The 107,068-nt window shown below is 42.9% G+C and overlaps 4 protein-coding genes across 12 annotated transcripts; 1 reads left to right on the top strand and 3 right to left on the bottom strand.

The window, feature by feature from the left end:
• Positions 1 to 24,780: 24,780 nt before the first annotated feature.
• On the bottom strand, positions 24,781 to 53,613 carry dnai3 (dynein axonemal intermediate chain 3). 3 transcript variants are annotated; one of them, XM_021604574.3, is made up of 23 exons: positions 53,359 to 53,613; positions 52,739 to 52,820; positions 52,529 to 52,573; positions 50,149 to 50,333; positions 47,669 to 47,773; positions 47,273 to 47,422; positions 46,917 to 47,116; positions 46,533 to 46,649; positions 45,300 to 45,490; positions 43,746 to 43,870; positions 42,934 to 43,023; positions 42,104 to 42,196; positions 40,216 to 40,338; positions 37,159 to 37,232; positions 36,824 to 36,977; positions 36,442 to 36,538; positions 34,888 to 35,012; positions 34,549 to 34,612; positions 31,737 to 31,867; positions 31,342 to 31,546; positions 31,021 to 31,112; positions 30,766 to 30,888; positions 24,781 to 25,527 (listed from the first exon to the last, which is right to left on the bottom strand). In XM_021604574.3, exons 2-23 carry the CDS (start codon positions 52,785 to 52,787, stop codon positions 25,390 to 25,392), a joined length of 2,676 nt encoding a protein of 891 aa, XP_021460249.1. In that variant the 5' UTR covers positions 52,788 to 52,820; positions 53,359 to 53,613; the 3' UTR covers positions 24,781 to 25,389. The 3 variants fall into 3 exon arrangements, with proteins under 3 accessions (XP_021460249.1, XP_021460250.1, XP_021460251.1); XM_021604575.3 differs by having other exon boundaries at positions 40,216 to 40,335; positions 53,359 to 53,611; XM_021604576.3 differs by lacking the exon at positions 50,149 to 50,333 and having other exon boundaries at positions 53,359 to 53,541.
• On the top strand, positions 53,542 to 64,356 carry mcoln3b (mucolipin TRP cation channel 3b). 2 transcript variants are annotated; one of them, XM_021604583.3, is made up of 14 exons: positions 53,542 to 53,944; positions 54,694 to 54,914; positions 55,234 to 55,401; positions 56,422 to 56,575; positions 57,155 to 57,236; positions 57,474 to 57,570; positions 57,853 to 57,952; positions 58,062 to 58,174; positions 58,480 to 58,629; positions 58,710 to 58,811; positions 58,943 to 59,065; positions 59,233 to 59,439; positions 59,694 to 59,821; positions 63,700 to 64,356. In XM_021604583.3, the coding sequence occupies exons 2-14, from the start codon at positions 54,696 to 54,698 to the stop codon at positions 63,752 to 63,754; spliced, it is 1,698 nt and encodes a 565-aa protein (XP_021460258.3). In that variant the 5' UTR covers positions 53,542 to 53,944; positions 54,694 to 54,695; the 3' UTR covers positions 63,755 to 64,356. The 2 variants fall into 2 exon arrangements, with proteins under 2 accessions (XP_021460258.3, XP_021460257.3); XM_021604582.3 differs by having other exon boundaries at positions 53,934 to 54,169.
• LOC110524708 (G protein-signaling modulator 2) lies at positions 64,191 to 87,825 on the bottom strand. Of its 6 annotated transcripts, XM_036978593.2 has the most exons (15): positions 87,676 to 87,825; positions 75,937 to 76,102; positions 70,703 to 70,924; positions 69,754 to 69,889; positions 69,195 to 69,334; positions 68,852 to 68,975; positions 68,485 to 68,600; positions 67,904 to 68,059; positions 67,127 to 67,235; positions 66,676 to 66,826; positions 66,294 to 66,370; positions 65,874 to 66,071; positions 65,478 to 65,640; positions 64,965 to 65,200; positions 64,191 to 64,772 (listed from the first exon to the last, which is right to left on the bottom strand). In XM_036978593.2, the coding sequence occupies exons 2-15, from the start codon at positions 75,999 to 76,001 to the stop codon at positions 64,596 to 64,598; spliced, it is 2,070 nt and encodes a 689-aa protein (XP_036834488.2). In that variant the 5' UTR covers positions 76,002 to 76,102; positions 87,676 to 87,825; the 3' UTR covers positions 64,191 to 64,595. The 6 variants fall into 6 exon arrangements, with proteins under 6 accessions (XP_036834488.2, XP_036834491.2, XP_036834485.2 ...); XM_036978596.2 differs by lacking the exon at positions 75,937 to 76,102; XM_036978590.2 differs by lacking the exons at positions 75,937 to 76,102; positions 87,676 to 87,825 and adding an exon at positions 73,205 to 73,683.
• Positions 87,826 to 92,109: 4,284 nt separating this feature from the next.
• On the bottom strand, positions 92,110 to 106,865 carry stxbp3 (syntaxin binding protein 3). Its single transcript, XM_021604573.3, has 19 exons — positions 106,809 to 106,865; positions 106,124 to 106,173; positions 105,789 to 105,870; positions 105,070 to 105,146; positions 104,835 to 104,907; positions 104,619 to 104,719; positions 103,799 to 103,947; positions 102,978 to 103,086; positions 102,569 to 102,693; positions 96,347 to 96,445; positions 96,202 to 96,259; positions 95,997 to 96,062; positions 95,661 to 95,741; positions 95,411 to 95,546; positions 95,032 to 95,138; positions 94,694 to 94,795; positions 93,877 to 93,962; positions 93,369 to 93,517; positions 92,110 to 92,792 (listed from the first exon to the last, which is right to left on the bottom strand). The coding sequence occupies exons 1-19, from the start codon at positions 106,852 to 106,854 to the stop codon at positions 92,692 to 92,694; spliced, it is 1,797 nt and encodes a 598-aa protein (XP_021460248.3). The 5' UTR covers positions 106,855 to 106,865; the 3' UTR covers positions 92,110 to 92,691.
• Between the last annotated feature and the right edge of the window lie 203 nt (positions 106,866 to 107,068).

Genomic DNA, 107,068 nt, shown 5'->3' with positions numbered 1-107,068 from the left:
TTTTCGCTCCTCCCTTGCTCTTAATTGATTAATTAAGGTAATTAATTAGTAAGGAACTCCCTACACCTGGTTGTCTAGGGCTTAATTGAAATGGAAAAACCAAAAAACCTGCAGACACTAGGCCCTCCATGGAATGAGTTTCAGACCCATGATCTAGACAGACAGTGATCACCTGCGGGTTTAAAGAGGAACAAGTCAAATATGGGAAACTTATGGATGGTACGTACTGACTGCAGAACAGCAGTTCACGTGTTTCATAGAAACAGTTACTGTGTGGAGAGGGCTCTGGCTAGTACGACATGTGAGTCCACTACCTAAATAGATAAAAGCAAGTTTTCAGAAATCCAGGGATTCAGAATGATCAGTATTTAACATATTTATGTATATATAAATGTATTTGGAGTATATATTTGATTTTTTACAGCTTATATATATATTTCCATACAGGCATATTTAAATGCTCACCATAACCTTGTAGTGTTGACCCATGATAGACTATATAGACGGATTGGTTGTTTAGCAACAAAACCAACACATGTGCAACTATGGGGTTAAACAGATGGGGTTGGCTTAGACTGTTGATAACATGTCAAATATATTTTGTTTCTAATGTTCATTGAAAACAAATACATTGTTACAGTTGGTTAGCTAGCTAGAGAATATTCGCCATATTAGCATAGACGTGACATCAGTCAAAACAAGCTGAAACGAGCCACCTACAGTTCCCCACATGGCAGATTCTTGTCATTGTTGCTAGTTATCTGGCCATCCAGGACCACAACACATGGCCTTCTGCCCCATTGAAATGCGTGCATGGTTTTCGTGACGTTGTCACCTAACCCGTCTATGTTGCTTTGTTTCCTCCCACTTAAGCTACCTGTACACATCTTAAACGTGCTGGACTAATGGTACAACTTAAGCTGTAATATATATGACATAGAAATACATTCTTGCAGAAAGAGAGATATTGTTATTTTTGTTATATTTTTTTGTACATATTTGGCATCTGTTTTGTCGCCGGTTGGTCTAATCTGAGTTCATAGTTGTGTTTAAAAGGTACTGATGAACATTGTTGCATGGTCAAAAGCTTTATTACTGACTTAAACAAGTATATTTCCCACCTGAGGTTATCGTATCATATTTATGTGTATATGGAGATTATTTTTTATTTGTTCCTTTTTTGTCATCCCTTTGACAGCTGCTGACACAGACTAACAACCAGGTTCAAAAGAACATTTCATTGAAAGACTAAAAGAAAGGAAAATCATTCAGCTAGCTAGTCCCTAAGGCGATTGCACTGCAGTGCAGTAGTTTCCTATGGTGATGGGAAACTATCCAGTGAAGCTTTCATTATATAAGGAGTTTTTTCTGGTTCTAGCCTGGCCCTTGTTCCTCTCCTCCGGATCTGGCCCTTGTTCCTCTCCTCCGGGTCTGGCCCTTGTTCCTCTCCTCCGGGCCTGGCCCTTGTTCCTCTCCTACGGATCTGGCCCTTGTTCCTCTCCTCCGGATCTGGCCCTTGTTCCTCTCCTCCGGATCTGGCCCTTGTTCCTCTCCTCCGGGTCTGACCCTGGTTCCTCTCCTCCCGGCCTGGCCTGGCCCTTGTTCCTCTCCTCCGGATCTGGCCCTTGTTCCTCTCCTCCGGATCTGGCCCTTGTTCCTCTCCTCCGGGTCTGGCCCTTGTTCCTCTCCTCCGGGCCTGGCCCTTGTTCCTCTCCTACGGATCTGGCCCTTGTTCCTCTCCTCCGGGCCTGGCCCTTGTTCCTCTCCTCCGGATCTGGCCCTTGTTCCTCTCCTCCGGATCTGGCCCTTGTTCCTCTCCTCCGGATCTGGCCCTTGTTCCTCTCCCCCGGATCTGGCCCTTGTTCCTCTCCTCCGGATCTGGCCCTTGTTCCTCTCCTCCGGATCTGGCCCTTGTTCCTCTCCTCCGGATCTGGCCCTTGTTCCTCTCCTCCGGGTCTGACCCTGGTTCCTCTCCTCCCGGCCTGGCCTGGCCCTTGTTCCTCTCCTCCGGATCTGGCCCTTGTTCCTCTCCTCCGGATCTAGCCCTTGTTCCTCTCCTCCGGATCTGGCCCTTGTTCCTCTCCTCCGGATCTGGCCCTTGTTCCTCTCCTCCGGATCTGGCCCTTGTTCCTCTCCTCCGGGTCTGACCCTTGTTCCTCTCCTCCGGATCTGGCCCTTGTTCCTCCCCTCCGGATCTGGCCCTTGTTCCTCTCCTCCGGATCTGGCCCTTGTTCCTCTCCTCCGGATCTGGCCCTTGTTCCTCTCCTCCGGATCTGGCCCTTGTTCCTCTCCTCCGGGTCTGACCCTGGTTCCTCTCCTCCCGGCCTGGCCTGGCCCTTGTTCCTCTCCTCCGGATCTGGCCCTTGTTCCTCTCCTCCGGATCTGGCCCTTGTTCCTCTCCTCCGGATCTGGCCCTTGTTCCTCTCCTCCGGATCTGGCCCTTGTTCCTCTCCTCCGGATCTGGCCCTTGTTCCTCTCCTCCGGGTCTGACCCTTGTTCCTCTCCTCCGGATCTGGCCCTTGTTCCTCCCCTCCGGATCTGGCCCTTGTTCCTCTCCTCCGGATCTGCCCCTTGTTCCTCTCCTCCGGATCTGGCCCTTGTTCCTCTCCTCCGGATCTGGCCCTGGTTCCTCTCCTCCGGGTCTGACCCTTGTTCCTCTCCTCCGGGCCTGGCCTGGCCCTTGTTCCTCTCCTCCGGATCTGGCCCTTGTTCCTCTCCTCCGGATCTGGCCCTTGTTCCTCTCCTCCGGATCTGGCCCTTGTTCCTCTCCTCCGGGTCTGACCCTGGTTCCTCTCCTCCAGGTCTGACCCTGGTTCCTCTCCTCCGGATCTGGCCCTTGTTCCTCTCCTCCGGATCTGGCCCTTGTTCCTCTCCTCCGGATATGGCCCTTGTTCCTCTCCTCCGGGTCTGACCCTGGTTCCTCTCCTCCGGATCTGGCCCTTGTTCCTCTCCTCCGGGTCTGACCCTTGTTCCTCTCCTCCGGGTCTGACCCTTGTTCCTCTCCTCCGGGCCTGGCCTGGCCCTTGTTCCTCTCCTCCGGTTCTGGCCCTTGTTCCTCTCCTCCGGCTCTGGCCCTTGTTCCTCTCCTCCGGATCTGGCCCTTGTTCCTCTCCTCCGGGTCTGACCCTGGTTCCTCTCCTCCGGGTCTGACCCTGGTTCCTCTCCTCCGGATCTGGCCCTTGTTCCTCTCCTCCGGATCTGACCCTTGTTCCTCTCCTCCGGATATGGCCCTTGTTCCTCTCCTCCGGGTCTGACCCTGGTTCCTCTCCTCCGGATCTGGCCCTTGTTCCTCTCCTCCGGGTCTGACCCTTGTTCCTCTCCTCCGGATCTGGCCCTTGTTCCTCTCCTCCGGATCTAGCCCTTGTTCCTCTCCTCCGGATCTGGCCCTTGTTCCTCTCCTCCGGATCTAGCCCTTGTTCCTCTCCTCCGGATCTGGCCCTTGTTCCTCTCCTCCGGGTCTGGCCCTTGTTCCTCTCCTCCGGGTCTGGCCCTTGTTCCTCTCCTCCGGATCTTGCCCTTGTTCCTCTCCTCCGGATCTGGCCCTTGTTCCTCTCCTCCGGATCTGGCCCTTGTTCCTCTCCTCCGGATCTGGCCCTTGTTCCTCTCCTCCGGATCTGGCCCTTGTTCCTCTCCTCCGGATCTGGCCCTTGTTCCTCTCCTCCGGATCTGGCCCTTGTTCCTCTCCTCCGGATCTGGCCCTTGTTCCTCTCCTCCGGATCTGGCCCTTGTTCCTCTCCTCCGGATCTGGCCCTTGTTCCTCTCCTCCGGGTCTGACCCTGGTTACTCTCCTCCGGGTCTGACCCTTGTTCCTTTCCTCCGGGTCTGACCCTGGTTCCTCTCCTCCGGGTCTGACCCTGGTTCCTCTCCTCCGGATCTGGCCCTTGTTCCTCTCCTCCGGATATGGCCCTTGTTCCTCTCCTCCGGGTCTGACCCTTGTTCCTCTCCTCCGGGTCTGACCCTGGTTCCTCTCCTCCGGGTCTGACCCTGGTTCCTCTCCTCCGGGTCTGACCCTGGTTACTCTCCTCCGGATCTGGCCCTTGTTCCTCTCCTCCGGATCTGGCCCTTGTTCCTCTCCTCCGGATCTGGCCCTTGTTCCTCTCCTCCGGATCTAGCCCTTGTTCCTCTCCTCCGGATCTGGCCCTTGTTCCTCTCCTCCGGGTCTGACCCTGGTTCCTCTCCTCCGGGTCTGACCCTGGTTCCTCTCCTCCGGGTCTGACCCTGTTTCCTCTCCTCCGGGCCTGGCCTGGTCTTGTTTCCTCTCCTCCGGGCCTGACCTGGCCCTGTTTCCTCTCCTCCGGGGCTGGCCTAGCACTGTATCTATCAATGCATTCCTCCCTCTTCACTCTTGCTCTAACCCCCTCCCTCCTTCCCTCTTAATCAGTGTGTCACATGTCCACATTGTGTCTGAGCACGTGCACATCATTGTTTGCGTGTACAGTAAGTGTCATACGGTCAACGTGTTTCTGTAATAGTTGTTTTGTTTCATCTCTGTCCTGTTTGTATGTCTGTCTTCGAAACATAAAGCTATGATGAAAGCATCACTAAATAGAATAATACTTTGTACTGATCTTGAGAAATGTATGGTCATATTAAAGTATATATTTCACATGGCCTTGCGTCATTCTGGTTATTACATTTTGTCAAGTTGATTCAACCATGTTTTGCTGCCAAATCCTCGGCCGGTAGATGAGAGTAAAGTGAAACACTCAAAGCATCCCATTTTGAGATGTAAGGTCTGTTATGTCTTTTTGCTATTCACTTTAGACCAGTATTAAAATGTCTAACATTAACAGTCATTAACAGTCAGTTGTTTATTGGGTCTTGGTTTCTACCGATGTTGCTTTCAGAATCCGCTACTGTGCTGTGACTTCCTGCCTTTAAGTTAGAAGGGATTTCAAATAAGGGTTTTTATGGTATTAGGGTTCAAATAAGGGTTTTCAATGTATTAGGGTTCAAATATGGATTCCCAAGGTGTTAGGGTTCAAATATGGATTCCCCAAGGTGTTAGGGTTCAAATATGGATTCCCCAAGGTGTTAGGGTTCAAATATGGATTCCCCAAGGTGTTAGGGTTCAAATATGGATTTCCAAGGTGTTAGGGTTCAAATATGGATTTCCAAGGTGTTAGGGTTCAAATATGGATTTCCAAGGTGTTAGGGTTCAAATATGGATTTCCAAGGTGTTAGGGTTCAAATATGGATTTCCAAGGTGTTAGGGTTCAAATATGGATTTCCAAGGTGTTAGGGTTCAAATATGGATTTCCAAGGTGTTAGGGTTCAAATATGGATTTCCAAGGTGTTAGGGTTCAAATATGGATTTCCAAGGTGTTAGGGTTCAAATATGGATTTCCAAGGTGTTAGGGTTCAAATATGGATTTCCAAGGTGTTAGGGTTCAAATATGGATTTCCAAGGTGTTAGGGTTCAAATATGGATTTCCAAGGTGTTAGGGTTCAAATATGGATTTCCAAGGTGTTAGGGTTCAAATATGGATTTCCAAGGTGTTAGGGTTCAAATATGGATTCCCCAAGGTGTTAGGGTTCAAATATGGATTTCCAAGGTGTTAGGGTTCAAATATGGATTTCCAAGGTGTTAGGGTTCAAATATGGATTTCCAAGGTGTTAGGGTTCAAATATGGATTTCCAAGGTGTTAGGGTTCAAATATGGATTTCCAAGGTGTTAGGGTTCAAATATGGATTTCCAAGGTGTTAGGGTTCAAATATGGATTTCCAAGGTGTTAGGGTTCAAATATGGATTTCCAAGGTGTTAGGGTTCAAATATGGATTTCCAAGGTGTTAGGGTTCAAATATGGATTTCCAAGGTGTTAGGGTTCAAATATGGATTTCCAAGGTGTTAGGGTTCAAATATGGATTTCCAAGGTGTTAGGGTTCAAATATGGATTTCCAAGGTGTTAGGGTTCAAATAAGGGTTTCCAAGGTGTTAGGGTTCAAATATGGATGTCCAAGGTGTTAGGGTTCAAATATGGATTTCCAAGGTGTTAGGGTTCAAATATGGATTTCCAAGGTATTAGGGTTAATCTATCTTTGCTATGGAAAAGTTGGAGCAAAGCAACAAAAGACAGGAAAGTTGGGAAGTGTTCCTGGCTCTGCAGAGTTTGGGGAATATTTTTAGGATGTGGGAATCTCCCAGTGCTTGGCACAGCTTCGGGGACATTCCAGAACGACAGCCCTCATCATTTTAACTCTGTGGAGTAGCCTGCTACCTTTCTTTTCTTTCTTTTTACGCTCCGTAACACCAATTACCCCACTGAAGACATTCTTTTAAAAAGTATACTCTTCCATTACAGACTTTATATGGGCAAATAAAACTCATGGAATAAAATGAAAAGTTTTACGTCTTCCTAAGTCTGAGGGTGATTTAAAACATCCAGACTTGGAATTGTATCAACTTGCCACCCAAGGCTTTTACTACAGACATATAGTTAAATGCACTAAAGAGGAACAATGGGTACATATTGAAGATGCTCATCCTCATCCTCAGAATCTTTTTACGTGTTTGTTTTCAAAAGATTAAGCTAAGAACATTAACAACTTCATAATTAACAACACCATAACAATATGGAAGAACATTAACAACTTCATAGTTAACAACACCATAACAATATGGAAGAACATTAACAACTTCATAGTTAACAACACCATAATAATATGGAAGAACATTAACAACTTCATAGTTAACAACACCATAACAATATGGAAGAACATTAACAACTTCATAGTTAACAACACCATAACAATATGGAAGAACATTAACAACTTCATAGTTAACAACACCATAACAATATGGAAGAACATTAACAACTTCATAGTTAACAACACCATAACAATATGGAAGAACATTAACAACTTCATAGTTAACAACACCATAACAATATGGAAGAACATGAACAACTTCATAGTTAACAACACCATAACAATATGGAAGAACATGAACAACTTCATAGTTAACAACACCATAACAATATGGAAGAACATTAACAACTTCATAGTTAACAACACCATAACAATATGGAAGAACATGAACAACTTCATAGTTAACAACACCATAACAATATGGAAGAACATTAACAACTTCATAGTTAACAACACCATAACAATATGGAAGAACATTAACAACTTCATAGTTAACAACACCATAACAATATGGAAGAACATTAACAACTTCATAGTTAACAACACCATAACAATATGGAAGAACATTAACAACTTCATAGTTAACAACACCATAACAATATGGAAGAACATTAACAACTTCATAGTTAACAACACCATAACAATATGGAAGAACATTAAACGGATTCTGCAAGAACCAATATCACTCCCAAAACACAACCCTATGGAATAATCCTTGGATAGCGTTTCAGAATACACCGATAATTTGGAAAACTAAAAGCATAGGAACCGTAAAATAATTGGTTTTAGGAAATACATTAAGTTCCATGACAGAATTAAAAAGACCAATGTAGATATTTTAAAATATATGCAAATTCAAAGTTTTGATTTTAAATCTTTTGGATATCAGAGCAATCTCAAAATTCTATTTGAGTCAAAAAATGATACTCATATGATAGGTAAGATATACAAAACCTTGCAGAGAACCTATCCAACTGACAATCTATAAACTATTGGAACCAAGACTTAAAAATAACTGATATCGGCACAAGTTGGAGGGAGCATAGCAAACAAAATTACAGCTAACAAAAATGTACGCTTAATCCCATGGATATAATTTATTATACAAGAGACAAATAATTAATCATTAGTAATTATTAATCAATTCTACAGCAAAACGGAGAGTCATGTCTTAAGTATAAGACTAACAATTTGTCAATAATCCATTCTTTCTGGGAATGCTATGAAGTTGAAAAATGATGGCCTGAGTAATGACAGTTGTTAATCCGTCTGTCCTCATATTTCAAGACATGTCATATGAGGCGGCAGTGAGACCCATGTGTTGGACGACACTCTTCTCATCAATTATCTTGAAAAAACATATTCTTAAAAACTGGAAATCAACCAATCCTCCATTGTTAAGACAATAGAAAAAGCAGATGCTTCATTATGTAAATATTGAAAGAGCATGGGCGACGAGGAGGAACAAAATGGTGCAATTTGAGGACATGTGGTGGAGAGTAGTGCAGGCACTGGAGATAGAACAGGTGGGTCTGGGCAGGACTGATGATGTTGTTGTGCGTCAGTATGTTATCTTTTGTATTTGTATGTTTTGTTTTGTCTGGTTTGAAAATACAGCCAGGGCACCCATAATAGGAGTCAGTATTAGATGTCCATCCATGTCTGAGGACGTGGATGGAGGACGTGGACGTGCAAACGTTCAAATTCCAAATTTCAGACGGGCATGGACATGTACTGGGGTAAACACGTCTGGCACTGCAGGATTTGAGTCCCTGGCGGCGTAGTGTGTTACTGATGGTAGGCTTTGTTACTTTGGTTCCAGCTCTCTGCAGGTCATTCACTAGGTCCCCCCGTGTGGTTCTGGGATTTTTGCTCACCGTTCTTGTGATCATTTTGACCCCACGGGGTGAGATCTGGTGTGGAGCCCCAGATCGAGGGAGATTATCAGTGGTCTTGTATGTCTTCCATTTCCTAATAATTGCTCACACAGTTGATTTCTTCAAACCAAGCTGCTTACCTATTGCAGATTCAGTCTTCCCAGCCTGGTGCAAGTCTACATGTTTGTTTCTGGTGTCCTTTGACAGCTCTTTGGTCTTGGCCATAGTGGAGTTTGGAGTGTGACTGTTTGAGGTTGTGGACAGGTGTATTTTATACTGATAACAAGTTCAAACAGGTGCCATTAATACAGGTAACGAGTGGAGGACAGAGGAGCCTCTCAAAGAAGAAGTTACAGGTCTGTGAGAGCCAGAAATCTTGCTTGTTTGTAGGTGACCAAATACTTATTTTCCACCATAATTTGCAAATTAATTAATAAAAAATCCTACAATGTGATTTTCTGGATTTTTTTTCTCATTTTGTCTGTCATAGTTGAAGTGTACCTATGATGAAAATTACAGGCCTCTCTCATCTTTTTAAGTGGGAGAACTTGCACAATTGGTGGCTGACTAAATACTTTTTTGCCCCACTGTGTGTGTAATATATATATATATGCCCCCCCACTTCTTAAACCAAAGTTGTGCCACTGCTGAAAATAATATTAATACAATCTTTCAAATAATAATAACAATAAAAAACATATGATAAACACCTTCAGCAGTAAGTGAACATAGAGTTCCAAACAATGCAGAGCCATTTGAGCTGTAAATGGTTTTGTAACTTTTTTCTTGTGATGGGTATTCAGCACGTAAACCCGTCCCTATGCTGGAACATTGGATACATTGTGGGAGTCAACCCGTCTGCCTAGGGAGACTAGTGTTCTTGTGGCATTTTTACGATTTGTTATGAACTAATGAAGCTTTAGGGTACAGAGTGTATAGCACCGGTGACTGTATTACTGTAGCCTGTAGGTATGCCTTTTACCAACCTGTGGATTTGGATGGAATTCCAAACTTTCAAATTCCAAAGTGAGCCAACTTTTCATTGAGCATTTAAAGATGTACAGTGGGGTCTGTAATTATTGACACCTTTAACAAAGATGTGCAAAAATGACTGTATAAAATAAATAATTAAAATACTGAGCTATATGTTATGCTCAAAATGGAAATAATATAATATTTTATACTAATACTATTGCTCAGAAAGAGATTTTGTTTAACAAATAATACTTTTCTTTCTCTAAAGGGTAGGAGTCAAAATGATTGACACCACTGTTTTCAATGCCCCATAACATCAAAGATCCACCACCATATTGTACAGGAGGTATGGGGTTCTTTTCTGCTTATGCATTCACTTTTTCTGTACCCCCTTTTCTCTCCAATATCGTGGGATCCAATTGGTAGTTACAGTCTTGTCTCATCGCTGCAACTCCCGTACGGACTCAAGAGAGGCGAAGGTCGAGAGCCATGCATCCTTCCGAAACACAACTCAACCAGGCCGCACTACTTCTTGACACAATGCCTACTTAACCCAGAAGCCAGCCGCACCAATGTGTTGGAGGAAACACTGTACACCTGGCGACATGTCAGCGGGCACTGCACCCGGCCCACCACAGGAGTCACTAGTACGCGATGGGACAAGGACATCCCTATCGGACGATGCTGGGCCAATTGTGTGCCGCCCCATGGGTCTCCCAGTCGCGGTCGACTGCGACAGAGCCTGGACTCAAACCCAGAATCTCTAGTGGCACAGCTAGTACTGCGATGCAGTGCCTAGACCACTGCACCACTCGGGAGGCCCATGCATTCTAATTTTGATGCCGAACCCACCACTGGTGTGTGTGGTGAAGAGCTCTATTTTCATGTCATCCAACAAAAGTTGCCACTTGATAACAGCCCGTCTGTTGTAGTGGACTCAACTGAACCTGTTCATTTTATAATTGGAAAGAGAGAGACTCAGTGAGCATAGCCTTGCTATTGAGAAAGGCCGTTGTAGGCAGACCTGGCTCTCAAAAGAAGACAGGCTATGTGCACACTGCCCACAAAATGAGGTGGAAACTGAGCTGCACTTCCTAACCTCCTGCCAAATGTATGACCATATTAGAGACACATATTTCCCTCAGATTACACAGATCCACAAAGAATTCGAAAACAAACCCGATTTTTGATAAACTCCCATATCTACTGGGTGAAATACCACAATGTGCCATCACAGCAGCAAGATGTGTTACCTGTTGCCACAAGAAAAGGGAAACCAGTGAAGAACAAACACCATTGTAAATACATCCTATATTTCTGTTTATTTATTTTCCCTTTTCTACTTTAACCATTTGCACATCGTTACAACACTGTATATGGACATAATGTGACATTTGACATGTATTTATTATTTTGGAACTTCTGTGAGTGTACTGTTTACTGTTAATTTTGATTGTTTATTTAACTTTTGTTTTATTATCTACCTCACTTGCTTTGGCAATGTTAACATATGTTTCCCATGCCAATAAAGCACCTTGAATTGAGAGATAGATATGGGTCTCTTACGGTAAGCATGTGAAACTAGATCTACTCCACCCGTCTAATATCCTCCCCCCCTCCCTCCCTGTCCTTCAACCTCCCTCAAAATCTCCCCCCCTCAACCTTCCATTCCAGCTAAACAATGGTATATACAGTAGCGTTTTGCAAATGTAAAAACATATATCATGCACAGTAATATTTTACACACACATGAAGTTACCCATAAACTATAATTTCTAATTAAAATAACACAAATGTGAAAAATTGGTGGATATAGCATCAAGGAAATTAACTTATCTTTAATGTTCCGTACTAACTAATGTGAGTCATTAGTATAGAAGTTACTAGTTGGAGCTAAGCCTCCATAATTGCTGGGAACCTTTAGATTAAAAAACAACTCCAGCCAAGACAGACATTCCATACATGTGGTGTCCTTCAATAAGATGATATTAATCACATTTTACCCAAAGTCCTGCTTCCTTCTGATGTATTTCTCTTTTGTTCCTGCCGGTGGCGGCCCTGTTACTTGGCAGCTCATCTGAAGCCGGTAGACAAATCACTGACAGATTCCTCTGGTAGCTAGCTGTGTTCAGGGCCAGAATGATGAGATGAGAAAGGAAAGAGAGGAGGAGGAGGGGGGGGGGGGGTATAAGAGGAGGTTTAGAAGAGAGGAGGGAGAAAGAGGTGAAAGTGAAGACTGGAGAGGGGGAGAACAGAGAAGCAGTGTGACGAGAGGGAGAACAAAGAAGAGGAGAGGGGGTTATATACGAGGAGACGATAAGGAAGAGAGGAAAGGGAGAGGAGAGAGAGGTGAAAGTGAAAAAGGTGAGGATGAAAACAGAGAACCGGTGCTTCTGATCCTGTGGCTGTGGCCTCACAACGTAGAGCAGAGTAGCCCTTCTCTCTGTCTAAATTAACCCCACTCCCCTAGCCTCCCCTTCTCTCTAGCCGTGGTTACACCTTGCATTAATATGTGATTGTCGTCATCTGATCAACATGAGCTGATCACTATCTGATCGAGATTTGTTGTGTCTTCACATGGTATTAAAACGTATCTCTTATCTGCCCACTGCCTCTGCATTGTGACCAGATCCCTGGTCCCTCCCTGTATGCAAATGAATCCAACTTGCCTTGGACCTCCTGTTACGCACACCTCTGTGAAGAGGAAACGCAACACCCTGCTATAACTCAACTCCCCATGAAGTGAAAGAGGTATGGACTGTAGGTGCGAGTAAGGATGACAAAAGTCCAAATTTACCGTTTACTAGGAATTTATTCCGTCACACAGTAATATGGGGAAAAGGGGCTGGACGGAACCAAAGTAAAGAAAGTAAATGTCAAAGCCCCCCCCCCCCTCTCCTACCTCACCTGCCTCCCCACTACTTACCCTCTCCTACCTCACCTGCCTCCCCACTACTTACCTAACTTACCCTCTCCTACCTCCCCACTACTTACCCTCTCCTACCTCACCTGCCTCCCCACTACTTACCCTCTCCTACCTCACCTGCCTCCCCACTATTTACCTAACTTACCCTCTCCTACCTCACCTGCCTCCCCACTACCTCACCTGCCTCCCCACTACTTACCTAACTTACCCTCTCCTATCTAAACTGCCTACCCACTACCTAACCCTCTCCTATCTAACCTGCCTACCCACTACCTATCTAACTTACCCTCTCCTATCTTACCTGCCTTCCCACTACTTACCTAACCTACCCTCTATCTTACCTGCCTACCCACTACTTACCTAATTTAGCACCACCTGGTGCCCTAACCAAAATACAGGGGGTGGTCCGCCCAGGTCTTACCTAGTAGTGTGCCTAGACAGTGAATATACTACATCTTGCCTAAGCACTCCCTAAGTGCTTTGCCCTTCCCCCTGGGAACAAATGAAACAGAATATTAAACAAGCCACTTCACAACAAAACTGAAAAAACTCAGGCCATTTTTTTACTTGTTTATATATTTTAACCTTTCTTTAACTAGGCAAGTCAGTTAAGAACAAATTCTTATTTTTCAATGACAGCCTAGAAACAGTGGGTTAACTGCCTGTTCAGGGGCAGAACGACAGAATTGTACCTTGTCAGCTCGGGGATTTGAATTTGCAACCTTTCGGTTACTAGTCCAACACTAACCACTAGGCTACCCTGCCACCCCATTAAAGAAGCTCTGACAAAGCAACAAACACAGAACATACCAAAGCTGCTACCAACAACAACTAACATAGTACATATCAATGACCAACGTGCTATACCCCTCATCCATCAACCTCCTCTCTCAGCAATGATCTATATCACAATCAAGCTTTCTCCTGAACAACAGAACACTGGCTTTTATAGCTTCAGAAGGCATTGGAAATTGGAGACAGCTGCGTCCTGATGAGGGGGTGGGGTCAGCTCTCCAATTAATCATGGAGTCGACCAATCAACTGCTGGGGGATTTCAGGAAGCCATCTCCTGAAACACACTCAAATACACAAACTACAACACAGAAACTGGGGAACTTAACACGTCCCTTATCACAAAAGCTGTATAAATTAACAGAAAACAGCACACTTTTATAGTTTTACACTCATCATTACAACCTATATTTGTTATCCAATTATTTAAATATTCGGAGGCCTCCTGGGTGGCGCAGTGGTCTAAGGCTCTGCATCGCAGTGCAAGCTGTGCCACCAGAGACTTCGAGCCCAGGCTCTGTCGCAGCCGGCCGCCCCCGGGAGGTCCATGGGGCGTTGCACAATTGGCCTAGTGTTGTTAGGGAGGGCTTGACCGGTAGGGTTATCCTTGTCTCATCGCATGGGCCGTTTGCAGTGCACGCTGAACAGGTCGCTAGGTGTATGGTGTTTCCTCCGACACATTGGTGTGGCTGGCTTCCGGGTTGGATGGGTTGTGTTTCGGAGGACGCATGGCTTTCGACCTTCGTCTCTCCCGAGCCCGTATGGGAGTTGTAGCGATGAGACAAGATAGTAACTAACAACTGGGAGAAAAAGGGGGTAAAAAGAGATTAGATGTTTCATATATCCTCCTGTTTAAAAACTAAAACAGCTAAGCCTAGATGCATTGGTTGTGTTTAGGCAAGTCATACAAATAATTAGCATATCAGAAGTTTGTATTGAGGAACCTTTAATATAACTGTGGTCAAATTATAAAATTGGATAAAAGCGGCAATGGATAAAAATTGAGAGAAGCACGTTTGTAAAGCAAATGTTATGGATTTATAAAGGAATAAAGTGTCAATGTTAAAGTAGCCTAAAGAGTCCTTCGTCTTGTGGCCTTGCTTACAAAAACAGCTATGCGCCTTTACACATCAGTTTAGATATATTCTGCACTTTATTGCTAGCTATTTGTATGAAAATTATTGCATTTAATTCCAGGAGTCCGATTCTTATTTAGTATAGGCCTAAACAGTTCCAAAGACAAATAAATCAAAGACAAATATTTGCGCCGAATACAGTTACGCGGAGTGGAACAGGGGAACCCAAGATTGGACTCAGACGAGGAGACTGGGATGAAGTAACCAAGGTATTTATTGAGACAAAAGGGGGAGATGGAGTGCAGGTCAGGGGAAGCTTGGGCGGGTTGCTGGAAACCAGGTGCGGAGGCTGAGGCTGGAGCGAGAGGGGTTGAGACAGGGTAAGTAGGTCCGGAGGGGAATCCAAGGGAGTAGCAGAATGGCGAGACGTGGGACTGGAGACAGGGACCAGAGTCAGAGGGGGCAGAACAGTAGCGGAGAGGAAAACAGTGTCAGGCAAGGGAAACAGGCACACCAGGATCTGAATAGTAACAAATGGCTAGAACCGTAGACTACAGAGATTACAATCTGGCAGCGTGGAAGTGGCAGGGCTGAGTATTTGTAGAGGTCTTGATTATGGAACAGGTTGCAGCTGGTGGGGATCTGCTCTGACTCTAGCACACCTGTCTCCACTCACACACACAAAGAGAGAGAGAGGGTGAGGGAGAGGGAGAGAGTACTGGAGGAGTTGCGGCAGGTCAAGGAGACACAAGATGAGCAGTGGAGGGCGATGCAGGAGCAGATGTGACAGAATAAAACAGATGTGTGTATGGTGTACCTTACCGTGAAATTACAGTCAAATGCTCACTTACAATCCCAACAATGCAGTTTTAAGTAAGTAAGAAAAGACATGCTAAAAAATGAAATACAAATAAATATAAAGAAACACAATAAAATAACAAAAATGAGGCTATACACAGGGGGTACCGGTACCAAGTCAATGTGCGGGGTGCAGGTTCGGCGAGGTAATATGTACATGTACAGTGCATTCGGAAAGTATTCTGAATTTTTGTTAGTCTTCTAAAATTGATTACATATTTTTTTACTCATCGATCTACAAACGTTTTTTTCCTTTTTTAATTTTTTTTTTTTTAAATACTGAAATATCACATTTATATAAGTATTCAGATCCTTTACACATTACTTTGTTGAAGCACCTTTGGCAGCGATTAAAGCCTAGAGTCTTCTTGGGTATGACGCTACAAGCTTGGCACACCTCTATTTGGGGTGTTTCTCCCATTCTTCTCTGCAGATCATTTCAAGCTCTGACAGGTTGGCTGGGGAGTGTCGCTGCACAGCTATTTTCAGGTCTCTCCAGAGATGTTCGGTCAGGTTCACGTTCGGGCTCTGGCTTGGCCACTCAAGGACATTCAGAGACTTGTCCCGAAGCTACTCCTGCGTTGTCTTGGCTGTGTGCTTAGGGTTGTTGTCCTGTTAGAAAGTGAATCGTCACCCCAGTCTGAGGTCCTGAGCGCTCTGGAGCAGGTTTTAAGCATGGATCTCTCTGTACTTTGCTCCATTCGTCTTTCCCTCAATCCTGACTAGTCTCCCAGTCCCTGCCTCTGAAAAACATCCCCACAGCATGATGCTGCCACCACGATGTTTCACCGTAGGGATGGTGCCAGGTTACCTCCAGATGTGACGCTTGGCATTCAGGCCAAAGAGTTCAATCTTGGTTTCATCAGACCAGAGAATCTTGTTTCTCATGGTCTGAGACTCCTCTAGGTGCCTTTTGGTAAACTCCAAGCGGGGTGTCATGTGGCTTCCGTCTGACCACTCTACCATAAAGACCTGATTGGTGGAGTGCTACAGAGATGGTTGTCCTTCTGGAAGGTTCTCCCATCTTCACAGAGGAACTCTGGCGCTCTGTCAGAGTGACCTTCGGGTTCTTGGTCACCTCCCAGACCAAGGGCCTTCTCCCCCGATTGCTCAGTTTGACCAGCAGGAAGCTCTAGGAAGAGCCTTGGTAGTTCTAAACTTCTTCCATTTGAGAATGATGGAGGCCACTGTGTTCTTGGGGACCTTCAATGCTGAATACAGTTTTTGGTACCGTTACCCAGATCTGTGCCTAAGACACAATCCTGTCTCAGGGCTCTACGGACAATTCCTTCGACCTCATGGCTTGGTTTTTGTTCTGACATGCTCTGTCAACTGTGGGACCTTATATCTTCAGATGTGTGCGTTTCCAAATCATGTCCAATCAGTTGAATGCACCACAGGTGGATTCCAATCAAGTTGTAGAAACATCTCAAGGATGATCAATGGAGACAGGATGCACCTCAAATCAAATCTAATTTTATTGGTAACATACACATGTTTATCAGATGTTATTGCAGGTGTACCAAAATGCTTGTGTTTCTAGCTCCGACAGTGAAGTAATATCTAACAATTTCACAACATATACCCAATACACACAAATCTCAGTAAAGGAATGAGATTAAGAATATATAAATATATGGATGAGCAACGTCAGAGCGGCATATACTAAGATACAGTAGTACAGTATACAGTATAGAATGCAGTATGTACATATGAGATGAGTAAAGCAAGGTCTGTAAACATTATTAAGGTGACTAGTGTTCCGTTTATTAAAGTAGCCAGTGATTTCAAGTCTATGTATAGAGGCTGCAGCCTCTAAGTGCTAGTGATGGCTATTTCACAGTCTGATGGTCTTGAGGTAGAAGCTGTTTTTCAGCCTCTCTGTCCCAGCTTCGATGCATCTGTATTTACCCAGCCTTCTGGATGATAGCGGGGTGAACAGGCAGTGGCTTGGGTGGTTGTTGTCCTTAATTATCTTTTTGGCCTTCCTGTGACATCAGGTGCTGTAAGTGTCCTGGAAGGCAGGTAGTTTGCCCCCGGTGATGCGTTGGGAAGACAGCATCAACCTCTGGAGAGCCCAGCGTTTGCAGCGGTGCAGTTGCCATACCAAATGGTGATAAAGCCTGATAGGATGCTCTCAATTGTGCATCTGTAAAAGTCTGTGAAGGGTTTTAGGCCAAATTTCTTCAGCCTTCTTAGGTTGAAGAGGCACTGTTACACCTTCTTCACCACACTGTTTGTGCGGGTGGACCATTTCAGTTTATCAATGATGTGTACGCCGAGAAACTTGAAGCTTTCCAGCTTCTCCACTGCGCTCCCGTCAATGTGCATGGATGCTCCCTCTGCTGTTTCCTGAAGTCCAAGATCATCTCCTTTGTTTTGTTGATGTTGAGTGAGAAGTTATTTTCGTGGCACCACACTCCCAGGACCCTCACCTCCTCCCTATAGGCTGTCTCGTCATTGTTGGTAATCAAGCCAACTACTGTTGTGTCATCTGTAAACTTGGTGATTGAGTTTGAGGCGTGCTTGGCCATGCAGTCATGGGTGAACAGGGAGTACAGGAGGGGGCAAAGCACGCATCCTTGTGGGGCCCCAGTGTTGAGGACCAGCGAAGTGGAGGTGTTGTTTCCTACCTTCACCACCTGGGGGCGGCCCGTCAGGAAGTCCAGGACCCAGTTGCACAGGGTGGGGTTCAGACCCAGGGCCTTGAGCTTAATGATGAGCTTGGAGGGTACTATGGTGTTGAATCCTGAGCTATAGTCAATGAACAGCATTCTGACATAAATATTCCTCTTGTCCAGTTGGTATAGGGCAGTGTGCAGTGTGATGGCGATTGTATCATCTGTGGATCTATTGGGGCGGTAAGGAAATTGAAGTGTGTCTAAGGGTGACAGGTAAGGTGGAGAATATATGATCCTTGACTAGTCTCTCAAAGCCCTTCATGATGACAGAAGTGAGTGCTACGAGGCGAAAGTAATTTAGTTCAGTTACCTTTGCTTTCTTGGGTATAGGAACAATGGTGGACATCTTGAAGCGTGTGGGGACAGCAGACTGGAATAGGGAGAGATTGAATATGTCCGTAAACACTCCGAACAGCTGGTCTGTGCATGCTCTAAGGACGCGGCTAGGGATGCCATCTGGGCCGGCAGCTTTGTGAGGGTCAACACCCTTAAATGTCTTGCTCACGTCGGCCATGGAGAAGGAGAGCCCACAGTCCTTGGTAGCAGGCTGCGTCGGTGTGTTATCCTCAATGCGGACGATGAAGGTATTTAGCTTATCCAGAAGCAAGACGTCGGTGTCCGCGACGTGGCTGGGTTTTCCTTTTGTAGCCCGTGATTGTCTGTAGACCCTGCTATACATGTCTAGTGCCTGAGCCATTGAATTGCGACTACACTTTGACTCTATACTGATGCTTTGCCTGTTGGATTGCCTTGCGGAGGGAATAACTACACTGTTTGTATTCAACCATGATCCCAGTCACCTTGCCATGGTTAAATGCAGTGGTTCATGCTTTCAGTTTTGTGCGAATGCTGCCATCTATCCACGGTTTCTGGTTAGGGTAGGTTTTAATAGTCACAGTGGGTACAACATCGCCTATACACTTCCTGATAAACTCAGTCACCGTGTCAGTATATATGTCGATGTTATTCTCTGAAGCTACCCGGAACATATCCCAATCAAATGCCGACCGAATTATCTCTCAAGATAATTTTCTTTGGTTACAGTCATAGCCATGTATATCCCCCCTCAAGCCGATACTATGACGGCCCTCAAAGAACTTCACTGAACTTTATGCAAACTGCAAACCATATATCTTGAGGCTGCATTTATTTTAGCTGGGGATTTTAATAAAGCAAATTTGAGGAAAAGGTTGCCAAAGTTCTATCAACATATCATCTGGAGTACCACTGTTACACCAACTTCCGGGATGCAAACAAGGCCCTCCCCCACCCTCCTTTCGGCAAATCTGAGCTCAATTTCAAGTCTCCTAGCAACGGGTCTGAATACTTATGTAAATAAGTTATTTGTGTTTTCACTTTGTCATTATGGGGTATTGTGTGTAGATTGATGAGAAAAAACATTTATTTAATACATTTTAGAATAAGGTTGTAACCTAACAAAATGTGAAAAAAGGTAAGGGGTCTGAATACTTTCCGAGTGCACTGTAGGTAGGGGTAATGCAACATGCTGGGAGAATTACCGGGGTTTAGTTCAGTAAAGGAGTCTCTTTTACTCATGGAGGGTTGATAGAGTGACATACTAGTGACGCCGGGATGCTGGCCTTCTAGGCAGAGTTCCTCCGTCCAGTGTCTGTGTTCTTTTGCCCATCTTAATCTTTTCTTTTCATTGGCCAGTCTGAGGTATGGCTTTTTCTTTGCAACTCTGCCTAGAAGGCCAGCATCCCGGAGTCGCCTCTTCACTGTTGATGTTGAGACTGGTGTTATGCAGGTACTATTTAATGAAGCTGACAGTTGAGGACTTGTGAGGCGTCTGTTTCTCAAACTAGACACTAATGTACTTGTCCTCTTGCTCAGTTGTCCACCGGGGCCTCCCACTCCTCTTTCTATTCTGGTTAGAGACAGTTTGCGCTGTTCTGTGAAGGGAGTAGTACACAGCGTTGTACGAGATCTTCAGTTTCTTGGCAATTTCTTGCATGGAATAGCCTTCATTTCTCAAAACAAGAATAAACTGACGAGTTTCAGAAAAAAGTCCTTTGTTTCTGGCCATTTTGAGCCTGTAATCGAACCCACAAATGCTGATGCTCCAGATACTCAACTAGTCTAAAGAAGGACAGTTTTATTGCTTCTTAAATCAGTACAACAGTTTTCAGCTGTGTTAACATAATTGCAAAAGGGTTTTCTAATGATCAATTAGCCTTTTAAAATGATAAACTTGGATTAGCTAACACAACGTGCCATTGGAACACAGGAGTGATGGTTGCTGATAATGGGCCTATGTTGATATTCCATAACAAATCAGCTGTTTCCAGTTACAATAGTCATTTACAACATTAACAATGTCTACGCTGTCTTTCTGATCAATTTGATGTTATTTTAATGGACAAAAAATGTGCTTTTCTTTCAAAAACAAGGAAATATCTAAGTGACCCCAAACTTTTGAACGGTAGTTATACAGTGTAACTCCTCTCCCCATGCCTCCCCTTCTCTCTCAGTCTAAACTATCCCTCCTCTCTCTCTCTCTCTCAATCCCCCTCTTTCTCGTTCTCTCACTCACTCTCCCTCCTCCCTCCCTCTCTCTTTTTCTCTCCTCTCTCTTTCTTTCCCTCTCTTTCTTGCTCTCTCACCTGCTCTCCCTCTCTTTCTCTCTCTCCATCTCTCCCATCTTCAGGAGAGCGCAATCTCAGGATGAGGTCCTGGGTTGGCTTCGGCGGGGATGAGAGAGACAGAAAAGTGAAAGGTCAGCTTTAACAGCTGCGTCGGTCTCTCATTTGAGATTGTGGCTCCTTCTATTTGCAGGTGACAGATCTCAACTAGCATCCACTTTCATTCCAAAACCAACCTTCAATGTTTTCTCTTACATTTGCCTTTGGTTTTATTGATACAGGACTTGGTTGTGGTGATGATTATATCCTCAGAGGAAGAAGCGAAGGGATATCATTGGTATTCCAGATTGCCATGATGTCACTGCCCAGTCTCCTCTCAAAGTTCTACTTAAATCATCTCAGCTCAGGCTACTCAGAGTGCACTGGGACTGTAAGGCAAGACTGTCGTGATTGCTTCCTGTTCCTCGGCATAGATGGGGGCGGTGGCTTAGAGATTGGCGTCACTCATTCTAGAATCCCCCCGTAGGTCATTGGAGAATTGGAGAGTGTTCTGAGATCATTCTAAAACTAAAAAATGTTTGAGGGGATGTTGATATTACAGTTCCAAACACCTGACACACAGACACACACACACACACACCTTCAGATACCTCCCATTGCCAAGTTGTGGTATGTCCCTCAGACTTCAGCTTTTTGGTAGAGAGAGTAGGCCAAGACTAGACTTGGGGCAAAACTCAACATAGCTTTCAATTGAGAAAATTATAGGAGTCAAGAGGTAACATTCCATTCCAATACCCTGGCTACCTGATCTGTTATGGGGTCAAAGGTCAACTAATGAAATTCACCCCCCACCCCTGAGGGGACTTTAAAGAAAACCTGAGCGATTTAGGTGTGTGGCGACATTTGTTATGAAGCAGCAAATTCACAATCAGTCTGTAAAATAGGCTAAAGTGTTAGGGCTCTATTCAATCTGGATCGCAAGCATTTTTGATTGCGAAACAGAAATGTAAAGGTAATTTCAGATTGAGCCGACATATGCAGTGTTAACCATGAGTGCAGTCTCTGCTAACGCGGTAACATTGCCTTTAGTTCACACTGTAACGCTAAACTTCCACGATACGGCTTGAATAGAGCCATTAAAAACACTTTACATTACAGTGATGTTACTACTGGGTGTAACCAGTATTGGTTGATGCTAGAGTTAGGGTTGAAACCGGGATGTGGAAGCTAGGGTTAGGGTTGAACCGGGATGTGGAAGCTTTGGTTAGGGTTGAACCGGGATGTGGAAGCTAGGGTTAGGGTTGAACCGAGATGTGGAAGCTAGGGTTAGGGTTGAACCGGGATGTGGAAGCTAGGGTTAGGGTTGAACCGAGATGTGGAAGTTAGGGTTAGAATTGAACCGGGATGTGGAAGCTAGATTAAGGGTTGAACCGGGATGTGGAAGCTTTGGTTAGGGTTGAACCGGGATGTGGAAGCTAGGGTTAGGGTTGAACCCGGGATGTGGAAGCTAGGGTTAGAATTGAACCGGGATGTGGAAACTAGAGTTAGGGTTGAACCGGGATGTGGAAGCTAGGGTTAGGGTTGAACCGGGATGTGGAAGCTAGGGTTAGAATTGAACCGGGATGTGGAAACTAGAGTTAGGGTTGAACCGGGATGTGGAAGCTAGGGTTAGGGTTGAACCGGGATGTGGAAGCTAGGGTTAGAATTGAACCAAGATATGGAAACTAGTCCCTGTAGCAGTGTGAGAAATTAGAATCTCTCGAGGAAAACATGTCCATGGCAATACTGGCATTATGTTACCTCCTGCTGTCCTCCTCCCAGAGCAGCACAGCCGCCTCCTTCTGACTTTGCAGTCATATGCTCATATTTGCCTTCATGTCATGTGACATTTCACGCTGCCGCTTTAGTATTTGCATCCACTTCAAGCAGGGGTGCATGTGTATGTGTGTGAAGATAAACGCATTACGTGAGTGTATGTGTGTGTGAAGATAAACGCATTACGTGAGTGTATGTGTGTGTGAAGATAAACGCGGGTGTGTTTGTGTGTGTGTGCGTGCGGGCGGGCAGGCGGAAGAGTGTTTGTGTTAAGTGTGTGAGCTCCAGAAAACACTCTTTAGCCCCTGCAGCTGTGCCTAAGAGCTCAGATGAACATGTGTGAAATGTGTGGAGTGCCCCCTCACAGAGAGATTTAGACCTCCCTGTGCACCCCACCCCACCCCCTAACCCTTCCCTCACACCCCCACACACCCCCACTGAGCAGCTAGCAGCTAGGGCCAGGCCAGCACAATGCCCAGCCAATGGCTTAATTATACAGGCCAGATTTACAGGCCTCCTGCCCAGCACCTGCTTCCATTGTTTCCCAGGATTTGGAGGATAAATCTCAAGCAGTGGCTAGCAGTGATAAAATAGGAATGCAGCCCATTCCAGCCCAGGCTACGCTAGGCATCCCGCCGTAGTCAGACGTCCCACAGTTAAAGATCTCCTCTTTTTATGTTTGGGAAATCTCTTAGATGAAGAAATCAACTGACGAAGATCTGACAACATGAATAGCCTCTTCCTAAAGGGGTAGTGGTGGAGTTCTGGAGTTGCTGTTTGCTGTTCTGTGAGACCGTCTTGATAAAAGCCTACAGCAGCATTACATTTACATTTTAGTCAATAAGCAGACACTTATCCAGCACAACTTATAGGAGCAATTAGGGTTAAATGCCTTGCTCAAGGGGGCATCGGCAGATTTTTCACCTAGTCGGTTCAGGGATTTGAATCAGCATTACTGGCCCAACACTCTCGGCTACCTGCCGCCCCATATTTTCTGTGTGACTGTAGAGAGGGTTTGCACTTTAACAATGCATACTTTCTAAGACTACAATCACCAACCCATTTATGCTTTTATGTTATGCCATAGTCAAATATGCCCTCACGGGCTTCAGAACTATCTGGTGATAGTGTTATAACTGTCTTATAATCACAGAGATGACATGTTTGAGCACATTCTATAGCCAGCCTGGGAGTGTGGAGTGAACAAGTGGCTCCAGGGGGCAAGAGGGGTGTTCCAGTCAGATCAGGTCCCAGTGAGCGTTAAGGAGGGGACAGAGGGGAGGGGAGATGGGGGGTCGTTTGTCACCCTGCCCTTGGTTCCTGGGGGCCATATGGACGCCTGCCTCTGTCCCCCCTCATACCCCCCTATGCCTCTCACCCCTCCTCTAAATGACAGGTCCATGTGAGTGAGTCGTGGAGAGAGTGAAGTCACCCGTGTGGCGTTTAATCCGTCCGACACTGCAGCATCTCATTTCCGCTCAGAGGCCCAGTGTGTGCTCTCTTCTCTTTCTCTCCCTCTCTATCGCTCGGTCTCGCTCTCTCGCACCCTTTCACGCTCGCATTCAGACTTCCCCACTGACGCTAACCCACTACCCTCTCTCTCTCTTACTTTTTCTACTTCACCTCTCATTCTTTATCTCTATATATCTCCTACTTTCTTCTCCTCTTAACCAGTACCTCTTTCATTCATCCCTCTCTCTCTCTCCACGTTTTCCCTTGGTGTTCTCCATGTATTTCTCTTATGTTGGCATCTGACCCACGGCGTGACAACCTGGCAACAGGCAGCTGCCTCTGCATTATGCACTATCCTCCCTCCCCTCATCCCTCCCTCTTATCCTCTCTCCCTACCCTCCACCAATCTCTTTCATGGTAACCACCACCAGCCGTCACTGATGACTATGGAGCTGTTTACCCACTCTCGACCTCTAATGGACCCTGTCCCTCTCCTTTCAGACTCCCCCAGGGAAGAGCAAGCCTAGGTGCCCCCATAACAACCTAGACCAAACTCACTCTATTCAACCCTTAACTCATCACTGTCAATCTCAAACCCAGCCTCTGCAGAGGGTAAACTCTGGTAGTTCAAAATATTTTAGAAAAAATTGTTATCTGGAATGTGCAATATTTGAAATTGAACTGTTGAGGTAAATTGTCCAAATAATTCAAGCTACTCTTGAAATAACCATGCCGTAGGGATCACAATTATAGCGGCTATATATCCTTTCATGGCGATGAGTTACAGTACAATGGACATGCTAATTATAATCTCTACTGTAGTGCTGAGAGTATCTGCTGAGTGCTGCAGTGTGGATCAATACTGTTTAATCAATATCAGGCGGACAAGGAGTAATCAATACTTCATATGAGAGCAGAACCATGAAACCAAAGACCTGTGAAATGATTTCCTGCCGAGTTCAAATCCTTGGGTACTCACAATGTATTTCATTATCAGGGGCTCTGGGGAACCAATGATGAACCAGGGAGGATGGCAGGCATTACACAGTAACCAGAGTTCACGCAGACAAATATGTATGTATGTGTATATATTTTTTATTTTATTTAACCTTTTTTATACAGGTTTTTCTCATTGAGATTACATTTATTTTTCACGAGAGACCTGGTCCAACAGCAGCAGGGAGAACAATGTTTCAGACAAAACAACTTACATACACTTAACACAACATTGAACAAAACTATAGATACACATACAGAACAACAACTACATATTACATTACGAAACACAAATATCATAACAAAAAAACAGCTGACTTGTGTGTGTGAAAAACTCACTCAACTCTGAGGAATCTCTCCATTCACTACATGTACCCACAAGCAAAACAAGAGGCATAGAGTTTTCTGAACAATTTACTAAAACCAAATGGAGCTTTTAATACTGTACATAGAAAATAAAAAGTGTAACAATTACATTTTCAATTGAATAGACACTTTGTAGTACTGTGTTAAATGAGTTGTGTGAAAGGCCTCTGGTTTCAGGGAGCATCAGACATCAGCCTGAACACTGGACACCAGGGTTGGGGTCAATTCCAACAAGTTAACTGAAATGAAATTGACCCCAACCCTGCTGGTCACACGAGGTGTGATATCAGGTGTCAGACTGAACAGTGGATTAGGGTTAGGATGTCAGATGTCAACCTTGTCTGTGTCTGGCAGCAGCCCCATTTCCTTCAGGATGACCGTCTCCAAGGACAAGTAGTCCTCATACTCCTTCATGGCCTCCTCCAAGATCTGCTCCACCTGCTTCTCTGGTATGATGGGTTCCTGGGGGGGGGACCAACATGCTTTTGGTTCATCTTGGAAAAGAGAAATTAATAACAACCACAGTCGTATGTTGTTCAATTTATTTCAACCCTTCAGACCAATTGTGAGACCTCTCACAACAAGCTCACAGAGACAGATTCCCAGCTGTAGATAGTTTTCCATCATTGAGAAAATGTAGAACTCTATCTCTGTGATCAGTAATTACTCTACCTCGTCAGAGAAATGCTAAGATCAGTTATATAAAGAAGGTCAACCAACCCATTGTACTGTCTTTCATAATATCCTTCTTTGGTTAAACCTAACCTCATTTAAAACATCCGAGTTTGTGGTCTCCCTAGCAACAGGCCAGGACTAGCAAGTACAAAAATTCAGCGTGTGGTGTGAGAAAGTGAGAGGATAACAAAGTGAATGTTTTTTTAATATATAATGGCCATTTTGAATTTCTGTCTTATCAGGACCAGACGGGAGAAAATCTAAACACACACACATTTCTGAAAACAGTAATCACTGTGTTTGGTTTTAAATTCTTGAGGTCTGCGTCTTTGTAGCCTACTCATAAAAGTATTTGGTCTGGATGGAATTTAATTTGTGTGTTTCTCTCCAAATGAGTGCAAAATAATAGGTTGGGAGACATGTCTGAATTGAATGTTGGTTGTTTACTTGAAAAGAAATGTATTCACTAGCCTTAAGATAGTCTTCGATCATCTTGACATAAGCCAGCGGGTTAGGGGATTTATTCTAAACTTTAATTTGTGCCATAACAGTAATTTTGTTCTGTCTGTTTGGGAAGAAAGACATAATAAATATACATGAGCTCTGGGACAAATGCGCTATCATTGTTGCACAAAGATATAAAACCATGTTTCAATCATAATCACTGTAATTTTCCCTTATATGTAGATGGTGTATAGTTTAGATTGGGAGTAGACATTCCATGGTGGGTGGCAAAGATCATTCTAAATCATCAGATTTAAATTATCTTAAATGGTTACAGACTAAATACTGTTTAATGAGACTGAGAGCATTTAAAGACTGAGTGAATTAAAGGTGAATTAAACAAACTCAAAGTTTGCTCAACAACAGCAACAACTAGAACCAAACTGGCAAGGTGTTCTTTCATGGGGACACAAGGGGAAGTATACCTATTTTTTCCAGTAACCTTGGTTGAAATCACAGCCATAAATTGCCCACTCAAGCATCAGATAGTGGGTCTAATGGTTATGTGAAACCAGTTAGCTAGTTTTGCAAGGAGTGCTTTCCTTAGCATGAAAGGTTTGATAAACCAGTTAACTAGTTTGGCAAGGAGTGCTTTCCTTAGCCTGAAAGGTTTGATAAACCAGTTAACTAGTTTGGCAAGGAATGCTTTCCTTAGCCTGAAAGGTTTGATAAACCAGTTAACTAGTTTGGCAAGGAATGCTTTCCTTAGCCTGAAAGGTTTGATAAACCAGTTAACTAGTTTGGCAAGGAGTGCTTTCCTTAGCCTGAAAGGTTTGATGAACGCTGTCCAGACATCTCCCTCTGATAGACCATTATGGATGTGACTATTACAGACTGTACACCTCTCCTGCTCTCTGCTGCTGAGAATCAAATACCAAGTAATGAGAGTGAACAGATTCCCGCTCCTCTCACACACTTGACTTTGCAGAATTGGACTGAGCACATCTACAGTTGAAGTCGGAAGTTTACATACACCTTAGCCAAATACATCTAAACTCAGTTTTTCACAATTCCTGACATTTAATCCTAGTAAAAATTCCCTGTCTTAGGTCAGTTAGGATCAATACTTTATATTAAGAATGTGAAATGTCAGAAGTAGAGAGAATTATTTATTTCAGATTTTATTTCATTCATCACATTCCCAGTGGGTCAGAAGTTTACATACACTTAGTATTTGGTAACTTTACTTTAAATTGTTTAACCTGTGTCAAACGTTTCGGGTAGCCTTCCACAAGCTTCCCACAATAAGTTGGGTGCATTTTGGCCCATTCCTCCGGACAGAGCTGGTGTAACTGAGTCAGATTTGTAGGCCTCCTTGCTCGCACACGCTTTTTCAATTCTGCTCACAAATTTTCTATAGGTTTGAGGTCAGGGCTTTGTGATGGCCAATAAGTTGACTTTGTTGTCCTTAAGCCATTTTGCTACAACTTTGGAAGTTGTGGCAAAATTGATCCATTTGGAAGACCCATTTGCGACCAAGCTTTAACTTCTTGACTGATGTCTTGAGATGTTGCTTGAATATATCCACATAATTTTCCAGCCTCATGATGCCATCTATTTTGTGAAGTGCACCATTCCCCCCTGCAGCAAAGCACCCCCACACCATGATGCTGCAACCCCTGTGCTTAACGGTTGGGATGGTGTTCTTCGGGCTTGCAAGCCTCCCCTTTTTTCCTCCAAACATAATGATGGTCATTATGGCCAAGCAGTTAAATTTTTGTTTCATCAGACCAGAGGACATTTCTACAAAAAGTACAATCTTTGTCCCCATGTGCAGTTGCAAACTGTAGTCTGGCTTTCTTATGGCGGTTTTGGAGCAGTGGCTTCTTCCTTGCTGAGCGGCCTTTCAGGTTATGTCGATATAGGACTCGTTTTACTGTGGATATAGATACTTTTGTATCTGTTTCCTCCAGCATCTTCACAAGATCCTTTACTGTTGTTCTGGGATTGATTTGCACTTTTCGCACGAAAGTACGTTCATCTCTAGGAGACAGAACGCGTCTCCTTCCTGAGAGGTATGACGGCTGCGTGGTCCCATGGTGTTTATACTTGCATACTATTGTTTGTACAGATGAACGTGGTACCTTCAGGCATTTGGAAATTGCTCCCAAGGATGAACTAGACTTGTGGAGGTCTACAAATTTTTTTCAGAGATCTTGGCTGATTTCTTTTGATTTTCCCATGATGTCAAGCAAAGAGGCACTGAGTTTGAAGTTAGGCCTTGAACTACATCCACAGATACACCTCCAATTGACTCAAAGGATATCAATTAGCCTATCAGAAGTTTCTAAAGCCATGACATCATGTTCCATAATTTTCCAAGCTGTTTAAAGGCACAGACAACTTAGTGTATGTAAACTTCTTAGTGTATGTAAACTTCACTAATACAGTGAATTATAAGTGAAATAATCTGTCTAAACAATTGTTGAAAAAATGACTTGTGTCATGCACAAAGTAGATGTCCTAACCGACTTGCCAAAACTATAGTTTGTTAACAAGAAATTTGTGGAGTGGTTGAAAAACAAGTTTTAATGATTCCAACCGACTTCAACTGTAACTTTGGGTCAATTAAATTTGTTTGCAAGACTTACCGTGTGTAACAGATTGTCACCTTCTGGCTCAAGACGTTGAGAATAACTTAGAAACAGGTACTCAGGAGTACACACACATTATACATCAAGCAATCTGTTATGTCATGGCTATCTTAAATGATTTTGGGAAAAAAATATATAGTGGGGCAAAAAAGTATTTAGTCAGCCACCAATTGTGCAAGTTCTCCCACTTAAAAAGATGAGAGAGGCCTGTAATTTTCATCATAGGTGCACTTCAACTATGACAGACAAAATGAGAAAAAAAATCCAGAAAATCACATTGTAGGATTTTTTATGAATTTATTTGCAAATTATGGTGGAAGTAAGTATTTGGTCACCTACAAACAAGCAAGATTTCTGGATCTCGCAGACCTGTAACTTCTTCTTTAAGAGGCTCCTCTGTCCTCCACTCGTTACCTGTATTAATGGCACCTGTTTGAAATTGTTATCCTTTTAAAAGACACCTGTCCACAACCTCAAACAGTCACACTCCAAACTCCACTATGGCCAAGACCAAAGAGCTGTCAAAGGACACCAGAAACAAACATGTAGACTTGCACCAGGCTGGGAAGACTGAATCTGCAATAGGTAAGCAGCTTGGTTTGAAGAAATCAACTGTGTGAGCAATTATTAGGAAATGGAAGACATACAAGACCACTGATAATCTCCCTCGATCTGGGGCTCCACGCAAGATCTCACCCCGTGGGGTCAAAATGATCACAAGAACTGTGAGCAAAAATCCCAGAACCACACGGGGGGACCTAGTGAATGACCTGCAGAGAGCTGGGACCAAAGTAACAAAGCCTACCATCAGTAACACACTACGCCGCCAGGGACTCAAATCCTGCAGTGCCAGACATGTCCCCCTGCTTAAGCCAGTACATGTCCAGGCTCGTCTGAAGTTTGCTAGAGAGCATTTGGATGATCCAGAAGAAGATTGAGAGAATGTCATATGGTCAGATGAAACCAAAATATAACTTTTTGGTAAAAACTCAACTCGTCGTGTTTGGAGGACAAAGAATGGTGTGTTGCATCCAAAGACCACCATACCTACTGTGAAGCATGGGGGTGGAAACATCATGCTTTGGGGCTGTTTTTCTGCAAAGGGAGCAGAACGACTGATCCGTGTAAAGGAAAGAATGAATGGGGCCATGTATCGTGAGATTTTGAGTGAAAACCTCCTTCCATCAGCAAGGGCATTGAAGATGAAACGTGGCTGGGTCTTTTCAGCATGACAATGATCCCAAACACACCGCCCGGGCAACGAAGGAGTGGCTTCGTAAGAATCATTTCAATGTCCTGGAGTGGCCTAGCCAGTCTCCAGATCTCAACCCCATAGAAAATCTTTGGAGGGAGTTGAACGTCCGTGTTGCCCAGCAACAGCCCCAAAACATCACTGCTCTAGAGGAGATCTGCATGGAGGAATGGGCCAAAATACCAGCAACAGTGTGTGAAAACCTTGTGAAGACTTACAGAAAACATTTGACCTCTGTCATTGCCAACAAAGGGTATATAACAAAGTATTGAGATAAACTTTTGTTATTGACCAAATACTTATTTTCCACCATAATTTGCAAATCAATTCATTAAAAATCCTACAATGTGATTTTCTGGAATTATTTTTCTAATTTTGTCTGTCACAGTTTAAGTGTACCTATGATGAAAATTACAGGCCTCTCTCATCTTTTTAAGTGGGAGAACTTGCACAACTGTTGGCTGATTAAATACTTTTTTGCCCCACTGTATATATAGTTTTAAATGCGCAGACAGCCCAACTTTAAGCAGGCAATATTCGATGCTCTGGCTTTAAACGTATGAGCTAAAAATGGCAAAACTTTAGAACCAGTTTGAATCGGTTCTGACCATGTGACATTATACACAGATAATGTTTTCCATCAGTTAATAATCATCTCTATATACTGTATCTCACCGTCTTCTTTCTCAGCTCCTCTGCCTCGTAGTCTTTCTTCTCCTTGGCTCTCATCTCCCTCCTCTTCTCAAAGTACACCAGCCTGTCCACCTCCTTCTCAAAGTACTTACTCATGCTCAGCTTCTATACACACACACACACACACGCACACAGACGGAGGATGGTAGAGCTATATCAAACGCATTGGAGAAAATAAAACACAGATGGTCAAATTGAATACATCCTGTTGTCCTAGAGGCCACCTCCAGTACAAACCTCATTGCTGGAGGGGCTGCGAAGTGTCCATGGGATCTCCAGAATATGCAGAGTGCCCAGGTGATCAGACACAGCCAGGAGATGCTGCTTTGCTGTTTGTACAACAAACAAAAAGTGAATCAGATTAATACAGAACTTTCTGAATCGAACAATAAATAAATACAGGGATCCAGCAGCAGCAGCATTAGCAACATAGCCTGGTTCCAGATCTGTTTGTGCTGTCTTGTCAATTCCTACTGCCACAATGACCATAAGAGTTGGCAAGAGAGCACAAACAGATCTGGGACCATGTTGGCAGCACCAAGATCAGCGGCAACTCACAGGAGACGATCCAGGGTTTGATGCATGTGATCTGGGTGGCAGTGATGTTCTGGGTCTGGGAGGGCTCATGGGTCTTCTCCAGAAGGTCCCACACATCGATATTCCCATCCTCCTTACCGATGAAGAGCACAGCTGGACGTGACTGGGACCAGTATCCCACAGTGCACTTCTTCTGAGAACACGATGACTGGATGATGGGGCCGTTCTGATAGGTCGTAGATCACAACAAGTTCAAATGTTTAAAAACATTTTTATAAGCCTTATCATAAAACCTTATAAAGGCTCATATATACTTACAACAAGTTAGAATGCATTATACCCGCAGGGTTTAAGTTAAGTGATACCAAATTATCTTAATGAGTCTGTGTTTGACCAAATGTTGTTATTGTTGTTACCGTGACGCCCTCCTTCCAGATGGCAAAGGTCCATCCTCCCACGGTCAGAATGATGTCTTTAAAGAAGGGAGACCGACGAACAGTGTTCACCTGCCCATCATGGATTATAAACCGATGAGAGGGCTTGGCACCTGAAAAACATAGAGAAGTAGACAGAAACAGAGAGAGAGACAGAGAGAGAGAGAGAGTGTGCGGTTAAAGTTGGCAAAAAACACACACATTTCTTTCAACGGGGCCGGGCGGTGACATGGAGGCGCAGCTTAAGTCCACCCTCTTCAACATATATATCAACGAATTGGCGAGGGCACTAGAACAATCTGCAGCACCCGGCTTCACCCTACTAGAATCTGAAGTCAAATGTCTACTGTTTGCTGATGATATGGTTCTTCTGTCCACAACCAATGAGGGCCTACAGCAGCACCTAGATCTTCTGCACAGATTCTGTGAGACCTAGGCCCTTACAGTATATCTCAGTTAGACAAAAATAATGGTGTTCCAAAAAAGGTCCAGTTGCCAGGACCACGAATACAACTTCCATCTAGACACCGTTGTCCTAGAGCTCACAAAAAACTATACATACCTCAGCCTAAAAATCGGCATCACAGGTAATGTCCACAAAGCTGTGAACGTTCTGAGAGACAAGGCAAGAAGGGCCGTCTATGCAATCAAAAGGAACATAAAATTCAACATACCAATTAGGATCTGTCTAAAAATACTTGAATCAGTCATAGAGCCCATTGCCCTTTATGGTTGTGATGTCTGGGGTCCGCTCACCAACCAAGAATTCACAAAATGGGACAAATACCAAATTGAGACTGCATGCAGAATTCTGCAAAAATATACTCCATGTATAATGTAAAACACCAAATAATGCATACAGAGCAGAATTAGGCCGATACCCTCTAATTATCAAAATCCAGAAAAGAGACAAATTCTACAACCAACTAAAAGGAAGCAATTCCCAAACCTTCCATAACAAAGCCATTAACAGCAGAGAAATTAACCTGGAGAAGAGTCCCCTAAGTATGCGGATACTGGGGCTCTGTACACAAACACAAACAGACTCCACAGAGCCCCAGGACAACAGCACAATTAGACCCAACCAAATCATGAGAAAACAAAAAGATAATTACTTTGAGAAATAATTTACAAAAAAACGGAGAAAACTAGAATGCCATTTGGCCCTAAACAGAGAGTACACAGTGGCAGAATACCTGACCACTGTGACTGACCCAAAATTAAGGAAATATTTGACTATGTACAGACTCAGTGAGCATAGCCTTGCCATTGAAAAAGGCCACTGAAAGCAGACCTGGCTCTCAAGAGAAGACCTGTTGGCACAAGAAAAGGGAAACCAGTGAAAAACAAACACCATTGTAAATACAACCTATATTTTTATTTATTTATTTTCCCTTTTGTACTTGAACTATTTGCACATCATTCCAACTCTGTATGTAGACATACTATGACATTTGTCTTTATTCTTTTGGAACTTTTGTGAGTGTAATGTTTACTGTTAATATTTTACTGTTTATTTCACTTTTGTTTATTATCTACTTCACTTGCTTTGGCAATGTAAACATCTGTTTCCCATGCTAATGAACCCCTTAAATTGAATTGAAATTGAATTGAGAGAGAGATTACCCCAGTTCAACCACATAGGAGATGAGCCATATTGTCAGGCGGTGGGTGTAGCTGGTGCATGAAGTCAGGCGCAGGGGAGCAGAGATGAGTGAACAACGGACTTTACTCAAGAAAATAGCACAAGTAACAGTACCAATGTGCGAACGGTTGCTACAAAACACGGGTGAAAACAGCACCCGGACAAAACCAGCCGGAAATGTACAGGCATGAACAATAAACAATGACACACAAAGATATGGGGGAAAAAGAGAGTTAAATACATGACCAGTAATTGGGAGATGAAAACCCGGTGTGTGGGAAAACGAGACAAAACAAATGGAAAATGGATCGGCGATGGCTAGAAGACCAGTGACATCGACCGCCGAACACCGCCCAAACAAGGAGAAGCATCGACTCCGGCAGATGAGTCTGAGGTAGGTATGTGTGTCTGTGTCTGAATGTTTCATCAAGATTTGAATCAACAGTGGTGCCATTTCCAAGGACCAGTATCTTCCTATTGGGATACAGTAATAACGTTAAAGATAAATAAACAGTCTACTGACCACTGGGAGCACATATTATATATAGTATAATAATGTCATTTCCCTTGGGAACCTTTTCCCCCTTTACCATTAACTAACATGAGGAACGTGCTTTATAGGGAGCAATTTACCATTAATGTACAAGCAAATAACCTTTGTCTACCCTGACGCTGTTGTGACACCAGACACAGTTTATTATTAAGTAATCACATTCCTGTGCCCTGCCAAAACACGATGAGGGAACCAAGTTTAATCTCCTGTAATTGGTCATAAATTGCTGAATGGCTCAATACTTTAGTAGTGATACTATTGTAGTCTAGCAGCCATGATATTAAATCTATTTCCCAGACAGTAAATGCCTTGTTTTGTTTCTTGACTGCCTCAAATCTCTTGTGCTTAAACAAACTATGATTAGGAGGAGAATAGGAGATCCTGAAGGCATTGTTTGAGTCTCCATGGAATCTGTAGAGCAGTTACATTCATGATACTTAAGATATATGAAACAAGCAACCAATCTCCCTGATTACTCAGAGCTCTAGAGGTTTAGGAGATTATGTATTTTCCTTGGCTGTGAACCAACGAACGTGTTAACTGTAAGAGTATAGTTTAAATGATATTATAGATAGTCTCATTTATGATGATCTTACTGAACAGTCGTCCAGAGTCGTTGTCCTTCTCCAACTTCCAGTCTGTGTACACAAGCTCTCCATCCTGAGGGCAAAATGTGGTAGAAAGAACAAGTTGTAGCCGAGTTTTACCTTAGTGTAACTAAGCCCCAGGATGGATAGTTTACAGTTGGCATACAGTATGAAGTGACCTGTGACTTGAATTGAGTTCTTCATGAAAAGTATTAACTCCATAACTCATCAATGAAACACATTCCACCTCTAGTAGTACGTACTTTTCAGTTACTTGATAATAGTTCCCCCTTGGAACTTCCTTCCATCCATCCATATAATAGTTATGGAGAAGAAAGGCTACGTTACCTCGGTCCCTGCGTATAACCTGGTGCAGATGTCCTCCAGCGGTTTGAGTTGTTTGGCTGAAGGCACTCTGAGCAGGGCGTACTCTGGAGCAACCTCTGACCTCTCTGCATTCAGGTGGGCCCGGTCTGTCAGGGGTTAATAGGGGGAAGCACAGAGTGAGCAGTGTTGTTATGCAGTTAAACATCATAGTTAGGGCATTTATTCCAGATAGCCTTTTGTAGCTCTTTAATGACTGTTACTCTGTGAGTGAAACAGCCAGGGCAGTTGACCGGAGAGAACGTGGGGCTGTGGCTCTGTAAGGCTTGGTACCAGCTCAGTCATCTGACCACCACCAGCAGGAGAGGGAGAAGGAGAGGAGCGGTCTTTTCAGTGACAAAAGCCCCACTGTCTGCAGTGATAGTGCAGGACTCGACAGCATGTTCACAGCCCTTTATCGCCATATTATATTAGCTATCTCTAGGGTATGATCACTATTAGTTATAGGAGATGTAGGCTACTCATTAGAACTGTGGTTAAGATCAAATTGGGTTACACTAACAAACGTTCCAGTGATGACTGATGACATTGATCATCATAGCGTCATTGATGACACGAAGATCACCACCTTCTACAATCTAAACCTAGTGTTCCTATTGGGTTGGAGGATCGTAGGGAGGAGTCTTTAAGACAGGACAGGTAACACCTTCCAATCAAGACTCTCTACCTGACCTTCCATTCTCTAACAGACAAAGCCGCTACCCACCATAACTCAAGACAGCTGACCCTATTCATTACATAGATCATATCGAAACAGCCCACGACATGCCCAAAAAATGCCCCAAAAATTCAGCACCTTTTAGGTTCAGTAACTGAAAATGAATTAATTCCATAACCATTAAGAAAGCTGTGTGTATAAATGCAGATCTTAAAGCAGCAAGACAAAGGCAGGTTTTCTTCTTGATGTACCACCCGAGACACAGGAACATCTTTTGGCCCCAAGGGCTCAGCAGCATATTGCAAACAGCTGACAGTCAACAAGGTTAATGCCCCCTGACTATGAGAGCCTTGTCTAGGTCTGGGACCGATCGTTTAATAAAACAGTATTAAACCAGAGGCGAGAAGGGTGAGATGGGTGAGGGGGGGTGGTGAAGGGAGAGACGGCCATGCCCCACTGATCATAGTGCTCACTGATCCAAAGTAGAATCTGAAACAGTGGCACACTCAAACACATACACAAGCATGTAGAACGCAATGTACAGACACACTGACAAACACATCACACACTCCACAGACAGTGTGTGCCCTGCGGGTCCATTACAAAGAGTAACTAGTCTCTTATATCTTTATCTCCTAAGATTCTTGATTTGGTAGACAGATGTTGTTTTGGCTTGCTGTTTAGTGTCCCGCTCATCTGTGTTGCTTCAAGGGGTTAGAAAAAAGGGAGAATGAAAATAGGAAAAGAAAGAGTGACAGCAAGAGACATAAACAGAGGGAAGGGAGATGCTCACCTGCATCACTGCCTGAAGGAGAAGGAGAGAGTAAAACGGTAGAGGAAGAGGGAAGGTAAATACTCACCTGCGTTGCTACCTGTATGGTTGTCACAGGTGTTGTCTCGCAGGCTGATTTTCAAAGGGCTGTATTCCCCGCTGGTATCAATCTTAGGCAGGGAAACCTGACACATGACAAGACGATAGCTTTGACATCTATCTAATGCCTTTAGAGAACTGTCAAACACACAGTACATTCCAAAAATAGGCAACACTAGGAACACCACTCTCCCTTCATATTTTCTATGTGAATTTCCGACAGATCAGAAGTGTAGGGGAAAATTAAAGTGGAGATAAATGGGTTGAAGTGGAGACTGAACCTTGGTCTCTGGGGTCATACCAGGAGTGTTACCAATTAACCAAGGGGTCTGTTATAAATCAGTAATGGTACAGTATGATATATGCTGTACCCTGATGAGTGGTTTCCATGTGAGGTCGAGGTGTTTGAAGGTGTTGGGAACACCGTGAGGATTCTCCAGGGGTTTCTCCTCCACCTTCTGTTTCCGCTGGTCGGCCATGGTCTGGAGTACCCTCGGAGCACGAATATCCCAGAACATCACACAGCTGGTAGGGAGAGAGACAGACACAGAGAGAACAAAAGAAACAAACAAAAACACCAACAAAGAGACAGGACCTAACATTTGATACATCTAAATTGTATTGTTTTTCATTCAATATTCTATTTTTCATTTTTTATAAAACGATTGCATTTAGTCAGTAATTTAATATTAATGTCACTTTGTACCAATCAGGGGCGCAGGTGACGATCTGAACACATATTCCATTCTTGTTCTCCATCGGTACCCCCATTCTAGAGACCTTATCAGAATGAAAGAGAGAAAATGAATGAATATCTACTACACCACAGGTAGGCTTTTCAGTCCTTGTCACGGTGAGTAATGATATCCCATTTAGGGTCGGAACCTTGTCCTAATAAAAGGGAGCACTTGGGAGCATAGACCATTGTGCAGCTGTATTTTAGTCCTAGAATAATGCTATCCCTCCCTCTATGGTTTTACAGGTTTGGCTCCCTGGGGACACTTTGATAATTGCCTGGTTTCACTTAAACCAACGACTGTCTGTGGATTGCAACGAAGCGTTGCACCACCCACACGCTTCTTTAGACATAAGACACACTTTATTAGATGGTATAACCAATGAATGTTCACTCACTTTAAACACAGGGCATACAAGGAGATTGAGGAAGTGATAACTTCATTACTATCCACCTCTTTAATAAAACCATGCGAATGTAGCCAGGGTGTCAAGTCTGTTTCTGCTCTCTTGCCAACTCCTTCTGGAAATGTCATGCTCAATATTACACTGGTACCCAGGCTAGTGTGAAAGGCTTGTAGTGATATTACTACTAAGACAGCACTATATAGGCATCACGACAAGTCACTTGAAGATACGAGTCACCATTACCTGCTCTGACCTGTTAGGGAGGTTTGTGTTGACAGGATCCCTGACATAGAGATGATCTCTATGGTGCTTCCTGACGTAGATGGACCACAGCAATTATGTCTAAAAGCCTGTTGTGACATTCACCCTTGACCACTCCTATAAAGCTATTCCTATAGACCTTCTCTACTGTGACTACTTTCACTGATCATCTATCTCAGATCCTGCTAAAAATGTATTGTGTAACGGTCAAAGTGCTTTTAAGTCAGATTGGATCGTAAATTAAACAGGGTCATCATACCAAAATTAGACTCAGAAATCATTAGTGTGATAAGAGGACCTAGCTAACCCTTTTAACGTAAGTGTTTGAATATCAGTGTGTAAATTAGGTGTGAAGGCTTAAAAATGTCAGTTGAGAAGTTCTCACTGGACCCTGGTAGGTTGGTACTTTGTTAAGTGTATTTACTTTAGATCTCATAAGGTGGGGCCTCCCGAGTGCTGCAGTGATCTAAGGCAATGCATCGCAGTGCTAGCTGTGCCACTAGAGATTCTAGGTTAGAGTCCAGGCTCTGTCGCAGCCGGCCGCGACCGGGAGACCCATGGGGCGGCTCACAATTGGACCAGAGTCATCCGGGTTAGGGGAGGGTTTGGCCGGCAGGGATGTCCTTGTCCCATTGCGCACTAGCGACTCCTGTGGTGGGCCAGGCACAGTGCACGCTGACACTACAGTGTTTCCGCCGACACATTGGTGTGGCTGGCTTCCGGGTTTAGTGGACATTGTGTCAAGAAGCAGTGTGGCCTGGTTGAGTTGTGTTTTGGAGGACACACGGCTCTCGACCTTCGCCTCTCCCGAGTCCGTACGGAAGTTGCAGTGATGAGACAAGACTGTAACTACCAATTGGATACCACGAAATTGGGGTGAAAAAAGGGGTAAAACATTTGTGGTGAGAGCCGAGTGTGTTGAGACCAAAACTTTCAAGAATTTTTCATTTGGACAAAAACAGAAAAGTCAAATCACATTAGTATTTTCTCATGGTAAGAAATCACAATCAAATAATTAACTAATAAAGCATCTTAAAGGGATAGTTCAGGATTTTTGCAACCACTAACTTCCTTCATACTGGATGGAGAGAAATATTCACAAGTTCATCTAACTCATCTAATAAAGGATATCATTGCCAAAATCCCGAACTATCCCTTTAAGTCAGTGGTATTCAAAGTCGGGTTGAGACAATTGCAGTGATGTCGCCGAAATGAAACAATTTTGAACAAAAAATGAAGGGTACAGAATATTGTATGGGCCAATATACAAACGTTTTTGGGAAAGGTCATTTGAGAAGAGCGATGAAAATGTAATTAACTGATTTTTTTTGTTGATTGAAAAATATAAATGTATCGATTTTAAAGGTCCAATGCAGCCATTTTATCTTAATATCGAATCATTTCTGGGTAACTAACAATAAAGTACCTCACTGTAAATGTTTTCAATTAAAATGGTAAAAAATTAAAAATAAAATACTGTACCTTCTTTCCAGAGAGCAATTTCTCAAGCAAGAATTTTGCTAGGACTTTCAGGCGGTCTTTTCAGACAGCTCTTACACTTAAATTTTTTAAATTTTTTTTAAAGTCAGTTAAGAACAAATTCTTATTTTCAATGACAGCCAAGGAACACTGCCTTGTTCAGGGGCAGAACGACACATTTTTACCTTGTTGGCTCGGGGATTTGATCTAGCAACCTTTCGGTTACTAGTCCAACGCTCTAAACACTAGGCTACCTGCCACCCCACTACAGTTCCTCCCCTCATCCCCCTACAGTTCCTCCCCTCATCCCCCTACAGTTCCTCCCCTCATCCCCCTACAGTTCCTCCCCTCATCCCCCTACAGTAACTCTCCTCATCCCCCTACAGTTCCTCCCCTCATCCTCCCACAGTTCCTCCCCTCATCCCCCTAAAGTTCCTCCCCTCATTCCCCTAAAGTAACTCCCCTCATCCTCCCACAGTTCCTCCCCTCATCCCCCTACAGTAACTCCCCTCATCCTCCTCCCCTTCCTCCCCTCATCCTCCTACAGTTCCTCCCCTCATCCCCCTACAGTTCCTCCCCTCATCCCCCTACAGTTCCTCCCCTCATCCCCCTACAGTTCCTCCCCTCGTCCCCATACAGTTCCTCCCCTCGTCCCCCTAAAGTAACTTCCCTCTTCCTCCTACAGTTCCTCCCCTCATCCCCTTACAGTTCCTCCCCTCATCCCCCTACAGTTCCTCCCCTCATCCCCCTACAGTTCCTCCCCTCATCCCCCTACAGTTCCTCCCCTCATCCCCCTACAGTAACTCTCCTCATACCCCTACAGTTCCTCCCCTCATCCCCCTACAGTTCCTCCCCTCATTCCCCTACAGTAACTACGTACCTCAAAGGTTCCCGGCAGCCACTGGATGTCTGTAATGGGTGCTTTGTGGCCATTCTCTATGCCTGAGACAGCACAGTAACGCACCACAGGGGTCTCATTCTCCCGCTTGTCTTCAAAGCCCTGCTGGGGTGACAAACACACAGGGATTACAGCAAACAGCAGGGTGTTAGTCACACAATACAGCAAACAGCAAACAGCAGGGTGGCATAAGCACTGTCAGGTCAATCAACAGGTTCCATACCATAATAGCACTATGGAGGATACAGAGTGAAATACTTTAATGTCCCAGAATTGTCCTTTCTATTCTACTAAAGACATAATTCAAATAATATACAGTTAGTTGCTTTGCTAACAGTGGAAATTAAGAATGTGGTTTATATTATATACAGAAGGATTTTTGTTTTTTGCTCTAAATGGTTTAGGACCTAGAGCAGTGCATGTGATTTCACTTTGCACTTTGGCCACCGCTGTCGTTGGCTCTGTTTCTCATTAAGACTGAGATCACTGGCTGATATGAGATGTAGACTTAGCAGTACAGCTGCATGCTTGGAGAGTGCTGTATATGTTACTGTTTGTGCATGTCTACTGGGTTATGGCACCCTTTTCCCTATATACTGTAGTGCACTACTTTTGACCGGGGACAATAGGGCTCTGGTCAAAAGTAGGGCACTATGTAGGGGATAGTGTGCCATTTGGGACATAGCCTGTCTCTACAAAAGGTGTGAATATGGCAGGTTAGGACATACACACGTTCCCTTAAAACCATACGGGGGGTTTACAAGGCAGTAACAGGTGCTAGTAAAGGACATCTTTAGCTGATAGAACTGCCATTGTTTGTTCTGAAAACACATAGCTGTAATCAGGTGTGTGTGTGTGTGTGTGTGTGTGTGTGTGTGTGTGTGTGTGTTTTAGGCCATGGAAGACCAATCAGGGGCATAGAGGGGTTAGGCAACAACTGGAGTGTGTTGGTGTTGTTGACTCTGGATACTGGATGTTGGCTCTGGAGTGAACAGGGACACAGTGTATGGAGGGAAGGAAGACGGGTGCAGCTGCTATCATATTCTACTAGGTAATAAAGAAAGAATAAACTGACATAGAGACTAATGAAGGTTGGATATTAGGGCTGTGACGATAACAGTATCGCAATATTTTCCCACTGCAAACATGAAAACATGAAGTTGGCCAAACTCTTTAGTTCTTTAAAAACCTGCTGTAAAATATTGTGTGCTATAGGTTGGAAAATAAATACATGTGAGTCTGGATGACAACATAATGATATTTGTTTCCATGTTTGTTTCTTAAAGAAGTGAAATCCGCTTCATGTTTTGTTTCCTTGCCACGATACTAATGAATATCGCAATACTGGAATCGTCCCACCCCATTGGAAATGGGATGGATGTGGCAGGCAACAGCTTTGGGGTTCCAGGTTTTCTGCTTACTAGTTAAGGCTGGTTTTGCCACGGTATATGGTTAGGTTAGGTCAGAGATGGTCTATAATGTTGTAGTAATGTTGCCCTTGTAACAGGCTTTGGTTAGGTCTGACCTGGACAGAGTTGAGGTTTGTGGGGCTAAGCTGCCTAAGTATATGGGTTAGGTCTGGCTTGCTGTGATCGCCAGGGTTGGCTTGAAAAGGACCATCAGGACCGCTGCATTCCCCTTTAATTAAAGGCTGAGGATGAAGAGAAACCCGGCAAGCCAATGTGTCATCATTTCACTGCGTCACAGGGCTTTAACTCTAAAACTTAGCCTAGAACTGGGCATCTAGATTGAAGATAATATTATGAACCAGAATTGGGACCCCTCATAGACTTGCAATGACCTCATCTGCAGAAGCATGCCATTGGGATTGAGTCAGTGTGATCAGGACAGAACGTTGATTAGTACTTACTAAAGCGTTGGTGTTTGCTGCTATGTTCTTTCCACCACTGGTGCGTGTGCCCTGTAATTGTTCTACATGGGTGGATATATCCCATAACACAACCTGAGATGACAACAACACAAATAAGTGTATTACTCGGGGTGGATCAACAACTACACCTTCACCTCTCATAAAACCCTCTCCTTTTAACGTATTATTAATGCTTCAGTTTAATATGAACATTTCATGAAAGAAAACCATGGAGAAAACAATGGAGGATAATGGCCAAAGAGGATAAAGATAACAAGGAGAGAACGAAAAGAAAGCTGCACCTTCTATAAACAGCTATTTATCTGTTTTATCAGATTCCCTTGAAATGAAGCCAGTGAGGCCAGTGAGGCCTGGGACGGAGGAGGACTTGGGAAATGAAATCTACTCCTGAGATGGTTATATAATACGGCCTCATAAGAAAAACTCCACAGTGCTGACAGTTAGTGGGCACTGAAACAGAGACAGGGAGGTAGGTAGATAGGGAGCGAGGAAGGGAGGGATAGAAGGAGGGAGTGAGGGAAAGGGAGAGAGGATGAGGGAGAGGGAGCAGGAGGGGGGAGAGGGAAAGGGAAGGGAGAGAGAGGGAAATACGTGGGTGGATATATCCCATATTCCATAACACAACCTGAGATGACAACAGCACAAAGAACCTGAGTGAGAGAGAACGTAGTTGAGAGGAGTATTAACATCAAGAGAGAAACATTTGGTCAGCAGCACCAAAGAGGGCAATAGAAATATGTTAACTTGGCAGTAAAGAGATGGAGAGAGCGAGAGAGAGAGAGAGAGAGAGAGAGAGACGGAGTCAGAACCTGGCCGTTCATGCAGCCACCAACAATAATATTTGGGTCGGAAGGGCAGAACTCAAAGGAGAAGACGTCGTCTGGGCACTCCAACAGCAACTGCAAACAGCAGAAAAAGAGAAACCCACAGCGTTACAGTGGGCTGAGGCATTACATTTCAAAGCAGAGAGAGACTTTCAAGTACTATGGTCCCTTGCCATCGAATGTATTTATTTATTCTAGTCATTCAATACACTCAGCATTTTAAATCTATGGCCTTGGCTAATCCCATGTGCAAATGATTCCACTTCACTGAACATAAAACGAACAAAAAAATAACAGAGAAACAGCTTTGTAATGCAAAACAATGAGTTAGGCTACATTATGTTCAAGTGCAGCACTAAATGTGGTCTATTCCTAACAAGTGCAAAGCTGAATTTGGTATATTACTAACAAGTGCAGAGCTGAATCTGGTCTATTCCTATCAAATGTGTTTATTTTATCTGCTGAAAATGTATTGCAGTATTTTTTTAAAATCCCTAAACCACCTCATATACAGTACTTTATAATGGCTCTATTATCCTTGGGTAAGTTCGACCGCTCAACTAAATTGTAATTAATTAAGAGGCTCTTACTTCAACTTAACCAAACAAAGGCGTTGAATGACAGTTCAAAGCAACTTCTAAAGCCATTCTCTTTTTAAGAGAGCTCATCTCAAACAGATCTGACGTGAGTCAAGGGTGAGAAGAGAGATATTGCTTGTAAGCTGTCAGTGAGGATTTATCCAGAGAGAGAGAGGTAGAAGAGGACGAAATGAAAGAGAAGACTTTGCCATACCATACCTGTGGGTTGATGGGATCAGAGAAGCTCCAGAAGAGAATGAGGGAGGGGTTTAGGAGCAGCTTAGTGGAGCCATTGATCCTGTCCTCGAAGGACAGCCTCTCTGTCACAGCCACCGCTATCACACCTAAACACAACCACATATTCTTTCTTACTATGTGTAATACCGATTGTGCCTGTATACCCATTCTGCCTGTACCTTCTGCCTTCTTTAAAAAAAAAAAATGTTTTACCCATTTTTCGTGGTATCCAACCTACTATCTTGTCTCATCACTACAACTCCCGTACAGGCTCGGGAGAGACGAAGGTTGAAAGTCGTGCGTCCTCCGATACACAACCCAACCAAGCCGCACTACTTCTTAACACAGCGCACATCCAACCCGGAAGTCAGCCGCACCAATGCGCCGGAGGAAACACTGTGCACCTGGATAGCACACTGCGCCCAGCCCGCCACAGGAGTCGCTGGTGCGCGATGAGACAAGGACACCCCTACCGACCAAGCCCTCCCTAACCCGGGCGACGCTAGGCCAATTGTGCGTCGCCCCACGGACCTCCCGGTCGCGGCCGGTTACGACAGAGCCTGGGCGCGAACCCCCTCTGATGGCACAACTGGCGCTGCAGTACAGCGCCCTTAACCACTGCGCCACCCGAGAGGCCTCTGCCTGTACCTTCTGTCTGTACCTTCTGTCTGTACCTTCTGTTTGGCACTATTTCGCCAGCTCGAATTCCGGGCACATGTAAATGTACTTAAAGGTGATTCTGATAAACACTGTCATAACATTACAGAACCATACAGAAACTCCCACAACCACATATAACCACTGTCAAAACCATACACATGTATTTGATACCATCCCGCTCCAGTCATTACCACGAGCCCATCCTCCCCAATCAAGGTGCCACAGATCTCCTGTATTGAAGGGTCTGCAGTGTGACTGTGGTTATGAATGATTGTTACTGTGGCCCAAAAAAAGATCAGTGCAATCATTTAGCAGACAGACAGTGATATACAGGGGTGACTGTCTGTCAAAATGAAGGAACAGTAATGTTCTGCTACTGAACAGAACATACAGAATACTTATCATCATCGGTTACTGTATGGGTGTTACAATCAATTCAAAGTTTATTGGTTGTTTAAACAGATTTGCAGATGTTATCAGGTGCAGTGAAATGCTTGTGTTTCTACTAGCTCCAACAGTGCAGTAATACCTGGCAATACAATAACAATACACGCATAATCCAAAAATATGAAAACATTTATTATACAGGAGGAGCCATGACTACAATACAGTATACACTTATAAAGTGGTTGAAACAGTATGTAAACATTATTAAAGTGACCAGTGTTCAGTGACTCTATGTCACAGTAGGCACCTGTACTGTTCCCCTTGTCTCGACCCCGTGTCCAGGTTCCTCATATAAATATGATTACTACCTCCTGGTTAATGAGGACGCTTCCTGCTGTACTTCCACCGGCCAACCCATTAAAGCCTCATTGACTTGAAGGGGAATGCCCCTTCTAGTAACTCCAGTTCTATGATGTTCCTGTCCCTTACCGTTGATGGTGGGGTGCCAGTTGATGTTGCTGATGGTCTTCTCCTTGCTGAAGTGCAGGTCAGTGAAGGACTGGTACTCCTTCAGGTGTGGGTCAGCCTTCCGTCCGTAGCCACTGTCCTCCTCACTCAGGGCCTTCCAGTCGTCAAAGAACACATCCATGATTTCATTCTGCTGGATGGCTATCTCAAACCTGGGAAGTTCATTTAATAAAGAACACACACATCTTTACAGGGCGTATACACTCGAGACGGCATCGCGCGGTGAAACAGCGGCTTCCCATTAATTTTCAATGGAAGGAAAGTTGTGAGAAGCAGAGTGGGCGATGCGAGCATGGGCCAGGGAGCTGAACAAGGCGGGACTAAAGTTGGGCAAAGCTGAACTTTATGCAAATCTACAGCGATATTACGGCGCAAGTAACCAATCGAAGCTCACCATAGCTTCCAACCCCTACTGGATTGGCTAACAATGGCTGTTGATACGTAGCACTACCTAGCATGCTTGCTAGCTTGTTAGCACCCACATGCAGGCGGCCATATCGTGGCTAGGCGAGTTACTGCTGTAGAGTATAAAACAATTTTTGTGACATTGTCAGCTAACCCATCTACGGTATATCTCGGCCGTCAGGTGAGGTGCTGACTAACGAAAGATAAACTATATATATATATTTTTTAAAGTAATACTCTCATCTCTCTTTCTCAGATGTTTTATTTTTTATGTTAGCCTGGATCCTGTCTCTGCTCAGCTATTACATTCCACTCCTTGTCACTCCTGTCATTTGCCAAATATTCAGGAATGGCAAGGAGTGGAAAGTTAGCTAAAAAGATTGGTAACCAGACTAGTCTGATGTACAGAACAGGATGTAATGTAGAACACAGTAGGTCATGTAATAGATTGATGGTATACAGATAGGATAGGACTTTATCGAATACTAGTCAATAAAATGTTATTTTAGATTGACTTTAAAAAACATTAGAGCTTAGATAATGAGCAGAAAACATACATCAGCATAAACCATGGAGAATTGCCAGAAGAAAAGTTAAGTCTCCATAAGTTACTTTGTGCATATCTTGATCAGGCCTTGGCTTTCATAATGTATGAGAGTGGATTCCTCAAGGCCTCAAGGCTGCACTATAATGTATAACTCTGGATGGCTTTCAGTCATTCCATGCATTAAAACACTCCCATTGAGTCCCAGAGACTCGATCGTATCCATAATTTAAATGATCCCTTACCTGGAGGCCACAGAGTTGACAAAATTCTTCAGCTTCTCAGATTGGAGGCAGTTCTCTTTCTTCTCCTCACTGAACTCTCTGGGTTCGTACTGCGTGCACATACTCCTTGGATATGTCCTATGGAAGAGAACAATAATGGATAAAGTAGGCAAACTTTTGCTTCAATGTTCAATTCAGATAATCTTTCAGTACAGGGTATAGTCATTCTAAAACGATAAAGCATTCGATGATTCATTGTAATGATTCATAAAAAAAAAGGTAATGAATCATTACAACACATCTGACATTGTTAGGTACTGCCAATGTGGACTAGTAGCTACAGGACTGTACCATGGTCTATTTTCTTCCCCTGTTCTACCTGGCTCTAGTTACAACATGACCTACCACTGTGTTTGGGTGCTGGAGCTCTTGAGGTTGGGGATAGTCTGCACCCCAGTGTGTCTCTCCATCTGCTTGAGGCTGAAGTTCTTGTCCTGGTAGGGGGTACATTCAATGAAGCCATCCTTGGTCTCCATGGCATTACGGTCAGAGAAGAAGATCGGTGCCCCAAACTCCCTCCGCACCCTGGAGATCCTATACTTCAACTGAGACGGAGGAGGAGAAAGAAGAATGAATGAGAGACAATTTAGCCATTAGATCATTATCTAATTCATTCAGAACAATCATTTAGTAACAATTCTATTTCTGTTTTGATATTTGAATTATATTTTAGGGCCCTAAATGTTGTTCCGGTGTTTTACCCTGGGTCTGGAGTCAGTGACAGACTCTTCCTCTATCTCCTGTTCGCTGCCCAGAGAGATCCAGGGTTGGGGTTCAGAGGTTTTCTGGGCTGCAAACACCTCCGACGGCTCCCGCTCCAAAGCTACCTCAACTCCCAAAGCCACTACAGGCTACATGGGCAAGACATACAGAGAACACTGTAATGAGTAATAGGGATTATATTGAAGACATGAATGATATTCTTCTTTAGATGTTTTGAATTTGAATCATTACTTTCTTTACTTATTTTATAATCACGTTATCATTCATATACAGTAGTAAAGGGCGTTTTCCCCCTAGTATGTCACATAGTACTGTTTTTAAAATGTTTTTTTTCTTCTTCTGAAGAGGAGAATACTGGTGGTAAATGGACTCACCTTAAGGTGCCTCTCCTTGGCATCTGCTGTTAGAACCAGGTAGAAGCTGGATCCGTAGATGAAGTCTCTGTCGTAGACCAGGAGGAGCTCATCTTCAGGGTAGTCCTGTTGTATCACATAGGAGAGAGGGTATTGAGAGCACAGTGCACTGCACACACATAGACTAGCAGGTTGGCATAACATGTAAGTACAATTTGACTAAAACAGTGATATATTTTCAAAACCAGATTTTTTTACTCTTAATGAGTGTCATTGTGAGTGAAACGTGAACTAGTAGATCATTTATAAGGGCTGGTGGGGGTCTTGGTCAGTGAGAACCTGAATTGTTGTCTCAAGGTCTTAGAGAGGACAAACAACCACACACACGTCACCATGGAAACAGCACTGCCCCACACAGCGGAGTGATATTTGATGATTAGGGTTGGGGAGTAACGGATTACATATAATCCGTTACATGTAAAGGCATGGTAACTGTAACTGTAATCCCTTATGTTAACAGCTAAAATATTGTAATCAGATTACAGATTCTTTTGAAAAACTAGATGATTACTTAAACTCAGAAAGGATGTTTGTGAGGAGAAAAATATGCTCAAACTTGCACACTTTTTATAGACTTAAAGGGGCAATCTGTAGCTGCTACATCCATTTTTGGATTTATACATTATATATGTATACAGTGCCTTGCAATTGTATTCATCCCCCTGGGCGTTTTTCCTATTTTGTTGCATTACAACCTGTAATTTAAATTGATTTTTATTTGAATTTCATGTAATGGACATACACAAAATAGTCCAAATTGGTGAAGTGAAATGAAAAAAATACCTTGTTTCAAAAAATTATTAAAAAAATACCACAGAAAAGTGGTGCATATGTATTCACCTCCTTTGCTATGAAGCCCCTAAATAAGATCTAGTGCAACCAATTACCTTCAGAAGTCACAAAATGAGTTAAATCAAGTCCACCTGTATGCAATCTAAGTGTCACATGATCTCAGTATATATATATACACCTTTTCAGAAAGACCCCAGAGTCTGCAACATCACTAAGCAATTGCACCATCAAGCAAGTGGTACCATGAAGATCAAGGAGCTCTCCAAACAGGTCAGGGACAACGTTGTGGAGAAGTACAGATCAGGGTTTGGTTCTAAAAAATTATCAGAAACTTTGAACATCCCACAGAGCACCATTAAATCAATTACAAAAAAATGGAAAGACTATAGCACCACAACAAACCTGACAAGAGAGGGCCCACCAAACCTCATGGACCAGGCAAAGAGGGCATTAATCTGAGATGCAACAAAGAGACCAAAGATCAAGGAGCTGCAAAGCTCCACAACAGAGATTGGAGTATCTGTCCATAGAACCACTTTTAGCAAACACTCCACAGAGCTGGGCTTTACAGAAGAGTGTCCAGAAAAAAAGCCATTGCCTTAAAGAAAATAATAAGCAAACACGTTTTGTGTTCGCCAAAAGGCATGTGGGAGACTCCCCAAACATATGAAAGAAGGTACTCTGGTCAGATGAGACTAAAATGTACCTTTTTGGCCATCAAGGAAAATGCTATGTCTGGCGCAAACCCAACATCTCTCATCACCCGAGAACACCATCCCCACAGTGAAGCATGGTGGTGGCAGCATCATGCTGTGGGGATGTATTTTATCGGCAGGGACTGGGAAACTGGTCAGAATTGAAGGAATGAAGGATGGAGCTAATTACAGGGAAATTCTTGAGGGACACCTGTTTCAGTCTTCCCGAGATTTGAGACTGGGACAGAGGTTCACCTTCCAGCAGGACAATGATGTTAAGCATACTGATAAAGCAACACTCGAGTGGTTTAAGGGGAAACATTTAAATGTCTTAGAATGGCCTAGTCAAAGCCCAGACCTCAATCCAATTGAGAAGATTGCTGTACACCAGCAGAACCCATCCAACTTGAAGGAGTTGGAGCAGTTTTGACTTGAAGAATGGGCAAAAATCCCAGTGACTAGATGTGCCAAGCTCATAGAAACATACCCCAAGAGACTTGCAGCTGTAATTGCTGCAAAAGGTGGCTCTACAAAGTATTGACTTTGGGGGGTGAATAGTTATGCATGCTTAAGTTCAGTTTTTTGTCTTATTTCTTGTTTGTTTAACAAAAAAGATATATATTGCATCTTCAAAATGGTAGGCATGTTGTGTAAATCAAATGATACAACCCAGGCTAGGAACTGAGGCAGTGTTTTTCCCCCAGACCCCTCAACCTAAACATGAGGCCATGTGAATCAATCATCATATTGGTTGGGAGAATATGACATTTTAGTAATTTAGCAGACACTCTTCCAGAGCGACTTAGTCGTGAGTTAATATATTTTAATACTGGTCCCCCGTCGGAATCAAACCCACAACCCTGGCTTTGCAAGCTCTACCAACTGAGCCACACGGGATTGCCTGTATGCTTCCTCTGTATGACAACAATAACAATGACATAGAGATCAGCCTACCAGCACCAGCTGCTTCATGGGGCTGAAATCAGACACAGCTGCCCTCATCCTCATGTCCTGCACAATGTCCTCTTTCCTCAGGATCTTGTAGGGGTTGTCCCCCGTGACGTCCTCGTCACAGCGACACCCAAACAGCTCCTGGGTAGCCGAGGTCAACGTCAAGGGCAAGATGTCATTAGGATGACCTTGATGTGAGGGGGACAAGGGTCAGACTGTTCAGGGAATTTGTACAATAAGAACACATACTTCTGTTTTCTGTTGCAATACATTTTGCTGTGCTGTGGCCTACCCTAGAGTGTACCTCCAATTCCCAGTTGCCATAACAAGAAAAGATCAAATACAAAAACGTACAGCACTGTTCTTAATTGTGTTTTATCTGATTGTAAAAAAGCATGATAATACAAACATCATCACCAGCCTACAAACAATCAGAAGAACAACATGATTCCAGTAACGCCATGTGTATAACACCAGAGCACGACAGTATTCCCTTTGAAGCCTTTTGGTAAACAGGCTAGGAAGCTTCTCTTGTATACTTACTAAAATAAACTTATCTTGGACATAAACACAGGCTTACAGTGCATTGCATGCTATAGTAAACAGGGCTTTGCATAATTATAGCTCTCATCTCACCTGTGGCCTGCATCAAAGCCTTTCCACAGGGTTGAGGCTGAGGAGACCCAGAGAATGCTGAAGTACAACTTAAGTAACCACTTCCCAACTAGGTGTGTCTTCCCTTTGTATTCAGACCACCAGCGCCCATGCCAAATTATTGTAGTGGAAACTCACACCATTCATTTACAGTGGGTGATGTGTTAAACATGCCATGTGGTAATTATGGAAAATATGTTACGCTTGAGTGATGATGAGAGGTTAAATGTAACATATGAAAAACAGGTGCCATCCCCTTTCAAGGTAAAATCCATATAAAGTGTTTGTGAATCATATTGTTACCACCAACACCACACATTTTAAATCCACTACATGTATTGGAGTTTGTCTAAGACATCTCTTTAAATGACAGAAGATAGACCAAGCATATAGCTCCAACTATTCTCCAACACATTACATTCAATAGGGCTGTATCATACTGCATCAAGTGAGACAACCCTCCCAAGTGCATAATGCTATCATGTTCCTTTTACATGATAGCCGATGACCTAATCTAAAGTAAAAAGATACCCCTTTCCTTCTGCTGGTCTGGCCGGCATTTGATAAGACTTAAAATTGAGATGGAAGACCAAAAGCATGTTTGCAGGGGTAGCGCTGAAACACATGAAAGCAGCACTCCCTCTGACAATGAAGGTATGAGATTGAGTTGTAGAGAAATATACCAACAGTTATGTGTATGTCCACAGGGTTTGCAACAGTACACCCACGCTCACATGAAAAGCATGCATAGGGTATACAGCCCCTCTTACACAGATGGAAGCAATCAAATACAGGCTTGTCATTCAATCAGGAGGGTAGTTTGCCGAAAGATGTTGTTTTCTGTCTTGTTAGTTGTGGAACAGGAACACATTTGTGTACTGTGTTTCTTTCTGCTACGATGGTAATGTGATGAGAGGCCAGATGTAGATCATGCAGGTGTTTATCAGACAGACCTGATTGTTCACAAGAGGGGAATTAGTGCCTTAGGACTACGTTGTAAGGCTATAGTCATATTCTACTGTGGCAGAGGCTGCAGTAATTAAGGAAAATAGTTTTCACACGACCCTTTGTGTTAGGGACCAGGATTGGGTAGGTTTATTTCTAATGTAATCCGTTACAGTTACTAGTTACCTGTCCAAAATTTTACTCAGTAACGGAATCTGATTACTTAAAGTTACGTTTAGATTACTTACCCATTAAGAGGTGTTAGAAAACTAAACGGGTCCATCAAATACTTTTGGTGTCAAAATAGTGGTTTCTGACTTGTGGTCAGACTTGCTCAGTTGGAACAAACTTAAACTTGCGGCATTTTTCAATGTTGAATTAAATGTCATTGAGAAAACAGTCAATGTATTTTAATGTAATCTGATTACAATATTTTTGCTGGTAACATAACTGATTACAGTTACAGTAAAAAAAAAAAAATGATTACATGTAATCGGTTACTCCCAAACCTTGTTAGCCTATTCAGAAAGCAGAGTTCAGGTTGCTAATGGTTAATGGAATTTCATGGGAATCAGCAGAGGAACAGTGTCAGCGGTCTACATTTCTGGAGCAGTCAAAAACCCAGGGAATTCACTGAACTCATGCTGGGGTAGTTTACACTTAATGTTCTATATCTAAGTTATAGCCATTGCAGTATCATACGTTTGATATACAGCAAAAGAGCCAGGAATATTCAGGAACATTTTTGATTAAATAGTTATATAATGCATCAAATAAATCTTACCAGACCCTGCAACACTTCCTGCAGACGACTCATCAGCCTTTTTGTCTACATTGATTCAAAACAGCAGAAAATGTGAATTGTCATACTTGATGTACTTTTATTTTACTTTTCATGTACATTTGCATTAGTATCATTAAAATTAGGAAAATAAACATGACAGGTGAAGTATGATACAAAAAAAGTCAGATGTGCTGAAGGGATCATACATACCTTTCCCCTTACTGGTAGTGGTTGTGCTCTTGGGTCTCTTTGTGGACATCTCTGCAGTTAAGCCTAATCACAGAGATATTTGCTGTGGGGCATTAAGATATTGAGAGTTACTGTGCTGTATCAAACAGCCGTCTACACCTACTCTCTTTTGTCTATAAATTAGATGTGTCTAATCTAAAAATAAACATCTATGGAAATGGAGTGAGGCTTGTTCACTGTGATTTTTAGCCTAGTTTACAGACCCGGATAGCCAAAACATATGCTGTGGCGACATCCGGTGGCAAATACTCGCTACTCTTCTATTTTTAGAGACAGTGGTTACACAGGGCGAAACTAAACTGTGTTCAGAAAAAAACATTGATGATAGAATAGGAACTATAAAGTGTGTAAACGAGTTGGTGGAATTAGCTAGCTGGTTGGGTCTCTGGCTGGCTAGTTAGCTAACGTCAGCTACAGCTAATTCTAGCTGGCTAACATTAGCTACAACATTATTCGAGATAGCCAGCACTGTATTCGTCTGACTGCTAAATGTTGCTGTTAATCGTGTTAGCTATGTAGCTAGCTAGATGTTAATATACATGTTCAAATAACCACAAAGGCCTCCCTTATGTTTACCGTACATTAATTTCGGGGTTCCCTCATTCTCAGCGACCAAAATAAATCCCCAACTTTCGCTGTTCAGCTTCAAGAACAAGTTTCCTGCATCAGTTTGGTTGCTAGTAGTTACTTGAACAAATGAGCTGATGGACAGGTTGAGCAGCCAGTCGCGGCCACTTGAAATGAAGCCTCCCACTTGGCCGCGCATATTTTACCACACAACCCGCAAAAGACACCTGTTGCTCACTCGCGCTATTAATTCTGGGACTCTTGATTATATTGACAATTGGGACATGACTCATTCTGATTTTTTTATGGACTATTATTGTCAGGACGGGACAGCTCAGGATTTTATTCTTCACATGGAAAATATTAATCATATTTATCCAGGCTACAGCAATACTTGAATATAGAATTAAAATTGGATAATGTTGAGATAATTGTCTGATGAAATAAACTATCTAATCATCGGATATACTGGTTACTACTGTATCCCATCTCAAGTGGACTGGGGACTAATTTTTGGATACATTTTGGATCGCAAATGTGACTGACCATCCATCAACTGACATCAATAACAGCCAATTAGCCAGCAACCAAAAGTAGATGGTAAGGAACCTATCAGGACCATTTCTCAAATGATTGATCCCAGTCAAGTGTGCTCGGGACGGGTCCAGTTGGGCACGTTGGGTAGCATACTTTTTAGCTTGTCCCCCACTATGCTGCATGCTTAGTGTGCTGTTTTTGTGTTGTTGAGCGAAATGGTGGAAAGTGATCATGTGTCAGAATGTGAGATGCGGTTTGTTATTCAGCACTGCTCGGGTCAAAGCTCAGGTAAGAAAGCGAGCTAACCTGACCCATTCTCTCATTGTCTTCCGCTAACTTACTTTCAGAATGAATGATGACAAACGCAGAACGAATGTACAGAGAGCGAAACAACGTCATGATGATATGCTACCAGTAAACACAACGCACATACCGTGTTGAACAAACTGAATGCCTATTCGTAAAATGCCAATCTTGCCAGTGCCACATAATTTCTGCAAGGTGTCCTTGTCCAATTTGCTCACCTGGGTGTGCAAACTAGAACAACACAATTACAGGTGTCAGTGTCACCAAGAATGAGGAACAGACACAATGCACAGCATTTAAGTTAGGCTATTTATCAAGATAAAGTAAACCACTTGCCTGGTGAGCAGGATCTTATTCCACAGCATGTTTGGAAAGGATTTGTGAATTGTCTAGAGTCTGGCTATCAATTGTGTAAAAGTGAACACTGTTGAACACAAATAGAATCACTAGAATGGGAATAGAAATATAATCTATGATTAAACACGTATTGTTTCTATTTCCTTTAGAGATGGAGCACTCAGGTGGTTTGTACAGCTCTGTGTACGAGCAAAATGGGCATGCTGCCTGGGCAGACAACCAGCAGCATCAGGACAAGGAGACAGCGGACAACCTCAGGAGGAAGATCAAGTACTTCTTCATGAACCCCTGTGAGAAATACAAAGCCCGCGGACGGAAACCATGGAAACTGATGCTCCAGATCATCAAGATCGCCATTATTACCATCCAGGTACTGACCAATGAGCAAACAGTCAACAGAGACGGGGTACTTTTTTGTTTTTTAGTTCTGAACTATTCCATATCCAAACCTAGAAAGACCCAACATAGAAAGAAATAAATGAAGAGAGCCAGACACAGCCATTTCCTGATCACGCGAATAAGCAGTGTCATAGTTTTAAACCATCCCAACTATACCAGATGTAGGCCATATCCCAGTACTCATTGACAGTGGTCACCAACTTTTTCATACATAGTGATGGAAGCCACTATATATGGCATTTTGTTGGAATGCATCCTCTGTGTGTCATTAATAACTTTTCTCTTCCCAGTTGGTGTCTTTTGGACTGAGCAATCAGATGGTGGTAACCTTCAAAGAGGAGAACCTCATGACATTCAAGCATCTCTTCCTCAAAGATTACGTGGATGGCCGTGGGGACTCTTATGCTGTGTACAGGCAGGATGAGGTGTATGAACACATCTCTTACATAGTCGATAAGGTAAGGACAGTCAACAGCTGCTATCACATTCTATCAAATATAAACTGTGATTGGAAATGAATGATATACAGGGATATCTCCTCTGTATTGCCTTTGGTTTCTAATTGAGGACGGTAGGTCAAACCTGTGAGATGGTAACCAGTTTTTGTTGCCTGGAAATCAAAAGCTAGTTCTGACCATTCCCTCATCATCCTGTGAGACTCTGTGTCCCGAGAACTCAAAATACTGTTTACCAGGTGTATTCCCCCTAGTCCCACCACCTAGATAATGATATTTTGCATCCTCAAGAACAGTTGACAGTGACATAATGGCATGTGATTGTCAAGCAGCACAATGGTTTACTCCTTTGTTTTGTCACATTACTGTCAATCATTGGTTGAGTTTTATAGGTAAAGTAGCTTGTATAGTTATGTCCTCTTAGAGGACTTTGTACGGTACCTAGCTCCTTTCATTTTTGATGGCTTATTGCAGTGTAAAGGTAGTGTTTATGGAGCATGATTCCAATGAAATACATACCCAATATCTGTTTATTTTTATTTGTGTTTAGCCTCCAACTTCTGTTCTGTCATAGCTTGATAGTTCACCAACATTTTCAAGTTGTACTAGTCGTATGTACAGGATACACATGGTATACACTGTCCAACAAAATGCTTACTTGAGGTTCCTTCTCCAAAATGCAACAACAATAAGAAATAAAACAATATGAACATAAAGTAAATGGCTCAGTAGAATAGAATAAACACTTTTAGCACAAGTATAATACAGGAAGGCACAATTTAGAGTCCAGTATTTACACATGTATCAAGGAAGGGGCGATTGGGGGGGCAAGTGTTAAAATTGTGCAGTATTCATGTCATCTCTTGTCAATCAACATTTTTTATTTTATTTTATTTCACCTTTATTTAACCAGGTAGGCTAGTTGAGAACAAGTTCTCATTTGCAACTGCGACCTGTAAATACAGTATGTGATTGCTTACTTTTTAATGTTACAGTTGTCATTCTTTTATGTCCTAATTGTAGTATTCCCGTCTGCGAAATATCACCGTTGGTAACCATGCCTATGAGAAGAAGGGGGACACCTATTCCCCTCTGTCTCTGTGCCAAGAGTTCTACAGGAATGGAAGCATTTCACCAGCCAATGAGACCTTTGATCTAGACGCACAGATTGAAACTGGTAGGCTAATGGTCGCTGTATGCTATATGTAATTTGCAGTTTAGCTTTCAGTGGTGTGTAAGAGTTGCCTGACGACTTAAACTGAATTCTTCCACTGCTCTATTGTTCGCTACATACGTCAGTCTGAGACTGCCATTATTGAAGTTGTTTGTGGTGACATCAAAATGAGCGGTGTTGTACAAAGTAATCAGCAATTGGATCATCTCTAACCAATCAGAGTATCAAAGCCAATGACACATTTTAAAAACGCTGCTTTACACACATGTGTTCTGGGACCAATCAGACGGTCTAGAATGGATTTCCATTCTTGAAATCGTTGGAGAGGCATTCCAATCCAGACTCAATGCGGAGAAGAAACTAATGGCCATGGGTGTATCGTTTGGCCAGAGTAAGGAGTTTGAGTAGCCAGGCAAGTCTAAGATGTTCGACATGCTTTAATCACTTTATCAGAATGGTCTGAACAGAATGTTATGATTTGGACTGAGGAGGTTTTGAATAGGAATCTTTTTAAATTCAGTTTTTTTTTTTCTTGCTGAAAGGTTTTTAAAAGTCACCTTTTGGTTATTTACCCCACAACAGAATGCCTTGAGATTGTTCCAGCATTCCCCATGGGAAGCACAACCGAGGATGATCTGTTGAATTTCGTTGTGCATTTCAAAAGGTATCAGGCCATGATATTAAACTTAGAATTGTTCAATGCATAATCATAAGTAATAGAACTGAATACTTTTAACAAAAACATTTTTTTTTTTGCTTATAGTACATGGGTGTGGGGTGACAGCTTTTTAAACAAACACATTACATAATATTCATAACTGAGTCCCTCATGTTTTTGTCCTAAATGTAGGTTGTTGTACTTGTCCGTGATTACGATACTGTATTTATCTTTGACTTGCAGATTGTTGAATGTGAAGATCAAGTTCACTCTGAAGGCCATAAACCTACAAACAGTTAGAAACAGAGAGCTGCCAAACTGCTATGACTTTGATGTCACGGTATGTCATCTGACTCCAGGCTGTTTCTCTACCTCACCTCACTTATTGGCTAGGCAGATTATAGACCTATTCCCAGTATGACGGAATGTTCTCTGCATTTAGAAGTTTGTTCCCATTTTTATCCATTCAAGTTCCACTGTTTTCTTCAAAGTTGGTAGTTAATTGTTTGAAACTTGAGAAACGTATTAGGTGTGACTGGAATGCTAGCTAGGACTTGGCCAGTTAAACATTAACTCGCATCCTTCCATATTTAAAAGCTGTGTATCTTTCTCTGGTTAACAGATAACCTTCAACAACCAAGCCCACAGTGGCAGAATGAAGGTCGACCTGGACAATGACGTTGACATAAATGAATGTAGAGACTGGAAAGTAACCGGGGCCTGTATGTTCAGTGTATAATCATTAGCTTTTCCTTTTTCATTTTAGAGCTATCTGTATTTGAAATGGTGTGTTTTATAAATCAAGGTTCTAGTTTAGTTTTCTCTCCCCAGCTCCCAAGAACATCTATTACCCACTGCTGTTTGACTGTCTCATCATTGTAACCTGCATCACCTCTCTGGCCCTCTGCACACGCTCTGTGCTCAACGGGATACGGCTACAGTTTGTAAGTCTACTATTCTGCCCTACAAAGGCAAAGTGCAGTAACTACGAATTTGGTTAAAAAAAACTTTAATCTGTTATGGCCAGGTATACTATCTGATTAATGTGGTATTTAGTTTCCTGACACAAGAACAAGCCAGTCGATCAGAATATGTCTTGAAGTACCAGAAATTGCTGTCTGTCTAATTACGTAGGCACTGCACTTTTGCAGGGCAGTATTGTCAACAGTGAATGGTGAGTGAGGTGAGTGGTTTTTGTGTGTTATGGCTTGTTTCTGTAAAGCTGTCTGTATCCGCCCCATTTTTCCAGGAGTACACAGACTTCTGCCTAGTCCGTCAGGGGAAGAAGGTTCCATGGTCCGATAGGCTGGAGTTTCTGAACGGCTGGTATATTCTCATCATCGCCAGTGATACACTCACCATCATCGGTTCCATTCTTAAAATAGAAATCCAGACAAAGGTGTGTGTGACATTTTATTTGCATTAGCCTTCACACATTACACAAATATTATTAGTCTAATTTGTATGCTTTTCTCTTAGATTCTCACCAGTTATGATGTCTGCAGCATCTTTCTCGGAACAGGCACAATGCTTGTTTGGATCGGAGTCATACGCTACATGGGATACTTCAAGAAGTACAATGTAGGACACTCGTGTTGAATTCAACACTTGATGCTTCACACAAGACATATCATATGTTTTTTTTAAGTGGAATACTGGGTGAGTTCCATAGGAATTCCGTTGATCTGTGGATTGTGATTGGTTATTCCTAGATTCTCATCCTGACCCTGAGAGCAGCTTTCCCAAATGTGGTTCGGTTCATCGGTTGTGCCGGAATCATTTACCTGGGGTACTGTTTCTGTGGCTGGATCGTGCTCGGGCCCTACCATGAGAAGGTAGGAGATCAAACGAGGATTGGACCCACAACCTGTTGGGAGTGTTATCACTCAACCACACAAGTGCCAGGGGTTTTTAACAGCAAAAGGAGGCTTTAACTGGATTTCTTTTTTTTATTTTTTTAAAATGTGTTTTTACCATAACTTTGTCTGTTTTGTTCTGTTAGTTCCGGACCCTGAACACAGTATCAGAGTGCCTGTTCTCGCTGATCAACGGAGATGACATGTATCCCACCTTCAAGTACATGAAGCAGAAGAGTTACCTGGTGTGGCTGTTCAGCAGAGTCTACCTCTACACCTTCGTCTCGCTCTTCATCTACATGATACTCAGCCTCTTCATCACCCTTATCACTGATACCTATGACACCATCAAGGTTAAGATTCATTATAGGCAGTGTACAGCCGGCAGATATTGAATAGTTCTGGATAGTGATTTGCTAACCATATGTCTAAACTAAACCCTTACCTTAACAGATTTCCATGCCTAATATTTAGATCTGATGGTCGAATATGCACTTCTGTTATTATAACATTTCACTTGCTTTTGGTTACAACACTATTCCTAGTAAAAACATTTCTTCACCAAAAACATTTCCTCACCAGAACAATCCTATCGTTTGTCTTGCAGCAACAGCAGCAGGAAGGGAGCCCAGTGTCGGAGCTGCATTGTTTCATGTCTGAGTGTAAAGATCTGCCCACCTCAGGACGCTACAGGCTAGAGGGGGAGTCTGGCTCCTTCACCTGCTGCTTCCCCAGGTGAGGACAAACTTAGTGACATTTTGTAATTATTGGGGATCCTCATTAGTTGCTACCAAGGCAGCAGCTACTCGTCCTAGGGTCCAAGCACATTAAGGCACTTACACTACATCAAATAACATTATTACACAACTACATATCTAATATACAGAATGTATAATACTACCATACAACAATATTACAATGTACGTGAGTAGAGTGCGTGTGCTAGCGCTTGTATGCGTGTCTGTACCTTTGTTTGTCTCTTCACAGTCCCTGCTGTTCCATAAGGTATATTTGTATCTATTTTTTTTTTTATCTACTGATTGCATCAGTTACCTGATGTGGAATAGAGTTCCATGTAGTCATGGCTCTATGTAGTACTGTGCGCCTCCCATAGTCTGTTCTGGACTTAGGTGTGCTATTAGTTGAAACCGACAGCTCGGTTCATTCAGCTTGACAACACTTCTTACAAAAACAAGTAGTAATGAAGTCGATCTCGCCACTTTGAGCCATGAGAGATTGATATGCATATCGTTGTTAGCTCCCCGTGTACAGAGCCATGCTGCCCTGTTCTGAGCCAATTGTAAGTCCCTCTTTGTGGCACCTAACCACACGACTGACCAGTAACATAACTAGGGCCAGGCCTCCCGGGGGGCGCAGTGGTTAAGGTTACTCCCTGTGCCACCAGAGACTCTGGGTTCGCGCCCAGGCTCTGTCGTAACCGGCCGCGACCGGGAGGTCCGTGGGGTGACGCACAATTGGCCTAGCGTCGTCCGGATTAGGGAGGGCTTGGCCAGTAGGGATATCCTTGCGGGCCGGGCGCAGTGCACGCCAACCAAGGTTTCCAGGTGCACGGTGTTTCCTCCGACACATTGGCGAGGCTGGCTTCCGGGTTGGATGCGCGCTATGTTAAGAAGCAGTGCGGCTTGGTTGGGTTGTGTATCGGAGGACGCATGACCTTCAACCTTCGTCTCTCCCGAGCCCGTACGGGAGTTGTAGCTACTAAAAACAATTGGATACCACGAAATTGGGGTGAAAAAGGGCAAAGAAATTAATAATTTAAACATACAGTGCCTTGCGAAAGTATTCGGCCCCCTTGAACTTTGCGACCTTTTGCCACATTTCAGGCTTCAAACATAAAGATATAAAACTGTATTTTTTTTGTGAAGAATCAACAACAAGTGGGACACAATCATGAAGTGGAACGACATTTATTGGATATTTCAAACTTTTTTAACAAATCAAAAACTGAAAAATTGGGCGTGCAAAATTATTCAGCCCCCTTAAGTTAATACTTTGTAGCGCCACCTTTTGCTGCGATTACAGCTGTAAGTCGCTTGGGGTATGTCTCTATCAGTTTTGCACATCGAGAGACTGACATTTTTTCCCATTCCTCCTTGCAAAACAGCTCGAGCTCAGTGTGGTTGGATGGAGAGCATTTGTGAACAGCAGTTTTCAGTTCTTTCCACAGATTCTCGATTGGATTCAGGTCTGGACTTTGACTTGGCCATTCTAACACCTGGATATGTTTATTTTTGAACCATTCCATTGTAGATTTTGCTTTATGTTTTGGATCATTGTCTTGTTGGAAGACAAATCTCCGTCCCAGTCTCAGGTCTTTTGCAGACTCCATCAGGTTTTCTTCCAGAATGGTCCTGTATTTGGCTCCATCCATCTTCCCATCAATTTTAACCATCTTCCCTGTCCCTGCTGAAGAAAAGCAGGCCCAAACCATGATGCTGCCACCACCATGTTTGACAGTGGGGGTGGTGTGTTCATGGTGATGAGCTGTGTTGCTTTTACGCCAAACATAACGTTTTGCATTGTTGCCAAAAAGTTACATTTTGGTTTCATCTGACCAGAGCACCTTCTTCCACATGTTTGGTGTGTCTCCCAGGTGGCTTGTGGCAAACTTTAAACAACACTTTTTATGGATATCTTTAAGAAATGGTTTTCTTCTTGCCACTCTTCCATAAAGGCCAGATTTGTGCAATATACGACTGATTGTTGTCCTATGGACAGAGTCTCCCACCTCAGCTGTAGATCTCTGCAGTTCATCCAGAGTGATCATGGGCCTCTTGGCTGCATCTCTGATCAGTCTTCTCCTTGTATGAGCTGAAAGTTTAGAGGGACGGCCAGGTCTTGGTAGATTTGCAGTGGTCTGATACTCCTTCCATTTCAATATTATCGCTTGCACAGTGCTCCTTGGGATGTTTAAAGCTTGGGAAATCTTTTTGTATCCAAATCCGGCTTTAAACTTCTTCACAACAGTATCTCGGACCTGCCTGGTGTGTTCCTTGTTCTTCATGATGCTCTATGCGCTTTCGACGGACCTCTGAGACTATCACAGTGCAGGTGCATTTATACGGAGACTTGATTACACACAGGTGGATTGTATTTATCATCATTAGTCATTTAGGTCAACATTGGATCATTCAGAGATCCTCACTGAACTTCTGGAGAGAGTTTGCTGCACTGAAAGTAAAGGGGCTGAATAATTTTGCACGCCCAATTTTTCAGTTTTTGATTTGTTAAAAAAGTTTGAAATATCCAATAAATGTCGTTCCACTTCATGATTGTGTCCCACTTGTTGTTGATTCTTCACAAAAAAATAGTTTTATATCTTTATGTTTGAAGCCTGAAATGTGGCAAAAGGTCGCAAAGTTCAAGGGGGCCGAATACTTTCGCAAGGCACTGTAACTAGGGCCTGTAGAACTTGTTAAGGCAGAACAGTGCTTTATTCTCCCCATTTTAGCTGTTTTATTTTAACTAGGCAAGTCAGTTAAGAATAAATTCTTATTTACAATGATGGCCTACCCCGGCCAAACACAGATGACGCTGGGCCAATTGTGTGCCACCCTATGGGACTCCCAATCACGGCTGGATGTGATTGACTGGATTCGAACCAGCGACTGTAGTGATGCCTCTTGCACTGAGCTGCAGTGCCTTAGACCGCTGCACCACTCGGGAGTTGTATTAATATATTTTGACCATGACAGTTTACAATCCAGTGTTACTCCAAACAGTTTAGTCACCTCAACTTGCTCAATTCCAACAATTATTCATTACAAGATTTAGTTGAGGTTTAGGGTTTAATTAATGATTTGTCCCAAATACAATGCTTTTAGTTTTTGAAATATTTAGGGCTAACTTATTCCTTTCCACCCATTCTGAAACTAACTGCAGCTCTTTAAGTGTTGCTGATGTGTATATTGTTGAGTCATCTGCATACATAGGCCCACTAGCTTTACTCAAAGCCAGTGGAATGTCATTAGTAAAGATTGAAAACAATAAAGGGTCTAGACAGCTGCCCTGTGGAATTCCTTATTCTACCTGGATTATGTTGGAGAGGCTTCCATTACACCCTCTGTTTTCTGTTAGACAGGTAACTCTTTATCCACAATATAGCAAGGGGTGTAAAGCCATACCTTTTTTCAGCAGCAGACAATGGTCGACAATGTCAAAAGCCGCACTGAAATCTAACAAAACGGCCCCCACAATCATTTTAATGAATTTCTCTCAGCCAATCATTTGTGTAAGTGCTTTGCTTGTTGAAAGTCTGTTTTTTTACTGTAAAATAGCATTGTATCTGGTCCAATTTTTTTACTAAAGTTTACTAAGGGTTGGTAACAGGCTATCAGAGGTTACCTCTAAAATATTATGTTCTGAGTCTTGAATTCTGGACCACAGCAGAACCAGGGTTGGGGGTCAATTACATTTAAATTCCGGAAGTAAACTTCCGGAATTCCAAATCAGTTTACTTGAAATATAATTGACATCACCCTTAAAGAAACCAATGATTGAACACAGGTTGTGTGAAGTGACATGTTCTTTCAGTCCAAAGATTAACAAATGTAACTTTCAACTAACCTGTTATTGTTTTGTTTTCCCCCCAGATGCAAGGACTCACGAGAAAGGCTGAGCTCTGAATCAATAGACTCTGAGCCATAGTGGACCTTTTATCGGTCTGAGGTTAGTAAGAAACCTTACACACAACCATGACCGGCACTTTACTGTACAGTTTAGCCCAGCAAAACATTGTCCTCTTATTCACCAGTTAACTTGATGCAGTAGCAATTGAGCCTGGGGTTGAGGTTAAACCTGTTACTGTGTAAGATGCCTGTTAATGTACTAAAGTTGATGACCACAATGATATGCACTGATGAATGTTGATTATTTGAATGTACTGTAAATATCAAAACATGATTTGTTCAAAGACATGGGATGGCAACATTAATAAAATGAATAGCACAAAAAAGTTGCTATTCCCTAAATGTATATTTCCCAAGCCCAGTAGATTGCAACATTTTAGTTGGATTCCCAAAGGGCAGTTGGCATCTAATCACGAGCAAGGGTTGAATTGGAGTGGACACGGAAATGCAAATAATTTTTTGTTAAAATGAGGCTTTATTTCCTCAAGGTGGGCATACACCGGAAGTAGAAAACATTGCAGACCTGTACAATTTATTTTACTCATTTCTTAACTCTATCAACATAAGCTTACAAATGATACAAAATAAAAATGCAATTAAAACAAGTTTAACTATGAAAAATCTGTTAAATTGTCAGTTTATTGCACACTGAGGCTGAAAGGAGCCCAGTCAACATAACAAAAAAAAAAAGTTAAATCTCTGCCAGAATAATAATAAGTCTGTACATTAGGACTCCATGATTTATAGAGTAGTGTGGTGGGGTAGATCCATTTTCAGTTAGGGCTTTGGTAGAGGAATGCATTTGTGTGCTGGTTTCTGTGCTGAGAGAAGCTGAGGATAGGTAGAAGTAGACAAGCTGGTCAGTCCGAGATGGGCTGGTTAGGGTCGGAGCTTAGGGGTGGTGGTGGGACCCGCTGCTCGTCCATCCGGTTAGCCTGGGAGCGCAGGATAAGGCTAAAGAAGTCCTCAGCTGGGACAGTAGGACCTCTAGTGGAGGGAGGGGGTTCTTCACACCGCTGGTCATTCAGTCTTGAACCCTACACAAGCACATTGGGATAGACCGGATTGTGATCTCAAATCAGCAGTCTTTTTCAATAACTTTGGTACATAAGTTACCATTCATCTTTACAATAGGTGCTAATTCATTATGTAAGCAAATACGTAAGCAAATACAGGCTTATACTAACTTCATTGTCAGAGAACCAACTAAAATAGGCTGTCTTGATTACCTGGCACTTGACTAGCATGTCAAAGAAGACGTCGTCATCCTGAGGCTGGTCAGCACTGGTCATCAGGCGACTGAGCATGGGGTGGAGCCTGATGGGCTGATCGGAGGTGCTGAGACGTAAACCGGGGAGGCTGCTGCCCACGCTGGCTCTCTGTTCGTCCAGTCGACTGCCCTGGGAGCTGTCCCGCAGATCCAGGTAATGCCCAGGCTCCGGGTTGGCCTCGCATGCGGAAGTAGCTACAAGAGGTGGAAGAGGAAAGGGAGGTGAGGATAGAATGAGTGGAAGGAAGGAGTAGTTTCAGTTTAGCCTGAAATCCACTTCTCCAAAGCAACCTTTTTCCCAAACCGGTTTTATTTATCATAACCACAAAAATCTAACAAGGAGTAAAATAATCAGTGCATGAGCTCCTATCCCCGAATAAGGAACAGGCATGGATAGGCATTGGATGACACTTAGGTCACCAAGTGCAACATTGGTGGGTGTGGCATGCAGAGGGGGGCCGGGGTAACTCACATTTCCTCATGGCTACGGGCGGGGTAGTACAGGGAGAGAAGGGATCGGAGAGACGGCTCTCGCCGTCCAATAAGGAGCACCTTTGGTCGTCCATTCTGCTGCCCTGGAAACGACTGAGGAGGTCGAAGAAGCCATCGTCACCCAGAGTGTCAGAACATCCGATCTACAGGAGAAAAGATCAACAAAACACCCATTAAAACAACCAGAAAAGACAGTAATAGTCTTTCTGATGTTTGTTGTGACAAAGGCGAGCATGAAACAGACTGGATATACCACATTATGGATCTACTGTACTGAAACCACAGTAGGCTGTTGAAGCCATAGGAATAGAATTTAAAATAGTCAGACCAATTATATTATTTCTATGTAAAGACATATCTCCAAGGTTAAAGCTACCTTGACTCCTGACTTAGGCGTGTCCATCTCTCGGGCCGTGGGCTTGTTGCTGGTGTCCTGGAGGACCCCATCTCTGGTAGGAGAGCTGTGTTTCTTGTGTTTCTTCCCTCTGAACCGGTTGATGAAGAACAGTTTGGAGGAGGCCTTGGCCATGCTGGATTTAGGGTTAGAAGGCCTGAATACATCTTCGTCCCAGTTCTGTGGTAATGGCAGACAGTACATGAAACAACACAGAGGGCAGGGGGTGATTGGTGGTGTCTTGGCAGTTTAGTTGAGATGTCACTGCTGCTATATAACCAATCAATAAAAACAACATTTACATAAATCAATACAATTGTAACATGACTGATGAGACATTTCTGCTCCTAAGCCTATGTGAGTGTTAATATGCATGTGTACTGTACATATTTTTGTACACACTTCTACAGTTTTCTCAGGGCCCAGTCCTATATGCTCCAAGTCCTCCATACTGTTACTCCTTCCTTCTGACTTCACACCTGAAACAAACATCAGAGGTTGGTATTTCTCCAATATGGATCAACAGGCATTCGTGTCGCTTTGCCAGGCTTGCACCGACTGACTCCGAACTACAGATGTGTAAGGTTCAGAATAATGAGTATAAATGGAATAATGGTTATTTTAAATAATAATAAATGCCATTTAGCATACGGTTTTATCTACAGTAGGAATCAAACTCACAATCGATGTTGCAAGCGCCATGCTCTACCATTTTTATTTAAACTAAACTCAATAAATATAGTTTATAATAATGTTACAGGTAGGTAGGCCTGTAGGGACTTACCTGGTAAGGTATCCTGCGTCCTGTGGTTCTCAGTCAGAACAGAGCTGTTGTTGGTGTTGAGGCTTGAGCTTGGGTTCTGACCCAGACCCAGCACTAACCTCAGGTCTGCCATATTCATCCTGGCTGTTGCCTCACCATTTTTGTCTCCAGTCTGGACCAGATACAGGATGAGAAGAGGGAGAACTAGCTACATAAGAACATAACTTAAACATAGCAAGGGAATAATGTGCCCATATAGAGAGTTGAGGTTTTGTTGTCATCGCCCCTCCCCTCAGTTATTTTATCCATAGGGAATTCGCAGAGTTGTGACTTATTGGATAATAATGAGCAGGTTATTTCCATGTAGTTCCTCCGATGTGCAGCAGAAAGAGGTGTGACTAGATAACAGGTACTGATAACATGCATTAGATTGGGAGGAGTACACAGTTGACCAGTAGCAGTGAATAGACACCTCTTTGGATATCTCCAGATGCTTCTCAGCAAAGTGAATGGCCTTCTGATGATTCCCCAAGGCTGTGTGGGCATTTCCTAAACTCCAGCACGCTCTGCCCTCCCCAACCCTGCACAAACAGAGAGAGGAGCCCCAATGAATTTAGAGAACACTTCACTACTGTGATCACATTGAGCATGTTCAACAAAGCATGTGTGTCCAGGGTAAAGATGATAAACTGTGTGTGTGTATGTACACTACATGACCAAAAGTGGCAGCGAGTTTTACCCCACTCCAGCCGACATTTAGCATTGTGCATGGTGATCTTAGGCTTGTGTGCGGCTGCTCGGCCATAGAAACCCCTTTCATGAAGCTCCAGACGAACAGTTCTTGTGCTGACATTGCTTCCAGAGGTAGTTTGGAACTTGGTAGTGAGTGTTGCAACCGAGAACAGACAATTTTTACGCTCTTCAGCACTCAGGCCCCTTCTGTGAACTTGTGTGGACTACCACTTCACGGCTGAGCCGTTGTTGCTCCTAGATGTTTCCACTTCACAATAACAGCACTTACAGTTGACCGGGGCAGCTCTAGCTGACTTGTTAGAAAGGTGGCACCCTATGACGGTGCCATGTTGAAAGTCACTGAGCTCTTCAGTAAGGCCATTCTACTGCCAATGTCTATGGAGATTGCATGGCTATATGCTCAATTTAAATACACCTGTCAGCAACGGGTGTGGCTGAAATAGCCGAATCCCCTAATTTGAAGGGGTGTCCACATACTTTTGTATATATTGTGTACCTGTCCTTGAGCTCCTGTGCGATAATAAGGTGTTTGAGGTGATAGTCGATGGCTCTCTGGTAGTCCTGCTGCAGTGTGTAGGTGTTCCCCAGGCTATAACAGGCCTGAGCCTCCACAGCCTTATCCTTCAGCACCATGGCCAGCTGCAGAGTCTTCCTGGGTAGAGGGGGAGGGCAGAGGCACAAACAGGTCAAGGGTCAGAGGGTGAGTAAGAAGCAGTCACCACCAAAACCTAGTCTTGCTTGTTCCTAATTTATAGGCAGCTGTGGGCAGAGACTGCCAAAAACACAATATTTCCTTATCATTTTCACCTCACTAAAACTCCTTATCTTCTCATTGCTTGCCCTCACTCATGTTTATTTATTAAGTTTATCAAGTTAATTTGGAAAGGGACAATGTACAACAAAAACAAACATCTCAGAAGTAAGAAGTGATGCGTTCCACCAAAGTTGCACCAGAGTTAGCAAACATCTGTCAAACAAGTGTGGACCAACTAGAGAGCACGAGACAGGCGTGTCTGAAAAAGCACTGGGCTGCTGATGGTTGGTCTAAGGAAGTGAGTTTAGTAATCTACTACTCACTTGTAATGTTCAGCCGCCACTTCAAACTGGTCTAGGAAGATGTATGCGTTGCCTAGGTTATAGTAGGCCCTCCTCTCAGCCGCCCTGTCCCCAAACTCCTTAGCGATGAGGAGACGCTACAACAATAAGTTGTTGGTTACAATAAAAATTGGTTACAGGTTCTCAATACCTCTACATAATAACGGAGAGATCATGCAATACAACATTATCTACACAGGGATGTCCATCCCTTCGTCACAAATGGCCCCCTATTGCCTATATAGTGTAAATAGGGCGCCATTTGGGAAGCATACTGTTATAATCTATTACCTTGACTGTTTATGGATGCAAGTCAGGTTCTATGATGCCACTAAGTTAGGGTATGTACCTGTCCATGGGCCACCACAGCTCGCTGGAAGTTTCCGAGCAAATAGTGTGTGTTACCTAGGTTACCATAGGTCCGCCCCTGAGCTGCCCGATCCCCCAAGTCCTTCACAATGGAAAGGTTGAATCTATGGTAAACAGAAACACACAAAAAATATATAAAAAGGTAACACATTTACAAAAGTCTATTTATTCAGACTGTCATTTAATGTAAAATCTCTGACTTATTTTTCAGCAGACGCCATCATAGATATGTTTTTAATTGTAACACACTAACAAGTCACATTTATCTATTGACACATTTTAAATGGGCAGATTCCATTTTAGAAACCAACTGATTAACTCACTCGTAATACTCTGTGGCTTTGTTCAGAGCAACCTTGGCCTCCTCAGGGATTTCTCCTGGCTCTGCTCCAGTCCAGCAGATGCTTTTCCCCTTGGCATGGTAAACGTTGCCAAAATTATACAGCGCTCGGGCCTGCCCAACCTACATGCACACACAGGCACCACCACACAGGAACAGACCAATATAACCAACATTGTAATTATACACTTAAAATACATTACCCAGCAAACAAACACAGGGGTCGGGCGTCAAACTATTCTAGACATCAGCACATAACTATTCCTCAGTTATTCTAGTTCCCCAACTATTCAGCTGTGAGGGACCAAGCTGCCTGTTATGGCCACCACCAGTGGTCACCAGCCCTAGTCCTGGAGAGTCCTGGGTATTCACGCTTTCGTTCCAGTCTAGCACTAAATCCCAGTTAACCATGTTTTGGTTGAATGTTTGAATCAGATGTCTTAGTGTTGGGCTGGATCCACGATCAGCACACCTTTCAGCTTTCCAGGACCAGGGTTGATGACTACTACTCATTACAATCACAGTATATTACTTGTACTCACCTTATCATACATCCCTCTGGTAATGTCATAGTGTCTTTGGCAACAGACCACTGCTTCATCAAACCTTCCCAAAACCTTCAAAGTGTTCCCAAGGTTACCACTGGCTTTTGCTTCTCCAAGTTCATCTCCAATGGTTCTGGAGAGAAATCACATCCCCACACAGAATCTTAGACATGTCAACGATTTACAGTGCCATGCCACTTCCCTAGCTCCAAGCTCTCATTTCTTCAGACATTTACCTTTAAGAGCTTAACAAACCTCGGCTTGGACCAGTTTAAGGGCAGCATAGCTCCTCTACTTGCCTAGTCTTATGACATCTTCACTTGAATAAAGGCAGTGGCTTAGGTTATAAGGGTCATGGCGGTGAGGTTGAGGTCGTGGAGATGCTGTGTACCTGGTGAGGTCGTGGCGGTGCTGTGTACCTGGTGAGGTCGTGGAGATGCTGTGTACCTGGTGAGGTCGAGGCGGTGCTGTGTACCTGGTGAGGTCGTGGTGGTGCTGTGTACCTGGTGAGGTCGTGGCGGTGCTGTGTACCTGGTGAGGTCGTGGCGGTGCTGTGTACCTGGTGAGGTCGAGGCGGTGCTGTGTACCTGGTGAGGTCGAGGCGGTGCTGTGTACCTGGTGAGGTCGTGGCGGTGCTGTGTACCTGGTGAGGTCGTGGCGGTGTACCTGGTGAGGTCGAGGCGGTGCTGTGTACCTGGTGAGGTCGTGGCGGTGCTGTGTACCTGGTGAGGTCGTGGCGGTGCTGTGTACCTGGTGAGGTCGTGGCGGTGCTGTGTACCTGGTGAGGTCGTGGCGGTGCTGTGTACCTGGTGAGGTCGTGGCGGTGCTGTGTACCTGGTGAGGTCGTGGCGGTGCTGTGTACCTGGTGAGGTCGTGGCGGTGCTGTGTACCTGGTGAGGTCGTGGCGGTGCTGTGTACCTGGTGAGGTCGAGGCGGTGCTGTGTACCTGGTGAGGTTGAGGTCGTGGCGGTGGTATTCTAGAGCCTTGCTGTACTCCTGCAGGTGGAAGTAGGCGTTGCCCAGCTGGCTGTAGATGGCGCTGAGGATCTGGAGGTCCTCTGTGCCAACCTGGATTGCCGACTCAAAGAAGGATACCCCGGCACGGTAATTCCCCACCTTACACTGCCTCTCCCCCTCCAGGGCCAACTCCAGACAAGACGTCTCCATCCTAGAACGAGAAGAACACTTTATAGCCCATAGTCTCTGTGTGTGTGTGCGCGTGATCAGACTGTCTAGGAACATAAACTAATATCAGAGGAAATTCAGGATAAAACAACATTAAAAGCCAACAACAACAACCACCACTTGACAACAAATATACACATACGATATGATAGAAAAAAGCAAAAGGATTAGTTACGTTCAGAGTACTGCCCCATTCAGGTCTGTTTGTACACATGACAACTGCTATCATTGTCAAGCCAAACATGGCATGACAAGAGTTGGCATGATAGCACAAACAGACTGGCACTCAAGCTGGCACAATTACCGTGTATGGATGAAGACCATCATGAAAATAAAATAACCGCCTTAGCCATAAATAAAACAACAGCTGACTGAAGATGGGACCGCCGGGAATTTATGCAATTGAGTCAGTTTCGGCCATAACATGGACTCTTAAAAATGTTATGAACATTTGTTCAGAGTTTCTAAACCCCGAGGTCCAACATCGTGATACTTCCGGGGACTCCTTCGAAGCAGACTTGGCAGACTCGACCAGGATTTGGTAAGTTAAAAATGATTCCCTAGTTGTTCATTTTCTCGATTTCTAAAGGCACGACCTACATTCCAGCCCATGTCTTAAGTAGCTAAACATGTTATTACTCCAACTTTATGAAACTGACACGTTTTTATTTTAGCCAAAGACAACTTTACCGAAGAAGTGACTTTCGTTTGATGGCATGCACATGCGCAGTTCGTCGTGACACAACTGTTCGACCCAATGACGTGTTTCTGCGCGCAAGTTTAGCTAGCCAACGTCGCCATGACATCGCCTAAAGCTGTGATAGGGGACTTCCGTTGGAGAAGCAGTTTCTAAAATTCTTCATACTAAATCATCTTTGTTTTGTTGCGCCTTGCAGAAACAAGCAACTGGGTCTTCGGTTGCCAAGGCAACGCACCCCACAATGCAGCAGCACACATAAATATAATCAATAGAAAGGGCTTAGAACCTCTAACCCTGGCCATTTGACTGGTAAACCCATGAGTACACTCGCAATGGCTGTCTGGTATTGTGATGCAATAATTTCCATGTTAATGTAGAATGTTCATTTAAATTATGTTACTGATGTGGCTCATGCAATGGAATATATTGTTTGTAATGTCAGTTGAGTTGAATCAACAAATCATAGCACATATTTTACACTTTACAGCAGTCCACCCAACATCATGCCATCATTGACATGACTGGGGATGCCTGTTCTATATATTCAATTTATATGGCAGCACATGCAGTTTGTAGCAAAGAGGAGAAAATGTGTAGTCACATTTTTTTGTATAATAATAATAATAATAATAATATTATTATTACATTTTTTTGGCTATTCAAATAGTTATTACGGTGAAGTGGTCATTTGGCTGTCCAATTACTGTCATCCAAAATTCCATGACCATCAACAGCCCTACACCAGACCAATGACATGGACTGTAGAAATACCTTGTCATGTTGGTATACAGAACCAAACTTCTCTCCACCAATGCAGTTCGGCTCCACAGCACACCCATATGTGTTTGTGGTTAGGATCTGCATCTATACTGTAGAACTCCACAGTCCACACCCTGCCACCACTGGCTTCTAAAACAGCTGTGGTTGGTTACTCCTCCAGGAGATTCTGTTGCTTTCTTAAAAGGAAAGGCTTCAGGCTTCCTTTCATGCCACTACAGATAGAGACAGAAAAACAATAACAAGTGATTCCATATGCTCTCTCCAGGATAGCAATGTCGTTCACCAGACTCTTGGGCTATTAGCCTAGGGACGAGATTATCTACCAGGAGAATATAGTGCTGAGGTGGTGGAAACTATGGGATTATTATGACATCACATCATTATTAAGCTACATCATGGCTTAGTCCAAGCATGACTCCCACCTCCATATGGCACAGCATATTACATACAGTATGCTGTATGCATGGGGTCTGGAGTGGTAAGAACATTGTCAACTCATTCCAATACTTGAAATACAATAACCACCTGCTCTATTCATACCAATCAAACACTTCCCAGCATCTGATTCAAACTTCAGTGAACATTAGCTGACTGAAATATAGCACTTCATGAACAGCAACAAACCAATGTCCATCTCAAGACAAATCGTTACAGTGTTTAGAGTTATATTAGAATATAATGCCTGAATTTTGGGCCAGTCAAGAGCAGTCTTCAATAGACCTCAGTGCTGTACCTGTAAACAACATACAGTACTGTACCTGTAAACAACATACAGTACTGTACCTGCTGCCTCTTTTCATCCTCACCCACTCTCGAACCTTTGACAGGATGGACATCTCAAGCTTCTCGATCACTCTGTCACTGGCTATGATCGAGACCTGCTCCTTCAGGGTGAGACAACTCAGCTGCTGTCGTTTTGCGTGCTGACACATACCGAGGACGGTGACCTGTTAGCCAGCCCAGACACAGCCAAAAAACCTCCTCTCCCTAGTAAGACTCTCCGCCAACGACACAGTCTCTAAAACAGTCTCTCTGAAATAGAAAATTAAAAAAGGTAAAGCAGACATCCACCTCAAACCGGGCGTCAAACTGCATAAGAGCACAACTTTGGGCTACAACTGCTTTCTGTCCAGAGATTCCTGACCCCTCCCAGTTAGATGTCCAGACTGTCAAATATTTTGTTGACAGTTCAGTCAGGGCTTCAGTCTCCGGGTAACGTTAGGTTTTCACGTACAATAATGGGTTCAGGAGTTGTAGTGACTACAGTAAGCTGGGCTAAGCCGACGGCTGCATTTCTGGTTCAGCCTCCCTCCTCATCTGGGCCACCGGCTGGTGTGTGTCACATCTCATTAGCCAGCATGTTCAGAGGTAATTACAGGGGCTACTAAGTGGCTCCGGGGACGACTAATGCACTCTGTCAAACTCACTCCTTTTTACTGGTGTCACAATAAAGCAGTTAGCCATAATACTGGACTTATTGAAAGATGTTATTGTCTTGAAACAGATCTTAATATAAAGAGACGAGATGCAGTGAACCCGTACATGAGATTCAGTGAGGTCGGACTCTTTAGCCGCGTTCACATTGGCACTTTGAATGTGACTCATCCTATTTATTTGCGTATCCAATTCTAATCTGTTATTTTTCCTGCATTCTGAACAGACAAAAAGCACATGGAATAGGATATTACAAGCCACATTTCAAACCACCTTTGTAGGTGGTTTGAAGTCTGATACAAATCTGATTCCTGGCCATGTGACTTGTGTCTGAAGGTCAAAATCAGATGTATTTGCCCTCAAGTGTTTTTTAGATTGTTATTTGGTATATCTTGTTGCTTGCTAGCCACTCTGTTGCCAGTTTGAAAAGAACATGTGGTAGCTAATTAGCTTGTTAATTGTTTACAAACAAATGAGTGAATGTGCTAGAAAGCAAAACAGCTAGCTAGGACTCATTTTGAAAGTTGGATGATCTTATTCTTTAAGGCTTTAAAATTATTCTTACCCTATGATTGTGAACATCAAAGCAACTGAGAAATGTCCATAGCAGGCATTGTCACCTTAGCTTGCTACATAACTTCTGAACGATAGGAAGCACAAGCACCACCAATCAGTCTACACCACTGCGCACACACCCTTCGTTACTATGACAACTAGCGTAGACTTGTCAGCAAACGACTGCTGTCTGAACACACATGAATCCGATTTGGTAATTTGTAACTTGCTGTTTGGACAGTCATTAGTCCAAAAAAGATTTGAAAAACAAAACTGATTTGAGTATTAAGGCCTGCAGTGTGAACAAGGCTTAAGTCACAGATATCATGAAGTCAGATACTACAGCAGCATATCGAACATGGTAAAAACTGTTCCCTGTTCCCACAATGCAGTTGTAGCCCTCTCCTTATCCTTCAATCAGGTAAATAAAGCAAATCTGTAGAAATCCACTTGTGTGTATTTAGTGCATTAACTCATTAATGACTGTCCTGGCCCAAGGTGCCCTTGGCTTGGGTGTATGCTATGGTCAACCACTATGTCCACAAATGAGCTTTCACAAGGACAGATTGGCATCAAATCTCCACAACCCCAACTGACCAGGCACTGGTTAGGTCAAGCCTCTGAGTTAGGCTATATTGAATTAAGGTTTCAGTCAAGGACATGGCGATGACATGAGATTATTTGTCTGTTGACCTGGATCTTTACTCCCATGAAATGAGGCGGGCTATTTTTACAAGCAAAAGAGGCGTTGCTATGCAATCTATATGATATGGGAGTTTAAACATAGGATTGAATCCAATCCAGGGAATCCTATGGCTTTCTACCAAAAACCTCAAAGGCTGTTTGTCAACACATGTCAACGTATTCGACTGTCAGGGTAAGTGATGTTCTCAGACTAGGCCTATGTTCCAGGAAAACCGGTCTGTGAAATGACAATTGTATACATTTTTAAATATTCTTCCGTTCAGAAACACGCTCCAAAATGGAGAGTTCCCACCAATGTGTGGTTGGGTTCACACAGTGTGCGCTGTGGAGGACAGAAGCCAAACTGTATAGACATTTGAAAGCAAGTCAATCGCTTGAGGATTCTCATTAATGTTTCATTCTGCTATTAAATATTGACAGGAACGAGACACTGCTTACAACCCAGGCCTCTTTTGCCTACTCCAGCAGGCCTCTCAGCTCCATATCACTGGCCTCCCACTGGGGGGTAGGTTTACTGAGACTGAGAACACCCCTGTCATTGTCACCACAGGGAACACAGACTGAACACTGAATTAACCAAAATACACTGAACAAATAAACACAATACATTTTTGATAATACGCCAGATATGATTTTTAGTATACTCCTTCCCTACTGCCCTGGGAACACAGTTTTTTCTTGAATTAGACTATGGTATAATTTGTTATAATATTCCTGCTTGCAGATCCCTTTAATTGATAAGCACTCAGCAGCAAGTCTTCAACATTCCAAAAAGGGCAGCATAGTTACATGCCCAAAACGAGAGGAGAGAACACACATACCTGTGGCGGTCATGAAGAGCTTGCTGCTTGTCCTGCGCACTTAGCAGAGAAACACTGGTGTCCATTTGGGTGCATAGCAAGCAGAGAAGTCCTTATGTGATCCACATTAAAACCAGTTGGGGAAAAAGAGAGCTGTAGAGCACGGTGGGGGATCCCAACCAACCATCTGGGAGAAATAAAATTCAGTTGCTTAAATAAATCTAATCCAGATGTAAACAAATTCAAAAGGAAGTCATGAAGCCACTGCTGTGTGAGTGCCAGAGGGCAAGAGACACAGTGATACAAATACCCCACACAAATACTCTACAAGGGAACAAAGACCTCGCACAGGTAAAGTAAGCTCCCCCTCTCTCATTTCACTTGTTCCACTCTCCATCTCTCAATCACCCTCGATCTACCCATCTCTGTTCCATTAGAGGGAAACTGAAGATGCTGGGTGAAGGCAAGGCCTTATTCTCCATGTGCAGCACCATAGCAACACTGACCCACTGACACAGGTACAGTAGCCAGAAGCTGCATCAGCTGGACATATCAATGGTGAAGGTAATTTCCATGTAAAAGGAGCCATGAGCACCAACATGTGAAGTTCATAGGAGCATATCAAATGGTGTCAAATGAAAGATAAGAGTCTATATTTTGGGGAAATTAAGGCATAGATATGTTTTCAACCATTTTTCATCCTAAAAATTTGGAAAAAGCAAAGGCTTTGATTTCTGGTCACACAGTTAGAAAAGGGGTCTTAAAAAACATCTAATAGAAAAAAGTCTTAAACAATGACATGCTGGTGGGTGGTAACATTAAAATAAAACCCAGCCCTGAAACGAAATGTAGGCTGAAAATAATTTATAATAGGAAAAGACACCACATTCACACGGATTTGCAAAAGTGGGCAGTTCGGATTTGTCACTTCAAGCCCAAAATTATTCCGAAATGATTGACAACCTTGATAAAGATGAGCAATTCAACATATATTCCACGTCGGTTCAACGCAATTTCCAGTGTGTGCCCAGTGGGCAATGACTGTATAAAATAAATAATTCTATATTGTATGCTCAAAAAACTTGGGATATTATTTTATACTAATATTTGCTCAGAGAAAGAGATTGTTTAAAAAGTTTTTTTTTTTCTCTCTCAAAAAGTTAGTGGTCAAAAATATTAACACCCCTAAAAAAAGTGTATAAATAAAGTATTCAAAAGTTTAGTATTTGGTTCCATATTCCTTGCACAAAATTACTATATTAAGTTTGTGACTCTACGTTGTTTCAGATTATTTTGTGCCCAATAGATAAATGAATGGTAAATAATGTATTGCCATTTTGTAGTCGCTTGTATGATAAGAATATAATGTTTCTAAACATCTCTACATTAAATGTGGGTGCTACTATGAATACAGACAATCCTGAATTAATCGTGAATAATGATGATTGAGAAAGTTACAGAGGGTCAAAGATCACACCCTCAAGACATGCTAATGTCTTACCATTACCAATAACATGGGAGGTTAACATGCCTTGGGGGTATGATCCTTGACCCTCTGTAAAGCATGTTACACACAGAGAATCTCACTGCCTTATGTACTTATCACAGTGGGAGGCTGTTCTTTCTCTTGCTAGAACAAAAGCAGTCCTTGCTGCGTGCTGACCCTGGTAGTGATGATTCTTCTTGTAGAATTGCGATGCTTGTCACTGGCCAACAACTTGACTATGAGCCAATCAGAATGCACAAACCCCTATCTGGGGGAGCAAACAAAAAAAGTGGATACAAATAGGGCATTTTCTCTGTACATCCATGGATGAGCCAGTCACATTTTATAGGCTATGGGATGGTAGCTAGCTAAGTGTACAAATGCAATGCACACAACACTAAACACTTCCTCTAAGCTAGTAAACCATTGTAGCTAGTATTGGACATTTTAATTAAATCACAATGGATTAGCTAGTTTCCATGAAACAGCTGCCAAGTCAGTGCAGTGTCCTTAGCTTGTATGTTTTGCTAGCTAGCGAATATACTAAACGTGAAACATAAGACGTCTATGATTGGTAGAGATTTGGTCCGGTCAAACAAATTTGTCCGTTTGGGGAGGAGCTCATTAGAATAATAGCAAAGGGAAAAATCAGTCGTTCTACCCCTAAACAATGCAGTTAACTGTTCCCTGGGCGCCGAAGACGTGGATGTCGATTAAGGCAGCCCCACGCACCTCTCTTAATCAGAGGGGTTGGGTTAAATGCGGAAGACACAAATTATAGTCCCACTAAACGCAAACCAGATGGGATTGTGTATCGCTGCAGAATGCTGTGGTAGCCATGCTGGTTAAGTGTGCCTTGAATTCTAAATAAATCACTGACAGTGTCACCAGCAAATCACCCCCACACCATAACACCTACTCCATGCTTTACGGTGGGAAAAACACATGCGGAGACCATGAAATCAAAATCTCAAATTTGGACTCCAGACCAAAGCACAAATTTCCACTGGTCTAATGTCCATTGCTCATGTTTCTTGGCCCAAGCAAGTCCCTTATTTTTATTGGTGTCCTTTAGTAGTGATTTCTTTGCAGCAATTCAACCATGAAGGCCTTATTCACGCAGTCTCCTCTGAACAGTTGATGTTGAGATGTGTCTGTTACTTGAACTCTGTGAAGAATTTATTTGGTCTGCAATTTCTGAGGCTGGTAACTCTAATGAACTTATCCTCTGCAGGAGAGGTAACATACATTTCCTAAGATTGAACATTTATGTCAATCTTAGGAAATTCCCATATTCTAGGAAGGTACCACTATTTATGAGAATGTCTGAACTGCTTTTGTTCTGTGAAGTGACATATTTATTGCATTTGTTAACTATAGAACTGGAAAGTAAATCCAATAAAAATATGTTAAAAGAGTTCAAGTTTCTAATATCAAGCCAACTACACCTATAGGCATATTCAGTTGAAGTCGGAAGTTTACATTCACCTTAACCAAATACATTTAAACTCAGTTTTTCACAATTCCTAACATTTAATCCTAGTAAAAATTATCTGTCCTAGGTCAGTTAGGATCAATACTTTATATTAAGTTGAAATGTCAGAATAATAGTAAATACTTTCCCGGCTACCCGGATAAAGCACTAAATAAACTTCAGTTAGTGCTAAATACGGCTGCTAGAATCCTGACTAGAACCAAAAAAATTGATCATATTACTCCAGTGCTAGCCTCCCTACACTGGCTTCCTGTTCAGGCAAGGGCTGATTTAAAGGTTTTACTGCTAACCTACAAAGCTCTTACCTACCTCTCTGATTTGGTCCTGCTGTACATACCTACACGTACGCTACGGTCACAAGACGCAGGCCTCCTAATTGTCCCTAGAATTTCTAAGCAAACAGCTGGAGGCAGGGCTTTCTCCTATAGAGCGCCATTTTTATGGAATGGTCTGCCTACCCATGTGAGAGACGCAGACTCGGTCTCAACCTTTAAGTCTTTACTGAAGACTCATCTCTTCAGTGGGTCATTTGATTGAGTGTAGTCTGGCCCAGGAGTGTGAAGGTGAACGGAAAGGCTCTGGAGCAACGAACCGCCCTTGCTGTCTCTGCCTGGCCGGTTCCCCTCTCTCCACTGGGATTCTCTGCCTCTAACCCTATTACAGAGTCTGAGTCACTGGCTTACTGGTGCTCTTTCATGCCGTCACTAGGAGGGGACGTCACTTGAGTGGGTTGAGTCACTGACGTGATCTTCCTGTCTGGGTTGGCGCCCCCCCTTGGGTTGTGCCATGGCGGAGATCTTTGCGGGCTATACTTAGCCTTCTCAGGATGGTAAGTTGGTGGTTGAAGATATCCCCCTAGTGGTGTGGGGACTGTGCTTAGGCAAAGTGGGTGGGGTTATATCCTTCCTGTTTGGCCCTGTCTGGGGGTATCATCGGATGGGGCCACAGTGTCTCCTGACCCCTCCTGTCTCAGCCTCCAGTATTTATGCTGCAGTAGTTTATGTGTCGGGGGGCTAGGGTCAGTTTGTTATATCTGGAGTACTTCTCCTGTTTTATGTCCTGTGTGAATTTAAGTATGCTCTCTCTAATTCTCTCTTTCTCTCGGAGGACCTGAGCCCTAGGCCCATGCCTCAGGACTACCTGGCATGATGACTCCTTGCTGTCCACAGTCCACCTGGCCGTGCTGCTTCTCCAGTTTCAACTGTTCTGCCTGCGGCTATGGAATCCTGACCTGTTCACCGGACGTGCTACCTGTCCCAGACCTGTTGTTTTCAACTCTCTAGAGACAGCAGGAGTGGTAGAGATACTCTTAATGATCAGCTATGAAAAGCCAACTGACATTTACTCCTGAGGTGCTGACTTGCTGCACCCTCGACAACTACTGTGATTATTATTATTTGACCATGCTGGTCATTTATGAACATTTGAACATCTTGGCCATGTTCTGTTATTATCTCCACCCGGCACAGCCAGAACAGGACTGGCCTCCCCTCATAGCCTGGTTCCTCTCTAGGTTTCTTCCTAGGTTTTGGCCTTTCTAGAGAGTTTTTCCTAGCCACCGTGCTTCTACACCTGCATTGCTTGCTGTTTGTTGTTTTAGGCTGGGTTTCTGTACAGCACTTTGAGATATCAGCTGATGTATGAAGGGCTATATAAATACATTTGATTTAATTTTGATTTGATTTATTTGGTGGCATTGCCTTTAAATTAAATAACTTGGGTCAAATGTTTCGGGCAGCCTTCCACAAGCTTCCCACAATAAGTTGGGTGAATTTTGGCCCATTCCTCCTGACAGAGTTGGTGTAACGGAGTCAGGTTTGTAGGCCTCCTTGCTCGCACACGCTTATTCAGTTCTGCCCACAAATTTTCTATGGGATTGAGGTCAGGGCTTTGTGATGGCCACTCCAATACCTAGACTTTATTGTCCTTAAGCCATTTTGCCACAACTTTGGAAGTATGCTTGGGGTCATTGTCCATTTGGAAGACCCATTTGCGACCAAGCTTTAACTTCCTGACTGATGTCTTGAGATGTTGCTTCAATATATCCACATAATTTTCCCTCGTCATGATGCCATCTATTTTGTGAAGTGCCAGTCCCTCCTGCAACAAAGCACCCCCACAACATGATGCTGCCACCCCCGTGCTTCACGGTTGGGATGGTGTTCTTCAGCTTGCAAGCGTCCCCCCTTTTCCCCCAAACATAATGGTCATTATGGCCGAACAGTTCTATTTTTGTTTCATCAGACCAGAGGACATTTCTCCAAAAAGTACCATCTTTGTCCCCATGTGCAGTTGCAAACCGTAGTCTGGCTTTTTTATGGCGGTTTTGGAGCACTATTGTACTTGTTTCCTCCAGCGTCTTCAAAACAGTCCTTTGCTGTTGAACAACACTTCTCGCACCAGTACGTTCATCTCTAGGAGACAGAACGCGTCTCCTTCCTGAGCGGTATGACGGTTGCGTGGTCTCATGGTGTTTATACTTGCGTACTATTATTTGTACAGATGAACGTGGTTATCTTCAGGCGTTTGGAAATTGCTCCCAATGATGAACCAGACTTTTTTTTCAGAGGTCTTGGCTGATTTATTTTGATTTTCCCATGATGTCAAGCGAAGAGGCACTGAGTTTGAAGGAAGGTCTTGAAATACATCCACAGGTACACCTCCAATTGACTAAAATTGGCAACCACAGCGTTCTGCAGCGTAACACCATCCCATCTGGTTTGCGCTTAGTGGGACTACCATTTTTTTTCAACAGGACAATGACCAAACACACCTCCAGGCTGTGTAAGGGCTATTTGACCAAGAAGGAGAGTGATGTTGTGCTGCATCAGATGACCTGCCCTCCACAATCACCCGACCTCAACCCAATTGAGAAGGTTTGGGATGAGTTGGACCGCAGAGTGAAGGAAAAGCAGCCAACAATTGCTCAGCATATGTGGGAACTCCTGCATGACTGTTGGAAAAGCATTCCAGGTGAAGCTGGTTGAGAGAATGCCAAGAGTGTGCAAAGCTGCCATCAAGGCAAAAGGTGGCTACTTTGAATAATCTCAAATATATTTAGATTTGTTCGCTATTATTCTACAATGTAAAAAAATAAAGAAAAATCCTGGAATGAGTAGGTGTATCCAAACTTTTGACTGGTACTGTTAGTATTCAGACCCTTTGCTATGAGACTCAAAATTGAGCTCAGGTGCATCCTGTTTCCATTGATCATCTTTGAGATGTTTGTTCAACTTGATTGGAGTCCACCTGTGGTAAATTCAAATGATTGGACATGATTTGGAAAGGCACACACCTGTCTAGATAAGGTCCTACAGCTGACAGTGCATGTCAGATCCAAAACCAGCCCATGAAGTTGAAGGAATTGTCCGTAGAGCTCCGAGACAGGATTGTGTCGAGGCACAAATCTGGGGAAGGGTACAAACAACTGTCTGCCGCATTGAAGGTCCCCAATAATTCAGTGGCCTCCATCATTCTTAAATGGCAGAAATTTGGATCTACCAAGACTCTTCCTAGAGCTGGCCGCACGGCCAAACTGAGCAATCGGGGCGAAAAGGGTCTTTGTCAGGGAGGTAACCAAGAACCCGATGGTCACTTTGACAGAGCTCTGGAGTTACTCTGTGAAGATGGGAGAACCTTCCAGAAGGACAACCATCTCTGCAGCACTACACCAATCAGACCTTTATGGTAGAGTGACCAGACGGAAGTCACTCCTCAGTAAAAGGCACATGACAGCCCGCTTGGAGTTCGCCAAAAGGCACCTAAAGACTGAGAAACAAGATTGAACTATTTGGCCTGAATGCTATGCGTCGCCTCTCTAGGAAACCTGGCACCATCCCTATACTCAAAAAAATTAGAGGTTCAACAAGGGTTCTTCTAAGATCCTCAAAGTTCTTCGAATAATCCTTTTGGGGGCATTAAAATTACCCCCAAAAGGTTCAACCAAGAACCCCATAGGAGGTGGGGTTCATCGAGGAACTTCATTAGTTTGTGGGGGTTCTTGCAGGAACTGAACTGCCCAACTGAAACATTTGGATTTGAAAGGACAGAAGGTGCAAGCACTTAACTGAAAAATGTAAAGATCCTCAATTTCAGGTAAGGTTTGTACCTTGTATGATCTAAATTTATATTGTTTATGATGATACCATCGCTTTTCATAATTCTGCCAATCTTTCTAAAACAGAAAATGGACACAATTCAATGGATATAAAATCAACAAAGAGGTAAGAATATGTTGGGCTATAAGAATTATGTTAAAGGCTAGCTGTATTGGGTGCAGATGACTGAACTGCACACTTTTGTGTCTGCAGGTATACAGACGAGGAGACATACACAGGTATGTCAATTGGTATTGGTATGTTACGCAGATCACATGTACCATCCACCCTTACCTCTTCAATGAAAATCCCATAGGCCTCTACATTATGGACAAGGTATGTGTATGAAAACCATTATCGAAACATTCAACACAAAAACCAAGGTATTAATTCTGTTGTGGGCATGTTTTGTTAATCATATGTATTTACTATTTTTAGATTCAGACTCACCCTCTCTACACCTCTGAATATAACAGGAAACCTGTTCGCTCACCATACACTGCAAAATCATTCTGGCTATGGATATGGAGAACATCAACCCGCCAGAGGATATATCCATTGGACCTGGGGCTCTACTGCGAGTTTACCTCGTTTAAGACTTTTTTTTATTCTGCTTTGCCACTAAAATCATAATAAACACTGAACTAAAATATTGTGTTATTGTTATGATTAATAATAGGGGAAGGAGGTAGTTCAAAAATTAACACCAAAAGGTTCTTCGAGGATCTATTGAATGGTTATTCAAAGAACTTATAGGGGTTACCCCACATATTCAATTAGAAGAACCCTTAAATGATACTCCAGGGCCCTTTTTCTTTTGAGTGTACGGTGAAGCATGGTGGTGGCCGCATCATGCTGTGGGCATGCTTTTCAGCGACAGGGACTGGGAGACTCGTCAGGATCAAGGCAAAGATGAACGAAGCAAAGTACAGAGATCCTTGAAGAAAACCTGCTCCAGAGAGCTCAGGACCTCAGACTGGGGCAAAGGTTCACCTTCCAATAAGACAACGAACCTAAGCACACAACCAAGACAATGCAGGAGTGGCTTTGGGACAAGTCTCTGAATGTCCTTGAGTGGCCCAGCCAGAGCCCGGACTTGAACCCGATCGAACATCTCTGGAGAGACCTGAAAATAGCTGTGCAGCAACACTCCCCATCCAACCTGACAGTGCTTGATGGGATCTGCAGAGAACAATGGGAGTAAATCCCCAAATACAGGTGTGCCAAACTTGTAGCGTCATACTCAAGAAGACTCAAGGCTGTAATCGCTGTCAAAGGTGCTTCAATAAAGTACTGAGTAAAGGGTCTGAATACTTATGTAAATGTCATATTTCAGTATATTTATTTTTGATAAGATTTCAAAACCATGTTTTTGCTTTGTCATTATGGGGTATTGTGTGTAGATGAATTAGGGGGAAAAACTATTTAATCCATTTTAGAACAAGACTGTAACCTAACAATGTGGAAAAGGTAAAGGGGTCTGAATACTTTCCTAAGGCACTACATATTGCAGCTTTAAATCTACTTAAGTCTATGGCAAGACCTGAAAATGGTTGTCTAGCAACGATCAACAACCAATTTGACAGAGCTTGTAGAATTTTGAAAAGAATAATAAGTCTTAGTCTGTTTTGTGTAAGTCTCTAACAGCTGTAAGCGCTGCCAAAGATGCTTCTACAAAGTATTGACTCAGGGGTGTGAATTTATGTAAATTATATATTTCTGCATTCCATTTTAAATAAATTTGCAACAATTTCTAAAAACATGTTTTCACTTTGTCATTATGGGGTATTGTATGTAGATGGGTGAGAAACATTTGACAATTTAATCAATTTTGAATTCAGGCTATGACACAGACAAATGTGGAATAAGTCAAGGGGTATGTATGAATACTTTCTGAAGGCACTGTATATATTCCTGCTGAGGCTGACTTTTTTTGGCTCAATGACTGGAAGTCTATGGGAACAGCTAGCTAACGCTAGTGGAATTCGTAATATATCATACAAATTTTAATTTGTAACATATCATACAAAATGGATGATGGGCATCCACAAATCAAGACATACCATATGAACTGCAACACATGATACTAAATGGAGTGAGACAGATTTACATTTCCTATGTTACGTCTACCCCTGAGTCCAGGTTGTTTGAGTGGTGTTTTGGGAAACGTGTCACATCTTCGGCAGTTGTCGTCAATGAGCCAGACCCCCAAATTGAGGTCATCAGGCTAACTTGGGCAGACAATGTCTCTGTGATTTTTTTGAAGATCCATGTCCCTAGAGTTGGAAAATGTGTGATAGCTGGTGCTGCACGCTGCTACAACTACTTTTTTTTAAATCGCCCATATTGTGCCATTGACATTAGAATGTTGGAAGCTTAGCCATAGAATGCCATGTAATGGGGCAGCTATGTTTTGGGATTGTACAGTCGTAGCCAAACGTTTTGAGAATGACACAAATATTAATTTCCACAAAGTTTTCTGCTTCAGTGTCTTTAGATATTTTTGTCAGATGTTACTATGGAATACTGAAGTATAATTACAATAATTTCATAAGTGTCAAAGGCTTTTATTGACAATTACATGAAGTTGATGCAAAGAGTCAATATTTGCAGTGTTGACCCTTCTTTTTCAAGACCTCTGCAATCCGCCCTGGCATGCTGTCAATTATCTTCTGGACCACATCCTGACTGATGGCAGCCCATTCTTGCATAATCAATGCTTGGAGTTTGTCAGAATTTGTGGGTTTTTGTTTGTCCACCCGCCACTTGAGGATTGACCACAAGTTCTCAATGGGATTAAGTTCTGGGGAGTTTCCTGGCCATGGACCCAAAATATTGATGTTTTGTTCCCCGAGCCACTTAGTTATCACTTTTGCCTTATGGCAAGGTTCTCCATCTTGCTGGAAAAGGCATTGTTCGTCACCAAACCGTTCCTGGATGGTTTGGAGAAGTTGCTCTCGGAGGATGTGTTGGTACCATTCTTTATTCATGGCTGTGTTCTTAGGCAAAATTGTGAGTGAGCCCACTCCCTTGGCTGAGAAGCAACCCCACACATGAATGGTCTCAGGATGCTTTACTGTTGGCATGGCACAGGACTGATGGTAGCATTCACCTCGTCTTCTACGGACAAGCTTTTTTCTGGATGCCCCAAACAATCGGAAAGGGGATTCATCAGAGAAAAGGACTTTACCCCAGTCCTCAGCAGTCCAATCCCTGTACCTTTTGCAGAATATCAGTCTGTTCCTGATATTTGTCCTGGAGAGAAGTGGCTTCTTCGCCTCACTGTGCGTGCAGATGTACTCACACCTGCCTGCTGCCATTCCTGAGCAAGCTCTGTACTGGTGGTGCCCCGATCCCGCAGCTGAATCAACTTTAGGAGACGGTCCTGGCGCTTGCTGGACTTTCTTGGGCGCACTGAAGCCTTCTTCACAACAATTGAACCGCTCTCCTTGAAGTTCTTGATGATCCGATAAATGGTTGATTTAGGTGCAATCTTACTGGCAGCAATATCCTTGCCTGTGAAGCCCTTTTTGTGCAAAGCAATGATGACGGCACACGTTTCCTTGCAGGTAACCATGATTTACAGAGGAAGAACAATGATTCCAAGCACCACCCTCCTTTTGAAGTTTCCAGTCTGTTATTCGAACTCAATCAGTATGGCAGAGTGATCTCCAGTCTTGTTCTCGTCAACACTCACACCTGTGTTAACGAGAGAATCACTGACATGATGTCAGCTGGTCTTTTTGTGGCAGGGCTGAAATGTAGTGAAAATGTTTTTGGGGGATTCAGTTCATTTGCATGGCAAAGAGGGACTTTGCAATTAATTGCAATTCATCTGATCACTCTTCATAACATTTTGGAGTATATGCAAATTGCCACCATACAAACTGAGGTAGCAGACTTTGTGAAAATGTATATTTGTGTCATTCTCAAAACTTTTGACCACGACTGAACATTTGGTAGAGGCACCAAATTGCGCACACACTGCTAGAACTGGTTTTTAAAAATATTTGTAGATGCAGGGCTTTCACAGAATTCACCCAAACAACTTCATTTTTCATTACCTTACCTGTATGAAATATAATTGTAGTATGCCCAAAAATATCTGAAAATGTTCATAATGATTTAGAATACACAACATTTCAGAACTTGTCAAACAACGCTTAAAACGTATCAGGGTTTTCTTTTTAAAGCCATTTATACAGGTAATTCTGATATGTACCCTAGAAGTCAAAGTTCTGTTTACCTGAACATTCTGAAAATGTGTCTGATGGATAGCTTTGAATGTAAGTTTTCCAATGACACCTGATTAAAGGGTATAATTGAGCAATATCTTGTATACTGACATTGTTTGACATAGGGCAAAATGTATGGGATGGGGGGATGAAAGAAAGAGTGATAACACAGAGAAAGTTATCATTTCTGCACTGCTATCACACATTTCCCAACTCTAGGGACATAAATCCATCCCCCTGATCCCCCTGGCTCATGGAATATTAAAACGGGCCCAGGACAGTAGACTACAACATACGAAAGACAATGCAAAAAAAAATGTTAGTAGTCTACATATTCATGTATTTCGCCTACCTTTCCGTGCATATATATTTATGTGCCCCAAAGTTAACAGGCAAAAGTTGTCATACGTGGAGTCATCTGGCACATAGTAGCCTAAACAAACTTACCTTAAGTGTATTCAGATTCACCGTTCAAAGAGGTTTAGACTTTAGAAAACTAACAGCAAAATGCTATTTATTGTTTTCAAGTAGATTTTTAGCAAAGACCTTGCTATAGTAGAAAAAAATCCTCCCTCCTTATTTATCTCCCCCTCCCCCAAAAAATACATTGGCCAATGGCGTTATAGAGATTTTGAAGCTAAGCCACGCCTAATTTTTACACTAACCATGTTTCCATCATACTTTTTCATGCGGATGAATTACCTGACACATTAAAAGTAACGACTGGGATGATGGAAACGTTAAGTAAACGGGACACTTTTATAAATGTCGACAGACAATTTGTTCGTTCGACAAGGTGCGATCTTTTCGTGTCGGTAAAATTCATTATGCGACAAACGCCTTTATGTGCAAAGATAATAACCATCAGTAAACTTTGAGTCACGCTGTGATATGTTGAGTGGTCCTCCCTCTACGACTCGTGAAAGCATGCAGATTATTATGCTACAGATGAAATGAGTTATGATAATATCGAGGGTCTTATTCTGGTGACATAATGATCGATGCTTGGCAGCCGTTTGACAAAATACAAATAGGCCTGATATTGCTCTTATCCATAATATTATCATAATGGAGGTCGTCTGCGAGCTGTTGGCTAGTGCGCACGTGCCAAGACCAGAGTGAACACATTTGCAATATAATGCAACAGTTTTTGTGACAACTCAATACAGTTGAAAATGCAATGGACACCTTTGAACTTGTATTTTCCATTCGGTACAATAGAATTTAACAGCAAATGTTATTTTTGTGTGCAGTATGTCATCACGCACATCATTTTATCCACAAAATCAGTTTGATGGAAACATCTCTGGTGGGGAAATGCGTAACTTATTTATTTTTTATTTAACCATGTAGGCTAGTTGAGAACAAGTTCTCATTTACAACTGCGACCTGGCCAAGATAAAGCAGAGCAGTGTGAACAGACAACAACACAGAGTTACACATGGAGTAAACAATAAACAGGTCAATAACACAGTAGAAAGAAAAAAGGAGTCTATATACATTGTGTGCAAAAGGCATGAGGAGGTAGGCGGATAATTACAATTTTGCAGATTAACACTGGAGTGATAAATTATCAGATGGTCATGTGCAGGTAGAGATACTGGTGTGTAAAAGAGCAGAAAAGTAAATAAATATAAACAGTATGGGGATGAGGTAGGTAAATTGGGTGGGCTATTTACCGATGGACTATGTACAGCTGCAGCGATCGGTTAGCTGCTCAGATAGCAGATGTTTGAAGTTTGTTGAGGGAGATAAAAGTTTCCAACTTCAGCGATTTTTGCAATTCGTTCCAGTCACAGGCAGCAGAGAACTGGAAGGAAAGGCGGCCAAATGGGGTGTTGGCTTTAGGGATGATCAGTGAGATACACCTGCTGGAGCGCGTGCTACGGGTGGGTGTTACCATCGTGACCAGTGAACTGAGATAAGACGGAGCTTTACCTAGCATGGACTTGTAGATGACCTGGAGCCAGTGGGTCTGGCGACGAATATGTTGTGAGGGCCATCCGACTAGAGCATACAGGTCGCAGTGGTGGGTGGTATAAGGTGCTTTAGTAACAAAACGGATGGCACTGTGATAAACTGCATCCAGTTTGCTGAGTAGTGTATTGGAAGCTATTTTGTAGATGACATCGCCAAAGTCGAGGATCGGTAGGATAGTCAGTTTTACTAGGGTAAGTTTGGCGGCGTGAGTGAAGGAGGCTTTGTTGCGGAATAGAAAGCCGACTCTAGATTTGATTTTAGATTGGAGATGTTTGATATGAGTCTGGAAGGAGAGTTTACAGTCTAGCCAGACACCTAGGTACTTATAGATGTCCACATATTCTAGGTCTGAACCATCCAGGGTGGTGATGCTAGTCGGGCATGCGGGTGCAGGCAGCGAACGGTTGAAAAGCATGCATTTGGTTTTACTAGCGTTTAAGAGCAGTTGGAGGCCACTGAAGGAGTGTTGTATGGCATTGAAGCTTGTTTGGAGGTTAGATAGCACAGTGTCCAAGGAAGGGCCAGAAGTATACAGAATGGTGTCGTCTGCATAGAGGTGGATCAGGGAATCGCCCGCAGCAAGAGCAACATAATTGATATATACAGAGAAAAGACAGTTGCTGTTTTCAAGGTTACTTTGAGACAAAGGTGGCATTAGACTACTACTACTATCAGTAGACTTGAAGGTCTGTAGCCCACTCTAGTCGGGTGTGTTCAGTAGGCTATTTGAGTAAGAAATTCAATCTGATTCAGATGCCTCTGGATTAGGTGAATGGAAGTAATAACATGCAAGACCACTTAATGTATTGCTTTATATCTCAATTCATGTTGTTCAATCTCTTCTGATCTATTTATAAAATAATAAATGCTGGCCCAGGGAAGTGCTCCCTGCTGGCCCACGTGTTACCTTAACATATATGGATGGTCGCAGACTTTGGACGTTTCCTCTCCACAAGCAATGTTTCCATCCAATTAGCGACAGATTTTCATGCAAATATTCTAAAATCCGCACAAAATCAATAGCCTATGCGCATTTTCCCAGTGACGTTTTTTCATCGAATTGACTTGTTGCAGATTAAAGGATGTGCGTGATGACATAATGCACTTAAAAAATACCTTGTGCAGTTAAATTCCCATGTACCGAATACAAAATACAAGTAAAATGGATTTCCATCGCATTTTCAACTGTACTGATGATTTTCAACAAAAAAAAATAGTTGATTAGAAATTATTCGGTTGACAGTTTTTATGTGTGGATTAATTGTCAGAGTAGAGGACCTTGTGCATTTCAGGTAAAATAATAACCTAATGTTTATATCCCAGGACAAATTAGCTAGCAACAGCAAGCTAGCTAAATAGGACAAATTAGCTAGCAAGTGCAAGCTAACTAGCTAAATTGCCATAAATGTTTAATGCTTTTCGACCTGTCCCCAAATTAATGTCATTGAGTTTGTTTTGATATTTCGTGATCGTGTCGTGATCGCGTTTGGTGTAGGGGGACAAAATAAATGTATGCACGATGGCGCACGCACGCAGCCGGTTTGGGTTCCATAGTCTAAACTGCATGCTTCCCCGACGAGTCGTATTGGGAGGACCACACAACATTGCGTGACTCCAAGTTACTTCGATAAAATGATTATTAAATACAGTACCAGTCAAAAGTTTGTACCCACCTACTCATTCAAGGGTTTTTCTTTATTTTTACTATTTTCAATATTGTAGAATAATAGTAAAGACATCAAAACTATGAAATAACACATATGGAATAATGTAGTAACCAAAAAAGTGTATTTTAGATTTTAGATTCTTCAAAGTAGCCACCATTTGCCTTGATGACAGCTTTGCACTCTTGGCATTCTCTCAACCAGCTTCATGAGGTAGTCACCTGGAATGCATTTAAATTAATAGGTGTACCTTGTTAAAAGTTCATTTGTGGCATTTCTTTCCTTCTTAATGCGTATGCCAATCAGTTGTGTTGTGACAAGATAGTGATTCTAAATAAATCACTGACAGTGTCACCAGCAAAGCACCCCACACCATCACACCTCCTCCTCTAACCAAAGGTCAATAGGGGGCGCACTAGCACTGCATACCACAGGAGACAGGCTGTGTGGCCAAGTGTGGCCAAGTGGCCAACACCCAACAACATGTCCTTACCTACATTAACTTTCTCTTCACTTAAAGATCAGACTTTACCCTTCCATCATATATATCCTTTTGTATAATACAAGTGCTGAAATTGTATATCCTATACAAGCCAATGCAATGATTCATCTCCAACAATCAATGGACACAATATAAAACATGGCTGTGATACTGTATTTTTTTGGAGAGTGGCTAAAAGTAGGGCAGATTTGATATATAAGCCTCATATCCTCTGGGGGGGGGGGCATTGTCTCTTTTTCAGGTATGAGAACACTTTGTTCACTCAATACCCATGTCCCAGCTCCGCCAGGTACCTCAGACAGAAAACCCTGCTGCGCTTATTGCCTTCTCTATAGAACCTCTGCTTCCTTTCTGTAGCAGCCCACTGGAGAGGATTGGCTTTGAGTACATGTGCTGCAGAGGATCACATTACTGTTGTTCTGATTAAGCATTCTGATCTGTTTCTTTGTCTTCATTATTCAGATGCTTCATATGTCTCCTCAAAACCTGCCAATCGCCAGTATCACCCTAGATCAACTTTCTATTATTGATGCTATCGGTGATGAATCATACATGTTTAAAAATATATATATATATATATATATATATATATATATGAGTGTTTCAGTAGATGACTCTAGAGCAGTGGTTCTCAATCCTGTTCCCAGGGACCCAAAGAGGTGCACATTGTATTTTGAGTAAGTGAGGGGGTGTATGTGCAAAGTGAGTATCACTCCAAATAATAATCAGACACCATTGAACCATGTCGGCCATTTATTCATCAGCAGTTCAATACAAGAAAATGTAAATCATCTATGACAAAATAAACAGTAATGGAGGGGAGAGAGGATTTAGCTAGCAGCAGACAGACAGTGCTTACATCATATGTACATTATCTTAGCTCCATATCTTTTATCCAAATTACATCTCTAAGCATTTCTCAGAAGCTTTCCAACATGGAACATTGAGTGTTTTAAAGCGAGAAAAAAAAAAAACAGGGTGCATCTCAAATGGAACTCTAGGGCACTACATTTGACCAGAGCCCTATGGGCCCTAATCAAAAGTAGTGCACTTTTTATGGAATAAAGGGTGCCATTAGAGACGCACACGCACACACACACAGATTTGATAAAAAGGTAATAAATGCACTTTAGTGTAGGGCACAACGGTTATGTTACAAATATGCACCAGGTTCCAAAGTTAAGTATTAATAATACACATAGCTAATGACTAAACTCTAGAATATGAATTCCCTTCAGTCTTCCATTGATGAAGTTGAGTGCTCTGTGCTCAGGTTTGGGGGAGGGTGTTATGTTTGGGGAAGGGGTACGGGGTGGGTCACTCCTTCACTATTGTAAAGGTCTCCTTGGTGGTGGTTGGTTTACTCAGGGCCTGAATATCATCTAGGAGCTCCATGGGGGTCACAATGTGGGACGATCCTGGAGAAGAAGAAAAAATGACGTTTTTAAATAAAATAAAAAGACACACAGATGAAGAACATTCTGTAGCGTTACTTTGCCTGACACTCAAGACCAGGGGCGCAACTTTGGTTTTAGAAAAATATATATATTTATATATATTTTTTTTAATCCAATCGGATAAACTCTCCAAAACAGCCTACCCAGTTGCCCCATTTTGCATCACATTCCAATTATAAAACTGGGTGAGACAAATGCAATTTCAAAATGTGGCCCCCGTCCCCAGTGAAAGATGTACCCCTGCTCAAGACTGAACCATACTGTACAGCATTTATTTTTCCATTCATTACCTCCTGTTTTTGTACTACCATTTATTTACAGCAGGGGGTGTCAAGCAGTAGTCCAGTTACTGGGCTGTAGTTAAGGACAATGAGAATGGTTGGTTGAATCTACAAAAGTCTTCAATTCTGTGTTCTCTTCTTGCAATGGAGAAGATCACATTGGAGGCGATGAGAGAGGATGCAACTAACAAGAGATTGAGATTCACCAACGCTGCCCTGCAGCACAGCACGTAGAGTTGCTGCTGTTGTTACACACCTATGATGACCTCGCAGGACTTGACGGACTGTGTGACCTGGTAGGCACTGCGCATCTCTGAGTAGCTAATCCCTCCGATGACAAAGATGATGAGCCTGGAGCCACTCCTCCGCTCATCCTGTGTACTGGCCTTGTGTTTCTGACGGGCACTGGGAGAGGAGAGAAGGAAGGATGGATGGTGTGTGTCAGTGTGAGTCAGAGATTGGAATTCACTCGGAGAGCCATCATTAATAATAGTTACGTTATCATATTTTTTCCATTAGTTAATCAGATCTGTATTCGTAAGTGTTGTAATTTATAACAGAACCATATCCTAGACCTAGACTATAAAGAGATCAGCTTGTGTAACTGACACGCAGTAGCCATAACCCCTTTCCTCAAACCCAATCTATCCTTTGGGTTGCAATTAGTCTATGAATGTCAATCATGTGCACTTTTTTGTTACCACCCTTTACCAAAAGCAAATACCACCAACTGCAGTTGTGTGACAAAGAATGTTGAATCTTACCTGACAGCCCCAGAGCCATTCCAGGCTGCTGGGCACTCTGACTGGTGTGGCCATTCCCTGGTCTCCAGCTTGTTCTCCACAGCATCCTGGAACACCACACAAAAAGTATTCTTACACTATAACTCATTCAGTCATCATGATGGTGGGGAGGCAGTTACTGGACAATGGGCATAGGACGTTTTGTCACTTATTGCAGGTCCAAGGCTGGTTGTGTTGCTTAGCTTTAGTTCATAATAGTTATACTTAGGCTGGTATCAGCCATTAGGAGAATTGATCCTGAATCAGTTGTATTGTTATGGGTCGCGCTTGTAGAGCCTCGATCCACTGTTACACACAGACGCCATTGAAAGAGTTAAATAGCACAGTGACCCAGAAAGGGACTGTGTACTGAGTGACGATTGACATATCATAGGCCTTCCCTCACCCATCGCATTTCCTTCCTAATCCCACCCACCCCCCTGTGACCCTAAGGCCACCCAAAAACCTTTATCCCCCTCTGTTTCCTACATCCAAAACAGACTGCATTGACTCACCCATCCTTAACATTCAGGGAATTTCTGTCACCCAGAACACCACAACATGTCTCAGAGTAGGACTACTGATCTAGGGTCTGGTCCACCCTGTCCATGTAATCTACATCTAAAAGGCAAAACTAAACCTAGATCAGCACTCCAACTTTGTGAATATGAGCCCTGGTTCCCATCCCTTCCTAGCCATGTGACTCCCTCCCTACCCCTGTCCCTGAGAAAAGCTAAGTCACACAGTTCTGTTCTGCGAGATAAGGAAACGGTTTATCATTGTTATCATTAACACTGACCTCCATCACGTCTTTGATGACAGGTGTCCATCGGGACAGGCTGTATGTCTCCTCCTGAGTGCGGTCCCTTCGAGATGACCTACGCATTGGGAAGAAGCTCGGCTGGGTGGAGGGGGAGAGAGAGAGTGAGAAATAGGAACATAACAATAACTCAAAGCCCTGTTTAAAGGTAAGAAGATACAAAAGGAGAATTGAAAGAAAGTACACAACCACATCAAACTAGTGAAGTGCCACACTACTATACAATGCACACTGATAGTACTATAGAATCCACCTGGGCTATGAGCCAGCTAAGATCTAGCAGACTATGTACAGTATGCCCTAGAAGTCTCACTTACCGAAGATATGATGGGGACTCCCAGTTCTCGCCAGTTGAGAATGAACTCTCGATCCTCCTCGATCTTAACGTGCTGGATGAGTTTGTTCAGGTTTTCCTCTGTTGTTCCTGTTCAGAACCAAAAAGAAAATGTTTTTAAAAAGAGTATTTGACTAAAGTTAAAATTAAAAGAGATTCTATTGAAAGAATATTCCTATAGCTGAAGCTCCAACGGTACCTTAGTTAAGGGGCAAATAAGGAATTAATGACTTTCCATTTTCAAACCGTAGACTCATTACAATTTCAATATAATAGATGCCATATAAAAATGACTAAATGATCACATGGAAATATAAAGACAGACTGTGAAGGCAGAGGGTGAGTCAAAGCAGCAGACCCACCATTGAGACTGAAGATGTAGAGGAGAACAGCTCTGATCTTGTCATAGGTACCATGGGGATGCAGCAGGACAGGGAGCAGTGTCCTCATGGGGTCCTTCACCTTCACACCCTCCACATCAGACCCTACTGCCAGGTCCTATAGAACAGCGAAGACATAACATCACTCAGAAAGCACAAGGTCATACATAAGGGACATGTACAGTACAACAGTAGCATTTTGGCCATACATATGAGATAGCATAAAACATACCTGCTCAGCTTTGCAGAGTTTCTCCACGTTCTTCTGGAAGTGGTTCATACAGTCTTCAGTCAAATTCAGATGGACCGTTTTCTGTGGTTGACATTGAAACATGGCTGATGTTTTTTATTCTAAAAATCACATGGCAGTATAGGTGAACAGCTTTAATTTCCATATAAACCCAGCCACCTAATAGGGGATTGATCCGTTTTCCACAATATTGTTTCCATAAAGACCTATCGAAGAAAGCACTACATGACACTGGGCCTCAAAGGCATCACACTCAATCCCATCAGACCAATCAGAATGAGCCAACCAGAGCGGACCAGATCACCTGGCGCTACGTACCTGAGCAACCTGCTTGCGGAAGTGGGGCATCTTCTTCATAAGCTGGGATAAACCGCTTATTGTGATCTAGAAAATATTTAAAATATTGATGAGAAGAAAATAATGATGGGAACTCAAGGGAGGGAGAGGACAAAACCAGATACAGAAAATCTTTCTAGTTTCATGTAGAACAGAGGTGGAGGGAGAACCTAAAATGGCCACCTACCTTTCCATCTGGCTGTTTTTTGTTGGCAGAAATTTCTTTCACCAGTTTAGGTATTTGTCTAGAATATAAAGCATATAGTTAACAAATTATCTTCAGTATAACTATTTCAGAGGTTTAAAAATGTCAAATTAAAATGGATACTTACTCTGACACCTCAGCAATGTGCATGTGTCTGAGTCTGGCCCACAGCTGGTCATCCTCATTCAGCAGGGCCTCCTTCTCAGAACCATCTTTAGACTTGTATCTGGACAGAGAAACAAGTGAACGAACAACGTTTGTCTTACATCATCATGGCGGTGGACTATATGTATGTCTATGTTTACAGTATACAGCACATAGAAAAGTACATAGCCAGCCAAAAGAGACATTACTTTGTGTCTACTGTATAAATGTCTTAGGAGCAGCTACTGTGCAGCTATCCTCTAAATTAATACAGAAAGTCTGTTATATTTATTTTGACCCATTCAGACATTCCAGAACAAGTGAGAACAAGAAAACAGAACACAAGGCAGGGGTTCAAGGGAGAGTAGACCACGGTCGCTAAGGGAAAGTGAACTACAGCAAGACTAATGGTCGCTAAGGGAGAGCGGACCAGAGGAAGACTAATGGTCGCTAAGGGAGAGCGGACCAGAGGAAGACTAATGGTCGCTAAGGGAGAGCGGACCAGAGGAAGACTAATGGTCGCTAAGGGAGAGCGGACCAGAGGAAGACTAATGGTCGCTAAGGGAGAGCGGACCAGAGGAAGACTAATGGTCGCTAAGGGAGAGCGGACCAGAGGAAGACTAATGGTCGCTAAGGGACAGCGGACCAGAGGAAGACTAATGGTCGCTAAGGGAGAGCGGACCAGAGGAAGACTAATGGTCGCTAAGGGAGAGCGGACCAGAGGAAGACTAATGGTCGCTAAGGGAGAGCGGACCAGAAGAAGACTAATGGTCGCTAAGGGAGAGCGGACCAGAGGAAGACTAATGGTCGCTAAGGGAGAGCGGACCAGAGGAAGACTAATAATATATATATTATATATATAATATATATTATATATATATAATATATATATATATTTTTTTATAATAATAAATATATTCAATTCAACAGAAGCTTTAATCCAAAGCGATTTACAGTCATGCGTGCATCCATTTTATATATGGGGAGCCCTGGGAGTCCAACCTGGGGAGCTCCGGGGGTCCAACCCACAACTCTGGCAGTGCAAGTGCCATGCGCTACCTGAGCCATACAGGACTAATGGTCGCCAAGACATCAGCTAATGGGGATTTGTTATATAAATATTCATACACATAGCTCATATAAACAAAGACATTCCGTCGTAAGAACACATACACCCAGCCATAAGACTGACCCCCTCTTCCTTGTATAAACACACATCTCATCTCCCTCTAACTGGCCGGTCCCAAGAGCAAAGGACTTTTGCTGTGCACCAATGGGGCCCGCTCTGGCTAGAGCAAGGCCCGCCTCCAACCCTCCGACCAGTCAAGAAGACCGAAACGACAAGACTCCACCTACTTTATTCTATGTATAAAAATGAATGTAACCTTTGTATAAGGCCTCTTTTTCACCTGGCTCCTTGCCGAGTTATGTGAACTAGGTCCGTGCACGTAAAACTGCGGGACAAGATATCTCTGACTCATTAAAACTGTCTTTTGTTACAACTGAAATCCACTCTGTCCAGCGTCCGTGATTTGGTCTCAACTCTCCAGTATTTAAACACTAACAGAACTTGGTAGCAGAGGATGGTTATTCTTGAATTCGATCTATTATAAGTTAGTGTGAGAGGACGAGACTGATCACGGCTAAAAAATCAGACAGAAGAGTGACTTCCCCAGCCATTCATCTTGCCTCAGGAAATCTGATCGGAGCGCTCTATATAAGGTGAGCAGAGCCTGTTTTATCGAAATCTGCATATTGTATTATAGCCTAAACCAAATTTTGATCAGAAAGTACTGGGCGTGAGTATGAATCGGTGCCAAATTTTTACATAAGAACCTAAGACATTGATCGGGGAGATCTTGTTTTGCTCGTTTTTATTTTTTATTTGTATTTTTATTTTTTTTATCAATTGGCCTATTATTAGAAGTGTAGTATGCATGTAAAAGATCCTATTAAATAAGTGCTTACTGTTTAATTGGTTGTGTTTTAGAAGTGTAGTATGCATGTAAAATATCCTATTAAATAAGTTCTAAACTGTTTAATTGGTTGTGTTTAGAGGTGTAGTTAATTAATAGATCGACTGAATCTGCATGTAAAAGATCCTATTGAATAAGTTGTAAACTGTTTAATTGGTTATGTTAGAGGTGTAGTCGAATAGATATAGGATATGTAAGTTTGGTCTTCCACAAGACAGAGATCGGGAATGATGTGGCTATTGCACATCAAACAATAAACATAATATGAACCAGAGTTGACATTCCATGATTTGGAGATGGGGGAAATTAAATTGAAAGAAACGTTTGTCGCGGAGTAGGTTGGGATACGTAACTGGGCTATTAGGCACACGTGCTGATAGACAAAGCCACCTTAGTATCGAATGGCCGTGCAACTTTGATTGAATACTGATTTTCGCTTTTTTCATTCCTGTTGATATTGCCTAAAGTTTTAAATTATTCTGACAATTGCTATAGAATCGCTGGAATTTACTGATATAAGTTCATAAAGGAACTTACTGAATTGTTTCTAGAAAGTATTTAAATAAGCCGCCGAGCTTAGTACAGACTTTGTTTGACAGACGCTAAAAGCTACACACTGATTTTGGGGTTTTTCTATTCTATCCATATTTCCTAAAGATATAGAATTATTCTGACAATTACTATAGAATGGCTCAAATGTACTGACATAAGTTCATAAAGGAATTTACTGAATTGTTTACAGAAAGTATTTAAATAATTCACTGAACAACTCTTAGTTGTCTAGAAATTCTATCTATATTTCCTAAAGAGCTAGAATTACTCTGAAAATTGTTATAGAACCGCATATATTCACTGATATATTGTTCCAAAAGGAAATCGCCGAATCATTTCTAGAAAATACCTAAACGAATCGCTGAACAAATTAAAATAAAATACCGAAAAAAAACACACGTGGCGGGCGTCACATACTGATAACCCCCTTTGTATGCGAGGGTGGGGGTGGAAGAGATAAGCCATAGCCAGTACAGCAGTACATCTCTGGTCTCGACCAGGGACGGGCTAAGCATACAACGATAGAAATAAACACCACATAGTAAGGATTGAATATACCTAAATAACGCATTATACACATTATCAGACGATTTAGATAAAATGTCTGCAGCCATCACGCCCAAACAAATGATTGCAGTAGAAACTCAAGACCAAGGGGAGCAGCCAGATAACACTCAGATCGTGGCACAGACTGTCTCTCAGATGATCCAACAGCAGGCAGCCCCACCACCCCATTACCCTCCCCCACAGCGGTATATCCTGCAACGGCAACGGGCTCAACGAGGCCCCTACACTGGACCATACAGAGGGGGAAACTACCAGTGGTATAACTGCGGAATTCCCGGTCACTATGCCAGATATTGCACGAAACCACTCTCCCCGCAGCAACAGCAATGGAGAGAAAGAGGACGTGGAGGGGCACCAGGAAGAGGAAGAGGACCCTCTCCTAGACACATGCAGCAGGAGCAGCAAGATTACAACCAACCCTCCCACTTCACCACCTGATCGCCCAGTAAGAATGATGAGGATGCCACTCCTGCCGATGACCACACTGTCTGAAGCCCAAGAAGTGTACTGGCTAAAATGCCTACCCACAGGGCCTGCCACCCCTCACATCCAGTTTAAATTCAACCAACTGAAAGCTCAAATCTACACTCTGCACCCATATAAGACTCCCCAAGCTGAGATCCATTGCACACTCAATGCAACAGAAACTGATGACTGCCTCTACACTGCAGACTGGGACGAAGACATGATGCACCTGACCCCACCTATCAGGTGTTGTACCATTGGGTGTGGCCCAGAGGGGGTGGCAGCACCGGTCATCCTACGATCAAGGAACCTCCATGCACCCCTGGCCTGGACGGCTGAAGCATCAACAGCCATAGCACTCCTGAAAACAGATCTATCAGCGGCAGCAGCTCTGACTGCACCTGACTACAATAACAAGTTCCATTTGGATGTTTCTGAAAGGGAAGGATTCACCTCATCCGTCCTATTCCAGAAACAAGAGGGGGAGAGAAGGGTCTTGATGTACTACTCTTCAAACTTGACCACATTGAGGTAGGACAGTCAACATGCTCCAGATACGTTGCTGCAGTAGCAAAAGCTATTGAAAAAACAGCTCACCTCGTGATGTCACCCTTCAATCAGCCATCATCCCTCATCCAGCATCGGCCAAATTAGCTGAAATCATCGGATTGACGCAGGTCCTCATCAGAGGAAAAGGAAAGACTGAATATCCATACAGACTCAGCCCATGCCCATGAAGCAGGCCACACTGATGGACCCAGAACTTTTATGAGAAACACATGGCCCCACACACGAAGGCAAACTAAGGACCCTCCAAAAGGCCTCACACATCTGGTGGCACCCTCACATAAAAAATATGACTGACTTATTTTATGACGATGATTTATTTTGTGACGAATGCAATGTTTGTGACAGACACAACCCAAAGAAACCATATCGAACACCAATGGGCTCATACTTAATACCTAATGCATGTTTTCAGGATATTAGTATAGACTATACCGACATGGGCCCCGACAATTTATCTAAAGGCAAACGCTATCTCCTAGTTATAGTAGATAGGTTCTCCAAATGGGTAGAGGCAATACTAACAAAAGGGGAGGATGCTAGGTCAGTCTTTGAGTGGCTACAAACCAAACTAATACCCAGGTATGGCATCCCAAGACAAATCAAATTTGACAAATGGCTCACATTTAACAAACACCTGAGACAGGTGGAAGAAAGATTTGGCATTAACCCACAGATTTGGATCTAAGTACAGGCCCCAATCCCAAAATCTGGTGGAACGTCAAACCAAAAGCAAAAGCTAAGATAGCTAAAGTATGTGCCTCATGGGATAATGACTGGTAGAGTCATGCATGGTCCACCAAGGGAGGGAGGTCATATGCCCGCCCTTGATGTACAACAAATTGTAATGTCTAATTATGTGAAAAAACTGACGGTTCTCTCTGCAGCACTCTCTACCCAGGTTCACAAGGTCCAGGAGGGGGAGCTGCCGGGGGACACGCCACTACTGAAGGTAAAGGTTGGTGACTGGGTGAGGGTTACAGTCCACAAGAGAAAGTGGCTGGAACCCAGGTGGACTGGACCGTACGAAGTGAAGGAGGTTACTTCACACTCAGTCCAGGTCAAAGGTAAATCAGGCGCACCTTGGCACCGCCTTACACATTGCACCCCAGCCCCAATTCCTTCTAGAACACTGACTGAAGTCAGAGCTGATTTGAGCGGCCTAAATTCGATTCCAAATGAAGACACTCCTTCCTCAGGTGATGCGGCATCAAACTCCGCCTCCCCTGAGAAGGGAACCTCGCCCAGTTAGAGGGACATTTCTCCCTCTCTGGGTGAGGCTGGGGATATCTGGTCCCTTATTTGTGATATTCCTACTGATATTTGGAGTAACCCTAGGACTTTCACATGGTTAATTGAACAACTATTTCACCCTGCCACATCACGTACACCAACCCCTACACATGTCCCTAACTCTTTTCCTGATATCACTCCCTCCAATCACTCCCGTCCCAAACGTAGCACTACACCTACAGACCCACCATACACACCAGACAAGGTTAGAAGCACCACGAATGCAACCACCACCATTGCACTATAGTTTTCACGTCTAATAGATGTGAAGAGGGGGATTTGTTATATAAATATTCATACACATAGCTCATATAAACAAAGACATTCCGTCGTAAGAACACATACACCCAGCCATAAGACTGACCCCCTCTTCCTTGTATAAACACACATCTCATCTCCCTCTAACTGGCCGGTCCCAAGAGCAAAGGACTTTTGCTGTGCACCAATGAGGCCCGCTCTGGCTAGAGCAAGGCCCACCTCCAACCCTCCGACCAGTCAAGAAGACCGAAACAACAAGACTCCACCTACTTTATTCTATATATAAAAATGAATGTAACCTTTGTATAAGGCCTCTTTTTCACCTGGCTCCTTGCCGAGTTATGTGAACTAGGTCCGTGCACGTAAAACTGCGGGACAAGATATCTCTGACTCATTAAAACGGTCTTTTGTTACAACTGAAATCCACTCTGTCCAGCGTCCGTGATTTGGTCTCAACTCTCCAGTATTTAAACACTAACAGATCTGAATATAAAAAAAACTGTACTGGGACTGAGCTGGGTTCTCACTTGTAGGTGTCGTTCTTGATTGGGACAAGGTCGTAGGCCATGGCCTGATAGGTCAGCTCATGTAGGATGGGGGTCACAGGGTCAAAGCCCCTCTCTACGATTAACAGCTGGGCCTGGGTTTTTCCCTGAGGGGAAAACACAACACACACAGAAAGAGGTATCAATTATTTTGTAGTGTCGTACTATTATAGTATGTGGCTGGCCTCACTAGCCTCACAAACTAACACAAATGACCATGCTAACCTTTCAACTAAACACAACATCTAGGGCATTACCATCAGCCTTAATGTAGCCTATTGGCTGGTGTCCGTCATCTCTAGCTATTTTCATATATTTTCTAACGCTCTCGGTTAAGTCCTTATTTATTGTGTCAACTCCCTGCTGACAACAGGCAAGGTGTCCGCCTCACCTTTTTCTTGCTATTGTCATCCATATCGTAGTGCTTAGTCAGTTTGTAATCCACCAGTGCTGCTAGCTGTTTGGCGTTATCCAGAGTGGTGTTCTCCAACACGGTCTCCCTGACAAAATACATGGTTATGTATGAGTTATATACATCATAGACGGTAACAAACATTTTTTGTTTGTTTCTGTTACAATTGTTTCTGATACACCTTACAATAAAATTCTTAGTAACAGAACAGCAGAGTCATATATATATATATATATATATATATATACACACACAAGGCAACATTAAACATGTTACCCCCCACAAATGATTGGCCAATTGAGATATCGCGTGACTAACAAATTTCAGTTAATCATTATAGCTCCCACCTCAGGCCAATCAGTGTAATTTTGTAAATGCTGGATCTCTATGGCAAGACGCATCATTCACCCTATTTTCATCCAAATCGGCCCAGTGCTGTCTGAGATGTCGTGTGTGACTAACATGCAAACAAACGTATGGCGGCAGATCCACAGTCCCCTCCCCGATTTAATTGTGGGGGACAAAGTGTATGATGATTATTCATTCAAATGTTGTGGAAGTCAGTGACACTCTTTCCTATGAGTAAACAATCAAGGTGTGACTACAGAACACTTTAGACATTTATAGTAAAAATATTATATCCGACAGTTATATAATGCAATTCCTTTCGGTCTTTGTAATACATATTCCCATAAAGAATAAAAAACTCAGAATGTGCTTGGGGGCTGAGGAGAACGAGTTGTGTCAGAAGTGGTGTAAACTGAGAAAGCAGAAGCTCTTATCTCCTCTCCCTGACTCACTTCTTGTATCTGACCCCTGGGTTCTCGTCCAGCGTGGCACAGAGAGTGACGATCTGGGCTGCCAAAGTCTCCAATGTCTTCACTTTGTCCTGACTACAGTGAGGGCTGTAGATACTGCGGAAGGCCCCAGGGTTATCACAAGTGAACACCTGAAACATAAAGGATTGCTATACACCGATCATATGTAATGCAGCCTTATCTACATATTCTGATCAGATATTCCAACAAGAACATTCTCAATTTGGACCAACATTTTGAGTAGCACTGATTCTTTGTAAATTAACGTTGTATTGTGGTGATTTGTTTCTACTCAGATTAATTTAATAATAGGATTATTATGATGTTACACATGGATGAGAGGAGCATCCAGAAATGTCATTGTGTGTGTGCCATTTATGAAGGCCAAGGTTTTTTGACTGAGTTCATTGTGTTCAGTTTCACTCTCAAATACTAGGTGCCAATAACACACAATAACTGACTAAATCTCCCCATAGTCCTCCATTCTTAACTGATAAACATCTAACTGTCTCGCCCAATAAAACAGGAATTTTGAATATAATGAAACCTACAAGTGTTACACAATTCAGATTTTCCGTTAGAGAATCATAGCGTTGACAGATTGCCTCAGCGTATTACATCATAAAGGTTTTCAAGTAATGCCCTTGCAGGGTGTTGTGATCCCTTTCTTCCCCTACTGAAGTCCAGCACCAGCAGACACTCACAGACCAACAACCATGAATAATCTAGCCAACATGGTAAAAGTCAGTGTCAGGAATAAAACCAGATAATTATAGAAAGCCTGAGAAGAACAACCACTTACCTGTGACTCCTGGGGCAAGAAGGAAATGTTTAATTCCTTACAGACACGTATATACTTTCCACAGTACAGTTTCATTTTGTTGAACAACTCATCCGAACAATCTGGAGAGGAAAAAAAATAGAGTGCCAGAATTTACAATCAACTCATGAAATTGGTCTACCTTTTTCTAATGATTTGCATCAAAACTAAATTCTCCTTTCTACAGTATATACTTACAGTCAGTGAAATAAACGTATGCTGCTTTGTACTTGGGTTTCAACTTGAAGTCACCAATGAAGGCATCCACACACTAAGCACAGTATGGAAATATTGAATTACAAATACACATTCACAGCACTGTCAAACCTAGTACACATGAATAACAGTTGTATTGTGTTGTTTGTAATGATGATCAATGTAGACATTTCAATATTGAAGTGGGGTATGGTGTACAGATATCTAAATGTCGAACCTTTGCTGTCGGGGTCATGAAGTAGATAGCCTTCATTTCTAGTACAGGCTCTCTGCTTTTGTAGAGGTCCTCCACAACTAAGAGAAAACTCAGTTTAATTTCAGGTCATGGTGCAGATATCAATAATACCACTTTTAACTGTTTTAAAGGTCCTGTTTTAATCTCAATATGAAATTATTTCTGGGTAACAATGAAGTACCTCACTGATTGTTTTCAATTAAAATGGTCAAAAGGACACAAAAATAGCTTCTCAGCCAAGGGCAATTTCTCTTACACTAAAAGGGCATTAATATATATTTCACAATTTTACAGTATTGTTAAAAAATAAGTGTGGAAATACTTTTTTTATTATTACGTTTTTGACTGAACTGGACCTTTAAAACATATTCAAAGTTGCCTTGGGCTATTTGTACATAAGCAGTTCTACACTAACGATATGTTAGTTATTCTTATGCTGTGGTGGGGACACATTCTTATATTCATCTTACACATAAACGAAACACAGCCTTACAGGGATCTAATAGTTTCTATACCCCCACTCCATGAAACAGAAGCGTCACTTTGATGTGTGAAAACTTCCACCACTTTCAATGTAGTTCTCCAATTACAACCAAAGTAATATTTATGGTTTGAAATCATAGTTACAATCCCTAATGACGGGAGACAAGGCCAAGCATTAGACATCTATGGAAATTATCATTTCAATTAGTGCGACATACTGGTAATTCCCTCCTGCATCAAGTCGGACATTTTGCAGCATGACGACAGAAGCTTGGTGGTGAAGTGGTCCAATATCAATATCTGAGAAAGAAAAGATGTTATGACCTTGATATGAAGACACCTTTTTGATTCAGTTAGTGTTGTACGTGGCACATGAGACAAGAGAGATGTACGTCATCAGCATAGCATACACTTCTGCTTGATAATGTATTGTATCAAAACAATGACTGGATAGTATGCTGTCGGGAATACAGCACTTAACCCATTACATGGGCTTTATGTAACGTGATGGAATGCAGTCAATGTCTGCAATAAACAGATCCAGTCCTCCTACCTTCCATATTTCTGACTTCTTGCAATCCTCGATGATCGTTTCCTTTATTCCTAGTTGAAAGAAGATTGACAGTTCGCAAATACTGTATTGTTGACAGCCCCTAGGCTACATTATTATAGACTGTCTGAAAGCTGCCCCCTCCCACAATGATCTAACCGGCAAAACAATTACATATCTTATTTCTCTTATCTAAAGCCAACCCACACAGACATTTTATTTTCATATTTGTTGACAGTGCACTGACCAATGATGTGTATACAATGACCTAGCCGTCTGCCCAGAACAGCTGCGGCTACTAACTAGCTAGGTATCGCTAGGTAGTTAGCAAGTTAGCTATCTGGCTAACATGGCTGGCTAACGAACCAAATTGGATGGGGTTCCCCATTGCTATTCATGTGCAAACAAGTTATATGGTATAACTAAGAATCGCAGTTGTAATCACCAAGTAGATAAACACCCAAAATTGAACACACTAAAGTTCATTTCGGAACTCTTTGGCCACGGACACATGGCTAGTTTGCAAACTTCCGTATCAGAAGTTATGGCTAGTTGACATTCCATTGTCAGAGAAGAACAACACAACTTTGCAAAAGTTCAAGTGAATAACATAATTTAAGTAACTATTAGTTCGAAATAAGCCCGATACTTTCAGTAGCTAAACGTTGCCATAATCAGTTTCACTTACTTTGCCAAACTACTCTTTTTAGCCCGTGCTCTGAAACAGTTGCCATCTTGTTTCTTTTTTCCAATTTCCACTGGCGCTTGCCCTGTCCCGTACTTTGTGCGTCATCCGTGTCGACAACTGCGCGCGAGTAGTCTGTTGTAGTCCGAATTATGAGAAATTGTAGTTTTCGAGGTTCAGAATTTTATTTATTTATTTATTTCACCTTTATTTAACCAGGTAGGCAAGTCGAGAATAAGTTCTCATTTACAATTGCGACCTGG

Source organism: Oncorhynchus mykiss, chromosome 5, assembly GCF_057628025.1.
Source record: "Oncorhynchus mykiss isolate SJ-2025 chromosome 5, ASM5762802v1, whole genome shotgun sequence".
In the NCBI taxonomy this organism is placed as follows: domain Eukaryota; kingdom Metazoa; phylum Chordata; class Actinopteri; order Salmoniformes; family Salmonidae; genus Oncorhynchus; species Oncorhynchus mykiss.
Note: the sequence above shows the minus strand (reverse complement) of the source record. Positions and strands in the feature narration are given on the sequence as shown.

Coding starts and splice junctions, on each gene's coding strand:
- dnai3 (XM_021604574.3), bottom strand. CDS start 52,787: ATGTCCACAAAGAGACCCAAGAGCACAACCACTACCAGTAAGGGGAAA. Junction 40,339..42,103: donor CAGCAAACACCAACGCTTTA/GTAAGTACTAAT, acceptor TTGTCACCCCAG/CAGGGCTTTGAAGACAAGCG. Junction 36,539..36,823: donor CATGGAAACCACTCATCAGG/GTACAGCATATA, acceptor GTCATGTGTCAG/GTTTCCCTGCCTAAGATTGA.
- mcoln3b (XM_021604582.3), top strand. CDS start 54,097: ATGGTGGAAAGTGATCATGTGTCAGAATGTGAGATGCGGTTTGTTATT. Junction 57,571..57,852: donor GCTATGACTTTGATGTCACG/GTATGTCATCTG, acceptor TCTGGTTAACAG/ATAACCTTCAACAACCAAGC. Junction 58,812..58,942: donor GATACTTCAAGAAGTACAAT/GTAGGACACTCG, acceptor GGTTATTCCTAG/ATTCTCATCCTGACCCTGAG.
- LOC110524708 (XM_036978590.2), bottom strand. CDS start 73,353: ATGTGTCAGCACGCAAAACGACAGCAGCTGAGTTGTCTCACCCTGAAG. Junction 69,335..69,753: donor CCAGAGGGATGTATGATAAG/GTGAGTACAAGT, acceptor GTGTGCATGTAG/GTTGGGCAGGCCCGAGCGCT. Junction 66,371..66,675: donor GACGCAGGATACCTTACCAG/GTAAGTCCCTAC, acceptor TGTTTGTTTCAG/GTGTGAAGTCAGAAGGAAGG.
- stxbp3 (XM_021604573.3), bottom strand. CDS start 106,854: ATGGCAACTGTTTCAGAGCACGGGCTAAAAAGAGTAGTTTGGCAAA. Junction 105,147..105,788: donor GATGCAGGAGGGAATTACCA/GTATGTCGCACT, acceptor GTTTTCTCTTAG/TTGTGGAGGACCTCTACAAA. Junction 96,446..102,568: donor ATCAAGAACGACACCTACAA/GTGAGAACCCAG, acceptor TTCTCTGTCCAG/ATACAAGTCTAAAGATGGTT.